This window comes from Schistocerca serialis, chromosome 8 (genome assembly GCF_023864345.2).
Source record: "Schistocerca serialis cubense isolate TAMUIC-IGC-003099 chromosome 8, iqSchSeri2.2, whole genome shotgun sequence".
In the NCBI taxonomy this organism is placed as follows: Eukaryota; Metazoa; Arthropoda; class Insecta; order Orthoptera; family Acrididae; genus Schistocerca; species Schistocerca serialis.
This window is the reverse complement of record NC_064645.1, coordinates 49,978,649-50,122,827: the sequence shown is the minus strand read 5'-3', so window position 1 is coordinate 50,122,827 and position 144,179 is coordinate 49,978,649. Positions and strand designations below refer to the sequence as shown.

Genomic DNA, 144,179 nt, shown 5'->3' with positions numbered 1-144,179 from the left:
CTACATTTTATATCGTCTCTACTTCGACAATCATCAGTTATTTTGCTCCCCAAATAGCAGTACTCATTTACTGCTTTAAGCGTCTCATTTCCTAATCTAATTCCCGCAGCATCACCCGATTTAATTCGAGTACATTCCATTATCCTCGTTTTGCTTTTGTTGATGCTCATCTTATATCCTCCTTTCAAGACCATGTCCATTGCATTCAGCTGCTCTTCCACTCTTCCAGGTCCTTTGCTATGTCTGACAGAATTACAATGTCTTCAGCGAACCTCAAAGTTTTTATTTCTTCTCCATGGATTTTAATTCCTACTCCAAATTTTTCTTTTGTTTCCTTTACTGCTTGCTCAATATACAGATTGAATAACATTGGGGAGGAGGCTACAACCCTGTCTCACTCCCTTCCCAACCACTGCTTCCCTTTCATGTCCCTCGACTCTTATAACTGCCATCTGGTTTCTGTACAAATTGTAAATAGCCTTTCGCTCCCTGTATTTTACCTGTGCCACCTTCAGAATTTGAAACAGAGTATTCCAGTCAACATTGTCAAAAGCTTTCTCTAAGTCTACAAATGCTAGAAATGTAGGTTTGCCTTTCCTTAATCTACTTTCGAAGATAAGTTGTAGGGTCAGTATTGCCTCGCGTGTTCCACCATTTCTATGGAATCCAAACTGATCTTCCCCGAGGTCGGATTCTACCAGTTTTTCCATTTGTCTGTAAAGAATTCATGTTAGTATTTTGCAGCAGTGGCTTATTAAACTGATATTTCAGTAATTTTCACATCTGTCAACACCTGCTTTCTTTGAGATTGGAATTATTATGTGCTTCTTGAAGTCTGAGGGTATTTCGCCTGTCTCATACATCTTGCCCACCAGATGATAGAGTTTTGTCAGGACTGGCTCTCCCAAGGCTGTCAGTAGTTCTAATGGAATGTTGTCTACTCCTGGGGCTTGTTTCGACTTAGGTCTTTCAGTGCTTTGTCAAACTCTTCACGCAGTATCGTATCTCTCATTTCATCTTCATCTACATTCTCTTCCATTTCTATAATATTGTCCTCAAGAACATCGTCCATGTATAGACCCTCTGTATACTCCTTCCACCTTTCTGCTTTCCCTTCTTTGCTTAGAACTGGGTTTCCAACTTGGCTCTTCATATTCATGCACGTGGCTCTCTTTTCTCCAAAGGTCTCTTTAATTTTCCTGTTGGTAGTATCTATCTTACCCCTAGTGAGATAAGCCTCTACATCCTTACATTTGTATTCTAGCCATACCTGCTCAGCCATTTTGCACTTCCTATCGATCTCATTTTTGAGACATTTGTATTCCTTTTTGCTGCTTCATTTACTGCATTTTTATATTTTCTCCTTTCATCAATTAAACTCAATATCTCTTCCGTTACCCAAGGATTTCTATTAGCCCTCGTATCTTTACCTACTTGATCCTCTGCTACCTTCACTATTTCGTCTCTCAAAGCTACCCATTCTTCTTCTACTGTATTTCTTTCCCCCATTCCTCTCAATAATTCCTTAATGCTCTCCCTGAAGCTCTCTACAACCTCTGGTTCTTTCAGTTTATCCAGGTCCCATCTCCTCAAATTCTCGCTTTTTGCGGTTTCTTCAGTTTTAATCTACAGTTCATAACCGATAGATTGTGATCAGAGTCCACATCTGCCCCTGGAAAAGTCTTACAATTTAAAACCTGGTTCCTAAATCTCTGTCTTACCATTAAATAATCTATCTGAAACCTGTCAGTATCTCCAGGCTTCTTCCATGTATACAACCTTCTTTTTTATAAACATTTGAAATTAAGAAATATTTGCACACTTAAAACATTTCTATTGTTAATTACACAAACCTGCACTGTTTACTATATTTATTTCTGGATTCATATATGAAGTAATAATCTAAATTAGTAATGTAAGAGAAACTAGTGGAAATTCATTGGTTAAAAAAAACACTGTAAGCCCTTTGGAATATTGTTATTTTCGCAGAGTGTGAGAGTCATAAGCATGCCTCTGATGTGATTGGATGCAATTTTGTATTTTGTGTGAACAGTGTAATTTTGGTTTTGTTAATGGGAAAAATCAGAAGACTGTATGATTTACTAAAATGTGAAAAAATGTATTTACATAAAAACAATTCTGCAACAACAATCTTCAAACTTATTAAGATCCGTCCAACCATGAGGACTTAAAATGTGAGAATTTCAGCTTCAGGAATCAGACACCTAGACAAGAATAACTGGAGCCAACTCAACATGAAAAGCCAAGTAAACTAGAAAGCTTATTGTAGTCCTTGCTGCCGAGCGGTTCTAGGCGCTTCAGTCTGGAACCGTACGACTGCAACGGTCGCAGGTTCGAATCTTGCCTCGGGCATGGATGTTTGTGATGTCCTTAGGTTTACGTAGTTCTAAGTTCTAGGGGACTGATGACCTCAGATGTTAAGTCCCATAGTGCTCAGAGCCATTTGAACCATTTTGAAGTCCTTGCTCTTCTCAAATTCTTCATAAAATACTCTGCTTATTGTGGACAATAGCAGCAAGTAGGAAGGAGGGGATAGATTTACAAGTGGGAGTGTCGTCCAGGATTAATTGACTAATAATGAAGTTTTGTCTGTTATAGAAATTGCTTTATTTCATTGATTTTTGAAATTTATGTAAAAATAAATTTTTGATCAGATGGAGCAAAACTGAAGGCTGTCCAACAAAGGATCTTTATACCAACAGTGATGATGTACTACCAACAATGATGGACCAGATCAAATGAAAGTGAAGAGGACTTTACAACTACAGCCAGGGACATCAAAAAGAAAGATAAGTACAAGAAAAGTAATGAACAAGTTACCATATTGGCTTGCAGTAATGCAACTGGCAACCACAAGCTTTGGCTTACATTATGAGGGAAATCACAGAAAACTAGAGATTATTTTTACCACAAAATGTGACAGTTTTGTCAGCTGATAGACCAGGGTATCCTTGAAATGCTAAGGAAGTATCTCTGCCATCTTCTCAGTTTGTTGATATCAACTTGGTAATGTTAGCCTGGAAGAAACACCCAAGCAGTTTCCTTCATAGATAGTCAGGAGTGACACAATGTCACTTTAGAGACAAAACTGCTGATTCCACTATATGTGAGCGATACTGTATCACCCACAAGCATATTGGAAAAAAATGTAACTATAAATACCGTCCTGCTTATACCTACTGCATGTGCACTGACGAATGATCATATCCCTCCATTACCATTTACTGGTATCTTGAATGGCTGCTGCGAGATTCAAACAGTCTGCCCTGTACGCTGGCTTGGCCAGTGGGCTCCAGCACACAGACACTGCATCAGCACCAGACACACACACCATGTATCAGAAAGCAATGAGCAACAAATGTCAGCAGCTTCACGTCAGCACTGGTGACATGTAAAAAATGTGCACTGAGTCAGTGTAACACACACACCAAAAAAAGTTTTGCATCACCTCGGTTCTGAGAGTTTCAGAACCTTTACAGAAAATTGGAACAGAAATCAACATAAACATCATTTCCACCCTTTTTATTGCTCATGAAAACCACACAATGTATGTTGTACCACCATACAGCAAGACCTTCAGAGTTGGTGATCCAGATTGCGGTACACACCGGTACCTCAAATACCCAGTAGCACATCCTCTTGCATTTATGCATGCCTGTATTCATCATGGCATACTATCCACAAGTTCATCAAGGCACTGTTGGACCAGATTGTCCCACTCCTCAGCAGCGATTTGGCACAGATCCCTCAGAGTGGTTGGTGTGTCACATCATCCATAAACAGCCCTTTTCAATCTATCCCAGGCATGTTCGATAGGGTTCATATCTGGAGAACATGCTGGCCACTCTAGTTGAGTAATGCCATTGTCCTGAAGGAAGTCATTCACAAGATGTGCACCATGGGAGCATGAACTGTCATCTGTGAAGACGAATGCCTCGCCAATATGGTTGCACTATGAGTCGGAGGATGGCACTCACATTTCATACAGCCATTACAGCACCTCCCATGACAACCGGCATCATACGTCGGCCCCACATAATGCCACCACAAAACAGCAAGGAACCTCCACCTTGCTGCACTCATTGGACGTAAAGCATTCAGCCTGACCAGGTTTCCTCCAAACATATCTCTGATGATTGTCTGGTTGAAGGCATATGTGACACTCATCGGTGAAGAGAATATATGCCAATCCTGAGTAGTCCATTTGGAATATTGTTGGGCCTATCTGTACCGCACTGCATGGTGTTGTAGTTGCAAAGATGGACCTCACCATGGACGTTGGGGGTTTAGTTGCGCATCATACAGCCTATTACGCACAGTTTGTCCTATGGCTGCATGAAAAGCATTATTCAACATGATGGCATTGCTGTCCAGGTTCCTCCAAGCCATAATCTGTAGGTAGTGGTCAATCACTGCAGTAGTAGCCCTTGGGTGGCCTGAGCGAGGCATGTCATCGACAGATCCTCCATGTCCAAACAACATCGCTTTAGTTCACTCCAAGATGCCTGGATACTTCCCTTGTTGAGAAGCCTTCCTGACACAAAGTAATAATGGGGATGCGATCAAAGCACAGTACTGACTGTCTAGACACAGCTGAACTACAGACAACACGTAACATGAGCCATGTACCTTCTTCCTGGTGGAATAATTGAAACTGATTGGCTGTCGGACTCCCTCCGTCTAGTAGGCACTGCCTGTGCATGGTTGTTTACATCTTTGGGTGAGTTTAGTGACATCTCTGAACAGTCAAAGGGACTGTGTCTGTGATACAACATCTACAGTCAGTATCTATCTTCAGGAGTTCTGGGAACCGGGGAGATGCAAAACTTATTTTGATGTCTGTATTATGTATGCTTTTTATGTATGACAACTTTTGTCAACATAGACAACCAAGCAGCAGTGGTGAATATTTTGTCAGCTTCTTCACACACTGATGGAAAAAACCTGCATGATGCTACATCATAAGGTTATATATACTTATTACACACACACTCATATCTGAATGACTTCTGTTCATATGCACAACTAAGAGGTGGTGGTGAAACTATATGTTTTATGCACACCTACGGAAGAAGCTGCATGGTCTGTCAGTGTAATGTCAAATGTGCTTATTAACATCTACATGGATACTCTGCAAAGCACATTTAAGTGCCTGGCAGGGGGTTCATCAAACCACCTTCACAATTCTCTATCATTCCATTCTCGTATAGCATGCGGAAAGAATGAACACCTATATCTTTCCGTACAACAACTTCCATTTCATTTGCACGTGCATCTAAGCAGTGATGGTGAAATACACACACACACACACACACACACACACACACACACACACACACACGAAATGAAAGCAGTAATTTACCCTTAAAAATAAACTGCCTTGATTTTGCACAACGTGTCACTTATATTTACGTCCTTTGTCAACCCCCAGTTCCTGTACTAATCATTGATGATCTGCAACTCATTACACTCCACCACCCCTGCTATAAGCAGCATACCTTCATATTTAGTCACGACAGGCACAACAAAAAGATTCACACCAATATAGCTTTCAGCCATTAAGGCCTTTGTCAGCAATAGACACACATACACATACGCACACACACACACACACACACACGCAAACGCAACCTGCGCACATGACTGCAGTCTCAGGCCACTGAAACCGCACTATGAGCAGCAGCACCAGTGCATGATGGGAGTGGTGACTAAGTGGTGGTAAGGAGGAGGCTGGGGCAGGGAGGGGGAGAGATAGTACGGTGGGGTTGCAGAAAGTGAAAACCTGTAGTTTAGGCAGAGGGCAGGAGAGAAGGCGGAGAGAGAGGGGGAGGTAGGTAAGTGGCAGAAAGGAGAGAAATAAAAAGAAATTAAAAGACTGAGTGTGGTGGTGAAATGACGGCAGTGCAGTGCTGGAATGGGACAAGGAGGGGGCTGGATGGGTGAGGACAGTGACTAACGAAGCTTGAGGCCAGGAGGGTTATGGAAACATAGCACGTGTTGCAGGGAAAGTTCCCACCTGTGCAATTCAGAAAAGCTGGTGTTGGTTGGAAGGATCCATATGGCACAGACTGTGAAGCAGTCATTGAGATGAGGGGTATTATGTTTGGCAGCGTGATCAGTAACAAGGTGGTCCACTCATTTTTTGGTCACAGATTGTCGGTGGCCATTCATCCGGACAGACAGCTTGTTGGTTGTCATGCTTACATAGAATGCAGCACAGTGGTTGCAGCTTAGCTTGTAAATCACATGACTGGTTTCACAGGTAGCCCTGCCTTTGATGGGGTAGGTAATGTTAGTGACCAGACTAGAGTACATGGTGGTAGGAGGATGTATGGGATAGGTCTTGCATCTAGGTCTGTTACAGGGATATGAGCCATGAAGTAGGGGATGGGGAGCAGGGGTTGTGTAAGTGTGGATGAGTATATTGTGTAGGTCAGGTGGACAGCAGAATACCACTGTAGGAGTGATGGGAAGGATAGAGGGCAGGACATTTCTCATTTCAGGGCATGACAAGAGGTAATCGAAACCCAGTTACTCCAGTCCCAGATGGTACTGAGTTACAATGGGAATGCTCCTCTGTGGCCAGACTGTGAGACTTTGAGAGGTGGTGGGAGACTGGAAAGACAAGGGATCAGAGATTTGTTTTTGTACAAGGTTGGAGGATAATTATGGTCAGTGAAGGCTTCACTGAGACCATCGGTATATTTTGAGAGGGACTGCTCATCACTGTAGATGTGATGACCATGGATGGCTAGGGTGTACGGAAGGGACTTCTTGGTATGGAATGAGTTGCAGCTGTCGAAGTGGAGGTATTGTTGGTGGTTAGCAGGTTTGATATGGACGGAGGTACTGATGCACCCATCTCTGAGGTGGAGGTCAACATCTAGGAAGGTGGCTTGTTGGGTTGAGTAGGACCAGATGAAGCAAATGGGGGAGAATTTGTTGAGGTTCTCAAGGAATTTGGATAGGGAGTCCTCACCTTCAACCCAGACAGCAAAGATGTCATCAATGAATCTGAACCAGGTGAGGGGTTTAGGATTCTGGGTGTTAGGAAAGATTCCTCTAGATGGCCCATAAAAAGGTTGGCATAGGGTGGTGCCATGTGGGTGCTCCTAGCCATACCCTGGAGTTGTTTGTACGTAATGCCTTCAAAGGAGAAGAAATTGTGAGTGAGGTCATGGAGACTAGGAAGGAGATGGTTGGTTGGGAATCCATAGGGCATCTGGAAAGGTAGCGTTCAATAGCAGTAAATCCATGAGCATTAGGAATGTTAGTGTACAGAGAGGTGGCATCAATAGTGATGAGCAGGGCACCGCGTGGTAAAGTGCAGGAACTGTGGAGAGTCGGTGAAGGAAATGGTTGGTACCTTTTATGTAGGAAGATAGGTTCCAGGTAATAAGAAGCTTTTCGTTGTGCCTATCACGACTCAGCATCTCCACTATATGGTGAGTGCAACTTTCCTTCTCTACATTCCATCCGGGATTTTCCATTGTTTGATTTAAACCATTATATTTTGCACACATACCATTACTATCCCCCTCCCCAAAGCAGTTACTTAGGGAGAAAAGCTAGCTGTATTGTGTCCTAAAAGCAATACATGCCTCAAAACCTAATCTATCTGCAGTGTTTTCAATGCAAACAGTCACAGATACCTGTTCCGAATTATGTGTACACAGTTTTCCCTTTTTATTAGTTATATGGCAATGACATCATACTGCATATTCCTCTGCTTGTAAAAGCAGTGTAAACTCCTATCTTTTTTACAGAAAGATGATGACGTATGACAAAATACATCTCTCTAGTCCACCAGCAGTAATAAAGCATCTTGACATATTATGACAGTCAGCCTATGTCTGTTTTGCACTTATTACTATTACTCTACACTACTAAAGATCTACTTAGGGAGAGATGTTAGGGGTTATATATTTATTAAAGTATAGCCCTAAGTGTTTTTTTAATGCATGAGATGTCATCCCCAAGTGAACATTAAGTTTCATACAGGCAACTTTATCAAACTGCTGAAACACAAAAAGGTATTGTCAACCAATGGTTAATGTTGGAAGTTACAGTAGCGTGGGATCACTATAATGTATGGTGACGTACTGTGATTTTGATATAACATGATGACGTATGGAGCAATTGTCTTTGATGCTTGTATGAAACTGAATATACTATTGATCCATAAGAGACATAATTAACTGCCTCTCAGAGACTCACATAGCAACTGTAGAAATCAATAACACAGTCTTCACATTCATATTATACAGAAATTTTACAATACACTCCCTTCCTTTTGACTGTGGGGAAATGAGTTCAGCTGTGAGGGCAAGGTGTGCCTGTATAATTGTCTAACCCTTTTAAATCTGGACACTTGTCTCAGAAAAACTTTCATCAATAAGATCCTAGCTGTCAAAGCAAATCCTTATATGCAGTCAAATGTATGGAGTTCACTTTCAGACTTAGAATGTGTGGACTGTGATAGAACACCTGATGCTCTTTTCCTCCCACCTTATCAACTCACCAGTCACATCTGTTGCATCCAAATTAGTTTACAATTGTGAGTTTATGTTATGAGAAAATTGCATTTCTGGCTGGATACATGTCCTGGCACTTATTTGAGCAGAGTAGGTTCAAGTAATAGAATCCACTGTATCTGGGATAGGTTACACTTGTACGCATTACCAGTACATTAAATTCCCAGACATCTACTTTATCTGCTGTTTTTCTAGTATGCATCTATGAGATGGAAAATAGTTTGCAGTTTGAAAACTGAAGGAATTTCTATATTTAATGGTCATTCATTTGCAAAAGGTGGTTAACCTGCATGTAAACTATGCAGATCTCTACAAAATCTCACATCCTGACCATTACCGCAATTTCCCTGACAGGGCCTCCATCTATCAAAGGTGACAGCCATTTTACTTACCTGTACATAGGTTAATGTGTCATGAGTGAGTATGTGTCCATATGTTTGTGTGGATACCCTGCGATATTTTCATTTTTGACTGTGTGCAATTAATTTAAAATCATCATAAAGGGGTTAGAATGCAATCTTTTTGCACTGTGATCACTTTACCCATGCATCCCTCTAAAAACCACAACTGCTCCATTCTGCTATTGTGTAGCTGTACACACCAATACATCCACTTGCAACAGAAACTCCAATGTCTGTTCACTCTCCATTGCTATTTACAGTAACTATAGATATCTTTTATTCCCCTTACTGTATCCAGATTTTTCCTTACACAATGTTTAAAGCAATCTGTAAGTCTTTCTAGTACAGTAATTCCGTGATCTTTGGCTAAGGAAAATGTAACAGCCTTAGCGCTGTTTAGAATAACATTACCTGCTAGTCTTCTTCTTGCATACAGAAGTCATGGCTTGATGTTAACAAGAATCTGATGCTATAGTCCAGGCATATGATACATCAGAACATGTAACTTAATGTCGACCAACCCCTCTTTACATGACATGGCCACAGACTTTTTACATTTCCTCGAAATGATTTCCAGCGTTTCCCTGGAAAAAAAAAATTTTTTTGGAGTATGCCTATTGCTGATGCAGTATGGCCTATGTGGAGGGGAATATGACAGTTTTATATTGATACCACAAGCTTCTTAAGCATCCAACACACAGTGTTATCTACCAAAGCCAACCGTTATATATGCTAAAGCTTTGACGTTATAGTGTGTATATAAATAATGACATCATAGCATATCCTGCCAAATTCTGGTACTTATTAATGCAATATGATTTGACATTACAATGTCTATAAAGTTTTGACATCATTGCATATTTTGCAAAATGACGGAAAATTTGTCCAGTAAGATGAAAGACCCCCAACATTTTCATTGCAAAACATGACATTGGTTCTAAATTTCGTTCTTGCAAGCTACTAGATGTTCTTTTGCATTTCAGATTCTACAAAATGGCAGAAAATATTAGTGCAGTGGTGCCAAATCAAGAAATTGGTAATATTGGCTGTAAAATGACAAATTGGCAGGATAGGTCATAAAATTAGTAAACTGGTAGGATGTCAAAAGTATAATCTTGCATACTCCACCAAGTTATTTTAGCATGCGACACACACTGCTAACTACCAGAGCCAACCATTATTGATGTTAAAACACATGCACAGATTACTGTTCTGATAACTCAGACACTGAACATGCAAACTGAGAGATTTCAATTACTGAGGGCAGTGGCTGGTAAGGTGATGAGGTGGCCATTCTACCACAATCCATCCATTCTATGTCGGAAACAGAACTCCATGCATTTGAATTCATTGCGTTGATGAATGTTTTTCTGAGAGAAGTGTCCATATTTAGAAGGGTTAAGATGATGCTGATGCAGTCATATCCCCACCCCTACAATTGAACCCACTTCCGCATAGTCAAACGAATTGGAGTGCCTTGTAACACTTCTGTATAATACTTATGATGGAGTCTGTGTAATCAATTTCCACAGCTGCTGTGTTAGTCTTCCAGAAGCAACCAATTATAATTGTTATAGATTGCAAATACACTGTCCAGTCACATTAATTTGATCACCTGTTAAAAGCCAGAATAACCATCTTTTGCAGTGCAGACCGCTATAATATGTGAAAGAAGAGAGTCAGTGACATTCTGGAAGGTATGTGGGGCCATAACGACTCCAGTACCACCACCCGCTGCACACAGTTTCTTTGTTGATGATCCAATGGCACCAACAGCCTGATCAAAGTTGCCTCACAGATTCTCAATTGGTTTAAATCCAGGGAGTTTGGTGGACAAGGAAGTATGATAAACTCATAATTGTGCTCTTCAAGCTCATGTGAACATTGCAAGCTGTGTGACACATTGCATTTTCCTGCTGGTAGGTGAGGTGAGGGTCGGGGGGGGGGGGGGGGGAGGGAGGGGGGGGGAGGGGGGAGGGGGGGGGGCTGTGTGCAAGGGTGGAAAGCTGAATACTTGTGTTGATCCATTGTGCCTCACCAAGGAAATGCCACAAAAACATTCCCCTGACCTTTATGTTCCCTCTTCTGCCCTGAACACTTATGATGATTCTTAAGGGCTGTTTGCCTTCAGAAGTTTCAACCCAATTGAGCATAAAACATGATTCATCTGAAAAGGCCACCTGCTGCCACACAGTGGACATCCAGATGTGGTATAGGCATGCAAATTCCAGACTTCGTCACCCATGAACAGCAGTCAGCAAGCACGCATGAATCATGCATCTGCTGTGGGTGACCATACACAACAATATTTGATGAATGCTCATTTAGGAGACACTGTCGGTAGCCCCTTGGTTCATCTGCACAGTCAGTTGCTAACAGTGGCATGTCTATTTGACCTTACACATCTGCGCAGCCAACATTCACCCTGTCATTTACGGCCTGTGGTGCACCACATCTGCTTTGGTTCCAGTTTTGTATAATACCATTTTGCCATGCGTGGTATATTTTAACCATAATGGAATGCAAACAGTTTACAAACTTAGCCATTTTCGAAATGCTTCCACTCTTGGTCTGAAAGTTAATGATCATACTCTTGTGAACATCAGATAAATCACTCCTTTTACATTTACAACAATGAATGCACTGATTTCTGCATCCTCCAGACATGCTTATATGCCCGCCAATGTTACTGTTGCTACCTGTTGTCTGTGAGTGGTTATTGCAATTTGACATTGAACATCGGCAGTGATCACATTAAGGTGACTGGATAGCGTAGTATTCTTGCTTACATGCAAGCATCAAACACTATTGCTCCATATATGATATTGTTGCAACAAAAGTGCAGCACATCAACACATGTTATAGTGGCCCCATGCTATGGTAAGTTTCTACATTAACTGATGGTTGAGAATATCTGTTTTGGCTTCAGTAGTTTTATAAAGTTGCCTGCATGCAACTTAACTCTCACTTGAGGGTGACATCTAATGTATGAAAGAGACACTTAGAGCTACTCTATTATAAATATATTACCCCTAACATCTCCCCTTAGAAAGATGTTTAATGGTATAGAGTAGTAGTAGGCATACAAAACAGACTTACGTTTACTGTAATAATATGTCAAGATGTTTTATTACTGGTGTTAGGTTATTGGGAAGTACTTAATCATGCATCACCAACTTTATTTAAAAAATTGAAGTCTATATTGCTTTTATAAGCAGAGGAATATACAGTATGGTGTAATTGCTCTATAAGTAATAAAGTGGGAATGGTGTGTCGCAGATAGTACAAAACACATGTCCGTGACATCAGGTTGATTAGGTTTCTGGTTTATGTATTGCTTTACTGGGAAATGATTTAACACAGCTGTCACTTTAGTACATGGATGCAGCTAGTTTTTCTGTGAAGTAGGTATTTTAATGTGGAGAGTAATAGTATGTGCACAAAAAAGATTGGTATATTGCTTATATCAGGGATGGTAGAGTGTAGCAGGTAGCAGAGACTAATATAAATAAATAAATAAATTTGATGCACCATGGAGGAGTTATGCAAATTGGTCACAAACTGACATTCATACAGGAATCAAAGGGAACTGCAAAATGGTAAAGTTCGGTGGTTGATGCACGAATGTGTGATGCTGCAGTGCAGTTTCAGTGTGCAGGTGGCAAGGATAATAAACAGGAGACAAGTCAATATCAGGCCATAAAGTCTTTGCAGATTTCATTCCATGTACTCAGTTATGCAGTAACTATGTCTTGCAGACAGACACCTGAACAGTATACGCAAATGTCAGTATATGAGAGAGGACGTACTGTTGAGATCAAAGAAGCCGGTTTGAGTAATCGGTTAATCACTCAACATCTGAATGGGAGTGCTGCACAATTTGATGATATTGGCAGATATTGGTGAACCCTGGCCGAACATAGTGTCAAGAAGGAAGTAGTCAACCTAGGGAGACAACAGAATGTGAGAACACAGCAATCAACAGAGAGGCACTCAGGGCACCGGATTCATCATTATCATCAACTGAACCTGCAACTGGTGCTTCAGTGAACACAAAGATTATTGATAAGTGGTTCACAGAAAAGGGACTGACCTCACGGTGCCCCTTTTGCCACCTACCATTGACCTCTGTACACCAACAAGCCCCTTTTTGGGTGACGTCAGACACATTTGGCCTGGAGTCTCATCGACTGGAGTAGAGTTGTCTTCAGTGATCCCCAATGACCGGCGAAAATGTGTCTGGAGACTCGCTGGACAGTTGTGGGATACCAACACGACTGTTGTCTACCATACAGTCCAACAACTGGGAGCGACGGTCAGGGGTGCCGTTTCTTTTCATAGCAGGACTTCTTTGGCTGTCATCCACAGCATCATTTCAAAACAGTGGTATGTCAACGATATTCTACACCCTGTTTTGTTGCTCTTCATTGCAAGCCGTCCTGACGTTACATTTCAGGAAGATAATGTCCACCCGCACACTGCTCCTCTTTGTGATTGCCAACTCTACCTTGGCCGGCAGAATCACTGGGTCTCTCCCTAATTGAGAATGTTTGGAGCATTATGGGCATGGCTTTCCAATTAACTTGGGATTATCATGATCTAAAGTGCCAGTTGGACATAATTTGCCACAATGTCTCTCAGGAGAACATCTCTGTCAATCATTCAAAGCTGAATAACTGCTTGCATGAGGACCAGACACAGACTAACACATTTATTAACTTGCTTAATTTGTGAAGTTCTTTCTCTTGAATAAATTATCCAGTTTTTCTGAAACTGTAATCATCGGTTTGCCTGTACATGTACATCACCTCTATCAATTTCCATCAAATTTGAGTAATTCCTTCATGGTGCAACTCTTTTTTTTTTATTTCCTCTTTTCCCCTTGGAATGTATATGTGACATAAAGTGCAACACCAGGGCAGTTTATTTGCATGGGGAAATTACTGCTTTCATTTCTTACCTTTTGTTCAACTTATTGTGGAGATCAGTCAGACTCCATTTCACAACCTGTGTGAAACTTTTTACAGATGACCTCACTAGAGACAGTAAAAATACTGTATCATTCCTAATTCACTGACTTCTGACTTACGTTTCTCGGTAGACCTTTAGACTAATTTGGAGAATGCTCTAGTGAATGGCCACACACACACACACACACACACACACACACACACACTGATAATAATTCCCCACTGCCACTTGGTTGTGTATGTGATCAAAAGCTGTCATACATAACAAGCATGCATAGTATTACACTGATGGAGTGCACATTTTTTACATGCTTCCAGTGCTGATGTGAAGCTGCTGACATTTGTTGTGCACTGCTTTCTGATGCATGGTTTGTGTCTGGTGCTGATGCAGTGTCTGTGTGCTGGAGTCAGCTGGCCGAGCCAGCGTACAGGGCAGACTATTTGAGTCTCCCGACAGCCATTAAAGATACCAGTAAAGGTTAATGGAGAGATGTGATCATTCATCTATGCACTTGCAGTAGGTATAAGCAGGGTGGTATTTATAGTTAAATTTTGTTCCAATATGTCTGTTGGTGACACAGTATGGCTCACATGTAGTGGAATACAGCAGTTTTTTTCTCTGTAAAGACATTGTGTCACTCCCAACCGTGTATGAAGAAAACTGCTTGGGTATTCCCTCCAGGTTAAACTTACCAAGACGATATCAACAAACTGAAAGGATGGCAGTGATACCTCCTTAGCATTTCAAGGATACCCTGGTCTATCAACTGACAAAAACTGTCACATTTTGTCGTAAAAAATAAGCTCTAGTTTTCTGTGAATTCCCTCATAATGTAAGCCTAAGCTTGTGGTTGCCAGTTGCATTACTGCAAGCCAATATGGTAACTTGTTCCTTACTTTTCTTGTACCCGGGTGCTGCAACTTCCATTTTTGAAACACGCAGTTTCATTCAGAGCATCTTGTAATTTAAACCACACCCAACGCAATTGCACAACTATTCACTGGACATTCCCTCCTCATCAATTAACTTCAACAGATAGACTTTAAAGAAAGGCACAGCCTTTTTGCAGGCAGAAAAAGCCTCTCCACTTAAAGTAATCTGAGGAATACCAAATTGTATTTTCTACTGATCCTACCATCTATCAATGCAAATAAATTCTGAATCTTCTCCTTCTCCTTCGCTGCTGAAATTGCAATGTTTTTTCCTGCAATGTCAGCCAGTTAATAGGCATATCTTTCCCCTTAAACATTTATGCCACAAAAATGAAGCTTTCTCATCTTTCAATACTGTTCCTTACTTTTACTGTACTTCCAATAGTTTGGGCAGCACAACAATTTTCAATTTCTGCTTGATTTTTCTTCTGGCTTCCCACGGTACTTTTTTCTATCCTTAAATGTAAAGCAATAGTTTTGGCTGCTACCCCAGAATCCACTCACATTACAGCACGTAGTTTCTGACCTACAGTCACTGAAAGTGTTTTTCCTTTATTATCCATTCAGACTCTTTTATTAAAACACAAAGCCTGATATTGCAGTACATGTGTTGTTAAGAAGAATGATGTAATGTTCCTTCAGTCATCTGTGCATATGTGAAGGAACCTTATATGTTCTGTGCTGTTAAGAAGAATGACATAATGTTCCTTCAGTCATGCATGCACGTCTGAAGGAACATTCCATCATTCTTCTTAACAGCACTGCACTATCATATTTATCCACTGAAACCAGGCAGCAACTCTCAATTAAAATGTCCTCCCCTGTACAGGAATTAAATAATGTGTACAAGAACAGGCTGTGACACAGGATGACATAGCCAAAATGGCTAAGACAACCACTTGCATAAAGCTGGAAATCCAGCTTTGAGTCCCAGTCTGGCATAAATTGTCATTGTCATCTTTCCACTACAAAGCTTATGGTTGTTCGTATTTGTAACTGCAAATACATTTTGTGTAAAACACAAAGGACAGCACAAAATAACAATTTGACAATGTATGCACTTTGGGCATCTGATATACAACTGAAAAAAAAAAAGAACACAAGGTCAGCAACAGAGCTGTTCTCTATGTGTGATTTTGTGAGTGCTGGAAGATGGCTTTTGAGTATCATTTGTTGAAGAGTGGTTCTTGTAATTTATTCATTATTAACAATACAGTATCTACCTTATAACAGTGGCTCCAGATATGCTAGATGGAGGAAAGACACATCAAACATTTTGAAAGGCCACTTAGCACTGTAGCCGGCACTTACATGTTAAGTACAGTGCATACCATAAATTAATCTTCATTTTATCATGGAGAAGGATTATTATGGTATTAATCAAGTTTGCTGGATGGTACAGAGGCAATTTTTCCTGAGGGCATGCAGCTTTACTGTATGATTAAATGATGATGGCGTCCTCTTGGGTAAAATATTCTGGAGGTAAAATAGTCCCCCATTCGGATCTCCGGGCGGGGACTATTCAAGAGGATGTCGTTATCAGGAGAAAGAAAACTGGCGTTCTACGGATCGGAGCGTGGAATGTCAGATCCCTTAATCAGGCAGGTAGGTTAGAAAATTTAAAAAGGGAAATGGATAGGTTGAAGTTAGATATAGTGGGAATTAGTGAAGTTCGGTGGCAGGAGGAACAAGACTTCTGGTCAGGTGACTACAGGGTTATAAACACAAAATCAAATAGGGGTAATGCAGGAGTAGGTTTAATAATGAATAGGAAAATAGGAATGCGGGTATGCTACTACCAACAGCATAGTGAACGCATTATTGTGGCCAAGATAGATACGAAGCCCAGACCTACTACAGTAGTACAAGTTTATATGCCAACTAGCTCTGCAGATGACGAAGAAATTGAAGAAATGTATGATGAAATAAAAGAAATTATTTAGATTGTAATGGGAGATGAAAATTTAATAGTCATGGGTGACTGGAATTCGAGTGTAGGAAAAGGGAGAGAAGGAAACATAGTAGGTGAATATGGATTGGGGCTAAGAAATTAAAGAGGAAGCCGCCTGGTAGAATTTTGCACAGAGCACAACATAATCATAGCTAACACTTGGTTTAAGAATCATGAAAGAAGGTTGTATACATGGAAGAACCCTGGAGATACTAAAAGGTATCAGATAGATTATATAATGGTAAGACAGAGATTTAGGAACCAGGTTTTAAATTGTAAGACATTTCCAGGGGCAGATGTGGACTCTGACCACAATCTATTGGTTATGACCTGTATATTAAAACTGAAGAAACTGCAAAAAGGTGGGAATTTAAGGAGATGGGACCTGGATAAACTGAAAGAACCAGAGGTTGTACAGAGTTTCAGGGAGAGCATAAGGGAACAATTGACAGGAATGTGGGAAAGAAATACAGTAGAAGAAGAATGGGTAGCTTTGAGAGATGAAGTAGCGAAGGCAGCAGAGGATCAAGTAGGTAAAAAGACGAGGGCTAGTAGAAATCCTTGGGTAACAGAAGAAATATTGAATTTAATTGATGAAAGGAGAAAATATAAAAATGCAGTAAATGAAGCAGGCAAAAAGGAATACAAACGTCTCAAAAATGAGATTGACAGGAAGTGCAAAATGGCTAAGCAGGGATGGTTCAAATGGCTCTGAGCACTATGGGACTCAACTGCTGAGGTCATTAGTCCCCTAGAACTTAGAACTAGTTAAACCTAACTAACCTAAGGACATCACAAACATCCATGCCCGAGGCACGATTCGAACCTGCGACCGTAGCGGTCTTGCGGTTCCAGACTGCAGCGCCTTTAACCGCACGGCCACTTCGGCCGGCTAAGCAGGGATGGCTAGAGGACAAATGTAAGGATGTAGAGGCCTATCTCACTAGGGGTGAGATGGATACTGCCTACAGGAAAATTAAAGAGACCTTTGGAGATAAGAGAACGACTTGTATGAATATCAAGAGATCAGATGAAAACCCAGTTCTAACCAAAGAAGGGAAAGCAGAAAGGTGGAAGGAGTATATAGAGGATCTATACAAGGGTGATGTACTTGAGGACAATATTATGGAAATGGAAGAGGATGTAGATGAAGATGAAATGGGAGATATGATACTGCGTGAAGAGTTTGACAGAGCACTGAAAGACCTGAGTCGAAACAAGGCCCCTGGAGTAGACAACATTCCATTGGAACTACTGACGGCTTTGGGAGAGCCAGTCCTGACAAAACTCTACCATCTGGTGAGCAAGATGTATGAAACAGGCGAAATACCCTCAGACTTCAAGAAGAATATAATAATTCCAATCCCAAAGAAAGCAGGTGTTGACAGATGTGAAAATTACCGAACAAGGGGTTTAATAAGTCACAGCTGCAAAATACTAACACGAATTCTTTACAGACGAATGGAAAAACTAGTAGAAGCCAACCTCGGGGAAGATCAGTTTGGATTCCGTAGAAACACTGGAACACGTGAGGCAATACTGACCTTACGACTTATCTTAGAAGAAAGATTAAGGAAAGGCAAACCTACGTTTCTAGCATTTGTAGACTCAGAGAAAGCTTTTGACACTGTTGACTGGAATACTCTCTTTCAAATTCTAAAGATGGCAGGGGTAAAATACAGGGAGCGAAAGGCTATTTACAATTTGTACAGAAACCAGATGGCAGTTATAAGAGTCGAGGGACATGAAAGGGAAGCAGTGGTTGGGAAGGGAGTAAGACAGGGTTGTAGCCTATCCCCGATGTTGTTCAATCTGTATATTGAGCAAGCAGTAAAGGAAACAAAAGAAATATTCGGAGTAGGTATTAAAATTCATGGAGAAGAAATAAAAACTTTGAGGTTAGCCGGTGACATTGTAATTCTGTCAGAAACAGCAAAGGACTTGGAAGAGCAGTTGAACGGAATGGACAGTGTCTTGAAAGGAGGATATAAGATGAACATCAACAAAAGCAAAACAAGGATAATGGAATGTAGTCGAATTAAGTCGGGTGATGCTGAGGGAATTAGATTAGGAAATGAGACACTTAAAGTAGTAAAGGAGTTTTGCTATTTGGGGAGCAAAATAACTGATGATGGTCGAAGTAGAGAGGATATAAAATGTAGACTGGCAATGGCAAGAAAAGTGTTTCTGAAGAAGAGAACTTTGTTAACATCGAGTATAGATTTAAGTGTCAGGAAGTCATTTCTGAAAGTATTTGCATGGAGTGTAGCCATGTATGGAAGTGAAACATGGACGATAAATAGTTTGGGCAAGAAGAGAATAGAAGCTTTCGAAATGCGGTGCTACAGAAGAATGCTGAAGATTAGATGGGTAGATCACATAACTAATGAGGAAGTATTGAATAGGATTGGGGAGGAGAGAAGTTTGTGGCACAACTTGACCAGAAGAAGGGATCGGTTGGTAGGACATGTTTTGAGGCATCAAGGGATCACCAATTTAGTATTGGAGGGCAGCGTGGAGGGTAAAAATCATAGAGGGAGACCAAGAGATGAATACGCTAAGCAGATTCAGAAGGATGTAGGTTGCAGTAAGTACTGGGAGATGAAGAAGCTTGCACAGGATAGAGTAGCATGGAGAGCTGCATCAAACCAGTCTCAGGACTGAAGACCACAACAACAACAACAGAGGCAAGATAGTCATGAGCTGAACAGCTGAGAGTCTACTACACTGTCGTCTGAACATTCACACTTGCTTGACATGTCAATGTTAATTTCACCTCAGATTCTTATAATACCATTGTAACAAATTTGCAACATGAATATCATTGTGATTTCAAGGTAGTTGTTTTCAAAGTGTTTTAATGTGTTGGTAACATCTGACGTGATATAGAAGACTGCAGAAGCCTAAGCCCCTGAATAAACAATATTGTGTAACAGACAGTTATGTTCTGGGGATTTGCAAGAGTAACAAATGAGGTACTATTTGGTAAATGCTAGACATCTGTTTGAAGCAGTACTGTGTGTTAATACATGCAGTACTCACAGCATCAAATTTTGAAAACAGGAGTAGTGTTGTTGTACATTTTTCCCTTGTCATCAAAGTGTAACTGTGCACTCTCAATGAGGAGATCATAAAAAACAGCAGAATGAGACAGTGTGGCCACATTCAACAAGGACGATGTGTGGCAAAGTAATGGAATTTTTAGTGTACCTGCATGGCAGTAATACAATATAAATAAAAAATGATAAAAATACAAGAAACAGCCACAAAGATATCAATACCCAATCAATGTTTTCCTCATATGTGTAGGGCAAACACTGTAGTTACAAACTCAAGCTTAACACACAAAATAGTGTAACAAAATCAACTATATGCTACAAGATGTGGTACTGCCTCCTATACAACCATGTTTCGATTTCCTCATTAAGTAATTAAAACTATACACAGACTGATAATACTTTGCATTAGATACACCACTTCTTTTTCTTACTACCAACAAAATACCATTGCTTATAGAACTGAATCATAAATCAGTAATATCCTTATTTGATGGTATGTTTCTCCAGCTGCTTTAATATAACACTTGTGCAATGCCATTGGCACTGGTTTACATACAGCGTCTGAGATAGACCTCTTATTAATGTCCATCTGCAATTTCATATTTCAACATCTTAACAAGTTGGGGTCTGCAACACTACTTACTCAGAGAGATAATACTTTCACTGTAACTGACTTGAAAACTCAGGTGTACATTTCTCAGGACATAGTGACACCTGCAAAAGTGCGAGTTCAGTTGAATATTTAATGTAAATGTGCCCAGAGGACAGTGCAAGATGTGTTTCCTCATAGCAATAGTTTCAGTCTTGCAACTAGCATGGTATTTTTACTTAAAAAATCATCTATGACTATAGTTAATTACAGAAAATGTCTAATGATTTGCTGCTATTAGTGTTAATTAATATTTGATGGTATCCTTCAATTATGCCAATATTGGCCAGCATTTTTAGGTGAGACAGTGCCATCGCATTCATAATTTACCCAGAGGACTAACATTTTTGCAGAATTTACCAGCGAAAGCCCCTATCCCTCAAAGGCAAAGTCAGGAGGGATGCATTCACAGTGTGTGTGGTGCGGTGTCCTTGCAGCATATGTGCAGTGTCATGGCATGGATGTGGTAATGTTGCAGCAAGGTTGCAGTGACATATTTGTAATTATGCGTAACAGTCAGCCATTTGTGTATGGGAACTATGTACTTTGTAGGTATTTTGCGTGGAGGAGAGCTCACATCTCCCGGTTCTACCAAAACTGGACTGGCCAGAGTACTCTCTGGTGCTAAAGCAATGGCAGTTACCCTCCCACACTTCAAACACCCAAAGAGAGAAAAATTACTACATTCTCAATAATCATATGGTGGCTATCTTGCCTCAGGCGAGCATTAAGAGCACGCACATCAAATCAACTCTTTGGTAAGTAGTAACAGATTGTCTTTGTTTCTAGAGTACATTATAGTAGAGTCAGTGCCATTAATCATGTTAAAGGCAGTCGTGCAATTACTCAAAAGGAGGTGTGTTATCTTAATGTCAGGGAGCTAATTCTACAATATCAGCCTGCATTTTGGTCTCATCCATCACTTTCTGTGGTCAGTCACACTTCACGAGGATGACACGTGAACATGCAAGTCAATTTTGATGTACCTGCACTGCAGTAGTACATATCTAAAAGGGCTACAGGCATAAATTACCCCATTAATGTCTTCTTTATATGTGGAGGGCAAACACTGTAGTTATAAATTGTAGCTTAATGCACAAAATAGTGTAATAAGATCAGCAATATTGTGCAAGACGTGATACTGCCTCGTATAGAAAATTGTCTCCATTTCCTCACTAGATGATTAAAGCTATAGACAGACTGATAATAGTCTGCATTAGATACATCAGATCTTTTTCTTAAGACCTACAAAATAACACTTCTTCTAGGACTCAATCATGATTTGGTAATATCTTTATTTGGCAGTATTTTGGCAAAAAAAAGTTTCTCCTGCTGCTTTAATGCAACACTTGTGAAGTGGTGTAAGTGCTGATTTACACCCAACATCCGATTCGACAAGGAGATCCAACATTTGTCTGCAATTTCAAATCAACAAGTCATGACAAGCTGGAACTTGCAGAAGGACTTACGTCAGTGAGTCAGTACTTCCAGCTATCACCAACGGTGTATGTATTTGTTAGGACAGGCTGAGACTTGCAAAAATGCAAATTCAGGCCTTATGCTACCTAATTGGCACGTGCATCATATTTTGCCAGACAAATACCTTACAAAATCATACTCCAACAATGGACACCAGCAGTTCAATCAGAATGTGGCAATCATTAATACACAGCACTTGAATATTTAATGTAAATGTGTATCCACACTGCACACATCTTTTTCTGCAAGAATGGATGCATTTAAACAGCAAACAAATACACATTCGCATAAAGTGTTGAATCTTTCTGGCTGGTACATCTGTATTTTGACTTATCCTACTGATATTACCGATTTCTGGATTTGGCATCCTATCAGTTTGCCCTTTTTACAGCCAATTTCTGCATCTGGTGTCCTACCAATGTGCCAGTTGTGCAGCCAGTGCTATCAATTTCCTAATTTTGAGATTTGGTGCCACTTGAAAACATTTTCTGCCATTTTGTAGACATACTATGTTGTCATTATTTTATACTGTCAGACTATCTTATCTCCCCATTTTTAACTCATTTCTCACTACAGTGAATCATGAAATTCATGTAATTGGAATACACCCTTTACATATTCCTTCCACCTTTCAGCTTTCCCTTCTTTGCTTAGAACTGGTTTCCCAACTGAGCTCTTGGTATTCTAATGGCTGGTCTTCTTTTCTCCAAAGGCCTGTTTAATTTTCCTGTATGTAGTATGTTACCTTTCCCCTAATGAAATATGCTTCTAAATCCTTACATCTGTCCTCTAGCCATTCTGCTTAGCCATTTTGCACTTCCTGTCAATCTGATTTTTTAAACATTTTTATTCCCTTTCGCCCACTTCATTTGCATATTTCCTTCTTTCACCAATTAAATTCAATATATCTTTTGTTATCCAAGGATTTCTACTATGTCTTGTCTTTTCGCCTATTTGATCCTCGGTTGTCTTAACTATTTCAACCTTTAAAGCTACCCATTTGTCTTCAACTGTATTCCTTTCCCCTGTTCTAGTCAATCATTGCCTAAAGCTCCCTCTGAAACTATCAGCAACCTCTGGTTCTTTCAACTTATCCATGTCCCATCTCCTTAATTTCCTACCTTTTTTTCCAATTTCTTCAGTTTTAATCTACAATTCATGACCAATTAATTGTGGTCAGAGTTCACATCTGCACCTGGAAATGTTTTACATTTTAAAAGCTGGTTTCTAAATCTCTATCTTACCATTATATAATCGGTGTGAAACCTTGTGATATCTCCATCTCTCTTCCACATATACAATCTTCTTTTATGATTCTTAAACCAAGTGTTATCAATGATTTAATTATGCTTTTGGCAAAACTCAGGCAGCTTCCTCTTTCATTTCTTCCCCCCCCCCCCCCCCCCCCCACCCAGTCCATATTCACCTACTATTCTTCCTTCTCTCCCTCTTCCTACTATTGAATTCCAGTACCCCAGCACTATTAAGTTTTCATCTTCCGTAACTATTGAGTAATTTCTTATATCTTGTCATATATTTCTTCAATCTCATCATCATCATCATCACCTGTGGAGCTACTTGACATATAAACTTTTACTACTGTGGTGAGTGTGGGCTTCATGTCTATCTTGCATTCATTATGTTGTTCATAGTAACTTACCCGCATTCGTATTTTCTTATTCATTATTAAACCTACTCCTGCATTACCCATACTTGATTTTGTTTTGATAACCCGTTTTCACCTGACTAGAAAGCCTGTTCCTCCTGCCACAGAACTTCACTAATTCCTCCCATATCTAACTTCAACAGATCCAATTCCTTTTTTAAATTTTCTAATCTATCTGCCCAATTAAGGGATGTAACATTCCACACTCTGATCCATACAACACTAGCTTTATTTCTCCTGATGACGATACCCTCCTGAGTAGTCCCCGCCCAGAGAGCCAAATGGGGAACTATTTTATCTCCGGAATATTTTACCCAAGAGGACGTCATCATCATTTTACCATACAATAGAGCTGCATAAGTGTCTATAACTTATTAAAATTTCATTAAGATTGGACAAATATATTTCGAGCTATATACGAGGATTGTTTGAAAAGTTCTTGGAATCACCACAAGAGATCAGCGCTAGCGCAACAGGTTGTTCACATGATATTCCTTGGAGTGCTGCCTGTAACACATGTCACATCAGTGCTCTTGGAAGAGAGCTGTGGTGGTAACGTGGCTCTGTTTTGTTGTTCGCGCATAGTGATTTGCGAAGATGGAAAAAAGTGAGATTCGAGCAGATTTATCTAAGTCTAAAGAAAGATATGGAAGCAAAGGATATTCATGCCGATTTCCAGAATACACTGGGGGACTCTGATCCTTCATATTTAACTGTTGCCAAGTGGACAAATGGATTTAAATTTGGACGGGAGAGCTTTGATGACAATCCACGCAGTGGTCAGCCAAGATGTGTCACTACTCTGGAAATCATTGCAAAACTGCACAAAATGGTCATGAAGTATCGCCGATTGAAAGTGCATGAAATTGCTCATGCTTGCCAGATGTCATCTGCAAGATGCGTGCCGCGACTCTTGATGTGTGGCTCTGCACACGTGTCGTCGCCATGGCAAAATTACACGAATTAAGGCATGAATCGTTGCCACACCTGCCTTATTCACCTGATATGGCTCTGTCAGACTTCCGTCTCTTCCCAAAACTGAAAATTTTTCTTGGTGGACAAAGATTCACTTCAAACAAAGAATTGATAACCAGAGTTGACAATGTGCCTCTCAACTAGAAATTTATGTCAGTACCACCAGGTGGTAGCACACTGCAGCAGACTTTTATCCCCATTCACTAAGAATAAAATGTGCTAAATGCAGATGATAGCACACTTCTCAGATATGCTAATTCACCCACTATACACTACAGTAAAATTTCATTGGATGTCAGTATATGTTAAAGTAGAACTGACAGTACACCCATTTCGTGGGTTTCTGATTGAGCTGTAATATATTCAGTTATGAACTTTGTCATGAAGTAGTCCATTTGAGGAGCTAAGAATCAAAAGAGCCTAAAGCACATCACTGTCAATTGTGAGATTGTAGCATTTATTCAATCTATTGTGAAATCTGATGATCTTGTGGCGAGTCACGTTTGTGTGTGCTGTTGGCCCACATTGTATGTATGAAAATTCACGAAAAGCTGCATCATAGTTTCTCCGATATTCACTTAAATGTGGGACCGATGGCTCTTATGGATCTCAGCGCCTCATTTGTTCTCTACTCAAGTGACCATGTTGGAAGACATAACTACTTGAATTTAATCATTTCCACAAATGCCACTTTGTGTTTGGAGTTGGTTGTTTACTGTGTGGGAATCAGCTTTTGTGTGTAATGTAAACATGAACTATGTTGAATTTATTTTAAATGCCAACAGAAAAGTAAAGCTGTGAGGATGGGTCACGAGTTGTGCTTTGGTATCTCAGTCAGTAGAGCACTAGCTTGTGAAAGGTAAAGGTCCTGGGTTCGAGTCTTGGTCCGGCACACAGATTTAATATGCCAGGAAGTTCCATATCAGCGCATACTCTGCTGCACAGTGAATACCTTTCTGGGAGCAGAACAGTAAATTACCAGGGTAAGTTAGCCACCAGGAACTAGGGCCTCTGAGAACAGATCCTTTAATTGAGAGTGATGAAATCAAATAAGTGTGACTACAAGCGAACACTTAACTAGGATGTGTATAGTTAGCACCAGTTGATGTGTGGGTCCAGTGTAAGAATATCAGATTTTTAAGCCTGGAAGTAAATTTGTAAACAAGTACATTTGTTAGGGATCTTGTACATTTGTCTTAAAAAAAAAAAAAGAGGACATGTGCGAAAACCCCCACTTGGAGAAGAAAGGGGATAAGAGAACTTCTAAATGCCCCAATCCAGTGCAGTAGAGGGTTTCATTGCTCATATACACAGTTCACTGAACTTACATTTTGAGAGAAATGGGAGTTCAGGTTCCTGTCTGAATATCCAGATTAGGTTCTCTGTACAAAATGGTTTGAATGGCTCTGAGCACTATGGGACTTAACATCTGAGGTCATCAGTCCCCTAGAACTTAGAACTACTTAAACCTAACTAACCTAAGGGAATCACACACATCCATGCCCGAGGCAGGATTCGAACCTGCAAGCGTAGTGGTCGCGTGGTTCCAGACTGAAGCACCTAGAACCGCTCAGCCGCACCAGCTGGCTTAGGTTCTCTGTTGTCTCCTCAAATCAGTTAAGACAAATGTCAGGATGGTCCACTTTCCTGCCCCGACCCCAGCTTGTACTCTGTCTCCAGTGACCTCCAGATATTCAATGCCAGACCTTCTTTTCCTTTTCAGTTTATTTAGTGACTGATACTTATGTTGGGGTGCAGAACCACTTAATCATTACAGCTCAGTCTGAGGACTTAGAAGAATTCAGCAAAACTCCATCACTGGTTTCACCTTTGTATAAATTTGCAGGTGGTTGGGGTGGGGAGAGGGAGGAATAGCAGGCTGAAGGAAAGGATGGTAAAGTGCTGTTTGTGGGAGCATACAGAGACAAGGTAGGGAGACAGTAGGACAGCTAGGTGCAGTCGGAAGATCACATGGAAGGAGGGTGGATAGGGGTGAGTTGGGAGGGGGGGGGGGTGGAGGAGAGAATAGAGGAGCAAAAACGACTATGGGTGAATTGATAGAAGAGAAAGCTTTGTAGAGCTGGAGTGGGAACAGGGAAGGAGACATGTGAGTGAATGGCATTGACTACCAGCAGGACCACCCAATTGCTGAGAATGCTACCCAACACATTGTTCTTCATTTCAATGACTACTTCATGGTCTGTGCCATCTGGATCCTTCCTACTACTACAACCAGGTTTTCTGAACTGCACAAGTGGGAACCCTCCCTGCAATATATCCTACATTCCCATAACCCTCCTGGCCTCAGCATTCATTAATCATTGTCCTTCACCCACCTATCCCCTTCCTGTTCCCACTCCAGAACTACACAGCTTTCTATTCCAGTCTTCTTACTTCTCTCCTTTTCTGCTCCCCTGTCCCCCCACCTAACCTCCCAACTGCACCCAGCCACCCTATTCTCTCCATACCTCATCCCTGCATGCACCCACAAGCAGCACTTTACCGTCCCCAACCCCAGCCCTGCTAACACTCCTCCTACTTATCCTCACCACTCATACTGCTTCTCCAATCATGCGATGTTGCTCATAGCTCAACAGCCAGTGACAGTGGTCATTTGTGTGTGAGTTATGTTTGCATCAATGTTTGTGTGTATGTTGTCTCATTCAAAGGCCTTTTGGCCAATAACTTACTTTTTTAGCTGTCTTTTTGTTGTGCCTGTCTGCAACTCAATATCTCCACTATATGGTGACATAATATTGTCATTATTCCATGCTGGATTTTCCATTGTTTGATTAGATACATTCAGACAGTTTTGGATTATCGTTACACACAGATAAAAATAAAAAATAACTGTTCATTATTAAATGGAAAGTACCTATTTATGAATATCAGAGTGCAAGTGAGAGAATTATCTTTTTTATAACTGTACTTTAAGAAAGACTGTGCCATTTCCAAACATTATAATCTCAAACGTAATAGCAAAACAGATCATCATTCATTTATTGATAGCAGGTATGCATTATTAAACATTTTGATTTTCTTCTTTCCCTGACTATTTTACTAATGCCTGATTACAGTACTGGGGATTGATGGAAAGAAAATTCACATGCTCTTTGTTAAAAAAAAATCAATGTTATAGTATTTTTATTTGTTTTTCATCTTGTCCACTGACAGATACAAAAAACTGCACAGAGTATTTTCCTGAAATTTCCACGTCTCGTATATACTTGTGTTAACATTTAAATTAAACTACAACATTCACTTAACATTAGCGTCACATTTTCTTGATATGTATAACAGTCATAAAAATAAGTTCAACAAACACTTTTAGAAAGTACGTAAAGGGAATCTTTGTTTCAATACTGAGCTTACTTAACATATATAACTTTAATAAAATTACTTACACTAACAAGAGCTTTATCTTTAAATACAGTAAATGTGTACAAATTAAATCACCTTTTTTTTGTTTCTTTCCTTTCCACGAGTAATAGCACCATGGCTTGTGTTTGACCCCTGTCTGCAGGGGAATTACTTAAATGTTTATACTAGATTTCATGTCGTGTCACAGCCTTCATAAAAAGCCATACATGTATGAAACAATGTTGCTAAGGAAAGCTGATCTGTATGGAGGGTCTTAACTTTGGGTTACTCAGTGATAGTTACAGCAGGACAATAACAAAATCTATTTTGGCTGTGGCAGAACAACTAATTAAATCACAAACATGGAAGAAAAAAATACAGATTTCATCACAAAAATATCATTTTAACAACTCTCACTGAAATGTCTGAAACAATTTCTAACATTACCTTAAAGAAATTAACAACAAAAAGTTCATTTTGGAACTGCAACAACTCTCATGACTGTGCGTCAACTAAGTCACAATTACTTTATACAATGATAAACATCTAAAACATATCAACATTTCCTTAACACATAAAAATAGAATATACTGGATTTATAAAAAAGCCACTGGTGCCCTTGATTAGTTTCCAAACACACATTTCACAGTATCTGTATACTAAAAAAAAAAAAAAGAAGAAGAGAGAGATTCACTTAGGCTTACACAAGACTGCCTTTCCGAACAGAAAAGCAGTTCCAAATAGGAACCTTGGAAATAGCACAAGACATTTGGAAGAACCAACACCAGAGGAAGACCAATTTTTTCCTCTCAAGAAACAGGAAATAGTGAGCTAATATTTATACTAAAGACTGCCATATGATGGATGAAACCAATACCATACGCATAAATGTTTCACAAACCTCCAGTCACAAAATGCTTGCCATTATTCATAATTCACAATGAATAGACACAATTTTAAATCACACTTCTTATGTTTTTGCATAATAAACTGGTGTAAGGCAAGTGTTTATTCTGATGAGCTTACTGTGGTCAGTAGATTGTAGCTTTTGATAGCAGTTTTAGACTAAGAATGTGAGATTTGCTGGGAAGTTAACATCATTATTCCCTACTCTTGCTGAATTTTCATCTCAAAGGTGAAATGAGACAGTTTCTGCAGTGATCAGAAATCCATAATAACAATTTATTCAATATCCTATTTATTTTTACTTCTGTGAGATGTTCTGGAATGTGCAAACATTTTGTTATAGGACACAAACAAGATGTAGAATTCTGTGAGGCTATAAGAACTCCAAAAATGTGTATAATATTTTAAATTTAATATAATTTTCAAAACATGGAATATTCTCAATGATAATGAACAAAATAAGAAATGAGCAGTTGACTAAATGGCCACATTACTCTCAGCTGAGAATATTATGTAATTTTCAACTTGCAATTTATGACAGGCTGATACAATTGGATTCCTGTTTGACCATTTTGGTCTTCAACATAGTTCAACTTCACATCAATTATTAGATATAATACTCCCTGCAGCTCCGTGAGGCAGAAACCTCAAGCTGTCGCAATTATCATGTGTAGGGTGACTGATGGAGTTCTGTGTAACACTGTCTGTTTGATGAAAGGCATTTTAATTCATAAATGGAATAGAAAAAATTCAGGCTGTGAGGAATGGAGGCTTGTGTAGAGTCTGTATTTATAGTTATGTGAGTGGTGGCAATTTAACTCTGCATTAATCATTAATCAGCTAAATGATAGACACAACAGCAATTGGAAAAAATTATTGGATTTTAGGATGAAACACCATAAAAGATGACAAGTATGAATAGATATTTTCTACTGTAAAATTCATCTGAATAAATATAACACATTGGCTCCACTTCTGTGTTTTCACCACTTACCACAGTGACACAGAAATGCAGGGTCCTCACTAAGTGAAACTGGTGACAGTCACTTTTGGCACACTTAAATACCACCCAATGTATATAAAAATATGTACCTCTGTTCTATATAGATACCCAATGGACCACAGAATGTGAATATCACGAATTAAACAACTAAGCTTCTTTACTGGCCTCTCCTCACTATCTTTATCACATATAATATCTACTACAATAAAACTGTTTAGTTTCAAATTGGAAATGCGTATGCATTTTTATGCTTCAATGACTTTCTTATCGATAAGTTTCTCTGTTACTGATATTGAGATATTTATTAAAGCTTCAGATTTTAAAGCTGAAAGTTGATTTAAGGTTGTAATAAAAATAATTACATAGATCTTACTCCAACAATTATTTCTACTACAAAAAAGATAAACTTAACAACTCAATGTGTCCCATATTTTACAATGTATGTGACATCCCTTTCCATAATTACATTATACTTTTAACAGCATACCACAGACAATATATCACACATGTGGCTGTTGAAATACAAAGACTAAAAAAGAAAAACACAAAAAATAGAATACAGAAACCATATTTTAAGATAGTTTCTCTGACTATTTACAAAGGTGTCAGCCCTTAATGCAAAGCACTGAACATTGGACAAATTAGTGGCTACATACTGACCCACATCTGCCCTAACATCACTCTGTCGTCTCCAATTTAAATATCTGAAAGCATCTTTATACATGATATTAAAATTGAACTGCTGGCATCTTACAGGTATTTTCTCTCTAATGCAACAACAAAATTTCTGATTGCATGACACTGAGAAAGTGATGAAGAGCAGCACACAAAATACACATAGAAATGAAAACCTAATTTCCATACATGCAACATACAAGATTATGGGTATAAAGAGGAAGAAACAACAAAACAGTGACTGGAGTAGTAGTTGCAAAGGAAGACACTGTATAACATTAAATCTCTTGTTAAAAACATTCTTTTTCCAATATACATACAAAATCGGCCTAAAAACATATATCACTGAATTCAACAAATTACAGCTTTAATCTCATCTGTAAAATACAAAAGATAAATCTTTCCACAAAATAAAATGTAAACATTCAGGCAAAATCTCTACAAATCTGATTTCATTTAGTGTGCAACGTCAGGAACACAATACAGAGGACAGAATCCAAGTACGAAAAGAACACTAAATAAGTATTCTGTAAGAATAAAAGACACAGAAGGCATTCTCATGACATCTTTTGCTTTCCTTTTATACACACTGTTTGAAGAATTATGTATGAAAAATATTTTTGTAAACAATTAGCAAACCACTTGCATCATTTCTTACCAGATACCTTTACACATTGTCACATATTTGTGCACCAAAATGCATAAAAACTTCTGTAGGTACAGTAGTAGACATTTGTTATCTTACATGTTACACTGGGAACAATCTCTCTATCCTCTAACTATATTTTTCTCAATAATTCGTAATTAGAGACAAATAGACAAATATGGGAACATACACTACTGGTAACCCCATATTCAAACTCGAGAAAAAAAGTGACATACACAAGTGATGAACTTCCCTACATAGCAGACAGACAGGCAGAGATGGACTGACCACCTAATTAGAGACTGCTGGTGACTGAGGTTCTGGTGACACGGAATGTGGTGTATATGACATTTCACTTGTAACACTTAATCGAGATCCCTTACTTTTGGAAGGGCGCCTGTAGGGGCCACCATTTGCATCCTGTCGAGGCTCTCTCCCACTCAAGTGGCGCTCTAACCACTTGAGCATCGTGAGGACTGAATCGGTGTTTGGAAGTCGCCGTTCGGCAGCAGTCTTCACTATGTGGGATGACGTCACCCTGAAAGTAGCTGCCATTCCCTTTAGAGCCTGGAAAAGAAACAGCGCAAAAAATTAGTTATGTGGCACACAATGCTTCTTGTACTACTGTAGAGACAGACATATACTATTCTTTTTGCTGAGATGGAATTATTACCTTATAGATGCCAAACTGTTCATCACAAAAGAAACATGGTTATTTAAAACTTGACTACATTTCCAAATCCACTTTAAAATAAATAATGTGACTTTTTAATAACATAAGAATGTTTTATAAACCTTTTGAGTGCCATTTACTATTTCATAGCACTTTCTGCAAGCAGTACTCCAAATCTCTCAAAGCAACAAGAAGAGACATCTTAAATCCTCCAAAAGCTATCATATTAACTATTTTTAATATTTATCAGTAGTTTCTGTCTTGAATCATCATTGTTGGTTTAACAAATATGATCAACATAACATGGAAGGACTGTTAAAGAAGGTACAAGCATATGGAATAAGTTCAGTGAGTGACTCGAAGTTTCCTTAAGTTACAGAAAACAGTATGTTGGCCTTGATGGTGAATGTACATCAGAGACAAGGGTATTGTCAGGAGCACCTCAGGGAACAGCGACATACATAAATAATTTGGTGGACAGGCTGGCCAGCAATCTGCAGTTGTTTGCTGATGATGCTGTGGTGTATGATAAGGTGTCGAAGTTGAGTGACTGTAGGAAGAAACAAGCTGACTTAGACAGAATTTCTAGTCGGTGTGATGAATGACACTAGCTCTAAATGTAGAAAAAAAGTAAGTTAATGAAGATGAGTATGAAAAACAAACCTGTAGTGTTTGGATGCAGCGTTAGCAGTATCCTGCTTGACAGAGCCACATCACTGAAATATCTGGGCATAATGATGCAAAGCGATATGAAATCAAATGAGCATGTGAGGTTGGTTGGTGTAAAAGAGGGGGAGAGGGACTAAACTGGTAGGTCATCGGTCCCTCGTTCTGATTAAAATAATTCCACAAAGGTGGGAGTAAAATAATACAGACATACAAAACACAGCTGCAAGAAAGGAGAAAACTACAAGAATGACAGAAGGGCAACAAACACTAAAATGGACAAAATCGGACAAGAAAACAACAGACACACACAAGAAACATGTAGAAGAGATCAAAACAAGAGAGCGGATTACCATGGCTGACCATGAGAATAAAAAGGAGAAGCCAGCCACTCTGCAACACATTAAAACCTCCACCCTACATGCACTAGGACGGAGGACACAGAGGAACAAAGGACATACGCTAAAACTGAAATCAAATGATAAAACCCACCCTCACAAATAAAAAGTAAAACTAAAGCTGCTGTTGAGGCATTGTCACCCAACACTGACGGTAGGGTGCTGGATAAGTTAAAAGTCTGCTGCAGAGCAGATAAAAGTGGGCAGTGCAGCAAGAGATGGACGACCGTCATTTGTGAGCCACAGCGACACAGAGGTGGGTCCTCACGACGGAGGAGGTAACCCTGCATTAACCACATATGGCCAATGTGGAGCTGGCAGAGGACAACTGATTCTCTGCGAGAGGACCACATGGAAGACTTCCACACATTCGTATTCTCCTTAATGACATGCAGTTTGTTGTGTGTACTGTTATGCCAAAGCCGAAAAACCCTGTGGCGTACGACAGAACGCAGGTCAGTTTCGGAGATACCTATCCCCAGAAGCGGTTTCCATGTAGCCTGTTTGGCCAGCCTGTCGGCAAGGTCGTTGCCTGGGATTCCGAGGTGTCCTGGGGTTTACACAAACACCACTGAACGATGGGACCATTCCAGGGCATAGATGGACTCTTGAATGGACACTACCAATGGCTGGTGAGGGTAGCACAGGTCAACAGCTTATAGGCTGCTCAAGGAGTCAGTATACAGGAGAAATGACTCGCCGCCGCCAGCTCTGCAGTGAAAACACTGCAGCCATCTGGCAAGGAGTGCTGTTCAATACATCCTCCACGAACATACCCAAAGCCTATATGACCATTAGCCATCGAGCCGTCGGTGCAAACCACCTCATGGCCCTGGTACATGTCAAGAATCGAGAGGAAGTGACAGTGGAGAGCCGCCAGGGTTAACAGAGTCCTTAGGGCCATGCAAAAGGTCCAGAAGAATCTGCTGCCTAGGTGTACATGATGGAGGTGTATGTGACTGGACCTCAAGGACAGGACAGGTGATAATGGGAAGGACTCCATTTCAGACAGAAGGGACTGGACGCGAACAGCAATCGTAAAGCATGACCTGGGTCGCCGATGCAGGACATGAACTGCCGTGGTTGGGAAAAGGAGATGGCAATTCAGATGCGCAGGAAAACTATGAACGTGTGCAACATAACTGGCGAGCAGTTGTGCAGGCCTAACTTTCAATGGAGGGACTCCGGCCTCCACCAGGACACTGGTCACCGGACTCGTTCCAAAAGCTCCTGTCGCTAGCCGAACGCAACAGTGGCGCAATGGGTCGAGTAAACGCAATGCTGAGGGTGCAGCCGAACAGTAAACCAGACTCCCATAGTCAAGGCAGGATTGAACAAGGGCTCTGTAGAGCTGCAGCAGCAGCGTAGAGCGATCTGCACCCCAGTTGGTGTTGCTCAGGCAGCGGAGGGCATTGAGGTGCTGCCAGCACTTCCACTTAAGCTGACGAAGGTGAGGTAGCCAAGTCAATCGAGTGTTGAAAACCAGTCCTAAGAATCGACATGTCTCCATTACAGTGAGTGGATTGTCATTACGATAAAGTTCTGGTTCTGGATGAACAGTGCGATTGTCGTGTCCTGACATGGTGGGAGAGGGAGAAAAGGGGTTACTGGTCAGTCTGCACTCCCAAGCGGTACAGAGCAGAAGGCAGAAGGACAATTCACAGTGAGGGCATTTGATTGTTTTCTTCTATCTGAGCCAACACTGGTACAGGCATTTGCTAGAAATGCAGATGGTGAGACTCGGTAGGGATCTCGTTGTGGAGGCTCTTGGACAAACAGGGTTTTGAAATGGTTGTTTATTCCAGACAGGACTAACTAATGCACTGGAGGCTAATTCTAGGGTTATAAAAAGCACGAATAACACTGTTACAAGAGAAACCAGAGCAGAAGTCCCAGGAGTGGATGCTAACCACAGTAGCAAACACTAGCAGCATCTTAAGGCAACAACTTAGTTTCAAAACAAAACATACTGAATGTGAAACTGTTCACTTATGCACTACAAGTGAGAGAGCAGACTTACGCGGAGCTGGACCGAGGCCGGAGTTGACGGACGCGGATTCGGCGCCCAGATCGTCTTACTGAGAACTCTGCCAAAATGCAGAATCTAGGGGTTTTAAAGAGTCGCGTGTGGGCACTGTTTTTCCCACTTAAAGTCACCCAGCCAATCCTGCAGGTCTCTTGCAGGCGCCTGCCAATCATGGTTTAGTTAGGTCCCCTCTACTCCTCCTAAGGCAGGGATGTTAATGCAATTGCACTAACTAAGTCCGTATTTGGTATCAACATTGTTCAGCTGAAAGCTAAACATAACTGCTCTGCCAAATAAGGCTTGCAACATTATTGTTATACATCATTTAGCCCCGCCCCTCGGGCTCGCTGGAGTAGGGACTGCTAGGTCAACAATTTTTGGTGTGTTCACTCACTTTCTAACCCTTGTGAGCCTACTGACATTGCTGTTCTCAGGGCTGGTATAAAGCTGGCTTTATACGCTAGTACGTGACTCTTGGTTACAAAGTTCTACAGTGGCAACCTACCGCAGCGTCTAGACGACATATGAAGTTACATGTTAATTCCTTGAAGAGTAACTAAAACCCTGGAATAGCATCTGAGGGCGTCTGCATTTTCGCAAGGCTCTCCCCCTTACGGTTTACTTCATGTAACAATATCTCTCCTAGTTTCGTCTGCCCTCAGCATCGTCTCTGCTTCCACGCCTTGGAGTGCCTGTCCTCCTTTCTCACAGCTTCAGGATAACACTACAGTAGCAAGGAATAATCAATATATTACACGATGCCGAGAGAAATGCACGACACACGACTTCGCAACTGAAAACTGGAAGTCGTGGGCTAGAGCCCATGACTGTACCTTGTGAATGGCTCTCTGTAGGCGCTGCTCAGCAACACCAGTACTGGAGGAGCGGTACAAAATGCAGAAATCATCTGCATACAGAGAAGCTGACACCGACAGACCTACAGCTGCTGCTAGACTGTTAATAGCCACTAAAAATAGAGAGACACTCAATATGGAGAACTGCGGAACGCCATTCTCCTGTATATGGGGGAACTTGGACATGGAAAATACGGAGTGACAGGACATTTTGGATAAAAATCGGGAGTGGGCCCCGAAGACCCCACTCATACAATGTGGCAAGGATATGATGTAGCCAGGTCATGTCATATGCTTTACATAAGTCAAAAAAGATGGCAACCAGATGTTGACGTCTGGGAAAGGCCGTTTGGATGGCAGACTCAAGGGACACAAGGTTATCAGTGGTAGAGTGACCCTGGCAGAAGTCACCCTTACATGTAGCCAGTAGGCCACGTGACTCCAGGACCCAACCCAACCGCTGACACACCATACATTCCAGCAGCTTACAAAGAAAGATGAGGAGGCTGCTGGGTCGGTAGCTATCCACACAAGCAGGTTTTGATCAGGTTTGAGCACCGGAATGATGGTGCTATTCTGCCATTGCGATAGAAAGACGCCATCGCACCAGATCCAGTTGAAGATGATAAGGAGATGTCGCTTGTAGTCAGATGAGAGATGTTGAATCATCTGACTGTGGATCCGATCCAGCCCAGGAGCTGTGTCGGGGCAATATGCAAGGCCACTGAGGAGCTCCTACTCTGTAAATGGGGCGTTATAGGGTTCACTTGGCATGTAGTGAACAAGAGGACTTTCCTTTTCATCTGCCATTTGAGGGTACAAGTGGCTGGGGGGTAGTTCTCCGACGCAGATGTTCAAGCATAGTGCATAGTGCTCAGCAAAGTGTTCGGCAATCATGTAAGCGTTGGTAGATAACACACCATTGATGTTAATGCCAGGGACGCCTGCTGGGGTCTGGTACCCAAAAAGACATCTGATCTTTGTCCAGACTTGGGAAGGTGACGTATGACACCCAATGGTCGACATGTACCTCTCCTAACACTCCTGTTTTCGTCATTTTATAAGCTGGCGAATGCGGGCACAGAGCCGCTTAAAGGCTAATAAGTGCTCTAGGGAAGGGTGCTGCTTATGTCACTGTAGAGCTCACCAATGCTTTTTAATTGCCTCAGCAACTTCTGGCAACCACCAAGGGACTGTCTTTGCCAGAGCACCCTAAAAAACAAGGGATTGCGTTTCCACCACAGAAATGATTGTTGTAGTGACCTGCTCGACGACAACATCAATGGCACCATGTGGGGGAGATTCAGAGGTGACAGCGGAGGTGAATGCTTCCCAGTCTGCCTTGTTTAAAGCCCATCTGGGTAGGCGTCCATGGGCATGATGCCAGGGGAGTGACAGGAAAATTGGGAAGTGGTCACTACCACACAGGTCATCATGTGCTCTCCAGTGGATAGATGTGGGAAGGCCAGGACTGTAAACTGAGAGATCAATGGCCAAATATGTGCCATGTGCCACACTGAAATGTGTGGGGGCACCTGTATTTTAAGAGGCAGAGGTCGAGTTGTGACAGTAAATTTTCGACTTCCCTACCTCGGCCAGTAAGCATGACGCTACCCTACAAGGGGTTATGTGCATTAAAATCTCCCAAAAGTAAGAAAGGTTTAGGGAGTTGATCAATCAGTGTGGCCAATACGTTCAGAGGTACTGCACCATCAGGAGGAAGATTATCCTGACAGCCACCGCTTCAAGAGTTGTTTGAAGGGGCACAGGTTCACTACATACTGGGTTGAGGAAATAGTCACAAACTCCACCTGACACACTATTTTAGTCGCTACAGTTCCTGCAATATCCCTTGTAGCCACGGAGGGCCGGGGTCCGCATTGCCGGGAACCAGGTTTTCTGGAGGGTAATGCAGAAAGCAAGTGTAAAGCTTAACAGTTGCCATAGCTCAGCCAGGTGGTGTAAAAAAACCACCACAATTACACTGTAGGATTACGTGATCATGAGACTGGGAAGGCATGGAACACTCGATGAGGCATTCTACGTCTCAGGGTCACCTACTGCCACCAGATGAGTACCCGTGCGATTGACATCCATTGTGTCTGAGGGTCCAGCGAGATCTAGGTCCTCGGTGGACACCAGAATCTCCACTTCATCCTCAGACACAGAGCTGGTAGCTAGTGGTGGTTTGGGTCCCACCGCAGTGCCTTGGTTCTTGGGGGTCTTTTCCTTTTTAGGTTTCTCTTGCTGCTCCTTAGGTTTGTCCAGCTGGGAGAGCTTCACTGATTCAGTCTCAGAGACTGAGGAGGACTGCAAATCCCTACGACCAGCTTCCTGTGATTGCTTCTGCCACTGGCGGGTGTCAGCTTTGCCACTGGTAGGAACCTGGGAAGGGACTGACCCAAGGGATCCCTTCCTGGTGAGAGGAGCCGAAGAAGACTTATGCTTCTCTGGCTGTGTGGCTGCGAAGTGGGGACTGACGTCCCTGATGGGTGGCGGGGGCTTAGGTTGACGTCATATGCACTGGATGTAGTCCCTAATATTTTCTCTTAGCCTCAGTGTAGACTAGTTGGTCCAGGGTCTTGTATTCCACTATTTTTCTTTCTTTCTGGAGAATCCTGCTGTCTGCCGAGCAAGGCAAATGTTGTTCTCCATAACTGACATAGATGAGAGGTGGGGCACAGGGAGTATTGGAATGTGATGGATGTCCACAATCCCGACAGGTGGTAGTGGAAGTACAGCGGGAAGACATATGGCCGAACTTCCAGCACTTTAAGCACTGCATCGGGGGAGGAATATATGGCTTTACGTCACAGCTGTAGACCATCACCCTGATCTCGGGTAATGTGTCTCCCTTGTAGGCCAAGATCAAGGCACCAGTGGAACCTGATTATCGCTCGAACCCCGGTGGTTGTGCCAGATGAAATGGACACGTTGCCACTCTAAATTGGTGTGCAGCTCATTGTCAGACTGCAAACAAAGGTCCCTGGACCATATTTAAGCTCTTATGAGGCGCGATGGAAACAGAAACATCCCCCAGCCTGTCACAGGCGAGTAGTGCTCGTGACTGGGCAGGGGATGCTGTTTTGATCAAGACCGACCCTGACCGCATTTTGGACAAGCCCTCCACCTCCCCAAACTTGTTCTCTAAATGCCCCACAAAAAACTGACAAGAAAGATTCCCCATCAACTTTTGTACATACGAGAACCAGGCTGAATAACCTTCGCTGCCATCCTTACCTGGCAATCCTCCCACAGTGTGGTCAGGGGAGGGGGTGGGGGACAATTTGGGGTCATATTTCTTAGCATTAAAGTTAGACCTTGGCCGCTTAGAGACTGCTGGTGTCTGACCACCAGCAAAAGATGATGTACTATGCTTCATGGTGTGTCATCCACCCTGATGCCACATACTCCGACCAGGGGCCCTCCCCATGGGTGCCACCCAGCTGCAGCAAAGGCCACCTGGCAGGACTGCCATTGCTAGGAGTCCCAATGCTCCAGGGTGATGTGATGGGCATCTACTCCTTGGCATATGTGGGGAGTTAACAGTGCAGGCATCTGCAGAGCAATCCCTGTGTCGTCATGCATCTACAACCAACAGGGTACATAGCGGCCCCACCACAACAGACTGGCTACTGTGTTGGATATCAACAGCACAGAAAGTGATACTGCACAGAGGATGGAGGAAAATGCACCCAGGAGGGTGACCTCATCCAACAGCTGGAGAACTAGCAGAATTGCAGATCCACATTGACGAAGGATGCGAGAGGTCTCAGTGCATGACAGACACTATGCACATTGTAAGGCACCTTTCCCAATTGGCTTGCTCTTGGGGAAAATTTTGAAAAATGGAGGTCAAACCCTACAGGAGACCATCACATAAAGGCCGAAATGTGTGAGACTCCTTTTAGTTGCCTCTTACGACAAGCAGGAACACCTCAGGCCTATTCTAACCCCGGGCCAGCAGGGGGGAACGAGCATGTGAGAATTGTGGTAGGAAAGATGAATGGTTGCCTTCGGTGTATTGGGGGAGTTTTAGGAAAGTGTGGTTCGTGGTTCATCTGTAAAGGTGACCGCCTATAGGATGCTAGTGTGACCTATTCTTGACTACTACTTTAGTGTTTGGAATCTTTACCAGATCAGATTAAAGGAAGACATTATTGAAGAAATTCGCAGGCAGGGTCCTACATTTGTTATTGGTAGGTTCAAACAAAACACAAGTGTAACGGAGATGCTTTGGAACTCAAATGGGAAAGCCTGAAGGGATTCTTTTTGAGGAACACTATTGAGAAAATTAAGAGAACCGGGATTTGAAGCTGACTGCAGAATGATTCCGTTGCCTCCAACATACATTGCGTGAAAGGACCACAAACATAAGATACGAGAAATTAGAAATCCTATGAAGGCATATAGACAGCTACTTTTGCGTCATTCTATTTGCAAGTGGAACAAGAACGAAAATAACTAGTAGTGGTATGGCGCATGCGTAAGAGTATCGATGTATGTGTAGATGTAGAAAGGATGGTTTATTGGCACCAAAAGCCCAGGCACAACTCAAAAGTATTTAATATAATAGCTTTTATAAGTTTTAGGATGGCTTTTCTATCTCATAGGACCTCCAGCCCATGCGTGACATTTGTTTGGAGATAATGCCTATTAAGGTATTGTACTTCAACAAAGGGAGATGTAATTCACTTATCACTTCACTTCACTGAACTATCACAAGTTCTCAAATAACATGTATTAGTATGGACCTGAATGCATAGGAGGAGATGAATGTGTAACCGCTTCGGAACATTCTTACTGATTTACACCTTTACTGATGAGAAGTCATGATTGTGACCTGACACCTCTTAGATCAAACTTGGCTGTCCAACGTATTCAAAATAAAGCATAAGATTTTCGAATGTATTGTGAGCAAGATATTGCTGTCAAGATATTATAGAGGAGAACATAAAGGGTGGGTATGGGGAATTAGGTCACTTCTCCACCTTTTCTGAGGTGTTTCCGCTCAAGCAATGTGTGCCACTTTTCCAATGCCACTTCACATTCAACAGCTGACTGTGAGAATGCATAAACACTGCCAGCAGATAACTGACCTGTTTTCTACAGTTTGCACACAACAGGTGATATGTGTGTAGGTAAGCTGCAACTAAGCCAAATTTTCAAGTGGTAGTTTACGTTGATTGCATCAGACTGCCAAATCTGACTGTGTAAGATTGGCAGTGCTCCTAAGAATCCCTCTTTTGATAGTAATTCACTTGCAATGAGCACTGCTACAATCTCAGCACTGTGTCTCTTATATACTGTGCGGCAAAAAAGTCAAATGAATTACTTCTGATGTAAGCTTTACATTAAGCAAACAATCGAACACAGTATCACAGGATAACAATGCACACTTAATTTATTGTGTTTTGGAGTTTCAATTACATCAAATATGAGTGAATCAGGAAAAGAAAACAACTCCACCATGACATCACTGTTGACTGTAATAACCTCCTTTGTCAGGAATGGGTACAATGTAAACAAGGCACTAATAATACGTCACTGTATTCTTCAGAAAGAAAGAGGATAGTGAATTTTTAACAAAGTCATTTGGTCCTCACTAAATGAACCGCTCCCTGAAACATTTCTAATATCCTCTCATGATCAGATTAATTTTTGCTCTGAATCTAACAAATGTGGTGCTGACGAATACAACACAAGTACAAGGGCTATCCTGGAAGCAGATTACGTTTTTGCATGCAATAACAATGGATGGGGCTAGCATGGGGTGGGGAGTACACTGTTGTACGAGCATTTGGCCATTTAGTTGGCATCCGGCTGTGATAGTGTGAGGTTCATGCCTTTCAAAGTATTTCACAACAGAATTTTTAAATGTATGCCACAACAGAAATTCCTATGAGTTGTGAAGTGTGATCAGTAGTAAGATTTTTGTTGGCAGAAAATCATAAACCAGTTGATATTTATGAGTAACTGTATGAAGTATAAAGAGAGAATTTAATCACTGAAGGTGAAGTGTGTCAATGGCACACCAGGTTTAAAAGTGGCCGAACTAATGTTCACAATGAAGAGTGAGGTGGATGGCCGAGTATTCTGACTGATGAAACAGTCAAAAATCAATGAGAAGATTCAAGAAGACTGCCGTTTCACTATGACAGAGCTCTTGTTTAGTTTTCCACAAATTTCCTGCACCAAACCATTGCAAAATAAGCACAAAGGAAAGTAGAGTTCAGAAATTTTGTTTTTGCATAACAACACTTGACCACACACGGACAATCGCATTCGAGAAGTGTGAGGTGTTTCCTCATCCACTGTACAGTCCGGACTTTGCTCCCAGTGAGTACCATCTGTTTCCAACAATGAGGACCCAGTTTGTTAACACAGCACTTTGATGATGACACTGATCTGCAGAAATGTGTGACCATCTAGTTGAGGTCTTAGGTGGCAGAATTTTATTTCACTGGAATTTCAAAGCTTGTTCACCGCTTTGATAAGTACCTAAAACCTTAATTTGTGTGGAGACAATGCTGAAAAGTAGAACTTGTGTGTCGCTTTCAAAAACAATAAGACTTCATTTTTACAGATTTTTTTTTTAATACTACAATGTAATCTGTTTTTGTTTTTTGGGCAGCCCTCGTACATCAGCCATCTCAGAGAGAAACTAGAATGTCAAATCCTAATCTACAACTTACTGTTGGGCATATCACACTGTTACAGTAAGAGGTAGTGTACAGGGGTGTATGGAACTATATAGACACTGATGTACCTTTCAGTACTGCATCCCGGACAGGCAGTCTCACTTTGCCAGTCATATTTACCTCTAGTGCAGTTATCAGGAGGCTGTGTTTCAGCATGTGAAATCTGCCTTGGTAAGTTTTTGACACAACCACACTTGGGGAACTTGAAACAATACCTATAAAGAGAAACTAATTGTGGCGGAAGTTATCTATATTGTGGAGGCCCAGTGTCCTCAAAATAAGTGGTTGTACATTAGTAATTACATCAAAGATGGTGCTCATCAGAATTCACAGACACTGTGTAAACGTCCGTGCACTGATACTAGTGGCACAAAGGCCATACAAAAAGACTTCACTCAGTTAAGAATTTATGTTTCATAAATGCCACAACACAGCTAATTTATATTGGGGAGATGCAAATAATACTTTCTGCCACATGGGACTTATCACAACTTGCCACTGCAGTTTGGAAACCTAGAAATAACTAGATATTCCCCAAGCCAGCAAATTCCACAAACTGCAAATTGTGACCAAAGGGTCATCAGAAATAACAATAGCACAACACTTGAGTGGTTAACAGCTTGTCAGTAGGCCCCGTCCAACCTACATTCACACTCAGGAGTGCACACACCATAAGCTTTGTTCATCCACTACTTGCATCTAAGCAGTCTCTTCCAAACACAGTCTTAAAGTTCGCTGCCTGTGCAACTTTCCTTGGACAACATTACTAGCACAGTATGTTTATTAGCAAAACTTATCTGGCAATCCTGATAGAGCAACAATGCTAAGTTTCGTCTCTCTAACAACGATAAATCACCCCCCCCCCCCCCCCTTGCTCCTCACTCTTGAGTTTGCCAAACATTAACTTTGCTTGTAATTAATATCATTCTCTATGGTTTTCTAACATGGAGACAACTCTAAACTTCACTTTAATAAATACTGTGAATTCTTTACTGTCCACCACAGTAAAATGTAAGGTGGACCACTTTTTCCCTTGAGTTAGGTCCACTGATGGACTTGTTCACAGATAGCAAAGTGAAGTGAGGTACACTTCCATCAACTACCTCTTAACTGCAACTTCGGCTTCTTTTTCAGGATCTCTGCACCTGCTCCTTCCCTTTCCAGACCCCACTTGCTTTGCCCTTCATGCTAACTGGCATTATTTGGGACTGCCACCCAGCCTGCCCCCAGATGCACTATTTGGCCTCCTTGCACTCCAGCCACTCCTGACTAATTTCTGTTAGACTCGCTGAATTAAAACTCGAATACCTCCGATATAGATACTCCCATCATTATGTGGTTTCCAGCGTTCTGAGTGTAATAAATAACTGTACCAACTAACAAGTTTCCAACTAATAACTTTTCTTAATTATTATGGTTAACTGTTTAATTTGCTGATTATCAACTTGAGTGTGACGCATGCGGTGTTACGACAGCACACTTCCACATCTCACCTTCCACTCACAGAAATTGATTGACACAGCCAACATACAGCCCATACATCTAAATGCATCTGAAAACCACTGAGTGAATACAAATTATGGGCTGGAGTATTTGCTTTTGAGCATTGCTTTCTACTGTGTTCCTTGTGGCTCTAGGCACCTACAGTGGTATATGACGGTCCTAGTTTGCGTTCACAGCATAGGTATTTCAGATGTAAGTGCTCTCTGCATTAGTGTCAGCTCACCACTATTTCAGCAATATTGACAGGAAAAAAGAAGAAAGTACTTCTAAAATGTTGACATAAATGTGAATACATTCATTTATATCATCATCTACATCTAAATGTATACTCCACAGGTCACCAATACGGTGCATTGTGGAAGGTACTCTGTACTACTGTTAGTCATTCCTTTTCCTGTTCCACTCACAAATGGAGAAAGGGAAAAATGACTATTTATATGCATTAGTATCAGCCCTCATTTCTCTATCTTATCTTCCCAACCTTACACAAAACATACCTCAGTACCTGTAGGATTGTTCTGCAGTCCATCACAAATGCTGAGTCTCTAAACTCTCACACTCACTTTCCCAGTGCAACAACATTAATAACCAAAATTGTTCATTTTTAACAGCCTAACCCACAGAACTGACCTGGCACTTAATGTTAAGAGAAACAGAGCTAATTTTACATCAGAATGGCTCAACAAGGATTTGATCTCACAAGGGGAAGGCCTCAGACACAGCCAACCGATTCGGCTCAAATTTGGCAGGTCGCTTGTGTACAACCTAAAACGAAGGACTCTAAGGTATTTTGGGTCAACACCTCTGTGTTTTTGAGAAAATCACCCCTAAAGGTTATTATGAGCAATCAACTCAAAATTGGAGGAATTGATAGTTTGTAAATAGAGCATTTTTCATCATCAGGTATGGAGTCCTCAAACGCAAACTTTTCCAGAAATCGAGGAAAGAAACTTTTACATTTGTCGCTTCTGAACTCACATGGTAAAAACCTTTCGCCAACAGCGCCAATAGCGCAACAGCTAAGGTAACTGGCTGGGAATCGGAAAACCCGGGTCCGAATCTCGAAGAAACCTAGCGGATGTTCATATTTTCGTTTGTGTTTTTCCATATCTCAATTGATAGGGATAGGAGGGTTAATAAGATAAGTAAATCAATAAGGTTTTCAGAAATTACTGCAACCAGTCGCCTTTTATGTAGATGTATTTTATTTAACCATGACCGGTTTCGAGCTGCCTAGCAACTCATCATCAGATGGTATATACATTTAGTGCTTTTTTGTACCCATTGTGTGGGTGGTTGAGTATCTGTGGAGATAAATCTTTCTGCAGATATATATATACCTGCAGAAAGATTTATCTCCACAGATACTCAACCACCCACACAATGGGTACAAAAAAGCACTAAATGTATATACCATCTGATGATGAGTTGCTAGGCAGCTCGAAACCGGTCATGGTTAAATAAAATACATCTACATAAAAGGCGACTGGTTGCAGTAATTTCTGAAAACCTTTTCACACCACAGTCGCAGTGTTCCACATCCACATCCACAATGGATAAAAGTCAAATCAATAAGGAACGATAATAATAAGGTAGGCAAACTAGTTTCCCAAATGCCGTGAGTTAGTAAAGTATTAAACTTTTAAGCCTTGCCACATGAAAACAGCTCCGAGTAAGAGTGCTGCGAATTCCTCAAGAGGGATCACAGATAGCCAACCGGGCGACACTTGTTTACAGCGAGGCACAGGACAGAATTCACGCGGGGAGAGTTACGTTGTCCCGGTTGCCTCTTCGTCATATCATAGTTGTGAACCTGGAAGAGGGAAGGTGTCCAGCATGAGCCTTATAGGAGTTAATCGGAAAGAGTTGTTTTCCATCATTAGGCTGTAGCGAACCTCACGGATACATGTAGTGATTTTTCCATCGTTAATGCGCCTTTTGAAATACGTTTTGCGAATGAATACAGTGTTCTTCCGTAAGTAACATACGACGATTACTGTATGTAGTTTGTAGTAATTAGATCGTCTGTTTACGCCGTTGTAACTAGTTATTGTTTGTTGTGTCATATCTTTCAGGTGCATAATCTGAATAATGGAGGATGTACACCCTTCGACTAGTGCTGTAACATGTAATTGGAAGCCTGTCACAGACGATGGCAAGCGGGACGTTACCGATGCCATGTTTTGGTTTGTAAAAGTGTTGCAAGAGAGATGTATTATCAATGCACTACCGGAAGCAGGCAGTTCTGTTTCTCGGCGTTCCAGATTGTAGGAGCGGCTATCGTCGAGCGATTTTTGGAGCTGACGAACGAAATGACTTTTGTTGATACTGAAGTACTGTACCATGAAGATTAAGCAGAAGGTGATTGAGTGGAAGATATCCCGACTAACGAATCGCAAAATGTTGATAACACTTTGGAAATCTCCACGTCACTGGGAATAAGTGCTTCATCTGTTCCCACTGAGTATTACGAACCGGTTACTAAACGACTGAACTACGGCGCTATACCCCTTGAAGTAAAAGTAAAGGTGGTAGCGCTAGCCAGGAATCTTCCAAATTGGAACTTACAAACACTGCAAAAGAATGGAGCAACAACAGCCCTGAAAAGGAAGGACGACTTGAAATTGTGGGAAACTGATATCGTTAAAGGAGGGACAAGATACGACAAATACCAGGCAATAAATAAGTGGAGATACGACCAATTTGTCGAATCTCGTTGTCGTAACGAGTATGTAAGAATGAGAATGTTTCAGGAGTGGGCTGCAGGTGCAGCGCTTCAATATATGGCCAACAAGGATTTTACATTTGCTGCATCATTATCTTCGGCAAGAAATTTCAAATCAGAGTATAAGATTTGTCATCGGCATGTCACTAAATATGTCTCTCATAAGGAGGTACAAAATATAGCAGATTTTCAGCACGCAAATGGCGTCACTTATGACTGGTTTTAATCGTGATTACGTGATCAACACTGATCAAATAGGATGCGAGTATCGAGTGAACATTCGACGCACGTTGTCGCATAAGGGAGAAAAACGAACCCTTGTCACAGTTGGTAGTAAAAACAAACTAACACATTCGTACACGGCGAAATATGCCATCACAGCCTCTGGAAAAGTGTTGTCTAAGGTTTTCCTGTGTTTACAAGAAACGAATGTTACATTTGGTCCTCGGGTTATAGAAGAGGTCAATCGTTTATCCGACTCGTTGAAAAATGTTTACATTACCTGCTGATGAAAGCGATTTACAGAAGATATTTTGAGAATGTTTTAAAACCATACATTTCTGATAACAAGTTTTGTCTAATATTGGATTCCTGGAATGGACAAATTAATACTACAATATATGACACAATGTTTATAGATGGCGAGCGTCAGCCAACGTGCACAGTAAAAGTAATACCGCCAAACTGCACACCTGTGTGCTAGCCGAGTGATGTTTATTTCTACTGCAAGGTTAAAAACTATTTCCAGGCTTCAGAATTACAGTGTGCTTTTGGAAACCCAGCAGGAATTGCACAAATGCACGGATGCAATAACTATTCACAGAATAATTCATAACCAACTTTCAGCACAGATTTTTCAAGGTAATGATGTCGTATGCGTGGTATGCATCAAAATTAATTCCCAAAAAAGACATATTTTTAAATATAAACCAAGTTTGTTTTCTGCAGACTCTTTGGAAGGAACAGTGTAGCCGTTGAAAGATTGCATTCATTTGGATGTTCTTGGTGCCGTGAGTATATTTGTTTCAAATGTTTATATGACAAGTACCATCCATTTAGTTGTTCGAAGAAAAGTGAGGACACGTAACAGTGACTGGAAGATCCGTTGTAAAGTGACATGGAGTAACATTTTAGTTGTTGACTATCCCAAGAGGTTACAGAAATTTATTTTCCTACCTTATTATTATCATTATCATTATTCTTTATTGATTTACTTACCTTATTAAACCTCCTATTCCTATCAATTGAGATATGGAAAAATACAAATGAAAAGAAGAATATCCACTAGGTTTCTTCGAGACTCGAACCTGGGTTCTCCGATTCCCAGCCAGTTACCTTGGCCGTTGCGCTATCGGTGCTGTCAGCGAAAAAGCTTTCATCATGTAGGTACAGAAGTGGCAGTAGTAAAAGTTTCTTACCTCGATTTCTGGGAAAGTATGTGTTTTCAGACCCCTTACTTAATGAGAAAAATGCTCTATTTATAATTATCTATCGATACCGCGAATTTTGAGTCGATTGCTCGTCATAACCTTTAGGGGTAATTTTCTCAAAAACGCGGGAGTGTTGACGCAAACTATCTTAGATTCCTTCATTTTAGGCTGTACACAAGCGACCTGCCAAATTTGAGCTGAATCGGTTGGCTGTGTCTGAGACCTTCCCCTTGTCAGTCCTGCTGATGTGAGTCTAGTGTTCTAAGCAAGATCAAGCTGAAGAAGTGCAATAGTGGACCGACAAACAGAGAGCAAGATACTTTACATTGCTCCATAGTTAGTTTTGAAGGGTAAACTCAAAGTGATTAAGAATATTAACAAATGAAGCTGGTCCTGGGATTTTTTCTGTCACTTATCACTTCTCCCATCTCTGGCTATAATTTCTACACAAGAAAAAGGCCAAATTGCATAATAATTTGGAGTGTACCTAAACTGTACATCCTCATACAAATTGCTTGGAAAGTCAAGTCAAAGACTACACCAAGGCGAGGGTGTTCCACCTGGAATTATACTGTGCCTAGCAGATACCAACCTTTGCAATAAGGGTAGTTATTTTTAATGGTTCTTAAAAATGAGAAATTATTTCTTCGTGAAGTGTGTACTTTGACCTGGCAAGTGTAGAATGCACGACTTGCTATACAACAACAACAGATTTTCGATATGATGAAGCATTTGTGCCATTCCGCACAAAAATACTCACCCTTTAGCCCCTTCCCTTAATTTGAGAAAAATCAATTGGCTCTAAATGGTAGGCACATACCTCCATGGCATCTTCATCAGTAACGTCATCACCAGCGTAAATTATACGGATTCGTTCACTCCAGTCAACTCCAAAGGCAGTTCGCAGAATATAAAGAGATGCTCGTCCTTTGTTCCACTGTACCGGAGGCTTTGCTTCGATTGCGCAATGGGCAGATCCAGCTTTGAATCCTGCCTGCTCAATCAGAGTCTGAGCTTGTGCAACCATTTCAGACCGCAAGTGCATAGGTGTCTCGCGATAGTGGAATGTTAACAGAGCCCCTTTATTTTCCACCCATGCTCCTTCTCTGCACACCTGTGAAGTAAAAAGGCACATACTCATACAAACTTTTTACCAAAACAAACCCTTGTGTTATAAAGTTACTCAAAATAAAATTGCAAGCAGTTCTAAATAATAAATGGACTTAATTTAATTAACTCAAGTAATGAATAATCAAAATGAGTTACTTGTTCTCTAGAAGAAAAGATAGATGTGTGACAGGGAAACGCATTTTAAATGAAGGCACAAGATGGCTGTCAATTTATCTGACAATTTGTAAAAATGGAGTATGATGAAATAAAAGTATAATAATAAGTATAACTATACAAGTGGGAAAAGGAAGGTATCCAGAGGCAAAAATGGATTTCCAAAAACTGAGGTATACGTAATAGGAAGCACAATGATGTTGAGACACAACTGAACATGCAAAACACAAATCTTGTGTTTTATCACTGGAACATTCATTTTCTTCCTCGAGCTCAATGATATGAATTGTTAAGCAACTAGATGTAAAGACATGCCTACAGTTTATTGGCTGTAGTAAACAGAGTAATTTTTAAAAGAAAGTAAAAAAAGTAAAAACAGAAAGTAAATTAGAAAAAGTGAATAATATTTAATTATTAAAATATATTTATATTACAAGGTGTAAAACTTTGCTTCTGCCATTTGCCGATAGGTGGCGACAACGGTAAGTAGCAGTCGAAAGAAACAGATCGCAGACTTCAGACAGTTAGCTTGGACATCGGTCAATGTAACCTCATTCAAACATTAGTCGATTGTGTCTGCATCATAAAGTTGTTCTTGATTGAAAAAATCAGTACAAGCCTAATTCTCGTCATTTGCAGGAGGTGTTACTGTTTTGTTTCAATATGAAGAAAACAGTGGCTGAATGTCATCGAGTGCTCTCAAGTACGTATGGTAAGGACGCTATTAGTGAAAGAACGTGTTGTGAGTGGTTTCAACGCTTCAAGAATGGTGATTTTAATGTCATAGAACAGCACAGTGGTGGAAGAGAAAATGTTTTCAAAGATGCAGAATTGGCACGATTAGTGGGAGTGACACAGCAAGCCATTTCAAAATGTCTCAAGGTTATGGGCATGATTCAGAAAGAAGGAACATGGGTCCCATGTGAACCGAAACCAAGAGATGTTGAATGGCATTTGTGTGTTTGTGAACAGTTGCTTCAGAGGTAAAAACAGAAGGGATTTCTGCATCGCATTGTGACTGGGGACGAAAAATGGGTTCATTATGATAACCCTAAATGCAAAAAATCATGGGGATGGGGATATCCCGGCCATGCTTCCACATCGATGGCCAAACCGAATATTCACGGCTCCAAGATCATGCTCTGCATTTTGTGGGACCAGTTTGGCATCGTGTACTATGAGGTGTTAAAACCAAGTGAAACAATCACAGGTGCTCGTTATCAAACGCAATTAATGCATTTGAGCAGAGCATCGAAAGACAAACGGCCGCAATACAGCGAGAGGCCCCATAAAGTGATTTTGCAGCACAACAGTGCTTGACCCCATGTTGCAAAAAGAGGTCAAAATGTACTTGGAAACGTTAAAATGGGAAGTCCTACCCCACCCGCTGTACTCTCCAGACTTTGCTCCCTCTGACTATCACCTGTTTAGGTCAACGGCGCATGGCCTGGCTTACTAACAATTCCAATCTCATGAAGAAGTCACAAATTGGATCAATTCTTGGATCACTTCAAAAGGTGAAAATTCGACGCAGGATTCGTACACTGCCTGAAAGATGGGAGAAAGTAGTGGCCAACGATAGAAAATACTTTGAATTATACTTGTGTTTCATTAAAGCTTCAAATGTTGGGGAAAAAACAGCAGAAGCAAAGTTGTTCACCTTGTATTACAATTATTAAAATAATTCCTATATGTTTATCCTTACCTTTGTTGTAAATTAATCCTTTATGTATTTAACATTAACTAACACTATCTGTACACGAGCTACTCATCCCAACAAGCCACCTTCCTAGATGTTGACCACCAGCAGCAATACCTCCACTTCAACAGCTACCACCCGTTTCATACCAAGAAGTCCCTTCCGTCCAGCCTAGCTACCCGTGGTCGTCGCATCTGCAGTGATGAACAGCCCCTCTCTAAATATACCGAGGGTCTCAGTGAAGCTTTCACTGACCGTAACTATCCTCCCATCCCTGTACAAAAACAGATCTCCCATGCCTTATCTTTCCAGTCTCCCACCACCTCCCAAAGTCCCACAGTCCGGCCACAGAGGAGCATTCCCCTCATAACTCAGTACCATCTGGGACTGGAGCAACTGAATTACATTGTCTGCTGGGGTTTCGATTACCTCTCATCGTGCCCTGAAATGAGAAATGTCCTACCCACTATCTTTCCCACCCCTCCTACCGAGGTATTCCGCCATCCACCGAACCTACACAATATACTCGTCCACCCTTACACAACCCCTGCTCCCAATCCCTTACCTCATGGCACATACCCCTGTAATAGACCTAGATGCAAGACCTGTCCCATACATTCTCCTACCACCACTTACTCCAGTACAGTCACTAACATCACCTGTCCCATCAAAGGCAGGGCTACCTGTGAAACCAGTCATCCGATTTACAAGCTAAGCTGCAACACTGTGCTGCATTCTATGTAGGTATGTACACCAACAAGCTGTCTGTCCGCATGAATGGCCACCAACAAACTGTGGCCAAAAAACAAGTGGACCATCCTGTTGCTGAACACGCTGCCAAACATAATACCCCTCATCTCAATGACTGCTGCACAGCCTGTGCCATATGGATCCATCCCACCAACACCAGCTTTTCTGAATTCACAGGTGGGAACTTTCCCTGCAATACATCCTATGTTCCCGTAACCCTCCAGGCCTCAACCTTCGTTAGTCACTGTCCTCACCTATCCAGCTCCCTCCCTGTTCCCATTCCAGCACTACACAGCCATCATTTCACTGCTACACCCAGTCTTTTAATTTCTTTTATTTTTATTTCTCTCCTTTCCGCTACTAACCCCCTCCCCCTTCACACCTTCTCTCCTACCCCCCGTCTAAACTGCAACACTTCACTGTCCGCCACACCAACCATACTATTTCTCTGCCTCCCCGCCCCAGCCTCCTCCTTAACCCCACCCAATCGCCACTCCCATCATGCACTGATGCTGCTGCTCACAGTGTAGTTTCAGCTCTCTGAGACTGCAGACATGTGTGCAATTTACACTTGCGTGAGTGTGTGTGTGTGTGTGTGCGCATGTGTGTACGTGTGTCTACTGCTGACAAAGGCCTTAATGGCCGAAAGCTATGAGTGTGTGAATCTTTTTATTGTGCCTATCGCGACTCAGCATCTCCACTATATGGTGAGTAGCAACTTCCCTTCTCTCATATTGTCACATTCCATCCTGGATTTTCCATTGTTTGATAGAAACTTTATGGGATACTTTTAAGGGTTATAGTGATGATGACGACAGAGTACAAAGTGTCAACAAGATTATTTGTGAAGAACTGCATTCCAACTACGAACGTAGAACCAACCAGCAGGCTTACAGTGAGATCAGTTACGGGAAAAGCAAACAGTGTGTAAATGAGGGACATGACATCAAGCAATCATCTGATGTAGCTCTAAGCAAAATTCAGACAAGTAAGAGAAATTGTGCAGAAAAAAAAGGTATAAACAACTTGGACTTTAGAGAGACTGAGGGTGATTTGCTGCATGAAGATGAGGAAAGCAGGAAGAAAAAAGTTTTAGGTTGCCAGTATATACGTATAAAAGTTGCAAATTATGAGGGAGTTTGCCTCTTAGACACAGGTAGTCCTGTCTGTGCCATTTCTGAAAAATTTAGAGACCAGATAAGACACAGTGCTAACTTTAAGAATATCCTGTTATTGGAATCAAAATTAAGGGAGGAACTGGTAGGCGCAGCAAAGTTGTAAACAGGCAAGCCTTAATATCTTTCACAAAAAATGATGTACAGTATAACCAAGGATATTTTGTAGTACCTGACCTCAATGAAAATATTTTGTTCAGAATGAGCTGGATACAAGGAATAAGTGTGGATTTTGACTGGAATAACAAAAAGTTAATGCTTACCATCCCAAAGACAGATGTAACACATGTGACTGAACTAATCATCCAAAATTGTGTAGAGAACAATTTTGTAAATTAGAAGAGTGGTTTGTGCAAATGAAAAGATTGATGTTAACGAGGAAGACAATGAAGAAGAAAGAAGTGAAGACAAGTATGCTGAATTAGTGGCCACCAAACTAAAAGAAGCTGGAAGTCTAAATAAAGAACAGACAGATCAATTAGGTAGTTTGCTGTGGGAATACAAAGATGTGTTTAGTGAGAAACCTGGGAAAGTGAAAAACTATGAATGTAGATTTAATCTAAAACCTCACAAACCAAATTTTGTCAAACCGTACGGAGTACGTGTTAAACACCAAGAAAAAATGAGATGATGAAAATGCCCTCATGAGGACACACCTTTGTGTCAAGTGTGTGGCGAGCACTAGGTCTCCGAGCTATGTACCATTCTATTTTCTTCTTTTCGTTTTCGGATGCTACATCTTTTACTCATCTATAAACCTGTAGTTAAGTTATCTGCTACTGAAAATACTATCCATTCTCTGTAGTATAAGTTTTCTGTATATAATATGACTATTGAGTGACATTATTTGAGGAATAATTTGAAAATGTAAACTGTGTACTAAATTTGACTTTCCTATAATAGTGATTGACCAATTATTGTAGTTTATCCTGTAGAGCATGTATTTGATTTGTGGGTGGTTCTTTGAGAATTACTATGAATTTGCTAATGAGATGAACAAATGGACAATGGTAGATGTACATGTGTTACTAAATGGACAAATTGCTCTGTGACAAAAGACATTTTGTAAAAAGTTTGTTATTACAAGATGGTGTGACAATCAACAGTCTGTGAATTTGTTTGATATGATAAAGAGTTAAATGAGATCTGGTGAGTTCAAATATACTGTATAGTGGAATATACTGAAATATTAATCAAAATGAATGGATACATATATAATTTAGTTTTGTTCTTTGACTTTAATCTGTATATAGCTAAATCTTTACACTTTTTGAGATGCTTAATTTTGTTTGTAAATATGCTAATAGTATAGTGTAATATATGTGAAAGCTTTTGATATATTCATACCTGATGTGACATTAATTGTAACCTACACGAGTACCTTGAGTAATGAGTCCATCCCTGCTCCTACCTAGAGAACTGACATGGAAGTGAAAATTAAAAAACTGTGAAACTAATAGTGGACTGTGCTACTGCAGCATAGAGACTGCCAGAAAAAGAGGGGTTGCAGACAAACGATGGACAGTGCAAAAGGACTGATGACTGTGAGCTGAAAGTTCCTTAAGATGTGCAATGTGAACCAGTGACTGGAGCGACAGCTAAGAAAAGAAAACTTTTTTGATTTTTTTCAAAGTTGTTTTTATGTATTTAGCAGCCATTCATGCAAGTAATCCTTGTAAGAGTGGCTGAGGGCGAGGGGGGGAGGGAGGGTGTATAACGATACAGCGTTCCCCAAAATTCTACTACATTTTCTCCAGATATGAAGATTTGTCACAATGGGAAATAGCGCACTCTATTGGTTTGTTTCTGATATTCACCACCAAACAGGAAATTTACTGAAGGGTTAATAAAACAATCATCAAACTTCCCAGCATTTAGTCCTGGGGATTGCACAAGTTACACATCTGTAAAAATAAAGGCTATATTTAAACTTTATTTAACAACTGAATGACAGAACTGCAACTGACTGAAGGGGTAGAAAAATTCAGTGGAACTATGAGGATCTATCAACCACTTGTCTAATTGATTGCGAATGATGGGTCAGTGGTAGATTTGGGAGTCCCTATGCAGAGAAACAGGAACCAGGGAATAGTCTGGGTGTTACAGATATCCCCTAACCAAGAAGTTCAATGTGCTGAAACTGAGAAGTTGAGAGAGGAACTACCAGAGACTTCAAAATTTTGTGTCACAAGCTAGTCTGTCACCTCCCGGAATAACGCAACAGGGTTAAGAACTGAAGGGCCCACAAATAGGTGTACACTACTCACTAGAGGCTGCTACCAGCATAGCTGACTCTGTGGGATGCACACTAGGGTTTTCTTAGACTAGACTACTCTCCACCCAGATCAGATAATGGCAGCTGTATGATCTCCCTAATTATTTGTGCAAGATCCATCAAATACACCTAAGCATACACTGAAATCACAGGCTTATGGGATATTGAGGTGGTATATTTGCCACTGTTGACAAGAAACTCAAAATTCAGTGAGATAGAAATTGAAGCTGCATGTGAGATGCTTTGTGCAAGACTTGGTATCAATGGTGGACATAAACTTGTAGTTAGATGTTTTTATCATCCTACAGACACACACCTAGATGCAGCACAAAATTTAGAGATAACCTTAGTTCACTAGTAGGTATGTTCTCAAACATATCATCATCATTAGAGGAGATTTTAATCATCCAACAGTCAACTGGAATAACTAAAGTGTGTAAATGAGGGCATGGCAAGACAGTCTGTGAAACATTGTGTTATTTTAAAACTACCTATAAATGGTAGTTTTGGTAGAACTATAGTGGATCTAATGGCATTAAACAGACCTGTGAGGATGCATACATTGAAATTGGTATCAATGACCATGTGCAACAATAGTTATCAAAATACTTAAAAAAATAAAACAAGTAGAAACAAAATATGGAAAATCCAGGATGGAACATACCAACATTATGAAAAAGAGTAGTTGCTACTAACCATATAACGGAGATGCTGAGTTGCAGATAGACACGACAAAAAGACTGCCACAAAATAAGGCATTTGCAGAAAATAGACAACACACACACACACACACACACACACACACACACACAGACTCTCTTCACTACTACCTCGGAGATGCTGCGCCCCATCGCTCATGTTTGTTGTCTTATGTAGGCATTGCCGACCACAGGGCCGTATTCCAGCTGTTTATATATCTCTGTCTTTGAATATGCATGCCTATGCCAGTTTCTTTGGTGCTTCAGTGCATTTTACAATTGTCTTGTGATTTTTCTGCATGGATTGTATTGTGTTGGAGCAGGTCAGAATATTATAAATGTAAGTAAGAGTTCATATAGGCACACTAGAACTGAATGATAACTTTATATATCAACTACAAGTCATTAAGTGCTGGAGCTATTCTTACTCAATACATCAGTAAATATTTGATTTACTGTGGTATCAGTTGAATAAACTGAAACAAGTTTCCACAACACTTTACCTTTGATTTCCTGCACAAATTAATTTTCATGAATATTAATTGCAGAGGCAGCCTGTAAGTGCTCATTTAGTGGGGAGAAAAATTGTACTGAAGAACAGTGCAATTACTTCAACTTCTTCTGTAACTTCCATCAAAACAGTTCTCATTTTTCCATACAAATACAAGTGCAATAATAGCAGACATACACTGAAATCAACTGACACAGAATGTCGACAAAAAAAAAAAAAAAAACAAACTGAAAAGCAGTTGTCAAATGTACTGATAAGTTTTTTATGACTTTTTTCCAAAACCAAGTGATTTTTTTTCTCTACTGAATAATTAAAATACTAGAATTTGATAAATACTACTATGTTGAAACAGCAAGGTGCAATACCTGCTTGCTATAATCCTACTACTATATCAAATACTACTTATCCCCCCTTTTCTGCTCTTTTTTTACATACAAAATACATATACTATGCAACCATGCATATGATATCTGAATGATGTAGTATTCCGTGATGGCTGTCCTACACGTGTCTTAATATAGGTGATGTGCACAGAGCCATAGTCAATCTGCACCCAGCAGTAATCATCGTGTAGAGTTCAGTGTTAGTCAGCATTATATCAAGCGGGACTATAGTAAGTGACCATCGAGTAATGTTCAGGCAGTCAGTTTGTGTTTAGCATTTTGTCATGTATATTTCTATGTCAGCAGTCTGAACACAGATATGATTGAACTATGTATACACAATCACTTATGTGGAATAGTTACTGTGTGCATATAAAGTACTATTGACACTTGTTAAATGTCACTAGACTTCTCAAAGTCCTTGAGTATATGAATTTTTCCATACAACTGATCATCATCATGACAGACAATGATAATAAATATACACTAACTTCAAAAACTTTCTTCGGTGATGATGTGTAAAATTATTTAAAAATCACTTGCAGCTCCTTGCAATCAACAAATGGACTTTGAAAATTAGAACACTACCGAGGAACACAAATGACAGGTCAGACAACTTACAATGTGAATCACCAGCAGATGTGTCAGAATTTAGTATATCACACTCATGAGTGCACTAGTTCATATGAACTAATCCGAGAAATGAGCTGTTCACAGTGGTCTTTCTTTCATTGAACTGTAGTTCTTTTACCCATCAGTTCCAGTATCTATTGGGAGTTGGAATGCATATGAACAAATTTCCACTCATTTTTTACGCAGTACGCTCCAATCCCGGGACCTAGGACTTCATAGTTCTGATTCTGATTCTACCTACCCTATGGTAAAGCTATTAATTATGTCACAGTATATTAAATTATATGGAAGTAAGTACTACAAAAATCTTAATACTAAAGAGAAATAACACTTTACCTGCTCCTGAAGGGCTTTTAACAAATCAGTCACCTTGTCTTCAAATTCTATTGGCATTGGATGAACAAATTTGCTTCCATCAGGATGCAGAATTTCAAGACCATGGTTACCAGCATATGTTATGCCCTCAATGCCCACCTAAAAGACAAAAGCAAATACAGATTTCCTGTCAATCTCACAATCATGAGCAGCCTTATAAAAACAAAAACTGCAATGTAAATTAATATGACCTTATAATTCTATCTACATTTATTCCCCAGTACCCTCTCTCTGAGAAAAAAGGCCGCACATAAGAGCTCTCTGTGTGTATCTAAGTTGCTGCACCCAAACATACTATTGCAACAGACAGAAACAAAATTCACAGATTGCAACCCTTTAATGGGAGTGAGTGGTGGAAAACAGGGAGGGAGGGAGAATGTGAAACAATGGGGAAGCGGAGTGGCCCAGGGCTATGCAATCATGATGTCCAAAAGTCTGGGTCTTTAACTCTGAGCTTCAAACAAGACGTGAACATACTTTACACATTTTGTGCCACCCTGTGCACAAAAGAACTGTGACACGTTTACATAAGAAGTGGTACAGCAGAACCTCACTAATCCAACCTCAGATGGTCAGACGCCTCGCTCAGACCGACTATCCCATTTCCAGTGTCTGTTTAAACAGCCTTCACATAACTCCACTCAGTGGCACTGCTGACAGACCGAGGAACAGGTCACCACATATAAACAATTGGCAAGTGATGTCAGCATAGAAGCAGCGGTAGTGACAGAATCAAAGCTGCTCACTACAGTAGTTGCGCCCATTGCCAGTGAAGCCACATGAAGGCCGGAGCACAGAAGAGAAGCACTTCTCAGTTGTGTCATCAGAAGCGGCCCCCACATGCACAAGCCACTGCTACAGTCAGGTCTAGACTTGCTGAGGAATTGTCATCTGCATACCGGTCAGTAAGCAGTCAACCGCTGATTGTTGCGGTACTTTGATCAACTTTTTCCTAGCACAATCATAACTGAATTATGGCATCAACTAAATGTAAACATGTGACACCATCACTGAAAGTGCTTGAAAGATTACATAAGGCAAATCTGTTCAAAACATTGTACATTAGGTTGGGACTGGCATAACAACTTTTAAGACTGGAGAAAAAATAGCCAAGCTCTTGAAAATAATACAGTGATGATTGACGATAAGAAAGAACAGAAAATATCCATGACTTTGAAGAACCCTAAAAGTGAAATTCTAGACAATGCTTGTGGATGGAGAAAAAAAGAAACTCCATTGTCTTGATCAATCATAAAAGAAAAGGCACTGTTTTTGCAGGAAAAATTTAAGTGGGGACAATGAAAATCAGAAGTTTGCAACATGTGAAGGCTGGCTACATCGGTGGAAAAAACAACATGACATTCAAAATGTAATTTTTTCTGGCAAGAATCTGTCTGCTGTGAAAACAGCTACCAATGAATTTGTTTTGAAACTCAAAAACTCAGTTAAAGGGCTTAGCTGACCTTGATGAAGGGTATAACATTGTTGAGTCTGGCTTAAACTACAAAATGCTTCCTACAAGAACTCTTGCTGCACAAAATGAGTCTATAACAGCTACAAAATTTGCCAAAGGTAAAATAACTATTGCTCTCTGTAGTAACATTAATGGAATGGTAGTCACAAAATGCCATTGTTTGTGATTTGAAAAGCAAAAGAACCAAGGGCTTTCAAAAACCTTGACATGGCATCACTGCCAGTATGATTTTGTAAGTAAAAGTCAACATGGATGGAATCCAGACTCTTTAAGAAATGGTTTTGTGACTAGTTCGTCCCTGCTATTACAAAACACATAAAAGGAAAATACTCCCTAAACACGCTATACTGATGCTTGACAATGTGAAATTTCATCCATCTGAAGATGAAACTGAAAAAGGTGAAATAAGGGCTTTATTTCTTCCTAATAAAGTGACATGTCTAATCAAACCCATGGACCAGGGAGTTAGTGAGTTGCTGAAGAGGCGATATTGTAGAAAATACACTGGATCAATTTTAGAGAGTACAAAAGAAGGCAATAGCTTGTTTCAAGTGATGAAATCAATAAATGTAAGAGATGAACTCTACACAATTGCCAATGTTTGGGAAGAAATGCCAGCAGAAATGCTTGAAAAACCTTAGCACAAACTGTGGCCAAAATTTAATGAAAATGAAGAGGAAACCTCAAAAGAATCAATGAAGATAAACGATGAAAGTCAAGATGAAGACACTCCAGTGATTTTTGATGGATTTGCAAGCTTTACAACTGAATGTTGAGCTCAATGATGTAAGTGAATGGATCAGTACAGCTGACAATGTCTGCACAATGGAAGAAGAATTAACCGATGACCAAACCACTGATGGTATAACTCGAACAGCCGATCAGAATCAGAACAATGATGATGACAATGAACCTACAGCTTGAGTATCACATCCAGGTGGTAAAAATGCATTTGATGTAGCCCTTCAGTACACTGAACAAAGCTCAATGCCTACTCCAACACACATTTTGTGAAGGGAATGGCAGAACCTCACGGAAAAATCAGGTTGTTGTCTGCTAAGCAAAAGAAAGTTATACAATTTTTCGCCCTACATAAGAACAAAACATTTTTTTACTGTGTGATTTCTCATGTTTTGAAAAATTAAGTGCAAACCTGTTGTATGTCAGTGGAGTACTGTAATAAGGTATGTAAGGTTGTTAAACTTTTACTCACTGTAACAATACCTTACTAGTGATACAGACATATTATACAGTACAGGCACTACTGCACAGTATACTTTCATGTAAGGTTTTTTGATGTGTCAACATTTTCATTTTGTTACTATTTTAATGCAGAACAAACTTTCAGACAGTATTTCCAGTTGAAAATTAGTTGTACTGTACTGTACTGTGATGTTACAGATAAAAAAAAAGTGTTATTCTGATACTCCATCCTTTTTTGCGTTCTGTCTATCCTCCAGGTCCTGTAGGAGATGAATTAGTGAGGTTCTGCTGTAATACAGATGTTGTTACAAATTAAATTAAAAACATAGTTATGAACAATATTAGCAACGAGAGCAAGTTAATGTAAAGGACACACATACATTTAGTGTTACATATCTCTTGTACAACTAGATGATAACTTCTGATATTAACATTGTTCAATAACTACCACAGTAATTTTAAAAAATGGCTAAACAGTATGACAGTTTCTGCGACTGCAACTGCCTGAACCTTTTATCAGACTCACAGCCTGAATTTGCATAATAATTAACCATGTCAGTGAGTAGGCTTACAAACTCAGCAGTGCTCATTTCTTTCACGTTGCTGGTTACAATGAACAGAAAAAAATGAACCTTACTTTGATATAACTATTTAGTAGAAAATAACATGCTGTACATTCTGCAAATGTGACTATGGCCTGCTAAGTAGCATACTGAGTGTGCCAGGGCAGGCTTCACTCAGATCTGCATCATTCACTAGTGTATGCTTCTTCTGGATGTGACGAAGGTGAGAGAGCATTTGCATGTCTCATTCCTTGGTCAACTTATTTGTGTTCTCTGATGTGAACTGTCACTCTCATGAAGCTATTGTATTGTTAAATATGCTGAAGACATAAAACTGAATGTGAATTACAGTAAGCAATACAAGTACAATTATTCAAAACTTTTTACCAACGTGGAATTCTGATACCGTTTCCAACATCTAGTTACTGAGAACACATTTCCTGCCAAAGAAAGGTGAAGCACACAGAAGATGTGATCAGAGGTCAAAGTCACTTCACACACATACCCATCATTGGCAGATATGTAAATGATTATAGAGTTTCAATTCTCTGTTACAGGGAGAACAACCATCAGAGTGCATTAGTGCAATTAATGTTTAGTGTTGTTGCCAGGCCTGGTAGGATATACGAGGGATTTGAACAGCATCAGATGTCAAGTGATCAATGCAGAGGACAAGGAGATATCAAGTAAGATGGCTTTATTGACACCTGATAGAGTTTGAAAGGGACATCACGATAGGCCTCCATTTGGCCAGCTGGTCAAGTCACGCAATATCCAGATTGTGGAACATTAGGATGTGACAGTGGCCTGATGCTGGACTGCACAGGAACATGAGGGCAGGCACAGTCGAACATGTCTGACCACAAGAAAGGAAGATCACCGCACACAGCAGACAGTGTCAACATGCACCACCAGTCAGTAACAATCGGAGTAAGAAACTGCCATCCCACACAAAGGCGGCAGTTAACACAGCACATACGACAACATTTGGAGTAGTGCTGTGAACAGAAAGCACGGACTACTAACAAATTATGTCACATCGTGTTCAGCACCAAGCAGCTGTTCTCCATTACTCTGCGAACCATCATCAGTGAGTACGGGGGCAACCTGAGGAGAGGTCTCATCCTGAGAATGTTTTGAAGAGGAACAGCAGTGTTACTCTCAGCATGACGGTGTGGGTAACTTCAGGTCACCGTTGGCAGTGATCGTGCGCACAGCAGTATTTCACAGATATCCACATCCTCATATGTTATCCCTTATGTGACAATATCATGGTGCTTTTTTTTTCAACAGGACAATGCTCGTCCACACACAGAACATTTCTCTACAAACTGTCTACGTTATACCTTTTATCTGCACCCGATAAAACACCTGTGGGACCAGTCGGGGCGTCATCTCCGTACTAGTGCCAGTATCCAATGTATCGAGGGCCAGTCATCGGCAGTTACTGTGGGCCAGCTTGTCTCAGGATGTGGCATGAGAGCTTTGTGCCACCCTTCCCTTCAGAATCAGTGCATGCATCCGTACGGAAGAGGATGCAATGTCACACCAGTAAGTGGGCTCATATTGCCAGGCTCCTTGTAAATTTGACTATTTTGCAGTCACTGAAACCCTCCCATCCTGTGAAGTTTCGTTTCACTTCCTCCTCCCATGCTGTATGTTTCACTACTTTTGTCAGACAGTGTAACAACGTACGATGGCATGCTGGAAAATTAATGCCTCTGAACTTTTTACACAAAAACTGTTACAGCATTTTAAATAAAACAAACGTTATTAACATTCCACATCTTTATTCTACATGTCTACACATTTATTTCTCAACATCGTTGAGTTTGCAACAAACACTTTTCTCCCAATGAGAGACCAGTTTGTTGTGTACTGTCACTGTGATGTTTGATTTTGTTTACGGAGCCATAACCTAAACTACACTTACACCACTTGATGCCTATCAAAATGAGGTCCTCAAAGATTTTCTTCAGCTTTTGGAAACAGACGATCGGATGGGGTCAAGTCGGGACCGTATGGAGAACAATCGACGATAGTGAACTTGAGGTGTCAGAATGTTGCAGGTGCAGTCTGGTAGTATGGTGCTGAAGGAGAGTGCGCTGCATTTGTGGACAAACACTTTGATTTCAAAACTCTAATACAGTGCGCTGTTTCTCACACACATCCGTAGTTACATTACATACCACTGGGTGACACACTACAATTCAGATTTCTCTAGTGGCAGGGGGCTGCAAATATGTGAACATGAAGAATAAAGACGGAGAATGTTAATAATGTTTGCTTTATTTAAAAAGCTTTAAGAATTTTCAGGCAAAAAGAACTGAGGCATTACTTGTCAGCACACCCTTGTATATACAGATAAGACCAATTCCAAATGAAACTAAAATCAAAAAGAGATGCAAAAGCACTGTCTTGTGATTGTAGCAGATAAGATACACATAGAAAAAAAATGTCAGTTTCACTCATGCTAGCCTTCTGATGTGGGGTCTCAATGGACCTTTCTGCCTTGCCACTGCAAGCTCCAATTATTTACAAAACTTTTCCTCTCTCTTTTTCCATATGAAAGAACACCACATACTGGATGCTAGTGTACCTGACACTTTCTTAATACGAACAACGTAGGAAAAGACAGATTGCTACTGTAAATCTGGTAACGCGCTGCAGAATCTGAATCCCCACCAAACGTCATGGATGCTGAAGACCCCCAGAGGTCTGGGGCTGGAATGCAACTACCACCTGGGATGCAAGCAGCAATCTGGAGGGGCTGGAGGAGGGGAAAGGGTGGTAGTGTGCAAATGAGGAGAGAAATGGATGGTGTCTGGTGGAGGGTGCAGGTACTAGATTGCCAACAGGCGTAGTGTCAGGAGGTTGTGGGACTGGGAGTTGGAGGAAAAAAAAGTAGCAAAAAGGAATGGAATGGGAAAAGATGGGCAGATGCTTTGGCAGAGGGCTGCAAATAAACAGGGTGGGTGATGAGAATGGGGAGGAGATGACAGAACAGAGGGGATGGAAACTTTTGGGTGGAGGGTGTGGGGACTGTAGGTTGAGGCCAGGATAATTACGGAAGGGGAGAATGTGTTATAAGGATTGTTGTGTTGGCAGAAGAGCCAACACCGTGTTACTAGAGGAGGCCGAAATGCACGCATTTTAGCTCATGCAGGCTGGCATGAGGAGGGAAGGACTATACTGACATGAGGTCTGGAACATGCCAAGGCGGATGTAATTAGTTTGATGCTTAACTTTAATCCATTAACGATGAACGTCGCTCTTGGCGGTACATGAGTCACTATATTATCTGTTCACATAGTACTTATAGTAACTGAATATGGTGCCTTGCTATGTCGTAACAAATGACATAGCTGAAGGCTATGCTAAACTGTCGTATCTGCAAATGAGAGCGTATGTAGTCAGTGAACTATTGCTAGCAAAGTCGGCTGTACAACTGGGACGAGTGCTAGGAAGTCTCTCTAGACTAGAACTGCCGTGTGGCAGTGCTCGGTCTGCAATCACTTATAGTGGCGACACGTGGATCCGACGTATACTAATGGACCGCGGCCAATTTAAAGGCTACCACCTAGCAAGTGGCGCAGATCAGAAAACCTGGTGGTGGGGGGAAGGATTCAGATGGCTCAGGTAGCAAAGCAGCCATTGAAATAAAGTGAATTATGTTCAGCTGCATGTTGTGCCACAGGGTGGTTAATTTTGCTCTTGACCACAGTTTGACGGTGGCCGTTCATCCTGGTGTACAGCTGGTTGGTAGTCATACTAATATAAAAAACTGTGCAATGATAACGGCAGAGCTGTTAAATGACATGGCTACTTTCACAGCTGGCCCTGCCCCCGATGAGGTAATATAAACCTGTGACAAGACTGGAATAGTAAGTGCTGAGTGGGTGGGCAGGACAGGTTCTGCGTCTAAGTCTTCCACATGGATAAGATCCTCGTGGCAGGAGCTGCGATTGGGAGTGGCATAGGGATGGACTAGGATATTGTGGAGGATGGTGGGCAGTGGAACATCACTTTAGGAGGGTGGAAGTATCTCGGGTAGGTGCCCTTCATTTCAGGACATGATGACAGGTAATCAAAGTCCTGGCAAAGGATATGGTTCAGTTGTTCCTGTCTGGGGTTGTATTTGGGTGTAGAAGGTGACACTCCTTTGTGGCTGGTTCTTGAGGTTGGTGCGAGGATTGGGGGTGTGAGGGGATCTGTTTGCAGATTACCTTTGGGGGATAATGCCTGTCTGGAAGGCCTTGGTGACACCCTTAGGATACTGCGCAAGGGAGTTTTCGTCACAGCAGATATGCTGCCCCAGTTGGCCAAGTTGTACGGGAGGGATTTTTTGGAGTGAAAGGGATGACACCTGTCAAAATGCAGGTACTGTTGGTGGCTGGTCGGCTTAATGTGGACAGAGGTGCAGATGGAGCCATCAGAGAGGGGGATGTCAACATCTAGTAAAGTGTCACTCTAGGTTGAAGAGGACCACAGGAAGTGGATGGGAGACAAGGTGTTAAGGCTGTAAAGTAAAGAAGATAGGGTGTCTTGGTCCTGAGTTCAGATCATTAGGATATCATCAATGAACCTGAACCAGCCTAGGGGTTTAGGGTTTTGGGAGGCTAGGAAGGTCTCCTCTAGATGAATAATGAAATGGTTGGCATAGGAGGGTGCCATGCAGGTGCATATGGGTGTGCCACAGATCTATTTATATACCTTCCCTTCAAATGACAAGTGGTTCTGGGTTAGGATAAAGTTAGTAAGATGTATGTTAGTAAGATGTAAGAGATGAATGAGGTAGTGTGCTTGCAGTTTGAAGGATGTTGGGAAAGGTAGTGTTCAATAGCGATAAAACCATGAGCATGAGGGATGTTGGTCTATAGGACGGTGACGTCAACAGTGGCGAGTAGGAATCCAGGATGTAAAGAGGTGTGTGTGGTGGAGTGTCGGTGAAGGAATGGTCGGTGTCTTCGACGAGGGAGGCTGGTTGGAGGTGTTGGTTATTAAGGGCTGAAATTCTTTCAGTGGTGGCACAATAATCAGCCACAATGGGGCATCCAGGATTTTTGGGTTTCTGGATTTCAGGGACCATGTAGAAGGTCAGTATGCAGGGTGTCTTAGGGGCGAGGAGGGAAATTGATTCTGGTTGGTTTAGGGAGGTGGGGGGGGGGGGGGGGGGGGGCAGGGGGAAGGGACCAAACTGCTTGGTCATCAGTTCCAAACGAATTCAGGAGAGATGTTCTCGGAAAGGTCTAAGACTTTAAGCAGGGATTGGAGTTTGTGATGGATTTCTGGGATGATATCACTCTGGCAGGTTTTATAGATGGAAGAGTCAGATAATTGGTGGAGGCCTTCTGCCAGGTAGTCACTGAGGTTCATAATAACAGCAGTGGCATCTTTGTCTCCAGGTAGGATGATTAGGTCAGGATTTGTTTCGAGGTTGTGTATGGCTTTTCTTTCTTCAATTGAAAGATTTATGTTCTGAGGAAGGGACCAGGGGGAAGTATGGTGAAACTAAGTGGGAGGTAAGGAATTCCTGGAGGGTGACCAGTGGGTGGATAGGTGGGAGGGAGGGAGGATCACAGTTGGATGGTGATGTAATTGGAAGGGGCAGGGTTCAGTGTTGGAATTAGGACAGTTTGGTTGGAGGGGTTGGCAGCAAAGAAGCACTTTCATTGGAGGGATCGGGAGGAGGAGAGCAGCAGTCCAGCATTCTTATATTTGGGTGTAGGCCTAATGATGTGGCCTTTGGATAGGGCTGGAACACTTGTGGAGCTGAGGATTTTGGTGGAAAGGTTAACAACAGCATTAAGGGAATGTTTTGGCTCTGGATTTGGTAGAGAGTTGGTAGGGAGTTAGTGAGTTTTGAGGGTTGTGTCAAGCTGAAAAGGTCAGCTAGGCAGGGTTTCACTGTTATGAGGGTGGGTGAGGAGGAACACTATGGGTATGACAGGGGTTGGATAGGGGTGCCCCGAGGTGGCAGTAAGATGTTAGCAGGTTGGATAACTTATGGAGGTGTTGATGGAGGTGGTGTCTGGAATGCTCCTTCAGGTGCTGGTACTACTACTACTACTACTACTACTACTAGTAGTAGTAGTAGTAGTAGTAGTATCTTGTGGAGGAAGCGGAGGTGGTTCTGGGGTGTTGTGGTCCAAAGCTATATGCAAGTGTGTTGTAATTGTGCCCATCTGCAACTTGATGTGACTTCTTTATGGTAAGTAGCAATCTGTCTTATCCTACATTGCAGATGTTTCAACCAGGAGTTTCCATTGTTTGACTTTCTTAATACGTGTTGTTTAGCAAAGTGATATTTTTTGTTTTTTATCCTTTTCTACATTTCCTTGTCTTCTTTGTTACATAGTCCACAGTAACATAATATTCCATGTTTTAAAGCTAAGTTCTTTTTATTCTGCTCCACGTGCTGTGTTACCTAGTTTCTATGTGTCTTTTATGAAGATATAATGTAGGAAGTTTTCTGTGTTAATAGAGAGCTCTTGGGCCCTTCATACATTGAATTCCAGCAATGAAATGTTCAAGAACAGTTTATTATTTCTGCATTTGCATATCTGTAATGTATCTTGTGATACCAATGACTACATTTTCGGTATGTCCCAAAAAGAAATATTGTAACAGATAATCCATTGTGGTTTACCTCAGGCTTTAGGGAGCCTAAAATATAATTTTTATCCATTTTTCCAATCTCATTTGCTACATGCCTCATACAGATTTTTAGGATGTGAAAATTCCTGAAAGAATATATCACGCATAGAGGAACATCACAGTCTTTAAAACAATATCTTATTTATTTCTTAATATTTCCCCCCTTTTTCTCTTGTGAGTTAGCATATGTAGCATTGTCCAACCATGCTGAATGTCTTTCCTGTCAAATGGATTTGGGAAATAATCTGACAATAACTCAAGTAATTATGGTATGTGGGAGGGATGAACTGGAACCTGGGGGACAAGATTTTCCCTGTATTTTACAACAAACTCCTTTGAAAGGGATAAGAGTAATTTTTTACTGATCTCACTGTTACACGACCACTTGTACAGTACACAACTATTACATTACTTTTACTGGCACCACATTTTCCATGATACCATTACAAAAGCCAGAGGTACATGTAGTAGCACGACCTGCAGAGTTGTCAGGTAAAATAGTGATTGAAATGGTGGAGAAATTTATGCAAACAAAATCTACATTGAGAAACAGAGCCACAATCTGGTATACGAGAGTTAATTTGCAAAACTAAGATAACATAAACAGTGAATGAGTTAAATCGATATACTAGTGTGCAAAACATTAACCAAGCCAAGATAACAAAGAATAATTGCTCAAGGCACTACAAGAAGTGCTAGTGAGCAGCACATCAAAATTTCGTCACACATTAAAAAATCTTGAAAGTGCCTGCACCATAATCTCATCCACTTGTAGACTTCCCTTGCACCAATTTCTGGAAGTGTGATATTATTAACTTCTATATGACTTACTTAACTCCTCCGGAACAGGCCATGAAGGCCCAACGATACCAACCGGCTGCCGTGTCATCCTTAGCCCACAGGCATCACTGGATGCGGATATGGAGGGGCATGTGGTCAGCACACCACTCTCCCGGCTGTATGTCACTTTCCGAGACCAGAGCTGCTACTTCTCAATCAAGTAGCTCCTCAATTTGCCTCACAAGGGCTGAGTGCACCCACTTGCCAACAGCGCTCGGCAGACCGGATGGTCACCCATCCAAGTGCTAGCACAGCCCGAAAGCACGTAACTTCGGTGGTCTGATGGGAACCGGTGTTACTACTGCGGCAAGGCCATTGCCATATAACTTACTTACCATTTGATAAATTAAATGCTGGGATTTCAGCCAAATAAACTCAGTTTCTTCCTCTTCTGATTTTTCAGCGTGATACGTTTTCATCATCTTCAGAGTGAGACAACAGACTGAAGCTACAGTACTTGTTCCATTGTTTTACACCACAGAAACACGAGTATCAGAGAAATTGATCAGCGGCAATGAGTATGCATAAACTGAGTCTGTGGCTACATGGTTGATTAAAGCTGGGCATCAATATATATAATATTAACTGTATTGTAATGATGTCTTTGTGAGTTAGTTAAAGAAAGCACATAATTCCATGATTTGTGCACACTGAAACTGCAATCTCTGTTAATGACACTCTTCACAAAATAAATTTCAACTGCTTCTTTTGTCACCTAGTTGCAAAAAGATGATGTTATGATAGAATTTTGATATTATCATGCTGCACAGTGTGATTAGTGTCGATGCAATATTTTCTGCCACAGATAAATTTTTGGGCTGTAAGACCTGCGTGTACCTAGGGTATTCCATGCGTCTTTCTTGGAGTATTCCATTCAGCTTTCACGGAGTTGTCTACCTGATGAATGATACACCACACACTCGCAGCACATCTTGTTAAGTCTCAGCCTTGTAAAATGTCAAGTTGTCTTTGATGGAACCCCAAAATGCTGCTATCTTTGTGAGAGGGCAAAAAATCACTTTAACTTCATGCCTGGAGAAGATCTAACCTATTTTTGATGGCAGTTTTCCCACATAAGTCAGGGAACCCACTAATTTAAATCTCTCTTGGTTTTCTTCCTGACTCCTTATGTCCATCTTTGTTACTTGTAGCACTTAACAAACCTGTTGTGGAGAACACCCATTTGCTTCAAAAATTCTCTTAGTGTAGAATCTCATCATACAGACTGTTTTCATCCACAATGCTGTGCGCTTAGCAAACAAAAATTAAGAGGACACTTATCATCTGGGAATGGTGGTGGCAGCTATTTGCATGTAAATATAAGTCTGTATGAAGGAGTTTCCAATAATCTGTGTGACCCAACGTGCCATCGTTTTCGCAACAAATCAAAATATCCAAAAATGAAAGGCAGAACTCTTCTTTGATTTATACTGCAAATTGAATTTAAATGATTTTAAAATACTTGTGATGTATTCTCCAAATCGAGCCACATTACAAGACAGAGAGAAATTTAAATCCATGGCTTTCCTGCCACAGATGGGAAAGCTTTCGTCAAAAATAGGTTGGCTCCTCTTCAAGCACAAAGTGGTTTACCATCCACGGAAGACAGAAGCACTTTTGGGTTCTGGCAAAGATAGCTTGATACACAGCAAAGCTGGAGTTTACATGATTCACTGCGAGTGTGGTCTTTCGCAAATAAGGAAAATGACTCCTATAGTACAAGAAAGATGCATGAACACTGTAGGTACACCTGGATCTTACAGCCCAAGAGATCAGCTATAACAGAACACTGCGTCAACACCAGTCATTATAAACAGTATGAAAAAGTCAAAATTCTAGCAATGACTTCATCTTATGGGATTCAGTGGTGAAAGAAAAAGTTGAAATTAGTTTGATGAAGAATTTAATTATTAGAGAGAGTGGTTCCAACATGGACAAATCATGGAATACAGCACTATCTTTAACAAACTTGAAAAATATGTCACTACAGTGCACCTAATGATCATATATTGACATCCTAGTATGGATTGAGCACGTATGCACACATTCAGTTAATGCATACTCTTTGCCATCGATCAAGGTCTCTAGTTTTTGTGTGTCTATGGAAACAATGGATTGAGTCCTGTAAGTTTGATCTGTTGCCTCACTCTGAAGATGGAAAAAAAGTATAAAGCCAAATTATTAGAAGAAGAAGAATAAACAGAGTTCATACGGCTGCACAGCCGAAATTTAGTTCAACAGTTATTGTGCCATGAAAACATGAAGATACTTACCATTTGTTTCACATTTACAACATTTCTTCCAGATATAATAGCAACATAAACATCAGGCATGTTTGATAATCGTTCCAAGACACTCTTGGTCTCTGGAGGCAGAATTGCCAAGTCTGGGTGAGGTGCAATAGGAGCCAGGGTTCCATCATAATCCAGCAGCAGAGCCAGCTTGTGGTGGTTGCCCAGGTACCTGAGAGAGACCATGATCAGAAATGGATCCCAACATTTTAAACTAGCTCTTAATTACTTCACAATGAATACTCTGTGTTGTTACTTGGACAAATATTCATCAAAGTCATCCATAGTCACTGGCTGCATTGTTGTGGGTAAACCATCATCACCATCTTCCCTCAGTGAGCCCATGGCCTTGAAAAATGATTTCATCCAATAGTTTACATCATGAAGCTTTTCTCTCCGACGAAGGTAGTTCATTCGTAGTGTCCGTTCATCTTCAGGCATTGTTAATGCCCTGGCATAAAAATTCATTATTCACTTCAAGTAACACTTTTACACTCATTGCAACAACATTAACAATTAAAATAAAATACCAAGTAGAAATAAAACCAGACTGGATTAATATTAAAGAGATACACATGTTACATATGTAACTCAAAACTTAAAGTAAAATGCTGGTTAAGAACAAAAGCCATTATCTTTAAAAAGGAAGAGTCAGAGTCAGTATCAGAGAGAGAGAGAAAGAAAGAGAAAGAGAGAGAGAGAGAGAGAGACTACACTGAATTGTTAACATCCTCATTTTATAAATCAGTTCTTTTATAAGGAGACAGATTCAGAATACAGAATAGACAAATCAATAACAAATAAAAAGAAAGATCAATTTCTTTCAAGGGCAGAGGAGACCAATGAAAAAAGATGTAGTATAAATATACAAACATGAATGAAAAAGATAGAAGTATATGATATAAATCAGCACAAAATTTGAAATCTGCAAAAGTTATATGCCTATTGCAGTCATTGTTCTAGTCACCAAAAATTTTGTGTGACAGAAAGAACTCATTTGATTAAAAAGAACATTATGGGTCTGGAATGAATATTTCACTCTGCAGTGTAGTATCAGCTGATCTGAAACTTCCTGCAAGATTAAAACTGTGTGCCAGACTGGGACTTTAATAGAAGAGTTGGTAAGGTTCTGGATTTCTTCCCAAACTTCACTCAAGCTCCTCCATAAACCTTATGGGACTAGCAGTCCTGGAGGAGAGGGTATTTCAGAGAAATACTTTTGTCACAGCATTGGGGATTGTTTCCAGGGTGATGATTAGATTAGATTAGATTAGTTTTTCGTTCCATAGATCCGTGTTGAGGAGCTCCTCGTGGATGTGGAACATGTCAATTTTTTTTTTAAGCTAAAATAACAATGCTAATAGTATGAATATACAGGGTGATTCAAAAAGAATACCACAACTTTAAAAATGTGTATTTAATGAAAGAAACATAATATAACCTTCCGTTATACATCATTACAAAGAGTATTTAAAAAGGTTTTTTTTTCACTCAAAAACAAGTTCAGAGATGTTCAATTGGCCCCCTCCAGACGCTCCAGCAATATCAACCCGATACTCCAACTCGTTCCACACTCTCTGTAGCATATCAGGCGTAACAGTTTGGATAGCTGCTGTTATTACTCGTTTCAAATCATCAATGGTGGCTGGGAGAGGTGGCCGAAACACCATATCCTTAACATACCCCCATAAGAAAAAATCGCAGGGGGTAAGATCAGGGCTTCTTGGAGGCCAGTGATGAAGTGCTCTGTCACGGGCTGCCTGGCGGCCGACCCATCACCTCGGGTAGTTGACGTTCAGGTAGTTACGGACAGATAAGTGCCAATGTGGTGGCGCTCCATCCTGCTGAAATATGAATTGTTGTGCTTCTTGTTCGAGCTGAGGGAACAGCCAATTCTCTAACATCTCCAGATACTGTAGTCCAGTTACAGTAGAGCCTTCGAAGAAAAAGGGACCAAAAACTTTATTGGCTGAAATGGCACAGAAAACGTTCACCTTAGGCGAGTCACGTTCATACTGAGTTGTTTCCCGCGGATTCTCAGTGCCCCATATACAGACATTGTGATGGTTGACTTTCCCGTTAGTGTGGAAAGTTGCTTCATCACTAAACACAATCTTTGAAACGAAAGATTCATCTGTTTCCATTTGAGCAAGGATAAAATCACAGAAATCGAGTCTTTTAATCTTATCAGCTGCAGACAGTGCTTGAACCAATTTCAGACGATAAGGTTTCATAACTAACCTTTTTCGTAGGACTCTCCATACAGTTGATTGTGGAATTTGCAGCTCTCTGCTAGCTCTGCGAGTCGATTTTCCTGGGCTGCGAACAAATGCTTGCTGGATGCGTGCTACATTTTCATCACTCGTTCTTGGCAGTCCAGAACTTTTCCCTTTGCACAAACACCCATCCTCTGTAAACTGTTTATACCAACGTTTAATACACCACCTATCAGGAGGTTTAACACCATACTTCGTTCGAAATGCACGCTGAACAACTGTCGTCGATTCACTTCTGCCGTACTCAATAACAAAAAAAGCTTTCTGTTGAGCGGTTGCCATCTTAGCATCAACTGACGCTGACGCCTAGTCAACAGCACCTCAAGTGAACAAATGTACAACTCAATGAAACTTTACAGCTCCCTTAATTCGCCGACAGATAGTGCTTAGCTCTGCCTTTTGTCGTTGCAGAGTTTTAAATTCCTAAAGTTGTGGTATTCTTTTTGAATCACCCTGTATATACAATACATCATTTGTTTCTATTAGAAAATTTGTCAATGGAGTAGAAGGAGTTGGCCAGTAATAAGTCTTTCAGCCTCCTTTTAAACTGATCTTTATTTGTAACTAAATTTTTTATGTTAGCTGGCAAATTATTGAAGATGAGTGTTCCTGAGTAGTGGACCCCTTTTTGAACTAAAGTAAGTGCTTTTAAGTCCTTGTGCAGATCATTTTTTTTCCTGGAATTGCATGTATGAACTGAGCTGTTTGTTGGAAAAAGAGATATATTATTGAGGACAAATTTCATTAAGGAGTAAATATACTGAGAGGCAGTAGTTAGTATACCTAGTTCTTTGAAGAGGCTTCTACAGGACGTCTGTGAATTTACTCCACACATAATACGTATTACACGCTTTTGGACTCTGAAAACTTTTGTTTGACTTGAAGAGTTACCCCAAAATATTATACCATATGACATTATGGATGAAAGTAGGCAAAATATGCAAGCTTTTTCATTTTTATGTCGCCTATGTCTGCTAACACTCGAATTGCAAATACAGATTTGTTAAGGTGTTTCTGCAGTTCTGTGGTGTGCTCCTCCCAACTGAATTTATTATCAAGTTGTAATCCCAGGAATTTAAGACTGTCAACCTCTTCTATCTGCTCTTCTTCATACTTTATGCATATGCTGGGTGGAAACCTCTTACTGAGTCTTTTCGAAGTTTAACGTCAGTGAGTTGGCTTTAAACCATTTAATTAATATCCATGAAAATATCATTAGCAGATCTTTCTAGAACTACACTCGACATACTATTTATTGCAATACTAGTGTCATCTGCAAACAAAACGAACTCTGCTTCTGGCAGTGTAACTGATGAGAGATCATTAATGTACACAAGAAAAAGCAATGGCCCTAAGATGGATCCTTGTGGGACAGCACATGTAATTTCTTCCCATCCTGATGATGACTGATGACTTAATTCACTAGTCCCTTGCACTGACACCCTTTGTTTCCTGTTAGCGAGGAATGACTCAAACCATTTTGCAACACTGCCCGTGACACAATAGAATTGTAATTTATTTAAAAGGATGTTGCGGTTCACACAATCAAATGCCTTTGACAAATCACAGAAAATACCTGCTGCTTGTAACTTGATATTTAATGAATTAAGTGCATTTTCACTGTAGGTGTAAATAGCCTTCTCGATATGAGAACCATTCAGATATGGAAACTGTGTTCTTGATAATATGTTATTTGTGGTCAGATGGTTGAGAAGCTGCCTGTACATTACTTTTTCTAAAATTTTTGAGAATGGTGGCAAAAATGAAATCAGTCTGTAGTTTGATGGTATCTCTTTATCCCCTTTCTTGAATAGAGGCTTAACATCTGCATATTTTAGCCAGTCAGAAATGTCACAGTTATAATTTACTGGTTACACAAGTAACTTAGAATTGTACTAAACTCACAAGAACATGCCTTAATTATCTTTGTTGATATTTCATCGTAACCACTAGAATGCTTTGTTTTTAAAGATTTTATTATGGAAATTATTTCTTGTGGTGAAGTGAGTGACATATTCAGTACCTGAAGCTATTTGTGAAGGCTAGTTTCAGATATTCAAGGCATTATTTACTGATCCTGACAATCCCATTCTATATACTTGTTAAATAGATTTGCCACATAATGCCCATCGGTTACTAATGTGTCATTTACCCTTAATGCTATTTGCTCCTGTTCCTTTCTGGTTCTACCAGTCTCATCTTTCACTATATCCCATATTGTTTTTATTTTGTTCCCTGGCATTGCTATCTTCTTCTCGTAGTGCATTTGTTTAGATGTCTGAATTGCTTTTTTTAATATTTTACAGTACTCCTTATATTTAGCTGAATCATCAGCATTGGAGCTATTTTTGGTCGACAGATAAATTTTCCTTTTTGTCTTACAGGAAATCTTTATACCTTGTGTAATCCATGGTTTTATTTTAGACTTCTGTATAATTTGAGTAACTTTTAGAGGAAAACAGTTTTCAAACATGGTACTAACATTGTTCATGAATGTGTTATATTTTTCATTCATGTCATGGGCACTATAAACATCTTTCCAGTTCATATCTTTGAGCATTTTTCTAAAACACTCAATTATTGGTTGATTGACTACTCTCCTGTACTCAGATTTAGCAATCTTGATAATCTGCTTAGAATTTACATCTAAAACAAGGAGCTCCATGTCATGATCTGATAGTCCATTTATTACAGGTTTTATGATATGATTTTGTTCCTTTCATTTGTCTATAAAAATGTTATCAATGGCTGTCCTTGAGGATTTAGTGACCCTAGTTGGAAATTTTACAGTGTGAGTTAGATTGAAAGACAACATTACTAACCGCAGTAAATGTTTACTGGAAGATTGCATTAGAAAATCTGTATTAAAGTCACCAGCAATCAAAATTTCTTTGTTTCTTCCTGTTAAATAACCCAAAAGAGCTTCTAGATGATTTATGATTAGATTATAATGTCCTGCAGGTGCTCGGTATATAGTTACTATTATAAAGGATCTGTTATGTAACTCTACTTCTGTTGCACATGCTTCTAGATGCTGCTCTAAACACAATTTATTAATATCAATGTTCTTGAATTTATGGCAGTTTTTAATAAATGTGGCAACTCCTCCTCCATCCATATCTACTCTGCAGAAGTAGGAAGCTAGCTTAAATCCTGAAATGTCTAGCATATCTATACCAGTGGTCACTTGATGTTCAGAGAGGCAGATTATGTCAATTTGATTAGATGAATTCATTTCATCGATACAAATGAGTAGTTCATCAACTTTATTTCTGAGTCCTGGAATGTTCTGGTGTAATAAAGATAACTGATACTGCATACTAATGGGATTATAACTGCTTTGGCGAAGATGAACTGGCAGTTTCTGATTACTTTCTGTTAAACATTGTTTAAATGGAGGCTGTATGCTAAAATCTGACTCCTGTTCATCTGTTTTCTCATACTGTGTCTTCCAATCTCTCTTAAAACACGTTTTCTTTCCCCCTTCCCTATCCTAAAAAAGGCATCCCTCTGACACCTGTGACCACTGGTATTTTACCACTTGTGACAGTGTCCCCCCCTTAAGTTTTCTGCAACCAACCCACACAGTTTTCCCTTCCCTTTCCTATTGAGGTGAAGGCCATGCCTTGTGTAGTCCCACCTATCGATAGCATCTACAGGAATCAAACCAAAGCAGCCACCCCAACTCCAAGTTCACCCTCCCGACGGAAGAGTTCAAATGAGGCCGATCATGGCGCCTCGACACAGAGACAAATCCCACACTCGTATGCTTCATTGCTTTCACTATTTTGTAGAATGTCCACTGTGAGGGTGAGTTATGAGTCAAGCCTGGATAGCAACCTGCTATATGACAGAAAGTTAAATTTCGGGGTTTTCATCCCACATCCTTCTTTATTTTTATGACCAACAGATTTTGTTATAATCTGCATTTCAAAATGTGCTGCAAGTCTTCTGAGAGGGGAGAATGCACAGTGTTGCAAAGTGCACTATGTGCATCAGGCACAGGAATGTGACTGACAGCCCAGAAGAGTACGCAAAGCTGATAGAAAGGCATGCTATGGCAAACCACTAGGGACAAAGATATGCATTCAGAAACTGGAAATCCTACTCTGATGGTATCCTCAAATAGCTAGGACAATGAAGTTTCAAATTTAAAAAAAAAATTTAAAAATATACAGTCAGATGTAGCAAGAACAAGAAGGTGACTTTAGTTCTAGGTGATCCCTCTTATAATACTTACATAATTGAACCTAGCAGCCAGTGTAACACAGGAAAAAATGTCAGGAAGAACAGCTGCACTGCAGGTGTTGAAGAAAAGGGATCAAGTGAAGGCACCAAAGCTGAAGAATAATGAAAACTGGGATGCAAACAAGAATTAGCAGGTCTACAAAATTATCTTTGCTGCTTAAGTTTCAATGAAAGAAGGCTGCATAGTTGACTTTGGATAGAATGACAGTTGGAGAAATTTTGATATAATGGAAGAGGATGAAGTGAATTTCATGTAAACCAGGATTTACTACATGTGAACTTGGACTTTACTACACTGCTGAGTGTTACTGGCTAACATGATAAAAAGTTTTTCTTCTCTTTCTAGGATACAAAAGAATATATTGATTTATCTGAGTTTCTTCAAAGTGAATGTTGAATAAACTCCTTCTGAAGTCATTAGGTTTAACTTCATTGTATTCTGATGTTACGGTATTGTTTAATTTTTCAACTAGTACTTGTGAACTGATATCAGTTGAACTATAGATGGATGTTAAGCTAATAGGAAATCTTTGTTAAAATTAAAATAATAATAATAATAATAATAATAATAATAATAATAATAATAAAATTTTTTTAGGAAGTTTGGTATCACTATCCTTTCCAAACCCCTGACATAAAAAAGGACAGGTTTTCCAAGACAACAGACAAACAAAATGGCTAGCCATTGTCCTGAAAAACGTGCTAAATGCATTATGCAGTTGCATAACCCACTGCATGTTTGAAAAATATTTAAATAGCTGAGTACCAATCTTCATGTGATTATGGCAACTGTTAGTGCAACAGGAAGAAGACATGCTTTGTTGGTGCTGCACATTTTTGCAATTTTGACTGAGATAAACTCAGGCTGCAGTGCTCTTCTTTGGTACACCAATGTAGAAACAGCTAAGAAAAAAATCATTGCAATTTGCATATTCATTCACAGGCAACAGCCCACTTCGTAGTTTTCTTTTGTGCGAGACCCTGTCTGCAAGATTTGTGTGTCGATTTGAAATTCTAGATTCACATATTCGACTGTTCACATTTATCTGCATAATCTTTCATCAGTTGCAAAATCATTGGCAATTGAATTGTACAGTGAATGATAGTACAGTTCAGGGAAATGGCAGCAAGGGACACAACAGGACATCATGTACACTTAGTGTGTATGCCCGGGGGCTTTATTTTATTTGACATGTTGATGAGACTAGTCCAGCAGCCATTGGGGGAACAGGGTGCAGCCAACTGCAGATTGTGGTGCATACTGGATCAAATGACACCTGTCATCTGGGCTCTGGGGTCATACTTGGATTATTCCAGCGATTAACAGAGAAAGTTGAGGAGACCAGCTTTGTGCACATAGTTTCAATGAAGCTCACAATCTACAGTATTGTTCCCAGAACCGATCACTGCCCTTTGGTTCTGAGTCGAGTGGAAGGATTGAACCTGAGATTTCAAAGGTTCTGTGACATGATAGCTACAACTTCCTGAACTTCTGCCATAGGTTTGAAAACTGTGGCATTCCTTAAGTGGGTCAGGTGTGCAATACATGTCAGAGGCTGCTACCCAGGTGTTTTCGATCACTTCCAATCCAGATAAATGATATCTGTAGGAAACCCAAAAGTACCTATCTAAGATCAAAAGGAATGCCTTCTACAGGTGAAAGTATTGAAATCCTAGTGCTTAACTGCCGAAGTATTCATCAAAAAGTGCAAGAGTTTGAAGGGTTCATGAAAAGCAGTGAAGCTCACATAATGCTAGGTAGAGAAAGCTATTTAAAATGATAGCAGTGAGATGTTTTGGGAAAATTTAGACGTATATAAAAAGAATAGACTAATGGGAAATGGAGGTGGCGTATTTGTTGCAGTAGACAAGAAACTCATATCCATAAAGACAGAAATTGAAGATGCATGTGAGATTGTTTGGACAAGACTCAGTATCAGAGGTGGGCATAAAATGGCAATTGAATCGTACAATTGTCCAACAGACTTATCTCCTAATGTCATTGAAAACTTTAGAGAAAACTTCAGTTAGCTTGCAAGTAAGTTTCTGAATCATACTGTAATCACTGGAGGAGACTTTAACCATCCAGCAATCAATTGGGAAAACTACACTATGCTACTGGTCGGCATGATAAGATTTCCTTTGAAGCATTACTCAATGCCTTCACTGAGAACTGTCTACAACTTATAGTTCAAAATCCAATCATGATGGAAATATATTGGATCTAATGTCAACATAGAGACTTGACTTCTTTGAGGGCGTCAACATCGAAACAGATATCAGTGACCATGATGTGGTTGTGGCAACAGTGATTACCACAGCAAAAAGGACAACTAAAACAAGCAGAAGGATATATATGTTCAGTAAACTAGGTGACATCAGTAGCGTCATATCTCAATGAGGAACTTGAAACTTTTACACAGGGTAGGAGCATGTAGAGGAACTATGGCTAAAATTTTGAAAGAGTAGTTGATCATCCACTGGATAGATATGTACCCAGTAGAATCCACAGTATACAGTCACTGTAGAAAAACTTCGAAAGAATAAGAGACTGCTGCATAATAGGTTTAGAACAAAGTGTAGAACAGTAAATAGAGACATACTGAATGGAACGGGTTTGGCGGTCATGAAGTCTTCAATGACTACCATAGCAGGATATTATCAAATGATCTTCCACAAAACCCAAAGAAATTCTAATTGTATGCAAAGGCTGTTAGTGGCAACAAAGTTAATTGCCCAGTCCCTGGTGAATGAGACAGGAATTGAAATTGAGAGTAGCAAAGTAAAAGGTGAAATGCTCAAAACTGTTTCCAAATGTTACTTTACAAAGGAAAATCCATGATAACTGCCCCAATTTAATCCTCATTCCATAAGTATTGGTGTCTGTGGTGTTGAAAAATGAAGGTTTAAGTTGTCGACAGGCACACAGAAAGTAAATAAAACTTTCTATACACAACAGGCACACAGAAAGTAAATAAAACTTTCTACACACACACACACACACACACACACACACACACACACACACACACATATATATATATATATGCCTATGCCCCTACGTGGTACTGCATAGATTAACAGTACCAATGTTATTTTTTGGCAGGTGGACTGGCTGTAGTGAGGGTAGTGTCGGGTGGGATAGGGCGGGTAGAGGGAGAGAAAGATGGGAGGCAGGGAGAGGGACTGGGGGTGGGTGACTAGCAGCTTGGGGAGAGAGAGCCAGCTTGCAGGCTAGGGATGTAGGATTGGCACGACTATAGTGGCCACTGGGAAGAAGCACACGCTGGAGGCAACACGTTGACCTGAATTGGGAGGGTATGACAGGACGGAGGAAGGAGAGGACAAGCCCCATTTGCGTAGATGGAAGTTATCCTTCCTTGCAACACATCCTCTAATCTCACAATCATACTGGTATCAATCTCAGGTATGCCTCTGCCGACACCCCCGAGCCATTTTTTTCACTTCCTATTGTCCTGTCAGCCCCTTCTAATTCATGTCCACACGTCATCTTCAGCATGTGCCACTTCCCACTGGCTGCTTCAATCATGCCAGCCCATATACCTGTCACCCTTCCCTCCCATAGTCTTAGCCTGCAAACCGGCTGCCTTCCTCCAAGCCACTGGCACCCACCCACCACAACCAACCCACCAGCCAAAAAATACCATTGGCACTGTTAGTCTATTTGGCACCATGTAGTGGCATAGGCATGTGAATACGTGTGTGTGTGTGTGTGTGTGTGTGTGTGTGTGTGTGTGTGTGTGTGTGTGTGTATTTTTACTCTAGCTCGTTAAAGGAACTCTCCAAAAACTAGCAAGTTTTTTTCTTTTGTGTGTGCCTATCAGCTCAACGCTTCTGCTTTTCAGTGAGTGGTGTTCTTTAAAGTTTTTACATCATTTTCAAAATACTAACAGTATTCCATCCTGGATTTTCCACTGTTTGATATAAAAGTGTTAGGTTTATATGACAATGAAAGAACCCTCAAATGGACATATGATGCTGAAGAAGTGTATGTATATGTTTGTGGATTTAGGGTACTCAAAGGCGCAGATGAGTGCCATGAAGCCAATGAGATTGATATTAAATTTTTCTTAATATTAGAGGAATAAGTGTCTACTAGGATATGATGGTAGTGTTATCTTTAATACACAACCAAAATTAAATTAGCTTATTTTAATATTGTTTCATTATGAGCAAATTACATTATCACAGGTTGTAGTTTACATTATAAACTGGCATATGACATTTAAAAATGTGGCTGCCATAAGCCTGAAATGGGAGATGTGAGGTTCCTTTAATGAGTATACCACATGTAAACAAAAAGACGAAAAAATGTGTAAAAATGTTCTGTTTTGGGAACTAATTTTTGTAGACCTAAGCTACAGCATGTGTGAAGAAGACTTTTCAAAATAATACATTTCTTATGTTACATGATAAATACTGCTGCAAAGTACCAAAGTTTCTGTGGGCCAGATATTATATTACCTCACCACTCTAGAATAAAACATTGCATGTACAGATGTTAACTTTTACATGCCTCATGAGTGAATAACCTTCATTCACAATAGTGAATGAACTGAGATATAATCATTGACTATAGTATTTGATATTGTTTTTAATAGGGGAAAGCTATTTCTCATTTGTTTTATACCCTTGTGAGAAAGCTAGCATTTTAAAAATCAGTGTGATGGAAGCTGAGTATATGAAAGAAAGTTAAATCTGTCAAATAGCATCTCTCCAATTTATATCAATGTAAAAATAATATATGGTCGGTCGGTCTCTCTCTCTCTCTCTCTCATCCTACTCCTTCAAAAAAAGTATTGCCCAAACCTAATCAAGCAGTCATATTCATGTAAAAATATTCTGTTACAATTGTTATTTTTAGCTGTATTGGGTATAGATGTCCTACTTATTGGTGACGTATACAGGAAGTCTATTTCGATCTAATTTCAAATGTCTCTCGAGCATCATCAATGTAAATATTACATGCAGAGGCAGGCACTACATGATAAATTCATAAGTCTTGATGCCCCACAGTCTTTTCCTTGCTGGTGCAGGAATAAAGGGTTAAGCTGTAAGCATTCACTAATGAATCTAGAAGACTGTGATTCAGTGATGCATACAGTGTGATATATGGATGTTTGGGTCAGTTTGTGAAGTGTGTACAAATAATCTATTGGTAAGCAGACTACTCCCAATAAACAGGAAATCTGGTTTCAAGCCCGTCTTGCACAAAGTCTCACATGTCAGCAATAGACGGGACAATATTATGAAAAGCTTAGACTGTTATTCACCATATAGTGAACATGTTGAGTTGCAGACAAGCACAACTAAAAAGATTGCTAAACAAGTGAGCTTTCAATCAAAATTGTTTTTATCTTACACCATGGTGTGCTTGTCTGTGACTCCACATCTCCACTATATGGTGAGTAGCAATCTATAATTTTCATAATATAACAATATTATGAGATGGAGAGCTGCTATCCCCATATAGTGGAGATGCTGAGTCGCAGATAGAGACAACAAAAAGACTGTCACAATTATAGCACTGTCACACACGCAAATGCAACTCACACACATGACTACAGTGGTGAAACCATACTGCAAGCAGCAGCACCAGTGCATGATGGGAGTGGTGATTGGGTGGGGGTGAAGAGGAGGCTGGAGCAGGGAGGGGAAGGTATAGTATGGTGGGGGTGGTGGACAACAAAGTGCTGCAGGTTAGACTGTGGGCAGGAGAGAGGTGGGGAGGGAGGAGGAGGAGATTAGTGTTTAACATCCCGTCGACAACGAGGTCATTAGAGACGGAGCACAAGCTCGGGTGAGGGAAGGATGGGGAAGGAAATCGGCCGTGCCCTTTCAAAGGAACCATCCCGGCATTTGCCGGAAGCAATTTAGGGAAATCACGGAAAACCTAAATCAGAATGGCCGGAGACGGGATTGAACCGTCGTCCTCCCGAATGCGAGTCCAGTGTGCTACCACCTCGCTCGGTTGGTAGGGAGGGGGGGGGGGGGGGGGTAGAGTAGCAGAAAAGGAGTGAAATAAAAAGACTGGGTGTGGTGGTGGAATGAAAGATGAAAGCTGCGTAGTGCTGGAATGGTAACAAGGAAGGGGCTGAATGGGTGTTCAGCAACTAACAAAGGTTGAGGCCAGGAGGGTACTGCACGGAAAGTTCCCACCTGCGCAATTCAGAAAAGCTGGTGTTGGTGGGAAGGATCCATATGGCACAGGCAATAATATTGTCATTATTCCATCCAGAATTTCCCATTGTTCAATAGGTAGGACATCTACACCTAGCACAGCTGATGCCAAGTTATTCGTACTCAGTGAATTTATTTTGATCTAATTTAGAATGGTTGTCAATTGATACGAATGTCAACTCTACACGCTGAGGAGTGTGCAAAATGATAACTTCATAGGTCTCAATTCCCCATTGTCTTATTCTCATTGGTGCAGAGATACAAGGTCAAGCTGTGAGCAGTCACTGATGAATCTAGTAGACAATGATATAGGGATGTCAACAGCATGACATACTAAAGACTCGATTGGTCCATGAAGCACGCATGGGCAACCTAATGGTAAGGTCACTGCTATTGATAAGCAGGAAATCCAGCTTCATGTCCCGGACCGGAACACATTTTCACATGTCTCCAATAGGCAGGATATCTGTACTTAATGCCGCTGATGTTAAGTCATTCCCATTCAGCAAATTTATTTTGACACAAATAAAAGAGTTGTTGGAGGGCTGCACTGATGTGTCAAGTTAGCATCCACTTTCGGCACTTTCTAGTTCTTTGAGAGATGGCTAGATGCACACTTTCACAAACTTTGTCACAATCAAATGTTTCATGAATTACATGAGGCACAGTTCCATTCCGAATTTTCACATCAGCAACAGTCTCCATATCGTGATCTGACAGCTGGCAAATGATACACCCACAGTTGAAACTGTCGCAGCAGTAATGACAACATAGAAATGTTCAAGCCAAAGTATGACTTTAGTGTATCACTATTTAGCACTGATATGTTGCAAAATATAAGACACTGCTTTATTTTACAACAAATTTCTGAAGCAGGCTCACTTTTGGTGTGGAGGACATCTGGTCAACAACCCTTTGCTTTGAAACAATCCATCTGTTCCCTACACTTGCACAATTGGGAAAGTTCCATGTTGTTACTACCATACTGAACACAACTAGATACAGTAAATCAAAAGTACAGTACTGTTTTACTCCTTATAACAATTTGTACATGCACTTTCTACATAATGAATAATGTGTCTGCAACCGTCATTGAACTTCTTGTTATGTATAAACAAATAGAAAAAACGAACACCTAATATTTTAAAAGTAGTAGTACTGAACATCATGCTGCTCACCTGTGAATTATTTCAGCAGCCATGTGTACCTCATATGGATTACAGATCAGTGCCTCATGCATCATCTCACCTGCTCCAGCAAATGGTGAAACTATTAGAACTCCTGGAGGCTCATTAATCTGACAAGCAACGAACTCCTTGGCGACAAGGTTCATTCCTGGAATGAAATAATATTTAATTAGGTCACATTAGATGGAAATTTTAAAATGGCAGAAGCTCATTATACGTTAAACTTCTGCACTGTCACACAACCTCCCAGTTAATTGCATAACTTTTCATCCAGTAGAATCCTTGAGTATCAAAAAATAAAAGGTAAAAAATGCAAAGAATATCATAATATTGATACATAAATACGTACAACAATCATAAACCACGGAGAATATTAAAAGTTAATTTTGAGCACATCTGCAATTTGTCTAATACATTTGTTGGATTCACATCAGATTAGATTAACGGAGGGTACTGAGCCTATAAAAAGGATATTATGGATGTTTACAGGCTTCTTTCACTGAAAAGAAAGAGTAACAACAATGCTAAAAGAAATGCAGGCAAACACAACTTCCTCACTCACCAGTGCAAAAACAGTTTCTATGACCACTGTTGGCTACAGACATTTTCCTGCACCGTAACATGTTGATCCACTGGAGATTTAATTAGATTACATTATATAAGGGGCGTTCAAAAAGAAACAAGCCGGAGACATAATTACAGAAACCAGTACCTGTATTGACCCTGGGTGTTGAGACACTTGTCCCACTGTCACTTAAGGTGGTGAATGGCTGTCTCTTAAATTCCCAGTGCTGTGATGTTAACCAGTTCTGCAGGTACAGCTGGACATTGTCATCCACACGAGTGCATGAAAGGTTATACTGATGTTCTTCTTTGGCCAATATGGCCCCCTTCTGATTCACTTCCTGCAGCATGGGACAACAGTGAATGCCCAGCATTACTCTCAAACCTTGACTACCCTTTGCCAAGCGATCAAATCAAAACGACCAGGAAGTCTCACCCGTAAGGCCATTCTGCTTTACGAAATGCAAAGCCTCGTACGGCCAGCACAGTCACAGCACTCCTGCAAGAATTCAAATGGCAGGTTCTCAGCCACCCTCCATACAGTCCGGGCCTCTTTCCCTGTGATTGCGTCAGTTTTGGTCCCCTTAAAAAGGCCCTGAGGAGCAAGCGATTGTCTCAACAGATCTATAGTAGGGAGATCGTCCAGGATGTAGAATATGTTAATTGTTATTTGACATGAGCTGCAACATCTGTCAGCAATACTCAGAAACCAGTAGTAACATATACACACTGACAATTTTAGCAGTAGTGGAAAACTTGCTACTTCACAAGTAGAGGACAAGAGGAAAATTCCTACAAAACAAATAAAGGTTTGTCCGTAAAGCGGTCAGAACAAATGGCTCAGCTTATATAATCATGTCTCTGATGGTGTTCACATACAGACTGGAATCAGTGATCATAAACAAGTTCTAGCAACACTAGGGAGCAAGGTACAAACACCTAGAAAAGTACACAACAAATTCCAGATGTTCAATAAAATGGAGAAGGATGAGGTTAGCCCATTTCACAGAGAGGAGTTAGAATCATTTGGTTCAGGCTGTGAACAGTTGTCCAAGCTCTAGAAAAACAAGTACATACAAGAATAATTGAAGATAGTGGAGAATGCCTTTGATATACAGACAATTTCAGAAAACTTGTTAAGGAACAAGTATCCACACTAGCCTACATACAAACAAAGAACAAATCTTTAGATTGCAGATGTTAAATGAAATGAATTGGCTACCAGCTTGAATAACTTCTGTAGCAAAATATATATAATCACAAGACCTATACCTCAACCTCAAGAGATTTTTAGTTTGTTTTAGGGCTGTCAGTGGCACGAAAATTGGTTCCAAGGCACTCGGGTACGAAAGAGGAGCTAAAATAAAAAATGGCAAAATAAAAGATGAAATGTTGAATTCTTTCTTCAAATGTATCTCAAGGAAGTCTTCAGTGCCTTAAACTGGCAAAATGAAGGAGGGATATGAGTTTGTAGACCATATGTGAACCACATGACAACATAAATAACACTGTATGAATGCAAAAAATGGAATGAGTGACGGTAACAACTCACTGTACACACTGATCAGCCGCAACATTATGATGACCAACCTACTATCAATACAAACCCATCCAGGCAATAGCAGTGTCACCTGGTGAAGAATGAATTTTGGTATGGGGAGGCACACTATATATGTGAGTTTGGCCAAGGGCACATTGTGATGGCCCCGAGGCTCGGCATGAGCACTTTGGAAACTGCACGACTTGTCGAGTGTTCCAGGAGTGCTGTGGTGAGTGTCTCCAGCCCATGGCGAAATCAAGGTGAAACTACATCCAGACATCAGAGAGTTGTCTAGCCACCCTTCACTGCAGAAGTTGGATGCCTTAGGCTGGATAGACTAGTGAAACAGGACAGGTGGTGAATTGTGTGGGAACTAACATCAGACTTTAATGCTGGGCAGAGTACAAGTGTGTCTGAACACACAGAGCACCAGACAATCCTAGCGATGGGCCTTCACAGGTGATGACTTATGCATGTGCCAACGTTAACTCCACGACATCGACAACTACAACTGAAGTGGGCACGTGACCATTGGCAATGGGCATTGGCACAGTGACAGAGCATTACAATGTCTGACAAATCCCAATACTTTCTTCATCATGCCAAAGGGAGAGTGTGAGTCTGTTGTCTCCTTGACACCTGTACTGCAGGACGGAGACAAGCTGTCAGTGGCTCCCTTATACTATAGGGAACATCCACATGGGCACCCATGGGTATAGTGGAGATTGTGCAAAGCACCATGATGGTCAAGGAGTATTGTACACTGGTTGCAGATCACGTACATCCTTTCATGACTATCATGTTGCATTTTTCAAGATAATGCACCATGTCATAAGGTCAGGAGTGTGATGGAGTGGTTTGAGAAACGCAGTTCCTATTGATGTGCTGCACCCCCCCCCCCCCCCCTCCCCAACTTGCCAAATCTGAACCCAGTCGAATACATTGGGGGCGTGACTGAACATGGCATCAGAGTTCATTGTCCCTCTCCCTGGAATTTACGGGAATTAGTTGATTTGTGTGTGCAGATTTGGTGCCAGCTCCCTCCAGTGGCCTACCATGGCCTCACTGCTTTAATGCCATGATGTGTCGCTACTGTTATCCATGCCAAAAGTGGATGGACATACCAGCTATTAAGTAGGTGGTCATAATGTTCTGGCTAATCAGTGTAGTTGAGGCACAAGACAGTTGACAATCACATAAACAAGATTTGAAATGTTGCTAAATTTCAGGTCATGCCCATATATGGTGAGCTGTTACCTTCCCCCCTTTCATTATTTATAACTGAATTGCCTTAGTTTCACTGTAACATGTATAGGAGCACATGCACTTACACTTTTTTATCTTCTAATACTCTTAGGACACACACACACACACACACACACACACACACACACACACACACACACACACACACACAGGAAAAGGAGTCATGAACATACACTCAAAACTATACAATGGATATACCCAATACATACACAACTGACAAATTGGGAATGATGATAAATTGAAAGCTATAGCTGGAGGAATTGCTCATGACCAATGGAATGACCATTGCAATATGGCAAATCAAACAAACCTAATGCCTGAGGAATCGAACACAGATATAATTCATTCACTGCACAAAAAAAGGGGGTTATAGGTCACATTTGAATAACATCCCTACTTGTGAGAATAACTTTTATCCAAAGTTATTCACACAAGAATTCAGAAAAAGCTTGGCAATCATAAGACGAATATGAAACATCAAACAGCTTGAAACATAAAAACATATCAATGTAACTAAAATTACATTCAAGAACACTAAATCAAGAGTTTCACATTTAAAGATGAATTGTTGGAACAATTTGCATTCTCAACCGGTGTTTGACAGGGGGATGGACCCCAACCTGTACGGTTTAATTCCATACTTCACCCAGTCCTGCGAGAATGAAATTCTGGTGAAACATCATATGTCTGCTTGTGTCTGTATGTGTGGATGGATATGTGCGTGTGTGCGAGTGTATACCTGTCCTTTTTTCCCCCTAAGGTAAGTCTTTCCGCTCCCGGGATTGGAATGACTCCTTACCCCTCTCCCTTAAAACCCACTTCCTTTGTCTTCCCCTCTCCTTCCCTCTTTCCTGATGAGGCAACAGTTTGTTGCGAAAGCTTGAATTTTGTGTGTATGTTTGTGTTTGTTTGTGTGTCTATCGACCTGCCAGCGCTTTTGTTCGGTAAGTCACCTCATCTTTGTTTTTATATATAATTTTTCCCACGTGGAATGTTTCCTTCCATTATATTGAGAACATACTTTTATTCACACAAGAAAAACATACACGACTGTTCATTATCAAAGTTATCAAATACTTAACTTATCAGGTTACAGCAACAATAACACTGAGGGCCAGGGAGGTTGTGTGTGCTTAGTGAAGGTTTCATGACACAAACACAAAATATATCACTGCCAGTGTATACAGACCAGGTGATAGAATTTTCCTCCTCCTAGCATCAGTTTATCTCAGACTGCTGGAGCAACGAAACAAACTAAGCCTTGAAAAGACACAGCGATGGTAGGCAATGAAAATCTCATAACTCCATTTTGTTAAATTCTGCAGGTGAAACAAAAGTGGTTTCTTATAAAATAAAGTGATACAGAATGATGCTACATGTGTTAACTGTACAGTAGAAGGCTAGTTATTGACGGATTAGTGAAATCCGTCCACTTTCACATCTCTCTATGATTATGGAATTACTGGTTACTGGAATTACGAGTTTTCACAGCTAGGTAGGTTTTCATTGCCTACAATCGCACAGGTTATTCGTGTTTTGAAGAAGTCTTTTCAAGAACATGTATATAGTTATAGGCTTATATGGCTAGCATCAGTTTATTGTAAAATTAAGGAACACATTTTATGTTTGTACAGAATGATCTTTCTGAAAGTTGAAACTCTGCTCCATAAAAATCAACACAGATTCAGAAACAGTGGTCTTGCGAAATTCAATTCCCCTGCTCGTCCAGGTGGCAATAAATAGCAATTCCCAGGTAATACCATGTACCTTGACTGCCAGACAATGTTTGACACAGTTCCCACCATCAGTTACTGAATAAAATATGAGCTGGAGCAATGCCAGACCAACTTTACAATTAGAGAGACTTTATGGCCAATATGGAGATTAATTGTGTCAAAGTAGCTGAGACTGTGTCCCAAGGGAGTGTTGTAAGCCCATTATCATTCACAACAGGTACAACAAGCCTAGTAAACAACATCAGAAGTATTGTGAGGATGTTTGCAGATTATGCTGTCACATAAATGAAAGACACAACACCAGAAAACTATATCTTGCCATTTAATGATACAAAAGCAATGGGTACGACTTCCAGAATGCGGACTGAGCATCATTCCCGATATGCATATCAAGTCAGTGAAATTAAAATATTCAGCTGCTTCTGGCAGTCTGATTTCATATGGGATCAACAAGGGAATTGAAAGTCAAACATACCATCTCGAAGAGGTGTAACAAGAGCGACAGCAGCGTCTCGATAGAAGGCAGCCAGCTCATCTTGCCCCACTTGGCCATAAATGTATCGAATCGGAGACCAGTTGTAAGTTGTGAAACGACCATTTATGCGCCCCACCATTTGGTCCATCTCTTCTTTCAGATCCTGATATTCTTTCACATCTGTTCTTGATGGAACTGATATTTGAAGAAGCGTAACCTGTTGGCAGTAAAAACACTGAGGTATTATAATAACCCAATCTTAGTAATTAATAATTGCTCATTCATTAAGAAGTATACCACCATTACTATTTGAGCAGTACTCTTATCATTTTGGATCAGAACGAATTAAGATCAAAATACAACTGATCTGCAGTCACATAGAAAACAATTACAGAAACTCAGGTATAAAACTCTTATAGAACCTATTGTAAATTATTCATTTAAAATAAAGGCTGCAATAAGCAACGTGTGCTCTCCTGACAAATTAAATTATTGGTACTGAATGTGGAGCACCAGTCACAAATTGTGTTAAGATTATATTTGATATATGGTTTATTCCACAAACCATAACAGGAAGATCCTTGAAAAAGGAATGGCATTCACATCAAAGAGTCACCAAAAGAAAACAACCATGATCATCAAAAGAGATTGCATTACTGCAATGAAGATGTGCAAAACCTATAAATTTCAAAGTGGCAAATAATACACAAATCAATTGCTAAGGAATTCAGCAGGGAACAAGGAAATGGTCACAAACACCTTCTCGAGGCTCCTCTTAAACTGCACGTCATAAGTATAGAGGACACATTCCACACCAAAATAAGTGACTGTAAGTGAGGATTTGACTATTAAAACAGTCATTTTCAAAAATAAACATTTTCTCCTACAGAGAGATGAAATAACTTCTACATCTTGTTCAGACTTATATCTTTTATGTTGTTTTCCAGATATACTTGAAACATTTCTGCTACATCTTTCTAATGAACATTGTAGCATAACAACACAAAACATTTTTGTAAAATGCAACACTCATTGGAGAAGATCATATTTGCCAGAAAATAATCCTGGAACAAGGAACACTACACAATAATAGCTATCTGGGTATTTATAACAATGAAAACGATCAATTATTGACAAAATTATTGGGCCGTCCTCAACAATCAGTCTTTCCTTCTCGCCCCGTACGGAAAGTCTCCCCTGACCCGCAGTTCTGGTTGACTTTCCCGAAATCTACCCCTTTTCCTAAACCTCCCTAGATCTTTTCCTTCACCCTTCTTCCTTCCCCTTCAACTCTTCTGCCTGAAGAAGAAGTCACTGACTCTGAAAGCTTGCCAATCACAACAGTCTTTTATATGTGTATTTTCCTGCTGCTTAGTGAGAAGATTTTTTCCCTATATACAGGATTCGGTGCAGGGACTTCCTTATTTGAAACGCTCAGCACACGGTGGCTGTTACTCGTTGTTGCATGGGTTTCAGTGCAATCAAAAATGTGAGACTTGATTTTTTTAAGGTTAGTTTAGTAGTGATCATGCAATGGAGAAGAGAGGAGCGCGTGTTTGTCGTTGTGGACTACTCTTTGAATGGATGTTCGGTCATCAGAACTAAGCGTGCAGTCAGGAAACAGTTCAACATTGCGCCTGGACATTGTGTTCCTTATGAGAAATCAATTATTATGTGGGTAGACACCTTTACGGATACTGGAAGTGTGCAGAAAAAGAAACCAGGATCTTCAAGAACCACCAGAGCACCTGAAAACATCGAGAGGATGAGGATGTCAATTTTGAATTCCCCCAAGCGATCTTCACACAAACATGCAGATCCCTTGCAATTTATGAACACAAGGTAAGACGAATTCTTCATGAAGAGTTGAAATTTCATCCTTATAAACTGTCAGTGGTACACATACTTCATCCATGTGATTCTGTTTCACAAAACAATGTGTACGAAGCCTTAATCGATGAGCTGCCTCATGATACCTTAGTGTTCTTCGGCGATGAGGCACATTTTCATTTGTCTGGCTGAGTAAATAAACAAAATATGTGGTATTGGAGGGGATCGAACCCCCAAGAACTTCATGAGCAGCCCCTGCATACAGAACGTGTGACTGTTTGGTGTGCACTATCTAAAGTTGGCATTATTGGCCCATGGTTCTTCAAAGAGAATGATAAGGCAGTGACAGTCACTTCTGAGCGTTATGTTCAGTTGATTGAGCAGTTTTTTCTTCCAGAAATTGACGAAATGGATGTGGGTGATGTCTAGTTCCAACAAGGTGGCATACAGCTTGCATGGCACGAACATCGATGGCCATGTTGCGCGAACACTTCATCGAACATCTCATCTCTTTGAGGGGTGATCTCCAGTAGCCAGCACGCGCCCCAGATTTAGCGGTATGCGACTTTTTCTTATGGGACTATCTGAAATCCTTGGTTTATACCAATTACCCACAGACCCTGGCTGGGCTACAAAACAATATTCGTGTTGCTATTGCCAGCGTCGATAACAGAGACTTATTGGAAAAAGTGGACTGAAACTTCCGATTTCGAGTCTCCAAATGCATTGAGCAGAACAGAGACCACCTTCAAGATATCATTTTCGGAACTTAATGGAACAAAACTTTAGATGTTACTCTTTGTAAAGAAAAAAACTTAAATTGATGGCTCTAAGGCTTTCTAATTTATGATTTTTTTATTTTTTTTAAAATAAGGAAGTTCTCGTGCTGCACCCTGTACTTAGCTGGATATGAGAACATATTTTCTCATGATGACATCTTTGTATAAAACGTTCTCAGTCTCCCTGCTGTATTTAATTTGAGTAAAAGCTTGAGCTTTCTACGATAATCATCATCGTCTTTTTTGCGAGCAATTGATTGTCATAACTGCTACTGTGATGGCCTTATATGACCTGTGATTGGTCAAATAATGTGACTGTGATGTCATGCGGCCAGAGATCATAGAGAATATCTGTGCCCCCATGGCACCATCCCTCTCACTACAGTCATCAGAACTCAGTGAATTTCTTTGTAATCTTTCAATGCTGGGAGCCTGATTTCATGCACCATAAAGCTTATAGTCATTATCTCAGAGTTATCTACGCACATTCTGATCACAAAATCACCATGGAAAATGCATTGAACTTGTCAGTAGATCACTTTCCTCTTCAGACTATTAAGTTCTTCCATCACAGTATGATGTCTACTTACTTTTTATATAGTTAAAAAGTTTATGAAATGACTAACAAAATATTTTGTGATCTCACCAACAAGTGTCAAAAATCTTCAGCAGCTCCTTGATGTTACAAATAGCACACATCTAAACACCCAGTTCACTGTGAAAATGGTAACAGGAGGCAAGTTGCCATTTTTGTAACATAAATTGGGTGGGCAACTTGGCCAATACGCTTATCACACGCTGATGGTGACTGACTTACACATCAGAAAGCAATATCTTGTATCACCTAGACAAGAAGTGAACAATTTTAGATATGTTGGTACACAGAGCTATAATCATTTCTAACAGGTTCCACTCTGATTCCATGGTAAAATGTCTGAAGCATTTGTTTGAAAAGAACATCTATAAGAATCAATACGTTAAATTAGCATTGTCCCAGTCAAGAGACAATTTGCCCATCATCCTCCTTCCTTCCTGTGAAGCTACATCTAATAAAGAACATAGGGCCCATGGACACACATGCCATTAAGATCATTTTCTAACTATTCAAGAAGATAAAAGAGAATGTACACAGTTAAGGACAGACTTTGGCTAAGGGTAAAGCCTCAGAGTGGAATCAACTATAACAGTTAATCGATCAACAGTTTTCGAACTCTGTGGAGGAAACCAATGGTATATCACGAAGAGTGACATAGGAAAGTCAATGATTGCCGAGAACAGGCTTATGAATTAATAAAAAATTATATCTGATGAACTAAAAGTCTTCCCCACACATCAATCTACTGGGACTCTCTCTTGAAGATAAATGGAAAATAGCTTTAACCAAGACAGGCAGAGATAATCTAAGTGGTACATGGAATAGGGCTTTATTTGAGGAGACTACAGAGAAATTCATCAAGTTATTTACATTCCAATGGAAGCCACTGTCATCACAAGCACTGGCACGGTGTCTGCCAGCATCATGTCATGACTAAACATACAACAAACCCTATGCTAATTATTCATTACATAAAGCCATCACAGCAACAGTTTTTTTACATGAAAGTAACGGAGGTTAATATTGAAAGTTCAAGTTTTTACTCCAATTTTATGCTGTGAGAAGGCAGAGAATATTTTAAACAAAAATGTTTTGCATGCTGTGCTACATATCTATAGTGCTATCCTTAATTAACATCAGTTGTATTTATTCGATGTTCTCACATCTTATATTTAGCAAAATTATTTTCTTAGTAGACTCATGGAATGGCTTGTCTGGTACAATGAGACAAGTATCGATGAATAACACAACTGACCAATTTATGTCATGAAAGTTGTACCATCTAATCTGTAAGTGTAAGCTAAGCTGTTGATAAGAGTAATAGATTATTTAAAACATTCCTTGTAGGCTGGGAAGTACTATGAAACCAACGAAATAGTTCAGATTATTGTAGTAATATTTTAAAGGTGTTTTATGTGCTGGGCAAAAAGAAAGCAAAGAGCTAGAGATACGCCAAATGACATGCATTTGGCTGTCAAGAGGTCAATGTGTGAAGCCTTCAATGCCTGCCATAGCAGAATCTTATCAAAAAAACTTTTATAAAACCCTTAGAAAATCTGGATGTATTTATAGGCTGTCAGCGGCACCAAAGTTGTACTTTGCATTTCTTTAAACAAAAGTTATGGGGAGTTAATGGAAGAAAGCACAGATCACACCCATCAACAAGAAGGGTATCATATGAGATACACAAAATTATCATTCAATTTCATTGACCTCCATCTGTTTCAGAATCTTGCAACATATTCTGAACCAAACATAATAACGTAACTCCAACAGAATGACCTCCTCCATACTAACCAGCAAGGATTTCAAAAACACCAGTCATGTGAAACGCAACATAAGCCTTTCTCGTATGACATCCTGAAAGCCATGGATCAAGTTAATCAAGAGGATGCGGTATTTCATGACTTCTGAAAATCATTTTACTCAGGCACACAACAATGTTTATTAACAAAAGTATGATTCTAAGGGGTATCAAATTACATTTGTGATCGGACTAAGGATTTCTTGGTAAGGAGGACACACACAGCATGTTATCTCAGATGGAAATGTTGTGTGGCTAGGGCCTCCCATCATGTAGACCAGTCGCCTGGTGCAAGTCTTTTTAGGTGACGCCACTTCGGCGACTTGTGGGTCTATGGGGATGAGATGAGATGATGATGATGATGATGATGATGATGATGATGAAGACAGATGGGGCAGTCGGATGGGGAGAGAGCAAATGTGTGTATATGGGTCACACCCTCCAGATCAGGATAGGATTCAGCAGAAGCAACTTGATGTTGCTGGTACCTTATGCCATCAGAAATTTATTGTTGTTGTCGGTGGTTGTGGTGGTGGTGGTGGTGGTGGTGGTCTTCAGTCTGAGGACTGGTCTCCACGCTAGTCTGTTCTGTGCAACTTCCTTCATCTCTCCGTAGCTACTATGACCAACATCCATCTCAACCTCTTTACCATATTCAAGCCTTGCACTCCCTCTACAATTGTTACTGTTACATTTCCCTCTATTACCAAAGCGACAGTTACTTCATACCCTAGAATGTGCTCTCAACCAATCCCTTCTTTTAGATAAATTGTTCCATAAATTGCTTTTCTCCCCAGATTGATTCCAGACCTCATTATTTGTTACTCAATCTACACGTCTAGTCTTCTGTAGCATCACATTTAAAAACCTTCTGTTCTTTTCTTCACTACTACACAAGGCTACACTACCTTCAGACAAGACTTCCCTGCATTAAATTTACATTTGATGTTAACAAATTATTCTTCAGAAATGCTTTTCTTGCTATTTGTCAGTCTGAATTTTATACCTTCTCTGCCTAGGACATGATCAGTTATTTTGTTTCTCAAATAAAAAAAGTAATTCACTATTTATAGTGTTTCATTTCCTAATCTAATTCCCTCAGCATTGCCTCACTTACCTGAGTTACATGCCATAATTTTTTTAAACTTTTGTTGAAATTCACCTTTTCAAGATAATAACCATTTCGCTCAACTGCTCTTCCAAGTCTTTTACCGTATCTGACAGAATTACAATGGCACTGTCACATCTCTTAAGTTTTCATTTATTCTCACTAAACTCTAAGTACCTTTCAAATTCAACTGTTTCCTTCACTGCTTAACAGATGTACACATTGACTAATATAACAACAAAAACAATCAATTATTGACAAAATCTATCCAATTAAATAACAGAGGTACAGACTGAATAAATCAGGGAAAGGTTACAACTCTGTCCCACTCCCATCTCACCTAATGCTACTCTTCTATGTTCTTTGACACTTACAACTGTTGTCTTCTTTCATTACGAACTACATATAACCTTTCGCTCCCTGTAATTGATCCCTGCTACATTCGGAGTTTCAAATAATGTATTTCCAGTCAACATTATCAAAAGTTCCTCTAAATCTAAATAATTTGTGTCAATATTTTGAAAACATAAGTTACTAAACTAATATTACAAAAAGGATAGTTGCCAGTCACAATATAGTGGTGATTCTGAGTCGCAGTAGGCACAACAAAAAAGACTGTCCGAAAGTAAGCTTTCAGCCAACAAGGTCTTCATCGGAAATATACAACATACGCACTCACGTAAATGCAACTCCGGTTGGCCTTAGGAGCCAGAGACTGTGGTCAAGAATGCGTGAGTTGCTTTTGCATGAGTGTGTATGTTGTCTATTGCGGGCTGAAAGCTTACTTCTAGACAATCTTTTTGTTGTATCTGCCTGTGACTCAGCTTCTCTGCTTGCTGAGTAGCAACTATCCTTTTCATAATACTGTCACATTCCATCTTGGATTTTCCATTGTTTGCTAAACTATAGACTGATAAGGTTCACACTTGTCAGCATCTGCCTTCTTTCTCATTAGAATTATTACATTCTTCTTGTACTCTGAGGGTATTACACCAATCTCACCTATCTTGCACACCAGGTGGAATAGTTTGTCACGGTTGGTTCTCCCAAGGATCTCAATAGGTCTGAGGGAATGTTGGCTACTGTCACAGTCCTCTCACTGTCTCATTATCATCTACTTCCTCTTTTTCTTCTATAATGCTGTCTTGAAATTCGTTTTCCTTGTGTAGTCCTTCTATATATTCCTTCCACCTTTCAGCCTTTCCTTCTTTGTTTAATACTGGCTTTCCATCTCAGCCCTTAATACATACACAGGTGCTTCTCTTTTCTCCAAAGGTTTATTTAATTTTCCTATAAGTAGCATTTATCTTTCCACTAGTCGCTTCTACTGTCTTTCATTTGTCCTCTAGCCTTTCCTGCTCAGCCATTTTGCTCTTTCTGTCATTGTCAGCAATGCAGATTATGACAGCTGATTTGAAAATTTTGTAATGCAGACAAGTTGATTTGAAAATTTTGTAGCAGATTAAGTTAAGCAACAAATTTTAGAAAGTTATACAGACAAAGACAAAAGTGGAAATTACTTAATTACGACAGTGATACAAACAGCAGAATATGTTGCAGGTGTGAAGAAAGCAAAAGAAAAGAAAACTTCACAAGAAACAAGGCAGTGTTAAATAGAGGACAAAAGCTTCATGTAAATGTTAACACAAACATGATATGTCCATTATTTGCAAATGCCTTTGAGAGGATGTGAGAAAACACAATGAAAATTTTGTAAGAATACGCTATATGTTCTACATTCTGACCTACTAATGTGCACCGCATTACCTCAACAAATCCTGTATCATTGAGAGATGATCCTCGAATGAATACATACAAATGTTGGTGTTGTGGTCTTCAGTCCAGAGACTGGTTTGATGCAGCTCTCTATGCTACTCTATCCTGTGCTAGGTTCTCCATCTCCAAGTAACTACTGCAACCAACATCCTTCTGAATTTGCTTACTGTATTCATCTGTCTCCCTCTCAATTTTTACTCTCCACGCCTCCCTCCAATACTAAATTGGTGATCCCTTGATGCCTCCGAATGTGTACTACCAACCAATCCCTTCTTTCAGACAGGTTGTGCCACACATTCCTCTTCTCCCCAATTCTATTCACTACCTCCTCAATAGTTATGTGATCTACCCATCTAATCTTCAGCATTCTCTGTAGCACCACACTTCAAAAGCTTCTATTCTCTTCTTGTCTAAACTATTTATTGTCCATGTCTCGCTTTCATACATTGCTACACTCCATACAAATACTTTTAGAAAGGAGTTCCTGACACTTAAACCTATATTTGATGTTAACAAATTTCTCTTCCTCAGAAACGCTTTCCTTGCCAGAGCCAATCTTCATCGTATACCCTCTCTACTTCGACCGTCATCAGAACTCATCTACTACTCCAAATGTCTCATTTTCTAATCTAATTCTCTAAGAATCACCTGATTTAATTTGGCTAAATTCCATTATCCTTATTTTGCTTTTGTTGATGTTCATCTTATATCCTCCTTTCAAGACACTATTCACTCCATTCAACTGCTTTTACAGGTCATTTGCTGTCTCTCACAGAATTACAATTTCACTGGCACACCTCACAGTTTTTATTTCTTCCCCATGGATTTTAATTCCTAATCCAAATTTTTTCTTTTGTTTCCTTTACTGTTTGCTCAATACACAGACTGAATATCAGGGATAGGCTACAAGCCCGTCTCACTCCCTTCTCAACCACTGCTTCCCTTTCCATGTCCCTCGACTCTTAGAACTGCCATCTGATTTCTGTAGAAATTGTAGGTTTGCCTTTCCTTAATCTGTCTTCTAAGATAAGTCGTAGGATGAGTATTGGCTTGCGTTTTCCAACATTTCTATGGAATCCAAACTGATCTTCCCCAAGGTCGGCTTCTACCAGTCTTTCCATTTGTCTGTAAATAATTCATGTTAGTATTTTGCAGCCATGATTTATTAAAGTGAAGTTTGGTAATTTTCACACCTGCAGACACCTGCATTCTTTGTAATTGAAATTATTATATTTGTGGTGTCACCGCCAGACACCACACTTGCTAGGTGGTAGCTTAAATCGGCCGCGGTCCATGTAGTACATGTCGGACCCGCGTGTCGCCACTGTGATCGCAGACCTAGCGCCACCACCAAGGCAGGTCTCGTGATACGAGAGTGGACTCGCCCCAGTTGTACGAGAACCTAGCTACCGCCCAGTTGTACGAGAACCTAGCTACCGCCCAGTTGTACGAGAACCTAGCTACCGCCCAGTTGTACGAAGCCTTTCTCTCTCATTAGCCGAGAGACAGAATAGCCATCAGCTAAGTTAATGACTACGAACTAGCAAGGCGCCATTTGTATCAGTGCCTATAGCTTACGAGTATTCAAGAGAGATGTATTCCAAGGACTAATAAAAAGATAAGTAATAAGCATCTACATACTTTTCTTCTTATTCATTTATAAGTTCTCATGTTCCAGACTTCACGCCCGTCTGCTTTAGCCGTGCGTGCACTATCGGCTACAGCGTTAGTCTAGAGTTCATTTTCAGCAATCTCAACTTCACGGTATCGGCCCAGCTACCGACACAACAATATTCTTCTTGAAGTATGAGGGTATTTCACCAGTCTCATACACCTTGCTCACCAGACGGTAGAGTTTTGTCATGGCTGGCTCTCCCAAGGCTATCAGTAGTTCTAACAGAATGTTATCTACTCCCAGGACCTTTTTGACTTAGGTCTTTCAGTGCTCTGTCAAATACTTCACGCAGTATCACAACTCCCATTTCATCTTCATCTACGTCTTCTTCCATTTATACTTTGTTTTACTTCTCCAAAAGTTCTCCTTCACAGTGATCAATTGTACACAAATACTTCAGGGAATGAATTATGTCTAAGAATGATTTATCAGTTTGAAGAGGAGAAGCTGAATTATTTTTTTGCAGGATGTAGTTACTTTGATTTTCAACCAAACTGTCACAGCACTCTCTTACTGCACTTGATATGATGTTTCACAGCACTTGCTTTTGGTGATTACGCATTACCTTTTTCTAAAGATTTGACAACATCTCTGTTATTGGATAATATTATACTTATGTTATTACTATTTTTAAATGGAAGCCCATATTTGCACAATTCTAAATTTTTAGAAGAAATCTAGTTTTGCCTATGTGTGTGGCAGCGCAGTTTTACGTCTTTCTTTATGTGTTGACTGTTAACAATCGGGACAGTTGTAGGCACTGGTGCAAATGATACATCTAGGCATAAATCTCTTTAAAAGTCGAATTTGGATACTGGGACAGATATGAGGGAGTCATCATGGAATGGTACGCTGCAGATTTGTAACACACAGTGATTCCATAAAACTTTTTGTAGAACAGTATAAAATGTCTTTCTTCATTTGTAATTATCACCAGGTTCTGCCAAGTGACAGTGAATCCAGTTAGGGCTATTGGGGGTGCTATACCATTCCCAATGTACACAGTGGCTAGGTGTGAAAGACTACACAAAAATGTCCTCAGCTGGTATTAAGATTTTTTTCTGACACTTGACACTTAGTTTTAGCAAGTGAAAAAATTTAAATCCCACCAAAGTCATACTGCACACTCCTTATAACTGACTGGGTAATCCCTTTCATAAACAGAAGGCAGGCCACAACAGCTCTATGATGTCCAAACCTACCTACTGCTTTATAATTGCTTTCTTATTTTTTCTGATTATCAGCTGATTTCAAGATGCCCAGTTGTATTACTCAGACATTGTTCAAATAATTTATAGAAATGCTCTATAGAATGTCCCAATAACTGCAGGCAACTGATGTATATGTTTGCACCAGAATAAAGAATTATGCTTTGTACCAAAAAAAGATACGGCGAGTCCCCATATAAAAATAATTGTATATTTTGTATTGTGATTATTTACTCCACAGATCATTTGAGACTGAAAATAGTAAACAGTAAATAGCATCAAAAAGTTATGTATTGTTACGCAGCTGCAAGAATTCTATTGTCTTTTATGAAACTTCAGTAAGAAATTCCGTAACAAAACCCCAATTATGCTCATAATGCTCAATTTTGGTGAATAAATGCCTGACTGACATAAGGTGCATTGCTCCAGAAGATTATCTCATAAGACAGCAGGTGGTGAAAGCATGCACAGAGTTCAATTTTATGTTGAAGTCAAGTCAATGAAATATAATTCTACATAAAAAGATGATTTCATAGTCTATCAAAGTGTAGATTCAAGTTTAATTTGTTGATCATCTATATACCATGCAGGAACAGCAACAATCATTTCAGAAACCACGGCAATCCAAGTGGGGTGCCATGTACTACAATTTCTTAATTTTCCAAATAAAATTTTAATAACTACACAGCTGAAATCCCCAGTAAGGGAGATGTTAAAGGACAACTTTTCCTGTTTAACATTGTTGAAATCTTATTTGTAAAACCAAATGAGTGATTCTTTGCATGGAACCCATTTAACAAGTCAGACTGAAAAGTTTTTAACAAGTTATTGTCAGGAAAGTCGAAGAGTAATTTAATGCGGGTTAATTTTTCAAAAATCTTTGAAGAAATATAAATCAGAAGACTTGGAGAAACGCATGGCAAACACTGTGCTGTCTTAAAATATATTTATTCACTACTGGTTTCAATCAAGAATTGTCTTCACGGTGGATAAATATTGTGACAACTTCAAATGTCATACACGTTACTTAACCAGATAAGATGCCATAGCTGACTTGCAAACAGCAGAAAAAGATACTTCAGACCATATTACCAGCTTAAGCAAACAGAAAACATTGAAAAATGAAACCAGGTGACAGCAGTAAGTGCACAGCACCCATTCTTAGGCACAACAACCAAATCTGAGCAATGGTGCTGTGCGCTTACTACTGTCAGATGGTTTCATTTTTCAATGTTAAATAGCATGTATGACATGTGAAGTTATCACAATAATTTTCCACTGTGAAGATGATCAATGATTAAAATCGGTTGTGAACAAATATACTGTAAGACAGCGCAGTGTTTACCATGCATTTATCAAAGTATACCTATGCTGTTGGCAGTCATTAGAAAAAAATTTTGATCATATTAGAAGAAACATCTTTTGATATTTGGATTCAATTAAAAAGGAGGCAGCAAAGATTAAAATAAACTACAATAAATACCAAAGGAAAACACCAACTAAAACATGAGAGCACAATTTGGAAAGTTAAGTGGTAAGATGGGCACACTCCAGTCGAGAGACAATTTTCATGCTGTGACATTGCCTCATCAAAAGAAAATTATAGGTTTTCAATGATCCAATGATTGTTGAAACTAGTGCCTGTCAGTAACACAAGACTATTCTGTGCATATTTTTTCCATTGTTTATCCTTAGTTCATATGTCTTCTAATACACACAGTAAGAATCCATTGAAATTGAAGGCCAATAAATACCTTCTGTTTCATCTTGTCACTTTTCATATCTTTCAGCTTAGTAACAAAACAGTTTAGTTTTGCTTTTGCTCTTTCCTTTGACTTTATATTTTGTGAATATTGCAATTTTTCAATGTTGTAATAACAAATGAAACTGCAGTAACTGATTTAAACAAATCTGAATTAATTAAAATGATCTCTGATGCAAGATTTTAACCATCATTTCTCCCCACTTCAGTGCATACATACACTCTCCTACCTTAACATGAATCTAGAATTACACTGGTGTACGAAATAAGCAGGAACTAAATTTCTAATCTACAATATGATGTCAGTAGTCAAGTTTTGACAGTTGTTTCTGTAATTCTGTTTTACACATTCTAATGGAATAACTATTCACAATTCTTTTGGCAATATTGTTCTTTTTTATATAAAATAACTTGAACAGGAAGTTTTATTGCTATTATTTGGCCTTTGTGGCCAGTATAACCACTGGATCAAAAATGACTGCCAATGGTAATTCCACTATGACGTCCTGTCCTTGATGGGAGCATTGCTAGGACACACATCGACTGGCTGTAGGTTTATAAGATCAGTATTTAAGTCCCCACAAAACATTATCAGTACCCTGTCAGACCATTTGTTAATGGTTAAAAATATCTGTTTGGTGGGCTGTGTACAGTTAGGGAGACTAGCCTTATGCTTGCAATCTCACAAGTATTGCACAATGTTCAAAGAACTGTTTGACATGAGAATGTCTCAGATATAGGGCTTGGGATTTGAGTGTTTGATTCTTTTACATTTCTTAACTAGTTCTATAACAAAATGTTCACTTCTAACTGTTCAACTTCTGCAGCTGAGAAAATATTTCCTGATAAACACATTAAACATTTCATTTACTTGTACTGATGGTAGATACATTTCACTGCAAGTGTTCACGAACTGTACTTATTTCCTATGATGCACTGTATTCAGATGATCGACGTAAGTTTCTTCCTAATACTTTATAACATGCAGTGGGAGATATTTTTTTAGGGCCTGCACAGCGAGCTCTTGAAATTTTGACTTCAACTACAGGTACTTTCAATACCTACTATTTCTAACATTTTGCCTTTACAACGTCAAGAACAATAGTCGTTACTGCATGGTAACAGATAAATGGTTTAGAGTTATCTGATGGCAAAAGTAGCACAGTTTTAGTTTTTCAAAGCAAGCAAAGCTGGATAATTTATATATCTACCTCCACAGTGAATGGTGGTGACTTCTGCTTGAATCACACCTGAGTGTGATCATGTCATCTTCCACGATACATCATTCAAGATCTGCAGTTACATGGTTTCCAGTGCTTGTCACACAAATTGAGGTGTGAAGTCAAGGGGGACTGCACTTAGATGATGGATGCCTGCTGCTACATCCTTCCTGTAGCAAGCTCTTCATCTCTGAGTGGCACTTACACTCCATGTTCTTAACTGACTGTGGGATATATTCCAATCTCCCTCCCTTCTCCTACAAATTTTGCCTTCTATGGCTTGCTCTAGCACAGTGGAAACTATTCTGTGTTGTCTTGAAACATATCCGATCACTCTGTTCCATTTTCTGGTTAGTTTTTTCCGTACATTCCCATTTCTGCCAACTCTGCAAACGACTTATCTTTACCTGTCTTGGCAGTCCACTTTGTTTTCAGCATTCTTGTGCAACAGCACATTTAACACTTTGACTCTCATCTTTTCCCACAGTCCACTACTCACTTTCATGCAATACATAGATTTTTAGAAATATGTGTGTGTGTGTGTGTGTGTGTGTGTGTGTGTGTGTGTGTGTGTGTATGTGTGTGTGTGTGCGCGCGTGTCACAAAGGAGCTTCTTGGGAATAAAGAAACGTGGTAAGACCACCGAAGAAGATCAGAAGGCATTGTCCTCTTATTAATGAATTTAGGATAAAAAAGAGGGGCATTGTAGATGAAGGGTTTTGTTATGACAGTTGTTACTGGAAAACAGAAAAATGAAACGTGTTTTATACCGCCAAAACATGTTACATTGGTTGTGAAAATGGTCTACCTGGGAATGAAAAGCTGAAACCAGCAAGTCATTGTGGGATGTAGTAAAAGCAAAAAAAGTAGTAGACATTTCATGGCTATTTACTTTTCACCCTTACAGGAGGAATTACAATAGTGTCAGAAAGTCAACTTTCTTTGCCACTTCAGTGACAAATGCAAGTGTATTATATAGGGAGACAGCAGCAAACACAATGCTAATAAAGGCCTTAATGGCAAAAATTATAAAACATAATGGGGCATGTGCAATAAACAAAAATTACTAGGGCATGTGCAATGAACAAAAATTACTACAGGAATATAGGTGCTGTGAAAGACTACCACAATCTCAATCCAGTAACAGGAAACAATCAGTACCACAGTCTGACAATTACAAGATACAAAGACAACAGAAATAGGAAAGCGAGAGAGGCCTGGGGTGTATAGAAGATGCATGCTGGAGGATCTGCAACGAATTGACGCACGGTGCAGGGAATGGCAATTGAATCTCAATGTAGACAAGTTTAATGTGCTGCGAATACATAGAAAGAAAGATTCTTTATCATTTAGCTACAATATAGCAGGTCAGCAACTGGAAGCAGTTAATTCCATAAATTATCTGGGAGTAGGCATTAGGAGTGATTTAAAATGGAATGATCATATAAAGTTGATCGTCAGTAAAGCAGATGCCAGACAGATTCATTGGAATAATCCTAAGGAAATGCAATCCGAAAACAAAGGAAGTAGGTTACAGTACACTTGTTCGCCCACTGCTTGAATACTGCTCACCAGTGTGGGATCCGTACCAGATAGGGTTGATAGAAGAGATAGAGAGGATCCAACGGTGAGCAGCGCACTTCGTTACAGGATCATTTAGTAATCGCGAAAGCGTTATGGAGATGACAGATAAAGTCTAGTGGAAGACTTTGCAGGAGAGACGCTCAGTAGCTCGGTACGGGCTTTTGTTGAAGTTTCGAGAACATATCTTCACCGAGGAGTCAAGCAGTATATTGCTCGCTCCTACATATACCTCGCAAAGAGACCATGAGCATAAAATCAGAGAGATTAGAGCTCACACAGAGGCATACCGACAATCTTTCTTTCCACAAACAATATGAGACTGGAATAGAAGGGAGAACCAATAGAAGTACTCAAAGTACCCTCCGCCACACAGCGTCAGGTGGCTTGCGGAATATGGATGTAGATGTAGATTGTTAGAACTTATGGAATGTCTAACTGTGAACTGTGTGAACAAGATACACACTGTGAAACTTCGAACAAATGGTTGTGCTCAAATTGCATGTCACAAACACATTAGCTGATACATATCTACATCCTTAACCTACCCGCCTACTCACTACCTGTTACCTTATATGCATGATCTTTTACTTCATTTTGTACATAATTTCTTTACTCCTCATAACAACTACCCTGTTTTCATCCTTGCTATGAGATATTTAAGCTGAGACAGGCAAAGTCCTCATTGCACCTAGAGGTCACATTTTCCATTGCGAAGCCATGTTTCGTCTGACAGCCTCCACTTGCTTTCTTAGTATTTGTCTGTAGAGAATATGTATTATACAATAGTGGAATAAAATAAATTATCTTAAACTTTTCTCAAAAACTGTTTATGATGATTTGGCTAAGCACTGAATCATTCCTCTTTAAGTGAACAAGCAACATGTGACCCACAGCCATATTACAAACGTGTGCCTAAAGGGAATGGAACAAGTGGCCACTGACATGTGTGAGGGAATGCTGTGGCTGGCAGTGGTCTCGCGGCAGGTGACATCAAATTTTGTATGAACAGTGACATCAACACAGCTTTGAACAAGTCCAGATTACGCAGGAGAGTCATGAAACCGTGAACAGTCACTCCTAAGACTGTCAACACCGAAATATTGTATCAGACTGCTCAACAATAAGATTGTGTGCCCTGCCACTTAAACTACAGGGAATAATATCTGACATTCAGTGCCACTGACACTATAGAGTGTGAACTGACACCAACAATTATTGATTGCTACTAGTCACTGAAACTAGATCATAACATCACTCCATAATCACTTGAATTGTTCACTTTCTAAATAAAATATTTTGAATCTGTACTGATGGCTATCTTGAGATGCTTTCCAGCATGAACAGTTCAGTTCCATACATAATGTGTCTATATTTAACATTCATATGAGACAAAATTGTTGGCTTTCCTGACTCAGGTTTCAACTAAATGCAATACATTTTGAGAAGCAATGACTTTCTCAAATAGCAAAGAAAAAAGCCAAGGTCGGTTTATTACTCATTGAACTCAGATTCGTGCCGTGCATTTTCACAATACACCATTAAAAATCATTTGCGTGCAATATGTTAACACTATTGTTTAAATGAAATATCCATGGCCCTTTGAACAGTTTGTTACTGACAGTATTTTGGGATGCGAGTATTGGCTGATAGTCTATAGTAATTTCCTATGCCTCGTGTCCTTCCTTATCTAAGGTCTGCAGAAAGTTTTTATTCTCTTCAGCACCTGTGTGCATATCCTCTGTTTTTCCAGGTGGTGAAATTTTAGAAAATTTTTATCCAGTTAACGTTATAAATTAAAACTGTGTACCAGGCTGAGACTCAAACTCAGATAAATGTTGGACAAAATCTACATGTAGTTGTCTTATTACTCCATAATCTCACACCCATATTTTTAAACTTTTAATACATAGAGCATTATTGAAATGTGGAGATTTTTAATTATAAGATCTACAATAATTTTGAATTAATATGCCTTGTGAAGAAAATCATTTTAGTAGGCACACTGTACTAATTGGCCAACCATTATTATTTATCCAAAATGGCAGTGCAGGCTGAATGAACAATAAACCAAGTTTAACAAACAGGAGTCCTCAGTTGGAGGGATACAAACTGTAGATAAAGATACTGCCTAGTTTATCTACCTTAATGTGCCCTGGGAAGAGTGAGAGCACCCTGTGTCCAGAAATAGGGCTGCAGGTTTCAATTTTTTGACACATCAGCATTGTCATGGAAAACAAACTGTTTCTTAAGTTGCAAAAGATCGACTCAACTCTAATAGATTTTGGGCATATTGTCAAGTGTGGGAAAATAAAGCTTAGAAAGGACTGTACAAGCAATAACGCCCCAAGGAAGCTATATAAGCTCCCACCCACATTCCGGGACCAGGAGAAGGAAACTAGTCCAAGAGCTGACAGTCTATGCAACAACACTGTTTCTGCATTCATATTCCTAGCCAGATCATGCTTTCCACATCCACTATTTCTCGACAGTCCAATGGCTATGCTCGAGGGTCCTGAATCGCATATTTATGTGGGAGCTCTCTGGCCAAAGTTTACTTTTTACTTTTTATGTGACAGAGCTCTCACCTAATTCCATGAGACAAAACTCTGACGAGAGATTGTACTGACGAATGAACAGGAAATATTTTCTTGAGAACTACTATGGTATAATCACTCCTTCTGATAACCTTTGTATCAGTAATTGACTGCCCATTATTCACTAAGATGGCCTCTAATTTGGATCTCTATTTGAAAAGGCGAATTAGGGTGACTGCAGTAATATTACTTTAAGGGAAGATTAGTCAAAGCAAATAAATGAGAGTTTACGTAACATATCACATTCTATTACTTTACTCCACTCTTTGTATCACATCTTTTGGCATCTTTTAGTACCAGTAGAAGTGACTGTAGTTATGTTATTCCATTGGTGCGCTGTAAGTGAAGACGAGCCAACTGAGAGCAGTGTCAACATGTAGTAATGGTCATATTGTTCCTTTTCAGCTTGTCATTGATGCAGCAGCAGTCTTAACATTGTTTACCATGCAACAATAATCATGCGAGCACACTACTAAATCTCAATGAGAATCAATTTGTCAAGTGTTAAAATAAGTGTATTTAAAGAAAAATTGCAACTCTTCAAAAAGATCAGGTCTATTTGTTGTCATTCTATGACATGCTTCTGTCATGTTCTCCCCAACTATTTGTTCTAAATAGTTGGAGATGATATTGAGTACTAATTCGCAAGATGTCTTATCACATCCACCACTTACAGAACTGTAATTTTAGCAATTGTTTGACATTTTGAATCTCCTCCAATAACAATAGTGTGATTGGGAAACATTTGTACTAGTGAACTGGTTTTTTTTTTTTTTTTTTTTTTCTTCGGAAGGTTTCGGTTAGATATAGGAATGGGTCTGGTGGTAGACAGAAAAATGCAATTACAAGTATACAACAACCTTCAGCACTGAGTCTTATCCAAACAATTTCACATACAGTTTCAATTTCAATCTCAGTTATTGTCTACTGCAACAAATACACCTCCTGCATTTCCCATTAGCCTATACTTTCATTATCCACTCAGATTTACTCCAAAAACCTCTCTACAGTCAAAGGTTTTAGCCAACTTTCTGCGCCTAGAATATGCTTTTTAGGGCTGCTTCAAACTCTGCACTAACCATATGAAGAAGAGTCCAGTAAAATCTACAGTTCTTTACTTTAGCAACCAGTCTGCATATTTAAATAAACAAAAAAACTGAACTTTTGCATGGGTGTGAACTTCCCCATTGAACTTTTTTAGTGACGAAGACAACTAATTGTGGAGTACAAATTCCACAAAATGTAACATATATATTATAATCATATTGCCATTCTTGATCACTTGTTTTTCTTTTATTTTTCTTGTATCCAAACGCAAGCAATTTAGCATATCTGCATCATAATATGAAGGACAGCACAAACAACACTGTTGTGTAGTTTCTTTCAGTTGCAGGTCAAAGAATTTTAACACTTAAATATTTGTTTTTCTCAGTGAAGTATCTGGTGTTGTTAAAAGAAATCCCATCAAAAAGTGACAAATAAGAAATGCCACATGTGACTTCAACCAGCGACACATTTGTTGAATTTGCAGTTTCATTGCATAAAATAGTATATTTCACAACATTCATGTGATGGTTGAAGACATTTTCATTTTTGTGGTTTTCACTGTTTTATGATAAAAAAAATTGGCATATGATGGTGAATTTTCTTCATGAATTACTTTCAGTAACAATATTTTTCCAAGCTATGGCGCAGGCACCAGTAAAAAGTGTTTCTTTCTTTGAATATATTCTACAGCATGAGAATGTAACGAGCATAAGCACATGCACATTGAATACATCTTAATGAAAACAGGGATCAAAGTTTTAATTTCTTTTCTATAAAAACTTTAATTCCTCCTCCCCCCCCCCTTTTTTCCCTTTCTCAAAGTATGTGTTTCATAATATGCGCTTTCTACATACTATTTCTGGAGATATTATTTTTAAAAGAAAATGTTTGTAACTTAATACATCATGTTTTACAGCAACTTTTGTAGAGACCTACAATTTTCACTTTAAATGTTTAGAAAAGCATGCTATTATGAGAGTGAAAAAAATGACTATCTCTACACGGAAGTAGATATGCTGGGGAAAGAAAAGTAACTTATTTATGAAGTAAATATCTGTGTGGTTTCAATGCAGTCCTTTCCAGTAACTTACAGATGTATAGGCTACTTGGGCGCACCAGAAAAATAAACTGTCTGCCAATTATTTATAATTTTTATTACACCTCAAACAAGTTTCGACACAGTTGTGTTAACCTCAGTGGGTGCTCTTTACCTAATTTTTTCCCCTAAAATATGTTTCTACAAAGAAACAATATTATGAGAAGGAAAGTTGCTACTCACCATATAGCGGAGATGCTGAGTTGCAGATAGGCACAACAAAAAGACTTTCATGATTAAAGCTTCGGCCATTGGCCTCCATCAACAACAGACACACACACACAAATGCAAGTAACGTGTGTGGGGAGGGGGGGGGGGGGGGGGGGGTTGCTGACGAAGACCAATGGCCAAAAGCTTTAAATGTGAAAGTCTTTTTGTTGTGCCTACGTGTGACTTAGCTATATGGTGAGTAGCAACTTTCCTTCTCACAATATTGTTACATTCCATCCTGGATTTTCCATTGTTTGATTTCTACAAAGAAAAATGCAGGCACCATTTTGGGAAACATATTTACATTATAAAAGAAGGGGCACTTACTCAGGGCAACAGATGCATTGAAATATGTTCAAGGGTACACCTCTCACAAAATACCTCTTTATGTAAGCTAGCACATGCATGCCCGCACACATAAGCACACACACACATACACAAAAATCAGTAGCGGTCTTCCCTGAGAATCAAATTCTCCAACTCCATCATTTAGAAAAGAAAACACATTTTAGGGGTTACAAACATGTTTTATTGAATCATTATCTTACTGCCTTGTTTTACATTCATTTCTTAGCATGAAAGGAAAGTGGAAAAGAAGATACACTAGATGAAAAAACATTAGAATGGCATGACTAATTCATATCTCACTGTTTCCTATAGAAAATCATGCATTACAGAGTATCTGAGCACAGACCATCTATTGCATTTTGAAGAAATTAATACAGTATGAATGGTAATCAGAAAATCTGCATACACTGTAGGGCTTAAGAGTAAGGATACATATGAGAAATGAGAAGCTTGTAAAGAGTAAAATTGGGATACACATGAAGTATGAAGCAGATTAGATGGAAGGGTCAGTACACAGATCCTTTCATGTTACCTGTGATGATGATGATTCTGTTGCAAGAATACTTATCATTATGCACTTCCCAGTGCTTTTGCATGCATTAGTACATAGGTGCAAAGGACAAACAATGGAACTATATCACTTACACTCATGTGATACGAAAACTTCTTCAGTATTTTTCCGTGCTTACTTTTTTTATATTTGATGTATGTATCTGATCTACTTCTTATTTTTAAAGTAATAAATGTAACAGATAGTGAGATTGCACTGTGAAAAACACAGCATTCAGCACCTACAGCTGAAGTGTTGGATTGAAAACTTTTTAACAAAGGCATATGAGCACATCTGAGACTGCATTATTTTAATATGCCGATAGAGGTCTGTATATGCAATATAAAATCATTTTTATTTTGTTTATGGGCTCCAAATACACAGTCATGAAAATTTCTGATCATTCTGACACCTCTCTTCTCTTTGCATTTTATCAGTATCTGCTTGTTTATGAAGGCTGCTGCATATTGTCTTTTCCCTAGCTTTATCATTTTCATGAAGTTTGGCAACTTCTTTCAGTTGGCACTCTACCAAAAAAAAAAAACAATCAGTACCTTCACTAAGTAGTTTGTCAACCAATCTAGACTAGTGCAGTAAGCTGTAACTAACAGAAAAAAGACTTCGGAATGCTGCAGACAGATATACTTTCAAAACAATATGAACAGGTGCATTACAGATAATTACACCAAACCTAAACTCAAAAAAAGTTGTCACCTTGTGTTCTGTATGACAATGCTTCCTAACACAGCAGATATGTTTGACCTCAGTTGTCTGTCTGAAACTGCGCCTTCCAAATCTTGTAACCATCACTTTACTCTCAAACTGGTTTTAACTATAGGAAGAGCTGCAAGGCAATAATGATAATGACATATTTGACACTGAAAGATGATTACTGGTGCATGACAAAATATTTAATTTCTTAAAATTGCAATATTTGAAGGGGGAGTGGAGGGGGGGGGGGGCAGATATGCAGAAGAGGATGGGGTTCATTACAATGTGGCTTTCTATCTGAAAGAATGGTAGAAATTATCCAGTAACATTACAGGAACTAGGCTACAGCATTGACTTTCTGCACATTTCTCTTAAGTCAAGGAAATTTGTATGTGATATGATTATATGCATGCCATTCATAATTTGTCTTACCTTTTCAATATGTTCTGGATATTTTTCCAGTAGTAACTCAAATGCTTTCAGTCTGTGGACAAGGCCTTTTGTGTAATCAAGACGATCTACTCCCAAAACAAATTTCTGGTTTGTAGGTAATACCTAGAACACACAAAATCACCTGTAACAATTTTAGTCACTTGGTACAACATTTCACTGCTACAACTGTTCATACGTATCGGCAATGCAATAATCCTTCAAAGCAAGTGACAAATCAGAGCTTAGGAAAAACATTCTCTTCCATAAATTAAGGAATCTATGGAACTTACAAGAAAATCTTGTATTGTCATGGCACCAAATAGACTAAACTGCAGTGGGGAAACACAGGAAATATGTGGCAAACTTATGTTATACAAATTTGATGCACAGTAGCAGGAGCCACAAAAAAGAACATGGGACAGCTAGCACATCTGGATGGAACTACCCATACACAAATCTGTGGTAGGCAGAAGGATGCCACATTCATCACAAAGTGGGTCATGATTTCTACATCTCTTGTAGCATCAGTTCGAGGTTGCAGGGAATATCATACAATGGAAAAGAGGGAAGGTGGGGGTCAGCAGTACAGGTAAGGTCGGAGTGTCCAAATATGTTCGCACAGCGCCCACTGTGCCCTGGAAGAGATCTTATGAAAACCTCTGTGTTTCAGATCTCCTCTGAGACCACATCATCAACTCTACGAGATTACTCTATTCATCTGGCAACCCAGCAGGTACATTATTCTCAATGACTTCACACATCTTGGGAAAGTCTTGTCCAGCCCACTAGGAAAGGAGCCAGGAAAAGAGGGACAGTTTTCTGACTGTGAATGAGTTACAGTTTAGTCTGGAGAGCTATTCCCAAATTCTATTAATCTGTCACACATTTCAAATTACAAGCCTGCCAATACTGAGCAAAGCGACCAATCTTATGGTGCCAATGTTTCTGTCAGAGAAGCACAGTGTACATCACTTGTTTCCCAGGGCTACTGCAATTACTGGAGCCTATAAGGATGACAGCTAATAATGATATTGGATCTTATTTTCATCTGATGGACGATAATACCCAGTCTGAACAGATGCCCTGGTGGGCGACTACCTTCAATATGAATACTTCACTTGCTTAGAGTGGCCAGCTGGCTCCACAGACTTACATGTGACTGAACCTGAGGAAGGAAGGAAAACAGGTTCAGTGCTCTACTGACTGTGAGATGATAACAGAAGAAGCAGCAGCACACATAGTAGAAGGATGGAAAAGGAAACTAGTTGTATATTTTCTCGGGAAACAGCCTCAGTGTTGGCCCAGTGTAGTTTAGGGACAGCATGAAAAAACATAAATATGGATGGCCTGATTGATATCTGAATTACCGTTCTTCTGAATGCAAGTAAGATGTTTTATACACTATGACACATAGTTCAATGGATGAATTGGCATGGGCCACACTAGGCTAAAAGACTGCAGCTACCCCACCACCATTTTAACACCAGATGCCACTTGTCACAGAAAGGAAAACATTATCACTAGCTACACTGGATGGCTCAGTCCAAATTATGGGAAGCCAATTTGCACAACCTATACTGCCATATAATGATATCAACCCTGCAATAACATTCTGTATGCTGCTAGCAGAGCCTTGACCAAAGTAAGTGCCATGAACGTGACCTGGGGCTTGTTTCAGTATACCTAGTACTGGTGCAACTACTGGAACATATACAAGCACAATGCTTTTTGTTGTTTCAGAGATCTCCAAGATCCCTTAAATTATAGACAAGAATGTATCTGACATGATTATTGTACTTATATAACAAAAACAGGGAAAAACCACCAATGCTGCAAGAGACACACTTAAATAAAGTAGACTGGTGATTAAACTAGTGGCACTGAAATGATCTGTAACTGTGCAAAATAAATATTGCTGAACTGCATTAGAAGCAGACTTCTTGGAATGACAATCACAGGATGTACTTTTTATCAAAAGGGAAATTCAGATGAGAATACTAATAAATTATGAGACAAAATTTACCTTCAGAAAGTGAAATGTGTAGTACTACTGATAGACAAGTGTATGAGTACAAGTTACAATACTGTCCAAGCTTCTGGAATGTTACTTGGTCTACCCTCACAACAGGTGGGTCCATCTTATCCTGGAGTCTGAGCAAGCTGTCCTTCCTTTTTAATCTTCCCTGATGAAGTAACTGACAGTTCCAAAGGCTAGTATAGTATCATTACTTTAATGTGTACCAACCGGCAGTACTACAGGACGTACTTTCTCTGTTATATTTCCCCTCATCATACACTCCTTTATTCTTGGAAACCAGAGGGAACGGAATGTGGTGAGAGTACAGTCAATCCTAGCAGTTGGCTTGAAAGTAGAGGTCTATGATTCATTGGCTGACAAAAGAAACCAAGCGCCACAATATTTCAAAGTCAGACCTTATCAGATGCACAGATCCATGGAAAGATTATCATAATATATGCCCCTATTCATCTCTTTGTGTTGCTGGAGCAGAGAATTTAGATATTGCCAGTTTCTAGAGGGTGTTCTATTCACATTACGCCCTCTGGAGTTGCCATATGATAACAGGAGGCAGTTACATCATGAACATCTTCCTATATCTTAAGCACTGTGGAATAATATTTCCAATAATTTTGCACTTTTTCCCAATATTGACATAATTCTCGGGCATGCAGATTTCTGCAGCCTATCTGATGATGACAGCACAGGTAGATGTCACTTTTAGCGACTTCCTGTTCTGTCGCACTTCAGCTACAACAGACATAGTCGTAGCCGCAAACACACTGTGGCATAAGCTTCTGCCTTCTGAGACAGTACCATCACATAGACCATCTATCTCATGATCTCATTACTGGAACAAATGTTACATTAGTGAGGCACGGTACCAAGCACTGTATTTATTTCAGAAATCACACCACAGCACACAACCACAAAAAAATGTCCCACAATAGAGTAACCATCTCCAGTAACAATGCCAGCCCCTCCCCCTCCCCCCCAATGCCTGCCCAGGACTGACATGGACCACAAACGGATATGATACAGGTACAATAAGAGCATGTACAACTACAACATCTCAGTGCAGCAGAACACCTGGTGATGGTACGTTTGTCAATACTGAAATCTTGAGCCTCTTACACACTTATATGGGACGGAATAGCTGACACATTCTATCTCAACAACTGTATATTCTCTCCTACATTGGTGCTGGATAGAGATCAAACAACTGAAAGTTATGTCTTGTGTAAAAAAAGAAATATAACAAAATATGTTGCAAAACTTGAGTTATTCTATCATATTTGCATTTGTGTATACCACCTGACAACGTTATTTGTGACACGCAGAAATATTACTAGTAAATCAGTAAAACAAGCAACATATCAGATGGAAAATCCAGTCCCAAAGTGAAAAAAAGCTTGGATAAAGAAGGAAGTGAAAGATGGCACTGGAAGTACAAATAAATTTAATAACATTTCGGACTTTAACGTAATCTGTAATAACACTGAATGATGTTGCACATCACAACTTACTTTAGGTGCAACTTCGGCCATCTTGACAAACCGGTCATATGGAATACCGATAGGCAAGGGCCTAACGAGCACTGTGCGGCCACCATGTTCAACAAGCAGTCCTTTTCTGTCTACACGGCAACCCAGCCTCCTTTGGCAGCAGTCGATGAAATTGAGACAGTAATCCTCAATGTGGAATCCCACCATGTCATTACCTAAGTATATAGTCAAGAAATTAAACAATGGAAAGTCCAGGTTGGAATGTCAACAATATTACTATAAAGATGATACAGTGATATGCAGAAAGGCACAACGAAAACTCTGTTACACACTGAGCTTTCGGTCAAAGCCTTCTTCAGAAAGTAATGCACACCACATTCACACAAGCAAGCACACTTCACGCAGAAATGACTATTATGCGAGGTGTGCTTGCTTGTGTGTCATATTTACAGTGAGGAACAATTACAAAGATTGTAAATTAAATACAGCAACCAGCCACAAACAATATTGCTGTTATCAAGTTCTAATTCTTATGATCTGTTTTCCCATCAAACACCTAACATGAAACGTCCAATTATAGCAAGTGTGATACTATACAAATATCTCTTACCATTACAGAAGTCTTACAGCTGCTACCATGTATTTCCTCTTTTGTTACAATTGTAAGCAATGGAACAAGTGGCACACAGAATTTACAGCTTATGTGCTGATTTTATTGCAAGGCAAATGTGCTATTTGCAAAACTTAACAATGTCAGAATCCTAATGTGCATTTACAATCATTTCCACCAGATTAAAAGTATAAGGAGTATCAGAAGATTTTACAAACCATAAAGAAAACCACAGATATATTAACTGGCTTTCTTTCTGGTCTGTAAATCTTCTGATACTTGAAAAAAAAAGTAGTCACTGATAGTTATTTGTTGTAAATGTAGCCTGAGGGGGAATTTCAGTCCTTCCATTCTTTGTGACCCCTCCTTCTGTTACTGCCAACGAGTTGTCACTGGTTGCCCAAAGGAGATAAATGATTGCAGCTCTCATGATAATGTCATTCATACTGTGATTGCAATATCAGTAGATTAAGAAAGAAACATCATCTTCCAAATACATGTCTATCACTGTTGTTGTTTATGTGCAAGAACACACTTTACTTCCAGAGCTTTCATTGACAACTTTACCACTGTGTTCCCATTTATTCAATCATTTACATGTTTGCTGTTAGTACAACACATTTGTTATCTGCTTGTTATGCGATTAATATGGCTCAATTCTATGATAATCAAGATCAAGATCATATACACGCTGCATGATTTTTTTCACGGCAGAAAGAATGCCAGAAAAACTGAAATCCTGGTAGCACTAAAGATTGCAACAGCAAGAGCGTGAGGTGGTGTACTACAAATAGTTCGGAAGAAGTGCATCTTCATGCTTTCGCGGCATAAAGACTGTTCCATAAAATTTTGGGTGTGCAGCCGCCTAAATTCTTCTTCTTATTCTTCTAATATTTCGGCTGAATACGGTACAGCCATCTTCAGAGTGAGCCAAGGTAACTAACGCTCCCGCAATTGCTCCGTCCTTTTAAACTTTAGTACCGAACCAATGCGTATGCATCCAAAGATACACAAGGTGCCAGAGATGTTGATACACGGCAAAGAGGTGTAACATACACATGGAAATTAAATCGATGGCTGCACAGTCAATCCACACGGTGATATCCATGTGTCACAGAGAGCTGCACCGCCACGACGTCTTTGTAATTAATTACAGAAATTGCCGGATTCCATGATTTGTCCAAGATGAAGCCACTATCTCTATTACTTAAATCCGTTGCCAACTGAATTTCAATTGCTTCTTTCACTGATGAGTCCCTGAAAGATGAAGTCGAGGCCAAAATTTCGACATTATGGTACACAATAGAGAGCCCAGTGTCCATACAGTGCTCCGCTACTGCAGATTTATTAGGTTGTAAGAGACAGGTGTACCTGCGGTGCTCTATGCATCTCTCCTGGACTGTATGTGTCTTGATTATCATAGAACTGACCCATATTAATCCCTTAACAAACAGATAACAAACTGTTTTCAATTTCAGATGGTATTCAGCCGAAATATTAGAAGAAGAAGCTGAATTTATTGGCTGTATGCCCGAAATTTTATGGAACAGTTCAGAAGAAATTTATATAAGTAAAAGGAATGAAAATCCATGAAGAAGAAAGTAACTTTCAGTCTCCAAAGAAAAATGTTACTGGAAGAACCAAATGAGAAGGACAAATTCCAGAATGAAATTTACATTATTTGCATTATTCATTCACAACACGTCATCCAGTCATAAAAAGCTGGCAGATGTAATTAAAAAATTTGTTAGCTGATCTAGTAGAACCACTGGCACATTTTCAGGTTTCAACTGTTGTGAGCTATGTACTAAGGTTGAACTGGGCGCACAGAGCTACTGAATGTTAATTGCTTTAAAGAAAAATCAAACTGAGAAAACAAATTGTGATACAAAATTGTTGGCTAGGCCTTACTTCCAGGAGGTGAAATCTGTACTATTGCCAACATACACAGAAGGAATGGTCAATATTAAAGTACACAACAGGAATGATCGTTTGAAGCAGAAAAGGTCAGTAAATGTGGGTTCTAAAATGCATACCTTAAGAGCTACAAGCACTTTTTCATCTTTGATATTGTGAAACACATATCTACTACTGAAGAAGTGCTCATATCTCTTACAGTATGCAGTTTAGAGCCCATGTTTACAGGACTTTTTGCTTTGAATGATAATTCCTGCCATGTCCCTTAATACTGACCATTCCTCAAAGAACACCCTGTATACCAGTAAAAGGGATACAATTTCTAACTAACTTTCAGGACTAGTAGTTATTTCCTCGAGGATGAAAAAGCAATATACAGGGTTAGGTTAAAAGGCAGTAAGACTCCAGGATGAGAGAGACCCATCTGTAGCAAAGGTGTCGGTAGACAAAGATGAAAAAAAAAAAAAAAAAAAAAAAAAAAAAAAAAAAAAAAAAAAAAAGGTCACAGGTGCAAGGGGGAGGGGGGTGTGGGAGGTGTTTTTTTTTTTTTTTTTTTTTTTTTTAGGGCGCACAACTTCAACGGTCATTAGCGCCCAGACTACGTTAGGAACGCACCGCGAGGCACAAGTTTAAAACAGCAACTAAAATGGAAAACACGATAAAAGACTGACAGGCATAGGAGTAAAAAAACAGCATAATCAAATGTCCTTAGACAGGTTTGTCAAGTTGATAAAACAAAGAACGCGAGCAGCTGATCCTGGGTCATCCGCTAAAATGGCATCGAGAGTACATGGCAGGCCAAGATCAACACGCAGTGTAGTAAAATCCGGACAGGACGTTAAAATGTGGCAGACCGTCAGCAATTGCCCAAATGGGCAGAACGGCGCCGGCGCAGCCGTCAGCAGATGGCGATGGCTGAACCGGCAGTGTCCAATCCGTAACCGGGCCAAAACTACCTCCTCCCACCGAGAAGGGCGTGAGGAGGACGTCCAAGCCACGGGAAGAGGTTTCAAGGCCCGAAGCTTGTCGTCCGTAAGTGCAGCCCAATCGGCATGCCACAGAGATAAAATGCGCCGACAAATGACACTGCTACAATCTGATGAAGGGACACAACAAGAATCTGTCTGAGGCTGGAGGACCGCAGCCTTGGCCACGGCATCTGCAGCTTTGTTCCCAGGGATACCGACATGGCCAGGAACCCACATAAAGCTAACCGGAGAACCGTCGTCCACCAGCTGCTGAAGAGAACGTTGGACCCGGTGCACGAAAGGGTGAACCAGATACGGATCTCTGAGGCTCTGGATGGCGCTCAGGTAATCGGAGCAGATGACGTAAGCAGAATGTCGGTGGCGGCAGATGTAAAGAACAGCCTGGTAGAGGGCAAAGAGCTCAGCTGTGAAGACCGAACAATGGCCATGGAGCCGGTATTTGAAACTTTGTACTCCGACAATAAAAGAACACCCGACCCCGTCATTGGTCTTAGAGCCATCTGTATAAATGAAGGTCATATTAATGAACTTCGAACGAAGTTCGACAAAACGGGAGTGGTATACCGAACTGGGGGTAACCTCCTTTGGGAGCGAGCTGAGGTCAAGGTGAACGCGAACCTGAGCCTGGAGCCAAGGTGGCGTGTGGCTCTCGCCCACTCGAAAGGTTGCAGGGAGTGAAAAATCAAGGTGTTGAAGGAGGCGATGAAAGCGAACTCCAAGGGGTAGCAGGGCAGAGACATACAACCCGTATTGACGATCGAGAGCGTCGTCAAAAAAGGAACGATAAGACGGGTGGTCGGGCATTGACAGTAGCCGACAGGCATACGACAAAGCAGTATATCGCGCCGGTAGGTCAGTGGCAATTCACCGGCTTCAGCATGAAGACTCTCGACGGGACTAGTATAAAACGCTCCGATCGCAAGACGTAAACCCCGATGTTGTATGGAGTTGAGGCGGCGTAAGATGGACAGCCGTGCAGAGGAGTATACGAAGCTCCCATAATCCAGCTTTGAGCGGACGATCGACCGATATAGGCGAATAGGACGGTTCGATCCGCTCCCCATGACATACCACTGAGAACAAGGAGGACATTTAGAGAACGGGTACAACGGGCAGCCAAATAAGACACATGTGGAGACCAGCTAAGTTTCCTGTCAAATGTAAGACCTACAAATTTTGTTGTCTCCACGAATGGGAGAGCAACGGGACCGAGTCGTAAGGACGGTGGGAGAAACACTTTGTAGCGCCAGAAGTTAATACAGACGTTCTTCTCGGCAGAAAAACTGAAGCCATTGATGACACTCCAGGAGTAAAGATGGTCAAGAGAACGCTGAAGACAGCGCTCCAGGAAACATGTACGCTGCGCGCTGCAATAGATGGTAAAATCGTCCACGAAAAGGGAGCCTGATACATCAGCTAGGAGGCAATCCATTATTGGATTGATCGCTATGGCGAAGAGAGTGACGCTCAAAACTGAGCCCTGTGGCACCCCATTCTCCTGGCGAAAGGTGTCTGACAGGACAGAACTCACACGTACCCTGAACTGTCGAACCATTAAAAAGGAACGAATAAAAAGAGGGAGGCGACCGCGAAGGCTCCATGTATGCATGGTGCGGAGAATGCCCGCCCTCCAAATCAAAGAACACAGCCGCGGTCGGGCGCTTCCGCAAGAAGTTATTCATAATGAAGGTCGACAAGGTAACCAGATGGTCAACAGCAGAGCGGCACCTACGAAATCCACATTGTACATTGGTAAGTAGGCGTCGAGATTCGAGCAGCCAGACCAAATGAGAGTTAACCATTCGCTCCATCACCTTACAGACACAGTTGGTAAGCGAGATGGGTCGATAACTGGAAGGCAAGTGCTTGTCCTTCCCCAGCTTAGGAATCGGTACAACAATAGACTCGCGCCAGCATGCGGGAACATGTCCCTCAATCCAGATGCGATTATAAGTACGAAGAAGGAAACCTTTACCCACAGGAGAAAGGTTCTTCAGCATCTGAATATGAATAGAATCAAGCCCTGAAGCGGAGGACCGTGACCGGGCAAGTGCATTTTCGAGTCCCCGCATGGTGAAAGGGGCATTATAACTTTCACGATTCGAGGAGTGGAAGTTAGGTGGCCTAGCCTCCTCTGCCTGTTTTCGGGGGAGGAAGGCAGGGTGGTAATGAGCGGAGCTTGAAACCTCTGCGAAAAAGCGGCCGAAGGCATTGGAGACATCCTCAGGGGCCACAAGGACGTCATTCGCGACCGTCAAGCCAGAAACTGGTGAGTGGACCTTAGTGCCAGATAGCCGGCGCAGGCTACCCCAGACAACAGAAGAAGGAGTAAAACTGTTGAAGGTGCTTATGAAAGCAGCCCAGCTGGCTTTCTTTAATAATACAACGGCACTGTGCACATAATCGTTTATAATTGATACAATTCGCCACTGTAGGGTGGCGTTTAAAGGTGCGTAAAGCACGTCGACGAGCACGTAAAGCGTCTCTACATGCTGCGGTCCACCAGGGGACCGGTACGCGACGTGGAGAAGAAGTAGTGTGAGGGATGGAATATTCAGCAGCAGTGAGAATGACTTCCGTGAGGTGTGCGACCTGACTATCGCAGCTTGTGAAGGTTTGATCCTGAAAGGTCGCCCTGGAAGAGTAGAGCCCCCAGTCTGCTTTGGAGAAGTTCCAACTAGTTGGGCAAGGAGAGGGGGTATGATGCAGGAGATGGATGACACACGGGAAGTGGTCGCTCGAATATGTATCAGAAAGAGCATACCACTAAAACCGGCGCACAAGTTGGGTAGTACATATAGAGAGGTCTAAATGGGAATAGGTGTGAGATGTGTCCGAAAGAAAAGTAGGGGCGCCAGTATTGAGGCAGACAAGATTGAGCTGGTTGAAAAGGTCTGCTAACAGGGAGCCCCTCGGGCAGGATGCTGGAGAGGCCCAAAGGGGATGGTGGGCATTGAAGTCTCCAGTTAACAAAAATGGTGCAGGTAGCTGAGCAATAATTTGCATCATGTCTGCCCTGGTAACGGCAGACGACGATGGAGTGTAAACGTTACAAATGGAAAATGTAAAAGTGGGGAGAGTAATTCGGACGGCAACTGCCTGCAGGCCGGTGTGCAATGTGATGGGATCGTAGTAAATATCATCCCGGACCAGCAACATAGCCCCTCCATGAGCCGGAATACCTACCACAGGGGGTAGGTCAAAACGCACAGAGGTGTAGTGTGCTAAGGCAATGTGATCGCATGGGCGTAGCTTCGTTTCCTGGACGGCTACGACGAGCGGACGGTGCAAGCGGAGCACCAACTTCAAGTCCTCTCGGTTGGAGCGAATGCTGCGAATATTCCAGTGAATAAGTGCCATCGTAAGAAGAAAAGGAAGATGAAAGAAGGGGTCACCTCGAAGGCCGCTGAGGGCCTGGCTTCGAGCGAGCACTGCCGCCGCTATCAGTAGGCGGACAGTCATCGTCCATCAATTCTATAGGTTCATCGGCCATCTTGGTAAGATGGCCGGGAGGTGGAGCTTCCTCCGCCGGTGAACGACCAGATGTTCGGCTACCAGCGGTGCGGCCAGGCGAAACGGATGACGGCCTGGGGCGGCAACCGCTGGGTGGCGCAGGAGAAGAAATGCGCCGTGGCGGAGAAGGAGAACTGTGCTTACTATGAGCCTTCTTGGAAGGTCGTTTAGTGGAAGTACTGGTCGACGGCTGGGAGTTTGAGGTACGTAGGAAGTCTGCACGGGACGGTTCCTTCTTGAAGGCCCGTGCATCTGACTTCTGGGTCTTCGTCTTGGCAGAAGCTGATGAAGGTGCTTGTGTCTGAGGGGTGACGGGAGGAAGAGGAGACGACCGCGCGATCTTAGCACTGGCCGAACGGATGACCGTGGTGCTGAAGGTCAGATCGCATGTCTGTGTCGCCACCTCCCTGGTAGTCCGAGGAGAGGCGAGGACAGTGCTGTATTTTCCCGCTGGGAGCAGCGTGGGCTTCCTACTAGCAAATAGCTTGCGAGCAGCCGAGGTGGACACTTTCTCTTTGACCTGAATTTCTTGGATACAGCGTTCTTCCTTGTAGATGGGACAGTCGCGGGAGGACGCTGCATGGTCACCCTGACAGTTCACACAACGAGGAGACGGAGGTGGACAGTCACCCTCATGGGCATCCCTGCCACAAGTGACACATTTAGCCGCATTAGAACAAGACTGGCGAGTGTGATTAAAACGCTGACACTGGTAGCAGCGCGTAGGTGTCAGGACATAGGGGCGAACAGAAATAACCTCGTAGCCAGCTTTGATACGCGATGGCAGCTGAACACTATCAAAGGTCAAGAAAAGTGTCCGAGTCGGTACAAGGTCATTGTTGACCTTTTTCATGACCCTATGGACAGCCGTCATGCCCTGCTCAGCGAGGAAAGACTGAATCTCCTCATCAGTCAATCCGTCGAGTGATCGAGTATATACCACACCATGAGACGAATTCAAAGTGCGGTGAGCCTCCACCCGGACAGGGAACGTGTACAGGAGTGTGGCCCGAAGCAGTGTTTGTGCCTGAAAGGCACTCTCAGTTTCTAGTAACAAGGTACCATTACGCAACCAGGTACATGACTTGACAGATCCGGCTATGGCATCTACGCCCTTCTGGATAACGAAAGGGTTGACTGAGGAAAAATCCTTTCCGTCCTCAGATCGAGAAACTACGAGGAACTGTGGGGCAGGTGGTAGTATTTTTGCCACTGGTGGCTGGTCAAGTTTCCGATTATGGGCAGAAGTCGAGAGAGAAGAAGACGAGAAATCCATTGCGGAGGAATCCCCCATGATTGCCAGCATCTCCGATGGCGCGCTCCTTCCTTGTGGGGACCCTCTCAGAGGGCACTCCCGCCTTAGGTGAATGTTTACACCTCATGTCACACCTCCCGAGAAACAGACGGAGGGACCAATCGGCATGGTCAGAAGGTATCAGCTCAGGCAATCACCCCTCCCTGGGCCTGTCCTTTACCAGGGGGGTACATGCATGCCTTACGTGTCTACCCAGGTGGGGAATTACGCGTTACCCCGTCACCGGCTACGCGTGCGAACGCGTGGGTCAGCCTTCAGGCGTGCACAGGGAGGAAGGAAGAAGAGGATAAAGAAGAGAGAGAGTGGGAGAGAGAGGACAGACTGTCTGAAACGCCGAGGCGGAGACCAGAGAAGGCAAGGAGGAGAAGGCAAGGAGGAGAAGGCAAGGAGGAGAAGGCAAGGAGGAGAAGGCAAGGAGGAGAAGGCAAAGAGGAGAAGGCAAGGGAAAGAGTAAGGAAGACAGTGAGATGGAGAAGAACAAAGTAAGGAACCAACCAAAGGAAGGAAGAAACGAGAAGAAGTGAAAAACTAAAATGACTGCAAATATAGGTCGTGGAACCATCCGTCTCCGGACGCAGGCGCTAACTACCCCCTTGAGGGGGAGGGACTCCTTTTAGTCGCCTCTTACGACAGGCAGGAATACCTCGGGCCTATTCTAATCCCCGGACCCGCAGGGGGAGGGGTGGGAGGGTGTTGCCTGTGAGGATGTGTTGGAGGATAAGTCATTATCTCTGGAGTTATGGGAAACCATTACCAGGTGGGAGGATCCAAATAGCTCAAGCAGTGCAACAGGCACTCTGTTCCCTTGAGCTGATCAACTCTTAACTGTCCATGTAATTGAAACAGAAATTACTTTATAAACTTGCAGATACATTGTAACAGTATATTTAGCAACAGTTTGTGTAATACTTCTTGCAAATACATCACATCAAAAACAGAGAGGGTCAACAATAGAGCTATAACTAATATTTCACAACAGTAGAGTTTGATGGCAAAACCAATGACTATTCTTTACTATGTGCCCCAAGGAGTCCATCTTTTTTCCATGTATTTTCACCATAAAAACTTTTCCGCACACCAATTTTGTGATATTTCTTAATTCATTTTATTTTCTTGGGACAATATGATTTACAACCTCAAATGAAATGTAATGCAATTAAATATGTAGTCAAATATATACTTTAAGCTGCAATCAGGTCATGAACACACCCTCTGCAGGTTGCGGGTGATATGCCTTGCGGTTGGTGTGGGAAAGGCTGAAGGCAGTGAGCTGCATGCCACTCTGTTTTTTGTGGCCATGAAGAAAACTTCTCTTTTTTAGGACAGTAACCTACAAGTTCAATAAATATGTTCAGTGCAAGTGGAACTTATAATTCAACCTATCATGACAAATGTTCAAATACTAGAAAAATATTGAACAGCTATTATTTTAAAACTGTACTAGGCTATCAAATACTTCTTTCAAAGTCCTTTTCTATGGCTATCAAATGCTTAAGATTCACAATCCATCCAATTCAGCAATTGCAGGCAGAATTTATACTGACTGATGAATAGAGTGAAGCTATGAGTAAGATAGAAGATTAGTGATTCATGTTCCACTGATAATGAGGACATTAGAAGAGGAGCATAAGCTTTGTCTGGACAGAGGAACAGGGTATGTAATAGTCTGTGTCCTAACATTTGCTATAAGTGATTTAAGGTAACCGTGAAAATTTTAAATGCAGATGGCCAGACAGGTAACTGAACCACAGTTTTCCCAGATGCGAGTCCAGAGCCTTAGCACCTGGCCGCCTCAGTCAGTGAGAATAGGGGAAGCATGCAATCTGCCACTTTCTCTCCTTCACACCACATCAAATGGCTACAGTGGAATTATAAGTGAAAAAATAGTAATGTGACAGTGAACATGCTTAGAAGCATCAAGTCAACATTGTGCTATTGTGGTTTAGGTAAACTGCACAATAGTCAATAACACAGCAGACGCCAAATGATAGTCTGTAACTAGGTATAAAGTACATTGGTTGAAGAACAATGGATATATTTAAACAACAAAAATACAAAAGAGACCACTGAGTATTAAAAAATACTAGGTGAAAAGGATACAGATGCAATAGATGGTGTACAGGTGGATACAAAGGAAATCCTGAAAGTCTTGAGATGCATCACAGAACACAGTCTAACAATTGTTCCCAATTTCTGAAAAAAATAAGTATCTTACCCCAAAAAACCATGTAGTGAGTAATAACAATAACCCTTCAACATACAGTACATCCTGCTGATATACGCAGCACATGGAGCAGTAGCAACCTAATTGGCCTACCGAGCACTTTACTGCAGATGGACAGTGGGAATCCAATCATGAAGGTTATCAAATAGCATTGCTTTTGTTTCTTAGAGTGGGCTCTACAGTAGCTTCCATACCCAAGATACAGCTAATGGAAGGTGGTGGCATTTGTCACACCACTTTGAGATCTTGGGAGTTCTACATCATCACTGCTATGTCCCAAGCAGGAAGTCTGCTAGGTTACATTATTGCATTCAGCTGAGGTCCCATGAGCTTTAAAATCATGTTCACAAATTGTCTATGAATGTGGTCTCTCAGTCTTACAGCCCTATGAGAATCACAGTTAATCCCACACTTTTTGCCTGTGCTCGTCACATACAGGAATACCTTCAAAAGCAAACAACTCAGTTCACAGAGGGGAGAGGGAACCTCAGGATCCCATCTCTCAACTCTAATTCCAGGAGCATGTTTGGGACTCACTGGCATATGGAGGATATATTTGCAAGAAAAATGGAACTGACTTCCTATGGAGTTCATAGACATCACACTAACAGCAACATTACTGCATTTGCTATATTGTCATTCAGGGCAACATTACTTATGCTGAACCTAACTGACACATCTACTTTCTGCATTTCAAACACATTATAAATCTGTATGCAACTTTTTGGTCTGGAATTGTTTCTCCACATTTTATTTGTACTGTGTCATGCTCCACATTTTTGGCAAGGTATATACAATTAACATATAATTTCTCAACTTACATTTCTCCCAGTTTTTCTTCAATTTATGGAAGATGAGTGATGTATCGTAGCAAAGCGCTTTGCTTCAGAAAATTTAATTCTTTATGTTATAAAATAATTATGTTACACACTGTACCTCAGGCACATCTAAGTCAGCAGTTTGACCCTTTGGCCTCCATGTCAGTTTTCACATCCATCTGATTGCTCAAATGAAACCTACTTCGTTTAAAGTTTGAAACTATGTGTCACTGATTTGGTTAATTATTCAAATATAAATTATAGTGTCATGTCAATGTCATACAAGTAAAAATTATGTTCTTCAATGACAAATCTTGTGCCGAGTCAAAACTGTATCTAAACAGAGGATAGAAATCTGCCAAAGATACTAGCAATAGTAAACTTTATTCCACTCTGATTCTCAGTTCTGTAAATTAATAACAGCCCATTATATCTCCACACACATCTAAAAATATAATCTTTCTCAAAGCGTGTCTAACAAACAATGTAACTCCTTGATGACAACATAGTTATGGGAAAATAATGAGTAATGCTAAATTAGGAAAGTATTCCACCAGTAATTCTAACTGGTTCGTATAGTTTTATTAGTTATTTCATTTGTTGTCCATTTGAATAATTGAAAATAGTAAAACTTCAAAAACATAAAATAAGGGATGGGTTATTTGCTTTAGAAAATTTAAGGTCTGCTTCATATCTCTTAATTAAATCATAGAGAAAAAATGCATCAGAAGACACTAATAACGTGATTACTTTTCAACAACCATACCACAAATTTCTTATTTCAAAGCAATCCCGACCATGACTTTTTCGTGACTTTTTGGTCAGCACTAGTAACTGCTGAATCTTCTACATGTGTGATTTGCTGAAATTTATCAACTATCATTAATTTTTCTCATAAAATGGCTGTCAATAAGAACAAAATAAGTGGCATAAAATGTGACAAAACTAGCGAGCAGGAATTAAACAGAATCATATCATCTTATGAATTAATATTCAGATGAAATTTTTTTATGAGCATTTACAAATTACATTAAAACATTTGCAAAAAGCATACCATGGAAACACGTCAAATGTCTGAAAAAAGATGAAAACGTTGATAGGGGATAAGATGACAATGCCCCAGAAGGAAACTAGAAACAAAGCCACTTTTCCTTTTTGAGGTGTCATACCAAGCACTGAGAAGACAGCACAATAAACAAAGCCACACGGAGTGTCCACATTTGGAATAAGTGTCAGTGTGGCTCCCAACTTGCAAACAATATACAGTTCTGCGACACAAAAATGTTTCAAGCAGCATCATTCATAAAAAGAGAAACATTACTTTTTATTGCTGTTAGTAATTAAAGTTTACATTTAGAATCTAAAATATTCTATAAAATATTGCAGTGACTGTGTTGTTCAGAAGTACGATGCTAAGTGAAAGTGACTTCCAATTAGTCTCCCCTGTACAGGATATGCAAATGGATGTATGAGTGGTGGCTGTAGACACATGGAAGTTTGGATCTGGCCAAGAGTCATGTTTTGATAACCTAATGGTAAGGCAACCGCTTTTGATATGCAGAAATCTAGTTTAGAGTCCTGGTTTGGCATAAATTTTCATTGTCGTCATTCCATTATACAGCTGATGGTTGTCCATATTCACAACTGCGAATCCATTTCCTGTAAAATATTCTAGGTTTGAGTTTTAGCAGGAAATTTTATGTTTCTCTGTTCTCACTGTTGTAATAAAAAAATCTCTCTCTCACTATACGTACATAAACTGCTGCACTTGCATTTGACAACACTATACTGCAGATTGAACGACAAAATAATAGCACCTATTTTCAACCTCCAAAACTATAACAGGATTCTACGTCAACATAAGTGGTCCCCCAAAATTTCTGAAAGCATTACCCAGAGTGCAATGTGATATTAGATATTAGCTAGTATCTCCCTCAATCATAATATAAGCACCATAGTAAATTTTAGAATGAAAATGAATTTTACTTGAATGTATTTATATTTACAGTGATAAAAAAGAGAAATTATATCCAGCTTTTGTTAGTGTTTTATTTAACCACAAAGTAATGAGTCAGTGAAACAATTGGTACGTCTTATTTCCAATAAATCTTCTGCTCATGGGCTAAGAACTGCCTTCACAGTACATGAGCAGTTAAATTGGGTGAGTTGACAATACATCCACATTTAACAATGACAAACGGAGCGAACACATTAATGAGATGACATCACTGACAGTCTCAACTGTTTCTTAATACTAAATGTTAGCAACAGAGTCTTGTAATAATTAGAGCTGCTATTTCTGCCCTCCCCCCCCCCCCCCTCCCCAACCAAACATTTAAGTGAATTTAACAGTTTGACCTCTATAGGAGAGACTTTTAATAGTAAAACAATATTTACCAGAAAAGAAGTCACTGAGACCAATTAAACTACAAGAACTTTAAATGGACTGAAGAAAAATAATTTTTTAGAGAACATACCTCACCTGAGTGAATTACAAGCAAGAAGGAAGATAAATGATACTATTAAAATTATACTAAACAGAAACATGCAGCCAAGGGCAAAAAGAAAAGAAAAATATGTTTGAAGCAGTATAAAATACAGATGTTATGTTCCTGCACCAATAGACATCAACAAGCCTATGACCCAAGTCAGTCACCAGTTGGTGGTAAATAAGACCACTCACAGTCAGTACAATAGAGTTAGGTTTATGTTTGTAGATAATCTTTTACATCTGACATGCTGATGTGCAGTGACCTTCATGGTAGTGGGAAGTGTGAAGCAATTTGTAACAGGAATTGATAATAGGTTTAAAAAATTCAATGACAGGATAGCCCAATAAAAACCAGTCATCTAATAAAATGCTTTTTTAGCAATCTTGGTTGTGAAGTTTTCTACACTGACCATACGATGCACACTGCCCCCTGAGTGACCATGTCAGGAATATATAACATGTTTTATCACTTACGTATAGTCAGTTTCTTCAAAGCACTATGTTTTCTTACATTGAAGAGAATACGACTGGACTCTACACACACAAATGAGTCAGGCAGAGATTAGTGATACAGTTGTGTATGATTATCAATAAAGTTGAAGCAAATCATTCTGCGTCAGTCTCTCTCATATAATTTCTCAGAAACAATTTGTTATACTTACCAAGTATACCTTGCAGAATTTCATCAGACCACGGACACAGTCGAAAAATGTCCCACGGGGGAAATGGTATGTGTAGGAAGAATCCAAGCTTCAACCTTAAATTTGATTCTTCTGCGATCTGAAATCAACATATCTAGATTGACAAAAGTGTAACAAGTGTCACACATGAAGGTATGGCATAAACGTAACATCAAATTCTACGATGCAAAAATGATTGTTAAACGAGGCAGTTAGCTAAAAGCAGTGAAACAACGAAATAATTCATTATTCTCTAATGCAATAGTTCACTGAAACTTACAAGTTGTCTAAAGTAAGATTCATGACCCACCACTCCTCTACTACACAGTCACGTGTGTGTTAACTTAGATTTCCCTCCCATAAAAAATTGATCAAAGTCTACTATGGATTCTATCTACATTAGATTTACAAATTTCTACAGCACATTATCCAATAAGTTTACACTTCATTCATTTGTCTCAATTTTACAATGATCCAAAATTCACATACTAAAATTATCAGAAACAAATACCATGTTGGCATTTTTATTTAATGAAGCTTTAAGACAATTAAATAAAATGTTATGAGTCCAGTTCTGAATTTATTGCTATCCATTCATATCGAAAGGAGAGTTCACTTGAGAAAACTGTAAACCACTACAAACAGAGAGTATGGCTCTTCAGCACTTACTTACACCCAGGAGGCAAAATGCTCGTACCTACAGAAACGTCTTTGTCTCCTCTCATTCCCATATCAGGTGGGTCCCCTCTAATCCTGGGGAATGAGTGACATGTCCTCCCCCCCCCCCCCCCCCCCCCTCCTTCTAAAACCTCTCTCTATATTCTTCCTACCAAACAAACTAACAGCTCTGAAAAATTACAAATAGTTTTCTTTCCACTTTCAATGTGTAACAGCAACAATGAACTTACCTCCTAATGCCAAATACTGGTTTCCTGTTATACTTCCATTCATTCACTCATTGTGTTTGTAGTCCCCCTCATCTTTGCTAACTTAATATCTACATCTACAACAACAAATACTGCTACTGGTCACGCAGCTAGCAGAAATCTTCAATACTATAATCATATAATTTGTAGGAGTAGCTAATAAGGTATTTATTTATTTTCTTCTGAATTTGTTGGGATTCCCTGTCTCTTGCCTTATGTTTATGGGGTTCATTCAATACTTTTGTACCAGAATAAAGAACAATGGTAAGTAGACAATGTATACATTAAGTTATGGTTTTTTATTGTGATTATAGTTGTGTAATCACACTTAAACAAATTAATTTTTATCACCAGCAACAAATAATGTTGAAAAGTGGAAGTGACAACCCTACCCTTTGAAGAAGCTTCTGGTCACTTTTGCTGAAAAGAAACTCCCCTCATTTTAACTATGTTGTTCTAGAAGATAATTCTATAAGGCAGCAGGACCTCAAAAATATGGAGAATATGCTAACGCCAATGCCTTTAAGATGCAGTGTTTCATCTGGTGTATGATAAGCAATATCTATTTCTGGTACCACTCCGTTTCTTGTAGGTGTTTGAACTGAATGTGCGCAACTGCGGTAAAGGGAACATGTGACAGAAAACACGTCAGCAACCTACTGAACTGCAAGTTTTGTCCAGAAGCCGATCGTCATGCCATCCTAAAGCTTCAATTTACAAATCAGCACATATTTAGTGTGTGCAGAGGTACAAAGTATGGGACTACTTGTAAAAACAAGGGTCGCGAAGAGCTCAACAGACAAGGTTCAAAACTTTCCTTTGCCTATCCTGTCTTATAGTTTGAAGTGCTGTGTCATAACCAAGAAAAACTGAGATTCTTCTGCATGCCATCAAAAGGGCAAACATCATGTATAATGCACAAAAAATTATAATGTTCAAGTACAAAACAAGGACGTTTTGGAGTACTACTAGGTACAAAAAGCCCAAAAATTGGCAAAGTAAATGGTATTGAACTTCTAGATGGCAGTAACAGTGAGAAAAATGATATGAAATTAAAATCATTGCCTACTAAATTCAATGACTTATTCCTAACAGTAGTTGAAAACATGACTTGAAATGGTCCATTGAAAGCAGATCTAATAAACTTATTTAGAAAGGCAATGCATGCTCCACCAGCAGCATTACTTTTGCCAGCTGATCTGTTATGATGGCTACACACATAACTGTATGCTCCACAGGCACACTTGCACAAGCATGCTCAAATTCCTCATGCCACCACACAACTCAAGTGTGCTTGTAGAAGCATTGAGGAAACACAATATGTAAAGTTAAGTGTTTAAAAAACAAAAATGTTAGTCCCATACTAACTATTTGCAGTATCTGTCTCACTGTATTGCTGCTTTTCTTCTCTTTTTCTCCACGTAATAGTGTATTCTATGACTTGTCCTACATTACAGTTAAACATTTGTACAGAATGTAATTTAACAGTACCAAATAAAAAGTACATCAAATCAAGTCAAACTGACAAATGCCTGCGCATGCCTCCCTATTCTTGGTACACATGCGCAATTGAGCACATGCATATACACACTCAAGCACACTCGGGCAAGCACGCTTGTGCATGTGTATTTGTCAAGCAAGCAGTTACGTGTATGGGTGCCTTTCGAGAGAAGTTACTGGAAGGTAGTAGCGCTACTGGCTATGACAGAGTCTCAAAGGACTAAAGTCTTGTGCTGACTTGGTCGCGCCATCACTGAGTTACCTTTGTAAGTCTGAAGTATATAGTAGCAACAAGAATAAAAAGAAGTGCATGTAAGAGACTAATCTCTTAATTATAGACAGACATGTTTCCTACACACGTTATGACACTTTTTGAGAAGTTAGCTTACAATAAAATACTGAACCCGTCTTTTTGAGAATAACTTCTTTACGACAACTCAGTCTGATTTCCTTAAATACTTCTTTACTGTGAAGACAGTGCAGGATCTTGCAAACACAATTATATTAGAACTAAACAATACAAATCACCCAGCTGGCATTTTCTGTGATCTTGCCAAATACTTCTCATCGTGTAGATCATAAAATGATGGCTCGAAAAATAAAATATTATAGTTACAGGTCTTCTCCTTGCATGGGTGGAGACATATCTTAATAGCAGAAAACAGAGGTGAATGGTATTACAAGAATAATATTAAATTCAGAAGGAGAAACATTAAATGTGTCCTGCCCAACATAAACGTGTCCTGCCCCTGTTCTTGATCTAAGTAAATTATTTCTTGAAAGTTTGGAGGACCTTCAAAAACAGTAATGTTTGCCAATTACTTTTGCTGATAAAAAGCCTAAACACATCCATAACACACACTGCCAGGAGAACAATGGAAAAAAATTACAACTGAATAAAAAGTACTCAGATTTCCAGCTGCTTCAAGTGATTAAAATCCCACAAGCTTTCAGCCAAGCACTCCTTGGCCATCGTCAAGTGGTATGACTACCAGTGGACTGCTGGTACATTCCTTACATACTAAAGTTGCCAGATGTTATGTCACTGGTGCTTGCGGCATCGCCATATATGGGCATACATTGACTCGGTCTTTGATGCGCCCGGTTCAACCACTGGATCCCACGCCAAGGTCAGTTGCAGGCTGCCGTCTTTACTAAAGGTGTTATCGGTGATTTTTATTTCCAATGGCTTCCTTAATTACACAATACCAGAAGTCATTCATGTGAGCCACGACAGAGGTTTCATCAAATTTGATGTGGTGACAGTTTCCTAGAGCATGCTAAGCTAAAACAGATTCCTCGATGATAGCATAGGCGATAAAACCTCTCATATTTCTTCCTGCTTTGTTCTATAGTGTGTACTGTTGGTCCAAAGAGAAACTGATCACATTCACAACATATCTTGTATACCCCAGAATTTCAGAGAAGTGGCGCATCTTTAACTGGTCTCAATAACTGCCCGATTTTTATCAGAAGGCTGAAGATCTATTTGATCTTGTGTCTTATCTTGCCCGACACAGAGCCACACGCAGCAAAAACAAGTTTCTTTTTCTACTCCTTGTCAGCAATCTTTTTGAGATTCTTGCTTGAAATCACTTAATTTATTTGATGAATGTTGTAGCCATAGTTCCTGAAGACCCCACATCAGTGGCTCACCTCATGGGGCAGGTTATCAGCATCTGATATTCTCACATGCTCCATCAACGCTTAGGACACAGTGCACTTCTGTGCTGGGTGATGATAGCTGATGTCGTGCAAGTGCAGATCAGTGTGACTAAGATTTCTATAGATGCTGTGCCCTAGGTAGCCATTCTGTTTACCGCAAATGAGTATGTTGACGATGGACAATCCACAGGCTTTTTCTACCTCCATGGCAAACTTGATATTATTGTTAATGCTATTAAGATGTTCAAAGAACCTTTCAAGCTCAAGTGATAAATGTGCTGTAAATGTATCAAAAGAAACAACTACGCTTTAATTGTTCAATGTCTACGGCAATATCTTCTAAATTCTCCATAAAGAGGTTTGCAACAGCTGGAGCTAACAGGTTTCCTACCACAACACTATCCATCTGATCATAATACTGGCCAGTGAACAAAACATAAGAAGATTTAAGAGTGTATCCAACTTGGAGACGTCACTCACAAACAACTAAGGTATTAGGTCCAAAGAGTCTTTCACATCAAAACTGACAATAATTTTATCCTCACTAATTTGAAAACTTAATTCAGCTGATTAAATCAGCTGAGTTTTAACATGATGGTCACAGTGTCCCACTGGCCAAGCATTTCATCAGACAGTGAACCAATGGGGGATAGAATGAGGCAAAATGGCATAACAACTTTAGGGATCTTAAGTAAAGTATAATCAATTGGTGCTCTATGTGTCTGAGGAATAACATTCTTAACCATATTGCCTTCCATCATAGAGTGCTTGGGCAGTGCTCAGCCTTGGCTATGGTGGGTGCTGGTAGCTTTGCTTTTGTGAGAATACTGTTCATTTCACGGCATATTTCAGGTGCTGTTTCACAGATAGGAACGTTCTGCGGTCTGGTGCCAAGTTAGGTCTTTTATTAAGTGCTGACATTACACCTGCGTCAATTTCACAGACAGGAATGTACCATAGTCCGGTGCCAAGTTGGGTCTTTTCTTGAGTGGCGACATTACACTTGTGCCTATGCCTGTCACCATGTTGTTGTTGTTGTTGTTCAGAAAGCAGCTGAACTTCCCTTTCTGCTTCTTTGTAGTTAGTTTCTGTGATGATGATTCTTGGGAAACCATAGCTGTGTCAACCCAATTCCAGTCCAAGGCTATGAGTGTCTTTGATAGCTGCAGATGCAAGGTTCACTCTAACAGCTTCTGGGACTACGTAATTAAAGAAGTCATTGAAATAAATATCAATGAGAGCACCCTTAATAGATACCGCAGCCTGCTGCTTAGTGTGGGATGGGATCCAGCAATTGCATGACTGAGGCAGGCACACTGAATGCAAGTCAATCCCATTTATGGCAATGTCATGTGAACCAGCGACACCACGGCCGGCAGTTAGTGTATATAAGGGTGTACCAGCAGCCCGCTGTCAGTCATACCACTTGACAAAAGCTCATGACATTTTAATCACTTGCTACAGCTGGAAACCTTAGAACTTTTTATTTGTTATTACTGCTGTGAAACTACACATTCTTTTGGGATTACTACTGGCTGACAGCCAACAACTTAACCGGGTTGAAGGGGTGTGGGGATTCTTACACTTAGATGCACACATTAGGCAGGAAACTGAACATTCCAAAATATTCCGGGAAAAAAAGTCACACCTACAGTTTTTGGAATACTTTGATTCAGGAAAGTAAATATTCTGCACAACTCTAATATCTGTACTAGACAGATCCTGACTTAGTCTCTATACTGGCAGCTGGCAGCAGTGACACACACACACACACACACACACACACACACACACACACACACACACTTTCTTTCTCTCTCTCTCTCTCTCTCTCTCTCTCTCTCTCTCTCTCTCTCTCTCTCTCATTCTATCTATTACAGTGATTTAATTAATTAATAAGTGCTTTAGGCACATTAGACATATGAAGGCAAACCAGAAATACCCTTCCCAGTTTGCTGGAATAATCCCCCGCTAATGGTGGTGATAAAACAAACAATGTTTTGCCTGCTACTGCTGGAAGTTTTTTTCATGGTGTCATCACCCTGAAGAATTTTTCTAAAATATGTTTTATGTCCATGTATGAGCTCCATTGTTGATGAATTACTGCAACTTGGGTGATGTTTCAAGACACAAATGAAAAACAGAATAATGTTATGCAATGGAAAGCAAGATGATGTTATCTGCAGGAATAACCATTCCAGTCTATACCGGGCAAACAAAAGAAAGCAAGTAATCCAAAATGTCAATAACAACCTGTTCTGGTAAACAGGAGCATTATGTTCATAAGAATGCAGTTGAGCAGTAGTGGGGCCACACAAGTTGGTCAGTTGTATTTATTTTAGTCTCGAGTGGTAAATCAACCACTACCATAAATACAAAAGACAGTCATTCCCAACCTGGCAGTTAAGAAAAACAAAGCTTTATACAGGATGAACTTCAGCCAGACTTCACAGGCTGGCTGTTGTATTTCATCAAGGATGTTGCACCTTTTGTATTAGAACAATACACACTATGATATGTTCGATCATTTACTCTGATACCTGGCACTCTGCTAACAACTTCTGGCCTGAAAACAGCTGCCACTCGATGCCCTACTGTTTCACTGGTCATCAGCAACAAGAAATGTGAAAACACCTACAGTGAAGACCGCTGCTTAACAGAAATGGAAACTACAGACCCTACACAAAGTTTTGTCCAAACAAGTGTGGGTATTATAACAAGTCAGGACATGCCCAAAGCACAGATATTAAAGCAAATACATTATATGTTTCAGGAATAATTGTGTTGTTACTGCAGTTCATTTTTATTTAAATACTTTTGCACTACAAGTGATGTAAAATATACACCGGCCATATACCGATCAACAGTTTAAATATTTATAAGCAAATGAGCAAATGAAAAAACTTTTTAAGGTGCTGTAAGTGTAGCTTCAGAGCACATGTATAGAAACCTAGCACTGCTCTTTGAAGGAGGAGATTTGCATATAATTTCCTATCGATAAAGAGGTCATAACACACGAGTTCGAGTTCTGATAGGAAAAGAATAGGGAAGGAAGTCAGCAGTATCTTCCTCCCTCCCCCCACTTTCTCCATAGGAACCATTGGCCTTAGCTGATTTTGGGAAATTACATCAAACCTAAATCTAGATCGCACTTAATAGAGCAAAATTTAATTACTTAAAGTGCCACATTTAATTGCTCTCAACTTGTATTCTTTTAGCAGCAGTGCTTTAAGTACCCATCATGGAGTACACACTTGTTAATAACTCAATGTCTGCCTGCTGCTCCTTTTGTGCACACACACCCATTCAGCTCTGAATACTGACACCATCAACCAGCAAGGTGACACTGACATTGGCGATGTCACTGGTCAAAGCGCAGTGGCTGTGTGCGAAACTTCAATACACCCAAAAAGTACCACAAAAACGAGAGTTAATTACATGTTTAATTTACATTGTTTTTGTGAAACACTATAGTGTTCTATTTACTTTTAGTAAAAAAGAAAGCATCAAATGGAAAAAGCCTCTTAAATGAGCAACACACCACAATATAGGCTGCTGAGTACACATGTATATTATCCACTTTACTACAAAGTTTGCACTGCGAAGAAACTTTCACGGTACCGTCTTCGTCTCCTATCATTATTATTAGAAACATACCGCCAATCTTCTGTTTTTTCTAAAATCATTGTCATGTTCTGTTCAGCACTGCCAGATAATTTAGTTAATACTATCTCATTAACAGCAGTCTATGATCTTAGTGGCTGAATACCTCACTCCTTTCTTGTGATACTGTAAGGCTGAGTGATACATACGTTCAGTCATTTCTACTTCTAGTACTGTACTTGTCAATGTTGCTGTTTTTGAAGGAAAGAGTGTAAATATACCTCCACCAATAGTTGATAATCAAGTACTGCCTATAATTATTAATTGATTTTTTTCTGTCAATAGTGAAGTAAGAGCTTATTTCTGCACTTTTATTTTCACACAATAAATATTGTAAGAGAGTATAACATATTTTCCTGAAAGGAACAGTAAGGCAAACAGAAGTCTATTCATAGAGTAATAACAAACAAGGTCCTTATCATTTGTTTAGTCCTAAATACAGCCTTTGAGTGAAAATTTTTATATCCTTGAGGAGGGGGGGGGGGATAAAAAAAATGAACAGTGAAAGTTTATTTTTTTAATACACCAGGTAGTTCATTTAAAATATATTTGAACTGTTACATACTTCCCATGTTTTCTGTTAATTTCCTGTTTTTGATGTCAGTGCCCTAACGCTTGAATTGCCCGATTTACTTATGCACTTGTGTTCTTGTTACCTTTCTTCATCTTACTCTTATACATGTGTTTCATCTACAGATGACAAAGGCCCTCAAAGTATGATACACAAATCAAATTCAGTTTTTGAACACACAATTAGCTGTTTCTGGTAATTGCAGTCGACTTACAATTTTATTTTTGGCATGGAAAGTACTACTTTGGTATCTGCCATTGAAATAAAATATTTTTCCATTTGCATTTAAATTACGCTTTAATTCTGCAGCATTAAAAATCCCCAGCAACAAAGCAATCTTCTGTTGCATTAGCAGAAGAAACTACTATAAGCATTCAGAGCATCCACACTCCAAAGCATTTTCTTGCATTAGACAAAAGTATTTTTGTAAGATGCAGGGCTTGGATATTGAGCAATAATGCAAAAATATTTGACTAACATGCAGTAAAGAGTCTCAATTCAATCTGGAAAACTGATATTTCTATTTTAAGCCTTTTCAATGAAGCGTACATTAATAGTGACTTTCTTGTCCCTACAAAGCTTTAAAAGAAAACTTAAGTATCAAGTAAAGACTAAAAACCTATTCTTAATTCATGTAACCTATTGTTATGGCTACATAAAGTAGTGAAACATTAAAATTACATAAATGCAGTAATAGCCATACATGACCTTATATCGAGTGCTTAGACAGCATGAAGTGTAAGGTGTAGAATTGAACAGTAGGGGTGCTATTAAATGGAAAGAGCTATACAATGAAAGAAGTCTACTGCAGATGTGGCTTGAGTAAAGTACATACGTTCTGCATCAGTAAAGAATTATATCTCCTTAATATGTGGAAACCATTTGCCAAAGTAGATGAATACAATCACAGTACTCCTACAGTAACCTAAATATACAAAGCATAATAAGTATATTGATGTTCTCATACTACAGAGGTTGGGTAAAAGTTACAAACATTTAATAGATACTTACAGGCAGTTATATACATATGACAAAATACACCTCTTCTATGCCAGATGTAACACAAATTATATGTATGTAAAGTAATACTTAAATGTAATAAGTTTGAGATCCTCAGCAACATTACCTGCCTGACCCAATTTGCTGCTAACATAAGATGATAATCATGTATCCAAACAAGAGGTGTTGCATTTGGCTGCTCCTCTAGTAAACTTTTTAAACCTTTTATTGTTTTCTCAGCAAATAGTTCATTCACACTGTAATAATTCTGTAAACAAATGCAGATGCGTAAGTGTTAAGGCAAATGGTCTTGACACAATATCAGTCTGGAAACCAGATACATAAACTCTTAGAACAGATGTAAATACAACAGTAAGAAAGTCAATGGCAATAACACCGTAGAATTATCACAATACCATTACATTTACAGTTATTGGAGATGATCAAACTGATGAAAGTAAATAAATAAAGCAGTCCACCATATCAGAATGAAACTGTCATCACTGTGACACAACAAAAATAAAATATTACTTTCGCATTACCTTCCAATGTTCAGCAAGGAACACAGCCCTGTCTGGCATCGAGTGAAAAAGAGGCCAGAAAGTCCCATTACAGCAACCATTATAATATGAGTCAAACTTGCCTGGTTCAACACACACAGGAACTACCTGAAAGTGGTATTGATCAATTTTAAAAGAGTTTACTTTCATACAAAACGAACGAGTCAAAGAACAATACCTCCAAATAACTTACCTTTTTGGACAACAGGCCGGCAGTTGGAGTTTTATCATTTGGATTGGATTCTGGTATAGGCTCATCTGGATCTTCTAAATGAATACCTGGCCATCCAACCCACAAACCATGACCCTGGACCACTACTGGCGCTACTGCAGTAACCAAACCTCCTGCACTATTGCAATTTAAAAGCCAAAGTAAGTTAATTTTAATACTAACAAATATCAACTGCCGTGCCCATTTCATTAAAAAAAATTACAATACCTTGCTTTTCGTTCCAATGCACCGGTTTTCTCGTTCCTCTTCAGAACAAAGGGTAACCGGTTGGATACAACTATCATGCATTTCGAAGTTACCGGGTCACCCATCGTGTCGGAGAAACCATCGTCAACCTTAAACACAAAACAATTGAACGAAGCTGTCATTGCCAAGGACGAAAACAGTTTTCTAATGCAGACGCAGCACTCTTTCGTGTAGATGTAATATCGCCAATACCGCATACCATAATGAGTCCTGAGTGAAGGAATAACAAAGTTTTCTTCGCCGGCTACAAAAAGTTCGACGCACTATCACGCAGACTGCAAATAGCTGCTTGATACGCCGTGACCCGGACTCTGCCTTTCTGAAGAGGTCACGTTCCTATCACACAAAAACCAGTGGAGATAATTTTACTAGCTGCTACCAGCAACCGCCTTCATTTATACAAGTTCTGCTCGCGCCGCACTGAAGGATAGGAAATTGTGGGCGGAGCTTCCTAGAGGTGTGAAGGCTGTAAAGATTACAAACGAAATTTCCTGCAAGAAGTTATCAGACAGCTTTCTCCAGCAAAGGGAGCAGATTTGTTGCAGTATTTCAGCGCTCCCAACCAACTGTTGTTTTTGTTGTTGTTGTTGTCGTCTTATTTTCGGAATTCGTTTCTCAACTGTTCTAGGCGTTTGATATCAAATCAATGACTTCTAACGCAACTAATTACATTTGATGCAATTTTTTACGAAATATTTATTCTGAAAGCTTATATAATATTTATTTTTCTATATGGGCTCATACCAAAGAATAATTTTCAACTGGTGGTTTCCATTGACACTAGTAGTATCATACGTAATTTCACATTTCCAAACAGCGATCGACAGACCATAGAACTACACTCCATGCGCATGCTCCGAACACGTGAAGAATATCACGTGCTCCTTGCGTGTTCGTAATATTTACATTGCTGAGTTGGGTAATCCTGACGCTTGTTTTAAAACAGGAATGGCTAAGTGAGTGGCTGATTTGCGCTTCCTTGCGCCTTTTTTCCTCTCACTTTTTCCATGGGGATATAAAGGTCGTAAGTTCGTTGAGAAAGCACCATCGAAACGAATAAGTGGAGCTAGGATAAAGAGATGTAATACAAAAAAAAAAAAAGAATCCGTAAGCGAATTTCGTTAAATTCTTGTCACATACTATTAGTCTCCTTGTTAAGGAGACTGAGTGTTGACTCATCAACGCTGATTTAATCGTAAGTAATTTCATCTCTGACTGATGAAAAGGTCGGAACAGTGAGCTCACTGGGTGGAAAGCAGTGCAAGAATCATTGAAAGAATGTTGTAGGCAAGTCAAAGATGCAGGTGGACGTACGGCAGACTATCGGACAGCATGTCACAAACAAACATTCGTTCCGTTAGAGAGTAAATAAACGTACTGGCACGTAATGTGGCGACAGCCAAAGCATTATGTTCCCAGTACAATGAATTGCGCATTTCTTCATATTTTATTCTGTCATTTGAAACTTCGGTTATAATACGCACAAAACAGTAGTAGGCCCCTGTGAGTTATATTAGCGTACTTAGCTTGATTAGGACGTATACCAAGTTTTTGAAGGCCTGAGTCTGCAGAATTTGAATTTATTTTAAGATCTGCTGCAACCTAATGGCGGGTATTTATATACACTTTAATGGAGCTCATTGACACGATGCACAGTGCGTTAGTTGAAATTACTCTTCAAAATTATAAGGGATTTAGGTAAGATATACGGACAAATAATTTGTGAACTACTCTACGAAGGAAAAAGCCTGATATTCTCGCTCTGCTTTTATTGCTACTACACAATATTGTTAATACATAATTTAATATGTATTTTGATCAGAGATGTTCGCAATAACAGAGCATCGAGATCCAACAGGTGCGAATATCTTGTCAACACACAAGGACTGTCGTCGACGTAGCAACTAGTGTCATGAACGTACATTTTTCTGCTACGTATTAGGTTTCTGCATAGGAAGGTGCAGAATCTACTAAAATTCACCATCGATTCAATGTCAATTAGCACTGATGCACCTTTATCACAGCAACCATTTTATAAATAGCGTTCGAAGTTTGCTAATGGTGTGATGTCAGTACCCAATCTTCCCTCTCGGAATAAAATACATTGCACAGTGGCTCAAGAGAACGTTGTGTTCACTGAGAGAAAGCTGCCAAGCCACATACCTAACATTTGCAGCAATTGTTAACGTAAGTCATGGTACGCCGGACCATGTTGCACCGATTAACATGATTTCTGTGAGTACGTTCCTCCTTGTGATTTGATTCTTTAGCAGCTAAATGAAGGACAGTCGGTTACATGTATCCTTTCTGCAATCTTTCCTTATTTTTATATATATTCCATTACTTCGAGTGCATCTAACATGTCTAAAGTTACTAAGACTGGCTAAAAATGCTACTTCAGATAATTGGGTACTAAAGTTGTTGAACGTAAAGAAGTACTATGTATTGTAATTGAAAAGACTAGAATGGCTCATTGTTTGGAACGACTTATGGTCCCTAATACTAACACATTAGAAGTTGACAATTTAAATTTGTTTTACTCATTCATTTTAACACAGCGCAAAATACTTAGTTACACGTTGATAGAACAAAATTTAGAACAGATTTTTTTTTCATAAAAATTGGATTAACAAAGTTCTGTTTCATTCTGTGACAGTTCTACAGCGCCGTGTCTAGTGTACTGGGACTTCATCGAGCGTCCTAGGCAGCTAGGAACTGTACGGATCGGGTGTGTGTGATGTCCTTAGGTTAGTTAGGTTTAAATAGTTCTAAGTTCTAGGGGACTGATGATCTCAGATGTTAAGTCCCATAGTGCTCAGAGCCATTTGAACCATTTTTGAACTGTACGGATCACCCTGATTTAGGTTCTCCGTGGTTTCCCTAAATTTCTTGAGGCAATAA

The 144,179-nt window shown here is 40.0% G+C and overlaps 1 protein-coding gene across 3 annotated transcripts; it reads right to left on the bottom strand.

The window, feature by feature from the left end:
* Positions 1-27,747: 27,747 nt before the first annotated feature.
* LOC126417174 (uncharacterized) lies at positions 27,748-142,041 on the bottom strand. 3 transcript variants are annotated; one of them, XM_050085075.1, is made up of 15 exons: positions 142,023-142,041; positions 141,240-141,367; positions 140,994-141,150; positions 140,783-140,908; positions 140,368-140,508; positions 130,899-131,016; positions 116,381-116,574; positions 112,838-112,960; positions 90,509-90,725; positions 84,919-85,075; positions 71,272-71,466; positions 70,998-71,187; positions 57,949-58,086; positions 49,025-49,318; positions 27,748-31,795 (listed from the first exon to the last, which is right to left on the bottom strand). In XM_050085075.1, exons 2-15 carry the CDS (start codon positions 141,341-141,343, stop codon positions 31,520-31,522), a joined length of 2,430 nt encoding a protein of 809 aa, XP_049941032.1. In that variant the 5' UTR covers positions 141,344-141,367; positions 142,023-142,041; the 3' UTR covers positions 27,748-31,519. The 3 variants fall into 3 exon arrangements, with proteins under 3 accessions (XP_049941032.1, XP_049941030.1, XP_049941029.1); XM_050085073.1 differs by lacking the exon at positions 142,023-142,041 and adding an exon at positions 141,478-141,842; XM_050085072.1 differs by lacking the exon at positions 142,023-142,041 and having other exon boundaries at positions 141,240-141,471.
* Positions 142,042-144,179: the final 2,138 nt, after the last annotated feature.

What these genes read in the sequence shown, in the direction of transcription:
- LOC126417174 (XM_050085072.1), bottom strand. Translation starts at nt 141,400, where the DNA reads ATGACAGCTTCGTTCAATTGTTTTGTGTTTAAGGTTGACGATGGTTTC. An exon ending in TCCTTGCTGAACATTGGAAG is followed by an intron (nt 140,509 to 140,782) that starts GTAATGCGAAAG and finishes ATTTGTTTACAG; the next exon opens with AATTATTACAGTGTGAATGA. An exon ending in GCTGCTGAAATAATTCACAG is followed by an intron (nt 71,467 to 84,918) that starts GTGAGCAGCATG and finishes TTTTTATGCCAG; the next exon opens with GGCATTAACAATGCCTGAAG.